This window comes from Aphelocoma coerulescens, chromosome 9 (genome assembly GCF_041296385.1).
Source record: "Aphelocoma coerulescens isolate FSJ_1873_10779 chromosome 9, UR_Acoe_1.0, whole genome shotgun sequence".
Lineage (NCBI taxonomy): Eukaryota > Metazoa > Chordata > Aves > Passeriformes > Corvidae > Aphelocoma > Aphelocoma coerulescens.
Window position 1 is genome coordinate 20,574,571 of NC_091023.1, and position 144,179 is coordinate 20,718,749.

General features: G+C 40.9%; 1 protein-coding gene and 1 long non-coding RNA gene across 8 annotated transcripts; one reads left to right on the forward strand and one right to left on the reverse strand.

Annotated features, from left to right (window-relative positions):
- The first annotated feature begins 557 nt into the window (after positions 1-557).
- Positions 558-111,325, forward strand: TBL1XR1 (TBL1X/Y related 1). Of its 7 annotated transcripts, none has more exons than XM_069023830.1 (18): positions 558-611; positions 1,545-1,664; positions 49,140-49,204; positions 72,433-72,500; positions 89,117-89,219; positions 91,409-91,554; positions 93,026-93,245; positions 95,250-95,382; positions 96,048-96,189; positions 96,488-96,551; positions 96,653-96,750; positions 98,486-98,546; positions 99,720-99,841; positions 100,336-100,410; positions 102,812-102,939; positions 103,118-103,283; positions 104,153-104,254; positions 105,997-111,325. In XM_069023830.1, the coding sequence occupies exons 5-18, from the start codon at positions 89,162-89,164 to the stop codon at positions 106,021-106,023; spliced, it is 1,542 nt and encodes a 513-aa protein (XP_068879931.1). In that variant the 5' UTR covers positions 558-611; positions 1,545-1,664; positions 49,140-49,204; positions 72,433-72,500; positions 89,117-89,161; the 3' UTR covers positions 106,024-111,325. The 7 variants fall into 7 exon arrangements, with proteins under 7 accessions (XP_068879931.1, XP_068879933.1, XP_068879934.1 ...); XM_069023833.1 differs by lacking the exons at positions 558-611; positions 1,545-1,664 and adding exons at positions 2,338-2,693; positions 3,207-3,287; XM_069023835.1 differs by lacking the exons at positions 558-611; positions 1,545-1,664; positions 72,433-72,500 and adding exons at positions 2,338-2,693; positions 3,207-3,287.
- An 18,417-nt stretch (positions 111,326-129,742) lies between these two features.
- Positions 129,743-131,675, reverse strand: LOC138114980 (uncharacterized). The gene is made up of 3 exons (XR_011152901.1): positions 131,584-131,675; positions 130,557-130,736; positions 129,743-129,995 (listed from the first exon to the last, which is right to left on the reverse strand). It is a non-coding gene; the product is annotated as an uncharacterized lncRNA (long non-coding RNA).
- Between the last annotated feature and the right edge of the window lie 12,504 nt (positions 131,676-144,179).

Genomic DNA, 144,179 nt, shown 5'->3' on the forward strand with positions numbered 1-144,179 from the left:
TGGGCCCCATCTGCTTGGGCAATGACGCTCAGGTAGTCAAAATCTGCCTAGGGTACATCCCAGGTGTTAAGACTGAAAGTAAAATCCAGAACTGCTGCCTTACGATTAGCATGATTCTCTGGCAATGCCAAGGTCTATCCACAAAAAAAAAAAAAAAAGAGAAAAAAAAAAAAAAAGAGGAAGAAAGAAAAAAAAGAAAAAAAAAAAAGCAGCACTACATCCATGGCCATCTCTTTATCCACTTCCAGCTGCAGTGAAATCAAGTTCTGAAACTGAGAGTGGTGATGTGCATACTCTGTTTGAGCAGCACCAGAGCTGGGCTGGGGTGCATGGCAAACCTTTGGAATGAGCTGGGATAACATCGGATGTTGCCATAGGATCTGTGCAGGGTTTGTGGTCATTGGGACTCTGCACGGGTGCCAATGTCCGGACATGAGAGTGCTGGACCATCGCCCAAGAGTGTGAAATGCTGTTGCAAAACCATTTTAAGATGGAAAGGGCTGCCTGGTGACGAATGTGGTTTTGATTAACAAAGCTCGCTTTCAAAAACAAACAATGCGGCCATATAGATGACAAACAGCATTTCAATTCTAAAAATGAGCAGCACCCAGGTAGGACACTGCACTGCCGCTGCGGAGGATTTATTTTCATTAAATAAAATGAGGGGGCAGAGGCGGTAGCGGGGCGGCCGCGCGGGGCCGGATCCCCGTGCCAGGTGCCATGGCCAACCGCGACGGGCGGCGAGGAGAGAGGCAAAACCACCATGTTACACCCTGCCTTTACATAAGCCCTGCTGGCAGCGCAGTTTAATGCCTTTCCTAGAAAAGCTCCGCGGCCCGGGGCCTGCCGTGCCCGGGCGGCCTCCCTCTCCCTTTCCCCCCTTTCCCCGCGGCCGCCTCCCCTCCCGCACTGCCGGGCGCGGCGGGGAAGGGCGGGCGGGCGGCAGGGAAGGGGTCAGGGAGCGGGTCCCCGTCCCCGACCCCCGCGCTGGGCTTGTGTGGCCGGGCCGGGCCGGGCCGCTCCTCCTCGCCTGGCCTCGCCTCCCGGCTCCGCTGCTTCCCTTCCTCCTTCCTTCCCTCCCTTCCTTCCCTTCCCTCCGCCGGCGCCCATTTCGGCGCGGCCGGGCACCCGGAGTGTCTGCGGGCCGCCGGCTGCTCCGCGCCGCTTGGCTCCTTCCCCCAGTAACAGCTCCCACATTCCGCCCCGATCCCTCCTCAATCTCAATCACACACACACATATTACTTTTTTTTTTTTTCCCCTCCTTCCTCGGGACTTAATCTCCAGCCCCCCCCCCCCCCCTCGCCCTCCCCACCCTCCCCTCCCCCGGCCCCTGGCTCGGATATAATTGAATATCACAGCGCTACGCGCTGGGTATTTTTTTTCCTTCCTCCTCCTGTGTGTGTGTGGTGGTTTTGTTGTTTTTTTTTTTTTTTTTCCTGTTTTTTTTTCTCCTCCTCCTCTCGGTGTGGACACCTTAAAAATACATATATATATATATATATAATCGATAACTATACGCGTGTACACACACACACTCACACAGGCAGGGATGTGCGCGTATATACACGCGGCGGTATAAAACACACGGGAGGAGGAGAGACAATCCAGGGTGAATTCCTCGTGCCTCCATTCCCTGGGAAAGGGGGGAGCAGCCGCTCGCAAGGTAAGAACCGGGGGGCTCCGAGCCCCGGGGGCGGGCAGGGGCCGGGGATGGGGGTGGGGGGCGGCCGCCCTGTTTGTGTCGGTGGAGGCGGGAGGGGGATGGGACCAGAACGCCTCTGTCACCCCCCCTTTTTTATTAATATGTGTATATATATATATATACACACACATATATATACATATTTACCCCTTCCCCTCCCCCACCCCGCGCCGCTGGCTTCCCCTCCCCCACCCGCATTCTTTTTTTTTTTTTTAATTTAAAAAAAAAAAAAAAAAAAGGTGTAATGGAGCGGGGGATGGGGGGGACACCGGCCTCGGCAGCGAATGGCACACGGGAGCCATGGCGAGAGGCCTATTTTTAGCCCGATTTATGTGGAAGAGCGGCTTCCCCTCCCCCCCTTCCCGCATATTTACTTATGGGGGGGGAGGGGAAGGGGGGGCAGGGCCGGGTCGGGATGGGGGAGAGGGGAGGCCCTGCCCCTCCCCCACCCCGCGGAGTTCTCCCCCATCCCGACCCGGCCATTCCTTGGAAGGGGATACACCCCCCACCCCCCCCGGGCCATTCCCGATGTTGCTCCCCCCAGAGCCAAGTTATTGATCAGTTTTCCGCCGAAGTTCAGGGCGGAACATGCAATACCCCGCGGTGGCAGGGAGCGGGCCCGATTCGGGGCATAAAATAAGCTTTTATTTTCCCATTTCACAGCGTCTCTCTTTCCCAGGGCTTATCCCTGTCCGAAACCCTGGTGTAAATTGTGTGTCGCATCAATTCGACGGGCTCGCACGGTTGATGCAATGTGTACTGTTTTCTTGGTGGAGGATTTAAGTCCTGAAATATGTGGCTTGTTATTGTTGTACCCTCGAAAAGGTTAAAATTTATCGTGTTGTTCCAGGTGAATTTAATCTTTCATCACCGAATTTCCTTTTAAGGCAGCTTGACAGAATAAAAGTCTCTCCCTCGCTTGTCTTTATCCCCAGAACAGCAAAACTTTGTCTGTGCTTTATGGCAGGGGCTGGTTGCTGCAGATGACACGTGAGTCTGGAGGAAAGTTTGGTTTGTAGGTCGCTGTGTAGGAAAGTGAAGTTTGCTGGTGAAGTTTTTACTACTCTCCAGTGTGCTCAACTTCCTCGTTTTCCTGTCTGTGTAAATCAGATTCCTAACTGATTTATGGGGGAGGGGATCACAAAACATATTCCTTCCTTATTGTTAAGGCATGGGAGGCATGATCAGGAGAACCAGGTCTTTGTTGCATAAAAAAGAAAGTGTTGTGGGCTTGTCTGACTTGCTTTGCTGTCCTTGGGTGCTAAAATAAATGTCTGAGCACGTTGTGTGCATTAACAAGCTTCTTTGCTGTTGGTGGTCTCTTCCCTTTGGGTGTTGTGAGTTGTGCTCCTTTGGCAGCGAGGGCACCATTTGCAAAATTGGTGCTTGGGGTTTGGTTGTACCTTAGTTTTTGGGCAGTTCTGTGCCCTTGTCTTGCTCTGAGCAACCTGAAGGCTGGTCCTCGTGAGGCTCACGTTGGTTTTGTGGCCTTCCTTTGGACAGGTGTGTTAACGGGCTTTTCAGAATGCATTCCAAATGAGGACTGAAGCTGCAAGCCCCTGTGTGTGTCCTTAAATTTAGTGGGTATGTATTTGTGGAAGAGCTGTGAAGGGTTTATTCCCCTTACCCATTGAAAAAAAAGGGGCTCGTGATGGCGCTTAGGGCACAGGTGGTGCCCTGTAATTGATTGTAACAAACTTGCTGTGGTTTTCTCTAGTGGGTTTGTTTTTTTTTTTTTTCCCTTTGCTTTTGATTAAGGTCTAATGGAGTGGTAACATTTTGTATTATTTACCTAAGGTCACCTGAGCCAGTACACTGTTGCTGTCTTAAGTTTTCTTGGGGGAAGTTGGGTTTTTCTCCGTGAGAACTGTGTCTTCTGGTACTGTGTCTTGGGAGCGTGGTGGCCTGCCTCCCAAACTGTTATTAGGAACACCTGGAGAACACTTAGCTCTCATTCCTTGAGGAAAGGAGAAGGAAATGTAATTTCAATGTATGAAAGGAGTTGGGGTTTGGCTTTTGGGCTTTATAATTTATTTTTAAGACTGTGCAAGAGTTTATAATTTTTGTTTGTTTGAACGTGCACAGCCATAACACATGTGTGTAGCATAAAGAGCGCAATAATTACAGAAGATTCTGTTGCTTAAGCTTTTTTCCCCCTTCAAACAGATAGTTAAGATTTTCTTTTTCCTGTGAGTTTCTTTTTTAATATGAATACTTCTTTCAGTTTTACTCTATATATGGTAATTATTGATGTTTGTGTAATGCTTTGAAGTTGTAAGGCAGGGTATAAGCGCTAAGTACCCAACAGCAATACTTCATAGTCATTTCCCCATCATGAAAGAGTTTGATGCTAAAAAGTGCTACAGCCCTAAGCATAAAGAGGCTCTGGATGGATTAGGGAAAATGGCCAAAATTGCTGATAATGTTGTTTTCAGATAATAGTTTTAAGTTAGGAAGAACAGATCTGAATAATGTAAAGCAAACTGAGTTATTTTACCTAACTTCACTTTGGTCTGGAATTTAATTGAACGTGGAGTCAGAATGTGTTTGCTGTTACAAGTTTTGTAGTGGCAGTAAAGACCCACATCCTACAAGTATGTAATCGTGCAGAAGTCAGGAAGTCCTGTAAAACACACAACTTTGTGAACATCAGCGGTCTCGTTCGGCTGAATGAGCCCTGCAGCTGTCTGTGAAGTTGCTCCCAGAAGTTGGGTGCGTTTTGTATTAGTGGTGGGCAGTAGGATGTGACTCATTACATTGATGCTGTTTTGATATCACAGCACTGTAAAGTGTTTTGGGAAGGCTGAGGTAGTGGCAGGGGTGACACCCTTCCATCACTAATTCCTTTGCTCATTGGGAGTCCCAAGTGATGGTGGTCACCTCCCCCCCCCAGGTTTTGCTTGCTTTGCCTGTCTCTTCTGTCTCCCCAGTCCCACAGGCGCTGAGGATGGTGGTGCCCGTGTGAATTCTGACACCTTGCTGGCGAGGACACTGCTGGCAAGCGGTGGAGAGACAGACACAAACCTCCCACCAGCTCTTTCCCTTCCCAGCTGGGGTAGGGTGGTGGTAAAGTGGTCTGGTCTCTGCTTTGGAGAGGAGGGCAAGGACAGGGTGTGCTCAGGTCGGTGTAGCATCAATACTGCAATGTTGTGATGCTGAAATGTATCGTATCCAAGTGTGACTCATTCATAATCTAATTCATGTTGTTTATATTGAGTGGTGTGATACAGGTCTGCATGCTGGCCATCCTCATAGGGTGTTTGCACATGTGTGCACCCAGAGTTCAGGGTGTAGTAATGACTGTATTTAATGCCCTAAATATCAGCTCATGCAAGTAGCTGCAGGTTGGGAGAGAAGTGAAAGTGTGTGTGTGCACACTCTGTAATTATGCATGTTTGGCTCCTGCAAAAAGTAACTGCTTTGAGAATATACTCATTGCATGCTCATTTTTAAATACAAATTTAAGTGTTTGTGTTATGTGAAGAAGTGTCAGTAGCTTCCCATTAGGAACTATGATTGACAGCTCTTCTCTGTTTTTGAGTTGCATTGCTGCATTAATGTAGTAGCTTCAAATTAACAGGTGATGAAGAAACTATTTTTATGTTCCTGCTATTGATGTAGCTACCCCTGTCCCACATGTGCTCAATTTTTTAAGTGTTGAAGTATGAAGTGATGGTCTTAATTTCTGTAAAGTCACTTAATGATGAGTGACTTTACTAGAAAAAGGTTCATCCAGTGATCCCGAGCAGAATACATGGAGACTGCTTTATTCATCTCATAATTGGTTTCCTCTGAGATAAAGTGTGACAATGAAATGAGGAATACGGAGTATCTTTTGATATGAAATTGTAGGGGAATATATTGGCTTTCTTTTAATTTTGCAAAATTGAATTAGCTAACTGGAGGTAAGAAGCTGTGAAAATGAGGCAGCATAGCTGTCACTTTGGGAGAGTTGATTGCTTGAGTGAAAAGGTTTGGAAGTCTGGTCTGGAAATTACTCTGCCAGTATGTATGAAAAGTGTAAAACTTCTTAGGGTTCTGTCTTGTGGTATTTAATCCAAGATGAGAAGGCCCTTTCCTTCCTTCCTTCTCATAAAAAAACAAGCTGAACTTGTTTGTACAGAATACCCATGAATCTTAGTGGCCTTGTTTGAGCTCAAGTTAAATGTTCCTTTGGTTCTGAAGGATCTACAGAACCATAACTCAGCTTACACTCTGGAACCTTGGTCTTTAACACTTTACTGCTTAGCTTTCTGTGATATCCTTTAGACTTACATTTTGATATTGATAAGAAGCCTTAAAAAAAAATTCTTCCTTGATAAAAAGTAAGTGGTCATTCCAAGCTGGAGGTTGTGTAATTGCAGGGGAAAATGCACACACTGGTTGGGTGTGTAGGATTTTGCTGGCTTGGCTAGCCAAGGATTGAAATTGCTGGTGTCGCAGCTCACCCCTGCTCACTTGCTTTCTTGGATGGGCTGATTGCAGGGAAGACTTTTGAGCATATTTCTTTGCCTGTAGAAGTAGTAATCAAAAGGTCTGGTGAAGTGGTGTAGCTTTCTGAAGAGCCTACTGAAAGAATCTCCGAAGCGATGAGGGAGAAAGTTACGGAATTTTCTTGGCCAATATATGCAACATCTTTCAGAGTCTCCTTTTACTTTGAATGTAATTGTGCATGGCCTAACTCAGTGCTACGTGGAGATACTGAGGCCCTTCAGAATATGGTAGCTGGAATGCCAGAAGCAACGTCCCTAGGTATGCTATCAGCCTAACACACCATTTTTTGAGGATGAGTAATGCAGGCAGATTGGGTGTTAACCTGGCTGTGTGGCCCTTCCTGGTGCTCTGTGTGTCCTGCTTGTCTCCAGGAGCTGGATGGTGTGGTGGCAGTGGGGATCTGAATTTGTGCTGTAGTTGTGCTTGGTGCAAGCATGACTCCTCTTAAGAAGAGTATAAGCTGGCATCTGCATCACTAAAGTAAGATATTAATAGTCTTATTTTCAAAGATGCTGAGTCCCCGCAGTTGCATGTGAAGTTGGCAGTCTATGTGTGTGCTTAGCATTTCTAAAAATCAACTCTTGTGTGTGGTTTGCCGGCTTTTGCAAACTCCCGGGAGGGTGTAGTTTCTGTTCCTGGGAGCAGTATTAGTAAAAGGCTATGTTGTGTGCTCTGACTTGTGTTTATTGTTGTAATTCTGAAGTCTCCATGTTGCAGAGGAGCAATCTTGCTCACTAGTAATGTCTAGCAGTAAAAAATCAGAATCATCCAGAGAAAACAGTTGCGTGGGTTTTTTTGTTTTATGATCTGAGGCTCTGTTCAATCTCTGTTCAATGTCAGTGTGTTACAGACACTCTCTGTAACCGTGTGCCATATGCAGGCACGCTGGCTGTCATTTCGGATTGCTGGAGGTGCGTTGCTGGAAGTTTTAGCTGGTGGGGTGTGGGTAGTAGACCTTCCCTTCCCCTTCAGCGGGGCAATAGTTTTGCCAGCCTGTTGGGGCAGGCGAGCAGCTGTCCCTGCAGTAATGCTGGTGCTCCTTTTAACCCCTTGTGGGTTTGGGGGATGATTCAGTCGCTTCTCTGGCTGCATGCAGAGGTCCCTCTCACCCCACTGACGTCAGGCCGATGGTAGATTTTTATGAATTGGGACTCTGAAAGTGGAAACTTTGCTCTGTGTACAGCTACGTGCCTGTTGGTGGTGACCAGAGAGCTACAGAAAAGATCTCTGCGCTGCCTATTCCTGGAACACTTTCCCAAGGTTATGAGTTAAGGGTCAAATATTTACTGTTTGTGAAAATGTAGTGCTAAATACTGTGCCCAGTGCCAAAACCACAGAAATTGTCAGGGTCTAGAGCCCTAAGTAGAACCCATCCTAAAAGTTGCATCCATTTGACATTAACGATGTTAAAGAGTTCAGGCTCTTCGCATGGGTGACCTATCGCCAGCAAACTGGGTGGGGAATTATGGATGGTGAGCACATGTGAGATGGATTTCAGTCCCCTGATGGTTCCCTAAAAGTACCAGGCAAAGAGGACACCATTTGATTTCCTGGAATAAGTTGCCCAGGCTGGCTGAGGAGTGGAATAACAAGTTTCATAGCTCTTTAGTGGGTTTTGGACAGACTGATTCATGCTTGAGTTGTCAGTATGACTTCTGAAAATACAATTTTGCTTTGTAAAAATAGTATTAAAAAAATGTAGTTATTTTTCATTTATTATTGATAGTGGTCTAACTTGCAATCCTCTTGGACAAATGAGCGTTTTTGCCATTAAATTCAGCAGTTGAGAGAGGATCTTACCTTAAAATACTGATTGATCTTAAGAGAGATGAGTGAGTCTGACCCTCCCCCCTGCTTCCTGGTTTCTCTAGCTCACAATAAGCATGAGCACTTTTCCTCTTTTAGGTTATGTCTAAATTTATGGGGAAAAAATAGTTTTGATATTGCATAGACCTGTGGGGGAATAACAAGAGATCTGGGTCAAAAAAGTAGGACGTGCAAGATTTAGAAGCTGTTGAAGTGTATTTATTTGTCCTATATTAGGTTAAAGGAAGTATTGGTGCTCTCAGTTTGGCAACGTGTCCTTCAGTCTGCGGTGTGCTGTAAAGGGAAGACAACTGTTAGACAGTGAATCACCACTAATTTTTGTATGGATGTCCACATTCTTCTCTAGTGCAGAAATTTCTGCTTGGATATCAACAAGCGTTCCTAAATACAGACTCTTGGAGATAAATTTTAATTAGGAAGTGCTTTGTAAAAATATGGATTTTCGCCATGATGATGTTTGTGACTCTGTAATGTATTTACTTTGGGGTTACATTTGTTCAGATTAAATACTTTTGAATGTATTTATAAAGCAAAGTTAGCATGAATGTGGATGGAGGAAAATGAGGCACAGTGTTGTCAAACCATCTATTATTGCTGATGTCAAATAAATTGTGCTAGAAACATATCTTGTGTAGCAATGGGTTAGCTGTTTCCCATTGCTAGTGCAACAGCTCTGAGGTTTATGGGAATGGGGTCTGTACTTGCTGAACCACATGAATGTTTTGCTGATGCAGACATGGTACCTGATATTCTACTTTATTTTGAATGCATAACTAAATTTCACAATCTGGTGTCTTGTTTAGACTGTAAGTATCTAGCATTGTGGAAGATGAAAAAAGTATGACAAATATGAAACTTCAATATGTTGAGTTGTGATAAAACTTGAACACAAATACAATGAAACAGTCTACTAAGCAGTTTTGGTGAGCTTGATCTGATAGCAGGAACGGATATCTAAATGTAGCTGATTAATAGAAACTAACTTATTTTCCGTTTTTGTTTTTTTTTTTTTTTTTTTTAACAGCTTTTGCCATTATAGTAAATATATGTCACAGTTGTTTGAGCTGTAAGAAAAATGCTTTGTATTTCTGTGAATGTCTTCCAGGGCAGATTGTGAATGGCCTTTGATTATGTTATTTAATGTGTTTATCTTGCTGTTGGCAAAGTCCACGCTAGTTGGTTCTTCTGCTGTCTACATGTGCAAGGTTATTTTGATATGGATTAGTTATTCCTAGTTCACCAAGGCCCTTTGTAAGATTCTCTCTTACAGTGTAGACATTAAATACATAACCAATTACATTTTAAGAGTCTCTTTTATTAAAACAAGACAAAAAGTTCCCCTTGGTCATCCCGTTGAGGTGCCTGGGCACTACAGCCCTCCCAGTTGTATTATTTTCTGGTAAGATGGGCATTGCTTTTGTCTTAAAAAATGAACCCTCTCACTGTGTGGTTCTGTGGGCTGGTTGTGAAAGCGCCAAACTCAATTTTCCCATCAGTCTCCTCTTGTCCCAGTGCCTGGAACACAGCTGGGGTCCCATGTTAGAGAGATACTCACTGCTTGTACGTACTGGGGCACAGAGCTGGACTTTCAGAGATCCTGTGTGTATCGACAGAAATGGTGGGAAGAATTAAAAAAAAAAAAAATACACGAAAGATAGAGATGGAAACTTTCAGAGGTAGCCAGGGAAAACACTCTCAATGTGTTTTGACTTGCTCTTTGACACTATGGATGACTTCATATGCGAGGCTCAGAGGGTATGTGAAACGCAGTGTCAGACTCCGGCTAGGAGAACGTCCCTTACATAGGCTGAGGTTGTCTGTTGTGCCAGCAGCAAGGCTTGTGTATGTTGGACACTGCTGCAGAGCTCCAGAAAGCTCCACTGATGGTGTTAGAATATGTGAAATTTCATTTGTGTGCTTAATGTGCCTCCCACTTTCCCAGCTGTGGCCTGTAACTACCTGCTTGCGGAATAGAGTTTTTTTCAAGGTGAAACAAATGAAATGCACAGGTTTTAAAAACACATTCAGAGATCAGGTCAGTCAGATTTTAGTTGTGTTAATGTTCTTGTAAATGGTGAAAGTTTGGAACTGTAATGTACTTCTGTGTGCCTGTTGCTGCCTACTTGTATTTGTTAATCTGGTGCTGTTGGACCTACTGCTGTTAAGTGTAATTAAAATAACCCCCCAAGCCTACCCCTGTGTGATAAAAAGACAAGTGGTACAAGATAGTGCTGCTTTTTCCTTTCTGAATTAACCCCTTCCAAGTGTCAGGGTAGCCTGCCTTCTCCTCCTCTTGGTTCTGCTTCCTTGTCTGTGCTGTGGTGGGAAAGTGGCAAATTCGTGTAGTGAACTATAGTGTTTTGTGTCCATCCTGACGGTTTGCATCATTTTATTCTTACTCCTTCCTAAGGCTTTATTTGATTTTTCTAATCATTCCCACCTGTCTTTTTTTCCCTGGGCTTTCTCTCTCCTTTTTGTTATTTTGGACTTTTCTTTTGCGTTCTCCCCATCTGTTCTCTTGTCAGTCCTTTAAATCAAATTGGTGCCTTTTTGTTTCTGTTCTCTGTGTTTTCCCTGCTTTCTTCCCCTTTCTCCTAATGCTAGTTAAGTTTATATGCAGGACTCAGTCCCGGGTAGCCCTCTTGAACTGGAGGGGTGAATGGGTTTGGATGATATAGCCTGAGTCAGTGGCAGAGCAAAACCTGCTGGTCTGCTGGGGAAGTCTCATTTTCCTGTGTGTGCCACTGGCAGCGAGCAGGAGGTGAGCAAGGGGCCTGCCTGCGGGCACATGAGTGGCTGGGATGGGCACACAGGGCAGGAAATGCAGAGGACAGATTTTGGCAGTGCTTTTATTTGATAAAAATAATCTTGGCTCTAGGCATACAGCATTGATCCAACTCTTGATGAAGTCAGAGGGAGGCTTTGGAGGGAGTTGGTGTCATCATTTAGTACAGACACGAGAAGCTAAGGAAGCTGGAGTGAAAACCTTGGTGCAAGGTGGGGTTGGCTTTGGGCCTTTTAAAATAAGGGGTTTTATGCAAGAAGTTTTTATTGACGTCGTGACTTATAATTAGCAAAAACTAAGTCAGTCATCGTGAAATCAGTGGCAGCCTTATCTTATTGTTTTTTATTGTGGGTAGTGTTGACAAGTCACATGCCCCATTGTTCTGGGTGAACAAACACGGCTTTGAGGCTGCGAGCTGGGACGTGCGCACAGGCGCCTTTGTCCTGTGTGGAGCTGCGACTTCGGAGTGGAGAGATCTGTCTTTAAAGAGTTCACATCTAGAAACTGCATGATAAAATACTCTCTTGCTTGATATCGAAGCACCATTTTTATTTCATGTCTTGTTGTCTAGAACCTAAGAAAATAAATGCAAGTGACTTAATGGATCATAAACTCTTTCCTACCTCGTTGCCCAGCGAAACCTATGGATAGCAGGCTTGTGTCCTGGCTCTGGAGTGGATGTGCTTGGGACGGAGAGAACGCAAGATGTGCTTTTGAGAAAGTCAATAAAAGATATTTACTTGAAAGTCTTCCAGGTGTAAGTCCTTTACCACAGAGCTGGTGACACTTGAGACCATAATAGTGAACCTCACCTCTACTGAAATCAGAGTTTTGTGATCACCTCTGAATTACTCATGCTGTTTATAAATCCCTGTAATCAGGGTATGTGTAGTGTAACTAAGATGGATGCAGTAGAGACTGGCTGCAGGAGCAGACTTGGCACGTGTAGGCTGTGGATGTAGTCATCCAGCCGTATCTGGGGGAGAATTCCATTGAAATTGCTGTGAGTTTTGCTTAAGGAAGTGCAGAAAGATTAGTCTTCCCTGCCTACAGTGATTTTTATTATGTTGTTGTTTTTAGTACATCTTAACAATGCCAGTGTAGCTCATTGTCTGGTCCAGTATTTTTAATTTGTAGAATAAGTGTGGTTGTGGTTTGGTTTTTGTTTTTTTTCTTTTTTTTTTTTTTTTATCAGCTTATAGTCTTGCTTTTTCCTCTTTGGAAACTAGTGCTTGCAGTGTGTTTTATACCTATACAGGACTGTTCACCAAAATGATCTTGAATTGTCAGAGCTCCACAGTAGGTATTACCAAGATGCTTTCATATGCAATGGCATGAAAGGTGGTAGAAACGTTCAAGCTGGTAGCAATTCTTGTAGCAATCTTGATTGCGTGTCGACAGTGTCAGCTGTGTGTCCATCTGCTCCCTGGTATTAGAAAACTTCCCCAGTTTGGGTGGCTTGCAGGCAGTCTGTAAAATACTGCTTCAGTTTTGATACAGAATGAATGGCAAACTTTTGGCATCCTAATGTGGGTGTAATACAGCAATGGAATATATTCTGTGGGTTACTGCTCAAAGTTTTCAGACTTTTTTTTGAGCATGACTGCGCTTTGTTTACACAGTCCCTTCATAGGAACTGCTTGATAGAGGGAATTATGGAATTACTTTCTGATTACAAATTCTCTCTATACCTTTCCACAGGCCTGTCTAGGTCTGTGGTGGATCCCCAGAGACACACCTCCACTCCCCACACCCACAATTTTGCTTTTCTGAGTTGACCTAATATATGTGTATGTAACAGATAACTGTGTTTACTTTGTTTTTCGTTTACATCACTGAAGATTTTCTGTCCACATAATGATTAGGACAGAAAGCTGGTGTCTGGATTATCTGTTATTTCTGCCACTGTGTGACCTTAGCAAATGGATTAACAAATTTACCCATGCACCAGTGATTTAATACTTAACAGGAGCTTTTTCAGACCAGTTCAGTGCCCTGAGATCTTCTGGTGAAAGGCTGTGTAGTAGCATAAAATGGCTTTTGTTTAATTTTTTTGTCTCTGCTTACTTGGAGTTTTGGTTTAAGCAAGTGCTCCTTTTTTTGCTTATAGGTTTTGTGTGTGTCTTTTAGTTTTCTTTTCTGTTGGACAGAACATGGTCCTTCACATTGGAAATATTTTCTACTAGAGGCCAGGATGTGTTGAAATGAGGCTACTTGGTTCATAAAGTTAGGCATGTTTGTGTCCTTAGTAAGGTGGAAATGCAACCTTATATGAAGTTTTAAGATGCCTGCACTTTTTCTGGACCCCGGCAGCATTTTGCGAGTGAGGAAAGGCTGAAATTTCTTGGTGGAGCCACTTCAGGAATGGGTTTTGGAGAAGAGCTACACAAGCAGCCACTTGTCCCAGCAGTGGAGGTGGGAAAGGGAGCGGTGGGACCCTCGAGCTGACCCTGTTCTTCATGGAACAGAGGCACAAAAAAGCTTCTGTACTGTAGTGTGGTATGTTGAGTCCTCTGCCCTGCTTGATATAGGTTTATTGGTCCTAAAAACATCATCTCTGGAGGGATGTGTTAAACCCAACAGCTGTTTTGGTGGGGGAGGAGATTAAAGTCCAGGTAACTTTGCTGAACCAGTTTACAGCCTGACTCCACAAACAGCAGCGTTGCTACTGTGAAGGTTGTGACTGAACCATAGGGGTGAACGTGTCTGGGTTAGGTAAGGGTGGGCCGTGAACTTCTTATCTCAGCTTTGCTATCAGACAGAATCTTCACACAGTGCAGTGGGCCAGCTGATAGCTCAGCCAGGCTGTACATACAGGCTTGTACTGACTGGGTTCATCCATACATAAAATAGACATAAATCTTGTTCATGTGCATATAATTTCATTTGGGCGAGTCTTCCTTTATAACTTCCTAAACGATTCTTGTTTATAAGTTTAACTATAAACTAATTTACAAGCTTTTATGAAAATCTTTTTTTATGCCCTTTACTGGGAGCCAGTGGTGTTTTCCTGGTCTGAGGACTAGGTTTCTGGTGAGCATTTTCCCTGTCCATATAGGTGTTTCCTAAAGCACATCTTGGTTCTGGCTGTCACAGCTGTGCTTGTGACGCTGATGAGCAGACATTTGCTGTTAAATTACCTTATTTTCGTATTTTGTTTGGACATTTTTTCATCTGCTGAAAAAATGGAGTTTTAGGAAGTGTTTTAATTCTGGGAAATCTCTTCAGTTTGGGAGTAGTACTTAAAGTTGTATACATTTGGCTGTAATAAATGGTACTTCTGTATGGTGACTTATTTTCACCATACTCTACCCTGAGAAGTATCCTCTGGTTAATTTAAAAAGAAAGTCCTGCTAGCACTTTATTTAATAACCTTAAACTTTGCAAAAATATATTTACACGCTCCGGCAGTGTGGCTTGAAGTTAAAAGTGGGAATTTGCAGTATGCTCACATTTTTTTTGGAATGACTCCAGAAAGAAAGTGTCTCATTCCTTTTTTAGTGTAATACATATCTATATATCAGCTGATATAGCTGTTGCTGTAGTCAAGCCCTAATTGTTTAAAAAAATACCACTTTTAAGTGTGATTCTTGGGTATATTTAGGAGAGCTGAGTGAAGCCCTTTCTTGGTTGAACCATTTTTTTGTGATCTGAGGCAGTTTACATGTTCTTCCTAAGAAATATATTATTGCTCCGTTGAAGTCAATTCAGGTTCTCTGGAAGTAATCCAACCTTCAGGAAAGAAAAATATTAGTGTGCATGTTGAGGGAAAGGGTTTCCCTTTATTTCAGAATTTGCTTGTTATGTGTAGCAAATAAGCCATTTTCAGACGCATTAAGGCTCTGTGAAACTAATTTTCAGTGCTGACAGTTTTCTAGTCCTGGGTTAAGCAGAAAGATTTAAATTTAATGTTTCCATTTTTTTTTCTGGTTTGTTTTAAATAGGAAGGGATATGTATATTTGCTTAGTTATAATTTGACTGCCCTGCATGTTTCAGGAGAACAGAAAAATGAACCATTTGAAATGATGAGGATGACGGGGCTTTTTTAGCCAGTCATTATTTTCAGTGTCTGAAATGTTTTGTTGCCAGTTTAAATGTTGGAGTTTATGGAAGTAGCCTTTGCTTGGAAGCCTTAAATATTTGCAATGTGTTGTTTATTTGGTTTATGAAGTTTTGTGCTGTTTGAACGCTGGTTTTTGTTTTAGCAATGAGTTTTGGCAGAGCACATTCTAGCATATGCAGTCAGTCATAAACAAACTAGAGACCACTAATGCTTTAGTCCTGTGGCTGTATCAAAGCATGTAAGGTTAAATTAAAACTGTCTGTCTGTCTGTACTTCTTGGACCTGTGCTCCACTGAGACCTTCAGGATGCTCACGTTAAAATTCTGTGCTTTCTGTCATTAAAGCAGTGACTCTTGCTTGCTAACCTATGACATTCTCTTTAAGTTTTTGTGGCTTCAATCTTTTAATCAAGGAGGGGTTTTCAGGTTTCCAGGCTTGGTTTGTGGCTGAAGACCAGCGCTGCACACGCAAACCTTTCTCAGCTGGGCACCTGTTCTCCAAAGTGAGTGGAGCTTCAGTGATTTTTGCAGGATTTAATGTGCTTCCCCAGGGAGGGCAGGGATTTGGCAGAAGGCTGCCCTTCGGTAGCTCTGTGCTCTTGGAAGTTACGCAAGCCGGGTCATTTAGCAACCGGATTGTGAAGCCTGCAGACAGGCTGCACAAGGGTGGAGGTGAGGTGCAGTGGAGAGGAGCCCCAAGATCAAGGGCTCTCCTCTCAAGGCTGCGAGAGGCGGGTGTGGAGTCCGGGTGAGGTTGTCACCCCAAGGGAAGGACACAGGGCGGACAGTCGGGATCGCCTCTGGACAGGGTCAGCAGGAGAAGAGGTTGGAGCCTTCCCCTGAGTTAAATAGGCTGTGCTTGAGCACAGCCTTCTCCAGGAAGCTGCCACCCTCCCTGGGACCTGCCCTTCGTTCTCTCCTCAGATTTGGCCACCAAACCCATGGTATTCTTCCTACACCTGTTGAAAACACTTCTTGCGGTGTTTCTTCTGAACCAAATGCTGTCTTTGCCTCCCTGTCATTGCAATCATAGAGCTACAGTTTAGAAATTATTATTATTGTTTTAAATATTTGCACATATTTCAGTGTATTTTCCTAAATACTTTATTTAGGCTTTTAACATCTTAATGACTCCAAACCTCAGCTAGTTTTGTTTGGAGCAAACTTTCTTCTTTGGAGCAAAATTTCTTCCTCAGGCAGAAATCAGACCTGAATTTTTTTTTTTTTTTCCTAAAGTTTTTGAGGAAAAAGCTCTCTGGTAGCATTTCTGAGTTGTTGAGATTAGCTCTGAATTTCCAGATAATGTAATTTTCTTTTAAAAAAGAGCTCCCCTTCCCCCTCCCCGGCAAACCCTAAAGTATTCTTTGTGTGAATGTACTATATGATCTCTAATTATACGATCACATACCATTCCACAAATAGTGCAATACAATAGCATAGAATTATTTCTAGGATCTGGTAGAGGTCTATTCACTAGACTACCTTAAACCCTGAGCTTGCAAGTTGTTTTGTGTAAATCGACTCCTTCGCCTCCCAGAAGCCCTGTTTACTGTAGCTCTGCCTTAAGCCCAGGTTCAAGGCTTGTTATGGAATCAGGGTTTGGGATGTCAGCCTTGAAAGTTGCCATTTAACTGCTCTTATACATCACATGCATATTAAGTAGGATAGCAGAATAACAGTGAAATTGCTCACCTAGGTCTGCAGATGAATTACCATAATTAACTGCTGCTTCCCATGAATTGCACCTAACGAGGGCTGTGCTGTTGGCTGAAAATAAATTGCATAATGCATTGCTGTTGACTAAATTATTTACATACCTCAGAGAGGAGATGGTATAAAAAGGCTGCAGAACAAGTGCTGGACCATTATGAAAAAGAAATGGGGGGAGGGAATCACAGCTAGAACATGGTGTAGCCTGCCTTCTCCTGGGTCACCGAGGAGCTCTGTGTCCTGTTTGCAACACAGTGTGTGCCTCCATGGTTACATATTTATCACATTGCATTGCATAATGTATGTGTGGAGAAAGCAGAGTTAGATCTGTGCACACAGCCTTGGGCCTGCTCTTAAAAAGAGTGTGGCTGTGTAGTTATAAATTGCTAAAAATGACTTTTTTTTTTTTTTTTTTATTCTCCCCCTCTGTATTTGGTCCCAAAATATCTGAAGTCAAAAGCAGAATGTGTCCTAAAAAAAATAATCAGTTATAAACCAAACTGGACAATTTTTGAAATGCTTCCTGTTCTGTGTTTACCTGGGAAGTGTCCTTTGTGTGCCTGTTGTGAGGTGGTTGAGGATTAAGCTGTATCCATGGTGCGTTTTTCTTAACTTCTTATTTAGCCAAGAACTGTTTTAAAAGAGCTGCATTTGGATCTGCTATCCTATTGTTGTCTTGTGGAATGTTGTGCAGCCCTATTTATTGATACTTATTAGGAAAGATGGCTCTACTATGTAGAGATACTTACGCTGAATTACCAGAAGAGTCAGACAGTGAATGTATGTGTGAGCTGCGCCGTGCACACACACTGGTAACACCAAAATAACTGCAACAACTGAACATGGGCTCAATCAGCAAAGGTGCTGGTTTGTGGGAGAATTTTCTAAAATAAGGCTTGTCACAGCTTGTGTTTTGCATAGGTGGAAACCAATCTGGAATGGTAGATCTTGATTCCTAATTTTTTGGGGGGGTTGCTTTGGTCTGGGACTTTGTTTTGGGCCTAATCTTGACAAAATCCTTGACAAAACTTGAAAATACTTTTTTTCCCCTGTGCATAGGGTTGTCTATCCCTCTGCCTCCATCACAGAGGTGGTGGCTCAGGATGGATGAAGGAAGCTGCAAGTGGGGTCGTGGCCCTTGCAGAAATTCAGTTGTTTATGTGATCACTTCTGGTTATGATCCCAGTGGAAATGTGGTTGCAGTGGGGAAAAGCTTTGTAAAAACAACTCAGATTAGGAAATTGGATCGCAAATAATTTTTTATAAGTAGGCCAAAACATTGCATGATGAGGTTTGTGTTGAGTAGGCTCCCTTTTCTTGCCAAATTAGCTGGAATAGGTCAGCTTTTGTGATAACAGTAACAAGAAAAACTAGTCAGTTGTTTTTGGTTTGGGTTTTTTTTTTACCTATTAAAAATTTTTCTTGAAAAGCTTTGTTTCCTGTTTGAGAACATGTGCTTGAAGTTTGGCAAAGATGTGATCTTTGTGTCAGCAGAGGATATTTTTGGGTTGGTTTTGTTTTGGATTTGTTTTGTTGGTTTGGGGTTTTTTTTAATGGTGGTAGGGCTATTCTGTAAAACATAAATCTGACATAGGCAACCTTAGTTTTTGCATTTCTAATAGAGTGTTCAGGCTGGTGAACCACTTGCTTGTGGAGAGGTTGTGTGTAGTATTAAAAAGCGATAAATGACAAAGACCCATTAATTAGTATGCAGGCAAAAGTGTAAAGATAGCAGAACAAGCTTTGAAATAAAATACATCAATGTTACCTAACATTACGACATACCTAACAAATTATGACAAAACATTTGTAACAAACATTTTTCTCCAAAATTTCAGAATGCTTTCAAACACTTTGCACATGCTTTTTGCACTGTACACTTCATAGTGATGAGTGATTAACACTGCTGAAAATACATCCTGTCCGAAAAAGTGCCACAGAGGAAAATTTGTGTGTGTAGGTTTTGGTTTTGTTTTTGTTTTTTTTTTTTTTTTTTTTTTAATATTGTGTTTCCTATTTCTATTTTTAGAGGAACAATCCAAATTTAATTTGTGGAAACAAATGTGAGATTTCCATAGAAAAGTTTTGAGATCTGCAGTGAACAGAGACGGAATCTGCTCATGGTTATCACAGTCCTTCAGAGACATGGTGAATCTTGAAAATCACTGCTGAAAGGCAGAGCCTTTTCTGCTGTTCTTCTGTTGTTGTTTGTCACTGAACTTCTGAGCTGTTATTTAGGAGAGAGGGATGATCAGAAAGGACAGCAAAGACCTTGGAAACACCCTGCAAGTATCTGAAATCTGAACTGGGGTGTTGTAAAGGTGTATTTCCTTTTTGAGGACTGGAAGAGGAGAAGTAGCATTAATTCTGTTTCTTGCTCTTCTCTTTGGATCACTGATTCCATGAATGTCTGAGTTCAGTGCCCTGCTTTAATGTGGTGGGAACTTCACCAGCTTCCTTGTTCTTTCTGTTAACAATCAACTGATTTAGGGTCACGAGTGTGTTACAGGACACGGCCACCTGACGTGGCACTGCCTATTGCCTGTGGGACAGGGACCCATCAGCGTTCTGGGCTCAATTGTGCCTTATTGTGTGCAGGTAGAACTTCAGTGAAAAAAATTGTGTGGTAGGGAAGGGATACAGAGAGAGCAAAGTGTGCATGGAATTACTGCTGTTAATTGTCCGGGAGGAGGAATGGTCATTTCAGAATGTGGCACAACTGTCTTCAAATTTGTTGGGCTTTTTGGTGGGTTGGATGAAGATTTTTGTGTTACAGAAAAATTGTAAGAGAAAGGTCACAAAGGGAATAAATAAACATAAATTTTGTGCAAAGCAGTGAGAACCTGCTATGAAGCATGAGTAGAAGGGGCAAGATTTTACATTTAGTGTATAATAATAGGTATGGAACAATTGTAAATTTGCAGGTGAGAAAATACTGTACTTTGCATCAGGCTTTCCAAGTCCCAGTTGAGCAGGGATGGTATTTGTCTTGGCTAACATCTGTTCCTTTCTGGAGTAAGTGGCTTTAAAGGAAGGCATGAAACTTTAATATGATTTCTGGTTAGCTCAATCTATCTCTTTCTTTGTATTTTCAAAACGCACTTTATTGTATTAGATTCAAGAATATGGGTTACCTATACAAACTGCTGGCTCCTTACATAAGTAATCATATGATAAATACAATTAGATTGAAGTTCAGCAATATTGAAATCACTTCCATAGGAAGCTGGCTGACTGCCCAGACATCTGACGTCATCTAGGAACCACACGCTCGGTCTTGGACAAATGTCTTTGGCACAGCCCTGTGAAAGTCACTGTGGTTGGGATCTGGGTGGAAATAAGCTCTGAAAGTCTGGGTGTTTATGCCTGATGCCTTCCCAGGCATCTCCCTCCCCTCAGATACCTTCCTGCACACCTCTGAGGATCCCTGCTGTCTGCAGGCACAGGGAGGAGGATGCCAATCCTTAGCCATTAAGGATTCTTTCATGTATAGAGACAAGTTTCCACTCAGCTGTCCAGACCCTTGTTATGTGCTGTAACAATGTGGGAGAAGGACTTCGTTGTGGCCAACATAACTCTTGGTAAACAGAGACAAGGAATGATGTCTCATTTAAAAATGTAGTGTGGCAATAGGAAAATCATGTTTATTACCAGTTCTGGAGTTGTATAAATAGAGATGTGAGACATCTGCTGAGCATTGCTGTAGTAGAAACACTGAATTCACGTTTATTCAAGTCAATAAATCTCAGAACTAGGAAAGATAGTAGTGGAGTGAGGGCTAAGAGCAAGGCAAATGAAATGAGCAGTGGCAGTGGAATGATGGAAGACTTTCTGGAATGTATTTTCACAAGGAGGTAGTTGTATCACAATATTCTATGTTTTAGGATTTTTATCACCTTGTGCTTGTTGAAAAGCAGGGTAGACTAGGTATAACTAGGAAAAGCCTTGCATCAGGCCATTAATTACACTTTTATTAAGGTGGTGAATGGATGTTGGGCTGGTGGAAGTGAGAGCTTCATCTGCAGACCAAGTGTTATCCCAACAGTGGGGAGCTTGCTGTGTTGGTGGGTAGCTGTAGGGAGATGCCCAAATTTTAAACGGTTTTTGTCTCCTCCTCACACACCTGCAGGGTTTGGCCTTGAAAGATCACTAATGCTTATGATAAAGTGGGACTTGGGGTTTTTAGGTGGCCTTTTTTTTGTTCAACTGGTTATTTATTTATTTATTTATTTATTTATTTTTAAGCAGCAGATGTGTCTCAATAAAATCCTGAAAATGAAAAAAAAAAAAAGCAAAGCCTCTTTTTGTGCATTGTAGTTCTAAGCTGCTAAGGAGCACAGTCATAGTCTAGATTTAAATCCAAAAGTAAACGAGTAATTTATTGCATGTTAAACATGAGCAAACAAAATCCCAGCATATTGAAGAATGTCTTGAATCTGTTTTCACAGGAAACATAGACAAGAATCTCTCAAAATTGGTCACTCGTGGCCTAAATGAGGTAATTGTGTCTGCTGTGTGAAAAGTGTGTGTTCTTGCAGGATCACTGGTTTTATTTATTGGAGTAAGAATAGAATAGAAGGTGCAAGTGCCACAAAATGTAGTTCCACAAATATATGCCAGTATTTCTCTTTATTATAACAAACTTGGTTGAAATAAGGAGAAACTTAGAAATTGCATCAGGTATATTTCAGACTGGTTTAATAGAATTTTTCTGGTTTATTTTGTTTTTTTTTGTTTTAAAATACTTTAAGGTAGACTGCTGGATGTTTTTCTGCTGTATTTACTTACTGAAATTTGCAAGTTATTTTGTTGACCTCCACCTATCTCTCATCTCATGAATTTCTATTCAGGATTTTTTTGTTTGTTTAGCAAAATATCTGTAAAGTAATGCTGTGCTGTTTTCCACTCAAACCCCTTCTTATTGCCTGGGTGAAATTGGTTTTGATGGTAGTAATGTTACCTCAAGACCTGTCTCTTCCCCCTCCAGTGTTGGCTTTCCTCAATAAAAATCCATTCTTCATCCATTTCCAGTTTACCAACCAGTTCCCCAAACCCATTCAGCTTTATCCAAGTCTGACACCAAACCAGATTCTCTGTGGAACATCCACCAATTTCTATGTTCTGATGCTACTGTTAGTATGATGATTCCCTTTAAGGCTATTGTTAGAAATTTTATAACAAAAAACACTTGTGAAACAGCTCAGGAGGAGCAGGGCAAGACTTTTTTTTTGATCCCTATATCATTTTAGCTTGGACTTTTTTTTTTTTTCCCCTAATACATTTTTACAATGTGTATTTTGAGGTGGAGAAATTGTAACATTTTTAATATTGCCAGAACAGACCTGAAAACTTGGTGACTTTCTGACTGCCCTGCCAGCTGGATGTCTGCTCTCGTGTTCTGTGGGCATTTGTGTGTGTGAATGAAATGGCTGCATTCTGTTTAATCTGAATGGTGGAAATTACTGTAGTATTTGGTGAACCAGTATGATTACTGGAGTGGGTTGGCATGGGAAGACTGAGGGACTTCATTATTTATGGAGCAGTTTTTATTTTGCAGTTCATTATATTGACTCGAAATTAATTCACTGCAAGGTTCCTGTAAAATTGCTTTGTGTGAAATAGTATTTATTTTGCCTTTTAATAAAATGCCCTGACTTCTATGAAAGGCACAAAAATAATTGAAATAAATTATACGCAAATAATTATTTAAATAGTACGGAAATATAATGTGTGGTGCAATTAAAATTCCTGGACTCCCATCAGTTTTGTACGTGAAGTCCTTGTGGTGGTGGTTTTCAGCTGCAGTTTGTCCTGCACTTGGGCTTTTCCATGTGGAATTTAGCAGCAACTTGCGTCAACCAGAGCAATCCTTTGCATTAGAAACATGACCAGGATTGTCTTTCTAGTGATGCCACGGTGAGGATTTTAGGAACACCTAGACAGTGCTGTTCTCCTTGCTGCCTGGATTTGGGGCCTCAGAGGGTTTAAATCTAGAACTCTGCTGGGGTCAGAAGCTGGTGGACTCCTCGTTGGTGCCAGGCAGGGCAGCAGCTCCAGCTGCTGTGCTCAGTAGGGAGGATGCCCAGATCAGGGCGTTGAGGTGGTGGTTGAGCTACACAGCAAACTCTTACTGGGATTTTGATACACACAGGAGTAAGGAAGCCTCTTTAGGACCCTGGCTGTAGGCAAGAAATTAAACTACAACCAGATCTATCCCTTTCTTGGGTGTTTCCAGGTCTAGTTTCCTCACATTGCTGGGTTTTCTGAAGCTCAAAATAATGCCTTGTTCTCAACCGATATTAATCATCTTGCATGCATTGAAGTGTGGATCTGACTGTGACTCAGAACAATTTAAAATCAGGCTTCATGTCTTAGGAAAATAAATGGCTCCCAGAGGAGAAAGGCCTTCTGTTTTCATTTATCGCTCGTGATGGTGAGCTGTGCCTCAGTTTGAGACGTCCCATCTCGCATTGACTTCCTCCACGTCCCAGTTCATGCTGACAATGTGATTGGCTTTGATCCCAGCCTTTACTGGGAGAAAAATCTTGTAATGGTTTGGGTGGCTTGTGGACAGATCTGATAAGAGACGGTTTCTGATGTTTCGTCAGCAGGTCAGGGATTGACAGAAACACGACCGGCGTATGTTTTAAGCATGGGGAGGGAAAGGTATCATTGAAGGGAAGACAGCTCATGGGAAGAATTGAATTGGCTTTGGGAACAGCCCTGGAGCAAGGAACGACTGAAGTAAAGGCTGTGAAGATTGATCTTTTGGGGGTTATTGCTGGAGGGTATGTGAAACATTTTGCTATCATTAAAATAAATTGTATTTGAGTGTTTTCTAACTGGTACCTTTTCTCTGCACGACAATTGAAGGAAGTTACTTTTTAGCCTTTTGGATTGCAGTGGGTGTGCCTGTTTCGGGGGGGTTTTAACCAGTTTCTGGGGGATTTTTTTTTTTACTTGGATGAATGATCTTGGATGGTTACTTCCCACTTTCAAAGTGGGAAGGGAAAGTTAAATTTTCAGCGCTGTGTTTGCTCACAGTGAACTCAGCTGAGAAGAACATTTAATGGTTTCATTGAAAACTGTTGAGAGTTACGGGAATATTTGCCTAAATTAATTCATCACATTAATTTCTAGATGACACTGGGTAACATGGGTATACAGGCTACACTGTAGTTCCAGGTTTGGGCCTGGACTAGTGGATTTTTTTTTAAAAGCATGATCTTCCGCATCAGAGGCAGCGTGTAAGATTGGTTGCCCATTTGTCAGAATTTTTAGACAATCTAAGACAAAGTTGCTTTTGTAGATAAGTCTATTTTTGGAGTATGTTCTGGGAACAGTAAGTTGGGGTGGCAATTTTTATTTATGTTTTGGATGCTTTCTCATTGTCCTCATCCTTGTCGAGCTGAACAAAATGGTTACATTTTAAGGCAAAAAATGTAATCTTGTTTGGGAGCTAATGCATTGCATTATTCAACAGCAGCCTCCACCCAGTTAAATGTAGTATTGACAGTTGCAATACCACACTTCAATGTATTGAAGATTAAAATATGTGTGTATGTGTTTGTGGGAGAGCATTTCTGGTGCTTTTTATTTGACACATGTACTCATTGTAGCCCATTTGTCATTTATTTGTCTAGTTTCAGGCATGTGAAACTAGATCACACCTCTGATCCTTCAGAGAACTTGCAAAGGCAGGTGATTTTTGGTGGTCTTCCCCTAAAAACTGGGAAACAGGCATGGAAGTTGGTGCAGATTTGGAGCCTGCAATGTGATTTTGTGTTATCCTGTATAGCTGCCATGGAAGTTTGGCCTGCTGTTCATTAGGTTATTTCCTTATTGTGTTATTTCATTTAGGAAACTTGGTTTTTTTTATAACACTAGTGAAAGCAAAAAGGAAGCTGTGCTGAGTGGCCGCAGTTATTTGCAAAAAATTCAGAATGAAATTTACCTTCTTTTCTCAGCAAGCAAGAACACAAGAATTAGTAGTGATTAAGACCTTGTATGTCATCATCTTGTTAATTAGAATTTTCAGTTATGGCTTGGGGGGAGGGGGTCTCTCAATTTACCCAATGACTTAGGAAAAGAGTAGCAGGTGGAGAAGTGTGGTAATGTGGAGAGACTCTGAATCTTTGAGCTGTTCAGTCCAGCAAACAAAGTCATGTGTTTGTGTGGAGGGGACTGAATTAGTCCTCCTTGCCTTGTGACATCTGGTTGGTCTTGTGCAGCAGCGTGTGGTTGGATTTGGGGCAGGTGTTGGATTTGTGGTTGGATGTGTTCTTGATCAGTGATGACTTTCTGTTGCATTTCACTGAGCTGTGTGTTCCTGGAAATAAGCTCTGAGTGGCACTGGGAGATTCTGGTATTTTTCATTGTCCTGAGCAACCTCTGTAGTCAACTGTACAGTTTCAGATGGCAGGTGTCTGAGAACCCCAAATCTCTTATGTGACAGTTCATGCTTCCAGCAACAGTTGCCCTTAGTACACAGCCAAATGGAAAATGAGAATCCTATTTGCATTCTCTGTCCTATTTTCAGTCTGATGGGGAGATTTAGATACTTTAGTTACCTAAACAACATAAAAACCCAAGCAAGACTGGCTTTAGGCCAGAGCTCCATCTTTGTGCTAATGGGTGAGTTTGTTTTCTGTAACTGTGCTTCTTGACTGTCTTGTTTCCAGGAAATCAGCAAGGGCATGACCGACACACTGCCTTTGGAGGAGCAGTAGTGTCTGATCAAACCGGGCATGTGCCAGATCACAGCTGCTCCTATTGGGCTTTTTTTGTGCAAGTCCAATCTGGCAACATAATTTTGTACCAGCTCATCATTTTGCCTTGTGTGGTGATTTAATGTGGTGTTTCATGTTCAGCCCTTGACCTGGTTTAGCCAAAGTCCTTGGTGTGATTGCAGAGAGAAGGGGTAAAGGTTCACATCTGTAACAAAAACTCCCAAACCCTTGCAATACAAGCAGCACTATTTGCCATTGTAAGAATTGCAAATTATTGCAATGCAAAGTGTGAGGGGAAACCGTCTCTGGTAGTCACTGGAATAAATTGTATTTCTCCAGTATCCTTCTCTAGCTGTTCAGCCTTCAGACACAAAAGCAAAAAGCATGTGGACGTTTGTCCTGGCAGTTCCACTGTGGTGGACCAGTCTGCTGCTGTGGATTTGATGTGTTGTTCACACATGTTCTGGGAGAGGTGTATTTTACAGTCACAACTAAGGGCCATGTGCACTAGGTACAGTTCTTTTGTGTTCTAAGCATTCTGGCAGTCCATGGTTTCAAGCTTCTGTGGATTTATCCACTCTCCTCTAGAACCACAACAGCTGAAACAACTTCCATTAAACTTGAGGATAAGTAAGAGGGAGTTTGCTTAGTAAAGAAACAAACTCCATGATGTTTTCTGGATGTGAATTTCTAATATAGGAGTGTGCAATGAAGGTAATTTTAAAGAAATGAAAGTTATTTTGTGAGTGGCAGACTCTCACATCTCCATATGATTTCCTCATTGGTTCCCCTGTTGGTAATTCACAATCTGTCCTTCAGGCTTGCACTTAATGGGCGAGTGTTCACTGCATTTTCTGCTCCTAACTACCACAGGTGCTTATTTGCTCCTCTCTGGCCTGTGGCACTCAGAGGTATGCCTCTGGAGTGAGGAAATGAGGAGTCATTAAACTAGAGAAAACCTGAAAATAGCTTGCTTCAGGCAGCTTATTGCAAGGTTGTTTAGTGTTATTTTTTTTTTCTAAAGAGCAGAACAAAGCCACAACAGTACAAACGTTTTAAAGGCCTTTTCCTCACTGCTGTGACTTGCTTGTCTCTCTTTTTTTAAATTCCTCTTCCCCCCTCATGTTATATTATGAAATTTTTGGGCTGTTACCTTACCATAGCTACAGTTCTAGAGAAGATGAAAATAGTAACCTGAGTAATACCATATGCCAGGGATGGCAGCAACACCTCCGCTGGATCGGTAGTTGAAGTTCTCACTCTCAGGTTTAGCCATGGGATAGGTGATATGTTGACCTCTCCTCCATGTTTTGGCACTAAATCCAAGCTGGGCTTTCTCCCATGGCCAGGGCATTCAATTGCTCTCTGCAGATGTGATGGGGAGCGTGGCATTATCCGATGGCAGCTGCCAGGCTGTGCTCAGTGGCCCGTGGCATGGCTGGGAAGCAAACTGTGTCCAGGTAAAGAGCAGGCAGAGCCAGGGCCCCTGGGCTTGGTGAGCAGCTCTTGGCAGCACAGGAGCTGGATTCCCTCTTGTGATGTTTGGTGGCGCTGGAGGTGAGGAGCAGCCCGTTTTAAGGGGGAACCCGACTGCTTGGGGCTGCCAGGGAAAAGAAAGTGTCACCCCTCAGGATAAAAAGCAGGGAGGTATCAGGCATTGGGGGTGGCAGGATTTGATAACAAAGGAGGTGGCAGCAAAGGCTGGGGAGGAAAAATGGCTGGAAAGTGTCAAGGCAGTAGACAGAGGTGGCAGAGGGTGAGTAGCTGGCAGAGGAGAAGCTTGTTTCAAAATGACTGGGACCATTTGGTTTATGTTAACACATTCTACTTCACAGTTTGGGAGGAGTGCAAATAAACTAGGTCATCTCATGCAAGCCTTGTTAAGAGAAACATGAAAAAATGGCTAAGTGTAGTAAGAGAAACTATGGGAAATGTTAAAGATAAAATTGTTTGAATGATTTTATAATTTTTTAAATGATTATTTTTATTGGATGTGCAATGTTAACTTAGTGAGGCAGCATGGATTTTATTTTCCCTGCTGCTATAGTTAATGATTATCTTGCTTCTTTTGGAGAGTGAAAAATAACAGTGGTCTAGTGTGGCTGGGGCTCTGGAAATATCTGTGACTCAGGAGGCAGCAGTTCTGTAAACAGATGTGAGACATCTCAGAAAAGGATATAAAATTATTAAACCATAAAGCAGTGAAACCATAGAACCTTTCAGTGTGTTTACCAAAGTTCTTACAGGTTCATGCTCAAAGGAAATAAAACCACTGCTAGAGAATCTAATTAATTTATGTCTCAGTCAGCTTCAAATCTGTACCAAAAATGCATTTCCTGACTTAAAAATATGAATTTATTAGGATACTACTGCTGTGCTGTGGGTATCATGGGGAAGTTACTCATCTAGCAAATTAATGGAGGCATGTGTGTTGAACTTCCTTACGCAGCCATTCCCTTTTGCTACCCAAAGCAGGAACTGATGACTTTTTTCCTGCTGTTGCAGAATAAGGAATTGGACCAGAGGCAGATTAGGCTCTAACAACAGTTGTGTTAGAGCTGCTACTGAAGTGCACAGGTCTGTGGCTTCCCCGCAGGTTTCTGGTTCGTCACAGCTACCTTGTCATCCTCAGTAAAGTTCAGCCCTTGAGAGAAAATCCAATTCATTTTTCATGGTAGTGAGACGAGATGTGGAAATGGAATAACCACAGCAGTGGGGGAGGATTTGACAGTCCTCAGTATCCCTCGCTGTCCTTTCCCTTCTGCTGCCATGGTCTGGGTGACATGGAGCATCTTTCTTACTGGCAGCAGAAATGAGCAGTGCTGACACTTTTCTTTGTACACTGGACTCAGCATCTAATGTCCTTGAGGTAGAACAATTACAGAATCCTGTCCTGCTAATGAGAAAAAACCCAAAGTGATTTCTTTTTAAGTCTTTGCTAGAAACTTAGTGAAGTGTCTGCTTAGAATTACAAGTTGGGTCATCCCCACAGTCAGAATCAGCAGTGGAAGAGTTTCATTAGGCAGTTGAGCAGTCTCCAGTTTGAGTGGCAGGAGCCCATTAACAGCTGAGGGAGGTGATGGGAGAGATTTGTAAATTGGGGAGCACGGTGATGAAGGTAATTAGGGAGTGATTGCTGTTGCTCTAATGCAAAGACTAAAGGCTTCAAATGAAACAAAAAAGTGATATCCAAAATAAACACAGGTATTTTTTTCCTAGAATATTCCTGCAGAATTTTTTGCCTCGGGACATGGTAATGCTAAAAGTTGATGTGAATTCAGAAAGCCATTATATATTCATGGAAGAAAAATTCACCTGGAGCTATTGAACACACAGTTTTTGAGCTGACATGGAAAGGGAGACTTTTGAAAAGGGATTGAAAGGAGACTTGTGAATTTAGGAGCAGCTCTCATAATGAGCATTGTGTGAGAAAGCATGCTGATGCTCATCAGAAAATACATCAAGTGCATCATTAGCCATTTGGAGGGAGCTGAAGTTGCTCTCTGGTACCAAATCAGTGATAAGCAAAGTGCAGGTGCCCTTCTTGGCTAATAAAAGAGAAGCCTGGTAAGAGTGTTATGTTTGAGACATTAGAAGGTGAAGCTGGTGCAGGACTACAAAGAGACAAAAGCCAGTCACCTTTTCAGAAGGATTTTAAGTGGTTCTGAGTGGGGTGAGACTGCCTTTGCCAGGACCAGCCTAAGCTCAAGTGTGAGATAACAAAAAACTTCAGTTGGATGGATGGATGGATGGATGGAATAGACCATATTTTACTGGTGCTGAGCAGAAAGAATTGCAAAATGTAGGTATAGCCTAGTTAAATCTATAGTCTATATAAAGACAGAGGCATGTACACCTGTAAAAAAGTGTGGGTTTTTAATGAGTGGCATTGTGCATCTTGTATATGTACTTGAGCATTTGGAAGATGTAGAGTAACTGTGTCTAAGGCTATGGAAACGCTTTCAAAATAAGAATACCTTTGGTATTTATTGCCATTTGCTTAAAGTATAAGGAGCCCTGGAATGTACAGTGAGGCTTCAAGAAGTAAAACAATCTTGCTTTTCTTCATGGTTAAAGAGTAAATGCTCTGATTGTGCAGGCTTAGTTAAGAAGATTCTTTGAAGAGCAATGGAAATAGTATGGTGGTGTACGTCACCCTTTCTGCTCATATGCCCAGTAATCTTTTTTTTTTCTTCCAAAGTGATCATTACATGAGATTGTGGTTGCCTGAATGCAAAGACTAAAGGCATCACATGAAAATAGAAAGTGATGTCCAAAATAAACATGGTTAGATATTGTTTTTTCATGGAGCATTACTGGAATCTGCCAAGTACTGCTCAGATATGTGTCATAAAGTCTTTCTTTTTAACTTTGATTTGTGAATGTTTATTATATTTTTTCATATTTCTGTGTTAGGAAATTGAGTTTCATTGTGGGAAGAAGTTCTACACTAAGCAGATATTTAGCTAAAGGGAGGAATTTGCAGGTATTTCAAAATTCTAGGGGCACTATAAGCATCACCCTACCAAATTGAATTTTAACTTCAGGATGTGGTTTAAACCTTAATTTTTAAGAGAATTCCTTTTAACAGCTCTGATTTTTATCTACATAAAGGTTTGATTAGAAGCCTTGTGCTCACACAATTAGAATATGTCACCATAAAATTAAAATACATCCCGGGTATGGTGAATGTTTGAGTATTAGCAAGGTGGGATGGGTTGAAGGTAGGGCTGCTGCTCAAGCTTGGGAAGACAGTCATGGTACAGTTTCTTGCCTCTTTTTTTTTCCCCCTAGATGTTCAGTTTAATCTCCAACTTTCTGTCTGTGTAGCTGCTGTTCATTTTCCTGGCAGAAGATAACTTGGGGGTAGCATTGGTTACAGTGTGGGTGTACATGTTTAGCTCCCCTGGTATTTAGGGGAAATGAAGCTGGGCTCTTTATGTCCCCAGCACACCTTGTTTTTCACTTTTCAAAAATGTGCTTCTATATAAAATATTTAAAAGTGTTTTTTGCCTATATACATATATATAAAATATAGTGTTTATATGAACAAGCTTCTTGGATAGATTTGCCTTGGTTTAGGTTAGAAATAGCAATTATGTGCTAACAAATTGCCTATTACATATGCCCAGTATACAATTTTTCCAGTAAATTTGTAACAGTTTGCTCAGTTCCAAGCCTGTGTGAGTGTGTGCTGCCTCTCCAACCTCTCTGGTTTTTGCATGCGGAAATAAATTAATTTGGTTTTGCATGTTAAGTACTGTATTAATGAAAACTCAAATAGTCACATATATTTATGGGACTTTGCAATTGCTTGACTTTTAAGATGCTTGATAACGAATTAAAATTAAATACAAACTCAAGGAGCTCCTTTGGCAAATAAGCATAGATGCTCATTGCACTCATCATGTGGCAGTTTTTCATGTACACAGTATTTACTTTAGCAGCATGAACTGTAGAATGTGCCCCTTACAGTGCCAATTGTGGCTTAATTATAGACACAGAAATCACAATTTTAAGTTGTTTTGCTGAAGGCTGTGCACTGGCTCTCTTTGAGGACAAAATGCACATTTTGGGAACAAAAGAAATCCACTACCAGCATTTCCTGCTGGACATGGGTGTGCTAGAATTGTGCTTTCTGCCAGGGTTTATTTTATAAAAGAACTACCAAAACCATGTTATTAAGGTTTCAAAGTCAAATATTCCAAAGGCAGTGAATAGACAGAATAAACCATTGTAGGACCAAGATGTCCAAGAGTATACAACACCACTGGCTTGTCCAAGACCCACAGGTTCTTCTCAGCTGTGGGTCCCAGCCAGGGATGATAGAAGGGCTCTTCCCTCCCTGGAGCAACACTCTGCATTTGTCCTTGCAGAACTCCGGTGGGTTCCTGGTCTCTCTGGGTGCCAAGCCCTGCCTTCAAGCATAGCTGCTGGTTGCCCACAGACTGGTGCTGCCTACAAGCTTGATGAGAGCCGCACTCCTGGGCTTTCTCCAAGTCATTGGTAGTGGCACTGGGTAGGTCATGTCCCAGGAGAGATGGCTGCAGTATCCCAGGTGTTACTGGCCTCCCGGTCACCACAAAATGACTTGGGTTGGAAGGGACCTTAAAGACCATCTCATTCCAACTCCAACTTGGCCTTGAACAATTCCAGGGATGGAGCATCCACAGCTTCTCTGGGAAATCTGTTCCAGTGTCCCCTTGCAGTAAACCAGTTCTTCCTCATTTCCAGTCTAAACCTGCCCTCTGTCAGTTTAAAGCCATTCCCCCTTTTGCTGTCACTATGTGCCCTTGTACAAAGTCCCTCTCTGGTTTTCTTGTAGGTCCCCTTTAGGTACTGGAAGGCGCTCTAAGGTCTCTCTGAAGCTTGCTCTTCTTCAGCTCTCTCAACATGGCTTCATAGCAGAGGTGCTCCAGCCCTCTGAGCATCTCTGTGGCTTCCTCTTAGTTGATGAAGTTAACTGAAGTTAACAGTTAACTGCTGTGTTTGGAGCCCAGCTGTGTTTCCACCCATCTGGTGGTCATTCATCCCACTGGCCACATCCCAGATTGGATAGGTGCATTTTTGGGGTATAAATTGGGGTAATACCCTCTGCTGCTCTCCCTTTTTATTTAAGGATGGCAGAAAATCTGCCTTTCTGCAGGCATCGAGGACCCCTCGATCTCCATGAGCTTTCTGACATGACAGTGGTGGTGCTTGGCTCTCTATACCCTTGGACACAGCCCATCTGGTCCCATGGGTCAAGATCAAATAATCCCTGATAGGAGCTTCAGCCTTATCTCCCATCTGCTGTCACTAAATCATCCACCTCCTTCAGCAACAGGCCCACTTTTTCCATGTTTAGCCTTTTACTGTTACTTGCAGCATTAAACGTCAAACTATTTTCTAAGCATTTCCATGAAACGTTGATTTGAAAAGTTATGGTTTATCAGTGAAATGTAATGCAGCGTGTTCCACCCCAATTATACGTGCATTAAACGTTCCCACAAGAAGTCCAAACTGAATTTTGCAAATTTTTATTTAATTATAGACTTACATTTCAGGATGTATTAGGCCACCCACTGAGTGTGAGGGCGTTCTAGATTGCTCCCAAAGAGCTACCGGTTGCTTTGGGAAAACTTAGTTCTTGTCAACCTGATGAAGTTTACAGGAAATCTTCCTGCAAAAATGACAGCAGCTCTCCTCTGACTTCTCTATCGTACCCAATAATTTAATTAAAAAAACATAAGATCTAATATTTGAAATAACTTCTTGTTAGTGACAAGTATAAATATTTTTCACTTTTATTCAATATTTGAAGCAAGTGCTGTGACTGTTTGTGTATGAATGTGTGCATTTGTACACTACATAGAAAAATACTCAGCATTTATGTGTACTTCATTCATTTTACTGTTATGAAAAAAGCCCTTGTATGTCTAGCCAGAACAGAATTTTAGTGTAAACCTAATGCAGTGTGCTCATTTGTATGGGTTGCTGCAACTGGAATTTTTCAAATGCATAATGTGGTGGTCACGATAATGTGTTTACAGAGTGTAAAATTTGAGCTTGAATTATGATTACTAAAATAATTGATCGTCAGCATTTGTGCTTTGCATAAGAAGAGTTCAGGAAAGCTGAATGTTAAATAAACAGCATGTTGGATGAACAGCATTTCTCTTTCCTCACAACTCATCAAAGAAACAAAACCTAAAAGAAGTGCATGTATTCTTATTGCCAATTACTGTCCAAGGAGGATAATGATCCAATCTTTATGACCTGCTAGAACTGTATGCTTAAAATAAATTTCCCATTACATTCCTCTCAGTGCTAAAATACAGTCTTTCTACCAGCAGATAAACTGTGCCAAAAATAAAACCAGAAAGGTCTCTCATACATAGTTTCTGGTTATTAAATAATGTGCACTCTCCCTATGCCTTCCCAGCAGGATCTTCTGGTTTCTCCAAAGGCTTAAGGAGCTCCTGCAGCAACTCAAGGAGCTGGTAGATGCAGGGGGTGAATGAGCAAAATTAAAGTTCTCTCCTTAGAACTTCTCACTCGTTTTGATCACCTTGCAAATGAGTAAAAATGTATCAAATTTCTGTTTGTTGTAAAGTAATATTTGCACTGTGTCTCTGATACCTACAGTAGAGCATTCAAACATCAAAGGGGATCTTCTTTTTGTGGGAATTTTAAGTTCTGTAAGAAAATTATTAAAGAAATCTTTGGGATTTAGAGGTATATAATTAATATGCGGGTGTCAAATGTGTTGTGCATTCGGTGTGTTGGATCAGCCCATATTCTGGGAGCGTAATCTCTTAGAGAGGGCCCCAAAGTGCTCTGTGGTGTGTGTGGGCAAAAGATGGAGTAAACAGCTCTGATCTGAGTGGAAAAGCACAGTGAGCCTCGTGCTTGTCTGGATGCAGAGCGTTTGCTGCTCCGAGGGAAGAAATGGCGCTGTCTCGGGCTGAGGCCATGGCCAGAGCCAGTGCAGCCGGGGGAGATCTTTTAGGAGATGATGTATTAGTCTCACCAAGATGTTTACACCCCCGTGCCGTTGTTTTCCTGGAACTCTGTGGTCTGGCAGTGTGGGAGCGATACAGCTGCTGCAGAGCCAACAGGTTGCAGGGGTTTGGATGTGGTGGAAAAAGGGGGAATGCGTCTGGCATGGCACAGGCTAGAGGAATACAGGAATATATACCCCCCACCCCCACCTTTTTGGGTTTTGTTCCCTTAGGCAGTCTCCACCGTCCATAGTACATCTCTGTTTGTATGCTAAAATGATCCCTTTCTTGGGGTTTTTATGCTTTTTCTTGTTTCCTTTCTGTAAGGAGTCCTTCAGGGCTTCTGAAGATCTCATTTCTATTCTTGTGATAGCAGGTGCCTTTGATAATCTGTTTTTCTCCAGTCTTGATTATTCTTTTTCTGTGTTGTTTGTTTCTTCCTTTTGGCAATTACATCCTCAATTTTGGATTATTTTAGATTTCTATTGCTAAAATCAAAACATAGTCACTAACCGTCTTTCTGCATTTGCTGATTTATTTTTTCGGGCAGCGAGGCCCCTGCCCCTTTGGCATCCTAGTTGTCTGCATATGGTAATTTATATTGTCTCTTAGCTGCAAGATATTTTTTGTTCAGCAAATTATTCGTGTTTGTTTGCAGTCGATCATTTTTGTTTAATAGCATTTTTCTATTCCATGGCACAGCAGTGTCCTGGGAGAAAAGGATTTTCTCCTGGTGCTCTAATGAGTTGTTTTCTTAGCTCTCCCAAATGGTGTCCCATTCTTAGAAACAGTCCAGCAAGTGTCCTTGTGGTGTGGACGTACATCAGGGCTTGGCAGATTCATTCTGCCTTGTTTGGAAATTTCTCAGGCACTGAAGTGAATAAAAGCGACTCCGACAGCAGTGGGATGGAGCCAGGGTGACAATTAGATGCCAGTCCCGGCTTCCTGGATCCTTCTGTGCACGCTCTGCTCAGGGACTCCAGTCTGAGCTCAGCTGCTCCACAGGAGGAATGACTCGGCAGAACTCAAAGCCCCGATGTCTCCAAACCAGGAATGATCTCAAATGAGAGTTTTGGTCCTATGATCAAAAGAGGTTTTTTGCAGTTTCTATGAGTAAAATCCCTCCAAAACTAGCAAAAGGGTTGTATCTGCTGATCAAAGGGTCCTTTGGCATCCCCGGCTTGCGAGACTCAATGCGAAGGGAATTTTCAGAAAGCTCATTAAAAATTAACATTATTGGGAGGGGAAAAAGCCCAGAGATAAAACCTTAGAAATCATGTTCCTTTAATAAAAGTTTTTACTTGAAATGTGAACTAACAGAATGCCCTCTAGAAAACAAGTTCTGTAATACATTCTTTGCACCACGTGCCCTATTTGAAGATATGGGAGGTTTATAAATTCTGGATTTGTAACTTGTTTTCTTTCTTTGGAGATCTGTTTGATTTATCTCTGTGTTTGCTATTGTACAATTTACCATATTAAAAAAAAAAAAAATTATGGATTTCTGAACCTTAGGTTCTTATGGATTGTATTGATCTTTCAGGGCCTTTCATGTTTTCCAAGTGTGTAAGACAGTGAAACTTAAATTCAGAAGGGGGTTTCTGAGGTTTACTTTTTTCTAATGTATATATTTTATATTATTGATTCCTTATTTGCTACTGTACAAATGGGAACAACTTTATTATTCTTTTGACATTACCTGTAGTTAAAATCAGACTTCTTGGTTTAGTCTTTGGTGTTTCTTACTGATGTTCCAGAAGGGATACAGAGGAGGCACTGTACAGAAACCTCTGGATGAGATGTACAAGTTAATAACCAATGAGCTGAGATTTTATGATATCCACAGTGAACTTTTGGGGAATGCTTCCCTGCAGAAGTGAGAGCAAGTGTGGTACTGCTGGAGTGAATTACAGAAGAGAAGTGTAAAAAAGCTTAGTTTTGAATGCATACTGAATATAAAAATAATTGCAGGCATAATTAAGATACATGACTTCCTGTGGCAACTGCCCTCTTATTCTCTTTCTTTCTTGGTGTAATTACCTGAAGATTACTGTAGTCTGGATACAATTTTGTGGTTTATTTCAATATATTTGCTGGTTTTGCATTCAATGGTAAAGCTAAGCTTAAAAAACAAGCAAACAAAAAAACAACCCACCCAGGACAGAATAGTTAAATTTCTTTTGTTTGTTTGTTTGGTGCTCACTGTTCTACCTCTGAGGAGCACCAAGCACCTCAGGATGTGGGAATGTCCTGCTAGGGTTTTCCTTGGATCTGTTTTCAATGACTTGCATCCAGAGACAGAGAGACTGCCTAGTGCTGTGTGCCTTTGCTGCCCTATTCGAAATCTTTTTCTTTTGAAAGTAGTGAACGACTCTTTGAATATCAAGGCTGATTATAGATGTTGTTTTAAGGAGGTCTTTTAGGCTTTAATTTACACCTTTGACTACTTAATACCAGAAGAAATGTCTGCTAGGCCCCAGGTGGATTAAAGGGAAAACAACTTAATCAACAGGCAGAAGCCCTTGTTTGAAGTAATTGATTGTAATTTTGCTTTGGATTTAGAGAAATCAAACTTTGTGGAGAAAATAACTGTGCTGCCATCTATTAAAATGTTTGATTTGCTACTAAGATTGAATTGTTGTAGGAGAAGTGGTATTTATTTTGCTAATCAGACTGATTTACTGCTTTGCTCTGCTTTTGTTAAAGCACATAACCTTTATTTATACAAATTATTTAAGTTTTTATGACTTTTTATGAAGTTGCAAGTTGATGAATACTGTGTTTCTAATTTATTGTGTCAAAGCACATTTAGAGGAAGGCATGTATCTAATGCACAAAATCTTCACTTGGTTTACTGTTGTGATCAGTTTACAGCGGATAAAGAGGGAAAACTGGATAAAGAGGGAAACTTCTACATTTCAAACTAGGAAAAAGTACTCTTTTGACAGTAATGAAATGGACTGATTTTCATGTTCAGTATTTTGGAATAAGTGGGGGCTTGTCATCTCATTACTGGCAGATAAATTTCTTATCCTTGAGTACCCAGAGTACATACAAGGCACTAAAACCACTTGAATGCAAAACAGTTGTGGTATTAAAAATAATTTCTATGCCACTGTAAAAGCTTATCACTGAACACTTTTAGTTCATGAATGGTCTGCCCATGATTTCCAGCAGTTCCATTGATTGCTTAGGTTTTTTTCAAAATTTAATATATTGCTTGATTATTTCATTTATTTGATTTTTTTTTTTTTTCCTAGTGGCTTAAATCAGATTTTGGTACAGGCTGCCAAAAGTTTAAATTGAATTTGAAATTAAAATCTAAACTTAATTTTGACATGATATTTCTATAGTTTCTATATCTGCAGTGGGTTCTGTTGTCAAAACACAGAAGAATTTCAGTTAAAGAATTACAAAAAGATTTTTTTACTGGCTTTTTTTTTAATAGAAATTCATTGCAAATATGAAAAACCTCCCTCTTTTTGAAAGGAATAAACAGAATGCTTCTGTAGTATTCTCTCTTCTGCTCCCCTCATGCTGTGAGGCAGCAGCACTGGGCAGGAGACACAGCCCTGCTGTAGGGAGCCAGTGGAGATACTGCCCTCCAGTTCTCTTTAGGCACCATCATTTAGTTTTGTTTTGTTCTAGTTGGTTAAAAAAATAAGCAGCAGGGTTTAAAATTTACTGTATGGTATCTGTAGGGATTTGTATTTTAATCTTTCTTAATTCTAAACGTATTTAATGCTAGTGTCATGGAAGCATCTATGTTCTTTACCAGAATTTTTAAGTTCACCCTGACTCAGTCCTGGTTTTTTGGGTCTCTGCGGCCATGAGTAACTCAGCTACTCATCTTGGGCAGTGCCCATAGTTTTCTTTGCAAGAGATTTGGTTAATTTAAAAGAGAAAAATAAAAGCCTCAGGAGGGTTTGGGTGGAGTGCCTGAGATAGGACTGCTGAAATGACCTCACCAGGTCAAGTCTGCTGGTGACTGAGGATGAGCAGGAGTATCTTTCTGGTTTGTTAATTAAAAGGAACGCAAATGTTGGCTTTAATGTTTTTGCAAGTACACCTCTCTTCCTAAAATGTGTCACATGAGAGACGTGAGGTGTGTTTGGACATAGAGAGTTACATGTGAAATCAGATTGCCCCCTTGGCAATTTTAAGTACTACCAAAAACGAGGAGCTGCTGCACTGTTCCATTGCACCGCGTTGCTTTAATCCAGGGTTATTTCCTTATCTTGCCCTTTATGGCTCTACAGCTTGTGCTGGGACAGAGGAATTTCATGCAGTGACAGGAGGCTTTGTAGATCGCTTCCATACGTGTGTTACTAACACTTCACACTGTTGTTGCTTCTCTGGCATGAATTATTTGCACTTCGCTGTGGCTGCCCCCCTTCATCCACACTCATCTTTGCCCTGTGAGCCTATGGTTGGTTCTGGCTGGTCCATGGAGCCACTATCTTCAAAATTTGGTAAGAATGTTTGGCAAGTGCCATTTTGAGGACTGGCAATTGTTCAAGTCAGTTAAGAATTTTGTAGTAAAGTCGTTACACAATGAAGTTATAACAATTAACTCTTCATATGCAGGCTAAAATAAATGTCATTTCATTTTTACTGCTTTATGGGGAGATATTAGGAAGAAAAACATAAAACTAGTAAAGTTTTCTGAATCACTGCATCAACAGATCAGGTAAAAATGCCCAAAGGAAATTATCTTAACTTGACAAAAGAACAGATAGTGCTAATTGCTCTTAAACTGAGCTTGTTTAGTCTGCAAATGTTGCTGGCAAAACTGCATCCTTCTTGTTTTTGTGAGAGAGGGAGTGTCAGTGTGTAGGTGGCACGAACACACAGCCTGCTACAAGTCCAGGAGGGTCAAGGAGACTTCTCTGAAAAAGTGTCAAAACCAGTCCAGTAGTAGTATTCCTGGGAGAATATGGCAAGTGGATTTATTTCTGGGTAAAGCTGGTATAAAAAAGAAGGGCAGTATGTTAAATGGGTCAGAAGTGCTAGTGTTTGAGACATCCTATAATTCCAAAATTTTGTTTGTTCCTTAGGTAGCGATAAGAAAGATAAGACACAAGAAGAAGTCTGATAAACACTTGCAGCTGTACAGTGTCATACAACAAAAAATACGTATCTTGAACCTTGCTTTTATCTGATCTGGTAAACTGTCTCTTCTGAAGTGCAGCAGCTTGTAAACCTGTGTTTTTATTACTTGTTGGTGATGGAAGATGTGTCATTATTGGGCTGCCAAGTAGTGTGTTTATTACATTGTGCTCTATAGGGTCTGTGTATCTATTAGTGCTAAATACCTCATATTGTTCCATTTCAACATTCTGCCACTGATGTGGAAAAGCATGGCATAAAAGCATGCTCAAAAAAACAGGGAAGAAAAGCTCTTGACTAGGTGTGACTAAAATAATATCTACCATGTTCTGTTTGGAGATGAACCAGACCCCAATATTTGACATTTGACACTGAGGGGAAATACTTTTGCTAGGTGGAGTATTTTTGACAAGTGTGTTTGTTTGATACTCCTCCCCCAAGCATTTGTCACTTGTTTCATTGGTTAACCAATGTGTGTTAGCATGATCACAAAAGAAAGCAGCAAAATTTACAGGCCTTCTGTTTGTTCTTTATCAATAAAAAGAACCAAATATCTGTAGATTCAAATGGAAAATAGAGATATAGCTGCCTTTTTTTTTTTTTAAGTTCATAAGCATTCATCATTTTTTCCTTTTAAAAATGAAAACTGGGCTGGTCTGTGGATGCTTTAGTGAATCTGTATCAGAGCAGCAAAAACTACATCAGGAGCAAGTCACTTCAGTGATGGTACCTATCTGGCATATTTTAATATTAAGGTGTGGGTAAATTTTCTATCTTTAACAAGTTGAAAGATTAGGGAAGTTTTATTTCCCAAATACCAGGAACAGAGGTCTCGAGTTTGTTACTTTTTCTGACCAGTCTAGTAGATCACATTGATAAATGTGAGTTGACTTAAAGAAGAAAAGCCCAAACCCACCAGTTTCATGAAGCCCTGACAGCAGTTACAGAGAATGAGAATTCTGTAGGCGACTGCAGAGGCAGAATTCTGTAAATGAAATTCCCAAACGGTGAAATCCTATCCCCAGCCTATTCCAGTTTGAACGAGATTTGCAGGATGCACAGCTCAGCCAGTTTCAGATTCCTGGTGTGAAACAATCAAGATAAGAATCAAAAAGTAAAGAAAGGGAAAAGCCCTGTTAGATTGAACACTATGCACTAATCTTTCTCCTTAGGCAGAATTACTCCTTCCAGAGTCCTTACTACTCTTGTTTAAAATAACAGAAGCCCCATGGCACAGAGTTTCTCTTAACTTGTCTTCAGCTGCATGATTTTGTTATGGGGAAGTTTTTTTCCTTGGTTATTTAAAATGTATTTGCAGCTACCCAATCTTCAGTAGACAAATCTAATTCTTCTCATTACCCTTGACATTTGCTCCTGTGAAATTGCTGTTTCTTCTCCTGTCAGGGATGTTACGTAGCTGTACTTGAGACTGATACCTTAACTAACATCAACATTCTTTTTTCAACTTTTTTAATGTTTGTAAACTGGTGTAATAGGTTATGTAATCACACTTCCACTTGTTTGTACCATAAACACCTGCTGTGTGTTGCTCTGTGTGTGTAACACGTATGTTCAAAGGGATATAAATTGAGCTGTACAGCTGCAGTGACCGTAGGAAATTCAGCAGAAAATATTTCCAGTGAAACAAAACTACTGACTTCACTCATTTTGGCAGCAGATTAAGTTTGCTTAGGGTTTTTTTACACTCATTTTCAATAGGGAAGAACCGTTTCCTACACGTAGGAAAATCCAGTGTAATTGAAATGTTAATTAACATATCAAACAGTATTTTTAGAAGGGTTTTTTTTTAATTTCAGGATAGATCACCTAGGTCTATCCTGGAGGTACGCAGTTTAATAGTTCCATTGTACACATATAGGTAAACCCTCTTTACTGCTTAGAACAGGCTTGAATAAGGACATTGTTAGGTTGTTACCAATTAATCATAGCCTAGTTGATGATCTTTGTAAGACCTCTCTGCTGTGGTTTCATTTCCTGATGCTCATCAGTTCTTTTGAATGTGTTGTCTGTGATGAATCAAATACATGTTTTCCTTGGTCATGCTCGAGTCCTGTTGTTAAAAAAAAAGAAAAGAACAAGTGGCATGATTATATTAGTTTAATATGCTGCTGTTGATTAATGACTTTAGTCCATTTATTTATTAAATGCTGTTCTCCTTGACCATAGTGCTAAAGTAAATATTTTGCTATGTTTCTCTGTACTGTAAGCTCCTTATTTACTGGAACATGTTTTGGTGTCTCTTACTCCCTGTACAAGTCTGATATTGATGCAACTATTTTGCTATTCAGTCAGTGTGACAGGCAAACAGCTCTGGTATCTAAATGGTTTGAAAAGACAACAGAATAACAGATACATGTTTATACAGTTAGTATCTGTGCTGTTGCTGGTACAACTCATACCTAGTACATCATTCCATGTTTGCTGAGAGCTTTAAGTGCTGGGCTCCCTTTTGCAGTCCAAAGCACCAGGCATCCCTTGGAAACGTGTATTTTGATGATGGAGCTATAGGGCTGCTCCTGCATTTCTTCCCTTTCAGGGCTGTCTTCCCTCTTCCTTTCTTGAGCCAGTTCTATCCTCCTCTGACCCTGCAGCGGGATGCTTCAAGAGCTGAGTGGTAGAAAACTGTTAATTTTTTTTAGAGGAAAGGAAGTGTTGAGAACACCCAGCTGGGAGAAGGTTGATGAGGATAGACTGAGGTCTCCCCACGCAGTAGCAGTTAGATCTTGGCTTGGATGTGACTTGAGCATAAAATTAAACCAAAGCCTTCAGGTGAGCCACATCTCTGATCTCTCAGGGACAAGAGACAGCTCCTTTGGGAACAAGTGTCCCTCTGTCTTCTGTGATTTTAGCCCTTGCTGCAGGGAAGGCTTCCCTTCTCAGGAGGCAGGAAAGCTTTCCATGGTAATGAGAGGCACAGGCTTTTTTCCTATACCCTGCTCTGCAATTTGTCACAGCTCAGTAGTTGCTGTGTAAGAATAAGTTGTCCTTTTAGCAGGGATGGCTGGATAACCAGTGCATGAACAAGGGCAGCCCTCTCCAGGTAGGTTTTAACTCTTTATGAATCAGAGCCCTCACGTGAGGTTGCAAAATTGCTCTGTTAGAGAAGTGGTGGAGGCATGGAAATAACAGGGGCCAAAGGTTTGTAGGGAAGATGGTATTGTCTACTGGTGGCACGGTGTGAAGAGCTGGAAAAAGGAAAAAACATCCTTGTGTTTCTTGGTCTTGGGCAACTTGTCTGCTACTTAGCCACAAGGTTTACCTGTACAGGAGGAACTTAATCTGTAGGTTATTTATGTGAAAATATGACCAAGACACAGTAGTTGTGTGGAAAGGTGATGCTGCTGCCTGAGTGCATTGTGCCTCACGTATCACTCAGTTTTGAAAAATTCCAGGGGAAATGAGAGGGGGCTGCAAGCAGAAGTGCAGCAGCTTTTGTTGACCAGTATTTTTGAAAACAAAAAAGAAATTATTCCTTGATGCATTTAATTGATGATCTCAGGGCATTCAGTGTTAACCTTTTTTGGCAGTGTGAGAGGCTTATGTTTTTCTCTGGCTTTGCACAAAATAATTATAGTAATGATAATTTTAGGAAGAATCTGGAACACATTATAAACACTAAGGTGTTTTAGTGGAGCTGTATCCCAGGAACATCTGGAGTGTATGAGCCCAAGCTCCACCACAAACTTTCTTTTGGCCACTGGTATGACTTAAAGTTTTCAGAAAAATATTTTCATACCTGTGGATTTGTAGGTGCTTTTGAGTTTTAAAAGTAACTCATAATTTTGAGGGCTATTTTAAAGGAATTCTTGGATCCTAACTCTTCAGCCTGTGCTATTACTACCACATACCCAATATCACAAGTAAGGTGGATTTGTAAGAACGTTTTGGAATACCTTTGTTTTTAAACCTGACATTTGCTGCAAGGGCAAGTATCCTGGGAAGTACTCCTGCAGTGGGCAGACAGAAGGCAACCAGCATTCCTACTGTGTCCTCAGACAGGGAGAGTCACTTCAGCAGCACTGGGTGTACACAGCATTCAGGGTCAGTGGCCACAGTGGGACAACTTGAGCCTGTTGACGTCAAGCTGTCTGCAAACACCTCTTGCAGCAGAGCCCAAGCCCCACTGCATTGTCTGAATGTCCTCAGCAGCTCCTTAGCTTAGCTTGGCAAAAATGTAGACCTGAGCTGCTACTCTGAAAGGATGCTCTGTTTGACTTCTGGGTGTCCAAAGAACTAAAGGTGGTAGTGGCAGCAACACTGAGGGAAAACCAGCCAGGGCTCCCATGGTGGTTACACTCATTGAGGTTGAAAATAAAACAATATTGTCACATCCTTTTGTTATTTTGGGAGATTTCCTTATTTAAATATTTTGAGCCTAATTCCAAATGTGATGTCTGCGTAAAACATGTGTCCCCTCTCCCCGAGTCATGGCATATTTGAGATAGAATTTTAATGAAATCAATAAATTAAGCTTGCCATAATCTAGATAAGTTCTTGTGCAAGGCCACCATGAATCCCAAAGCAGAGGAATATGTTGTTCTGAAAACACAGTATCTGTCTAAAAACACAGTCGAGGCAGGCACCGTGAGCAGAAGAAGGTGATTTTCCAGGAAAGTGGTTTGAGCTTTGTTCCATATCGCCCCAGTGGAGACCAATTTAAAAGTCCTTCTAACCTTGCAGCTATCAGTTCCCTACAAACACATTTCCATGTTGACAAAAGCAGCTGCTGCCTTCCTTCAGCTGTGAAGGCTCATCTCAGTTAACTGGCTCTGAGTAGGGAAGGGAAGGGTTCTCACCCACCAGTGCAGCTGAGTTGATTTAGCGAGCTGGAGAAGGTTGAATTAGTATCATGGGAAATATGTCTGTTCTTACTTTGAGGAAAGGGAATGGGAAAAAATATTCTGAATTTTTTTTTTTAATATTCTGAATTTTTTTTGTCTCTTCGTTCAGTTTTTTAGGTATGTATTTGAAATCTGTATTAAACATACTGAGAATAACAGAGTGGCTAAAAGTTACACATCAGATTTTTATTTTTTTTTAGAGAAGGAAAAATGTTTTTCTCTTTCCCATTTGAAGTGAGTCTGCTGACAGCACCCAGTTTGACAGGCTGTTTTTGCTGATTATTATGCCAGTGATGAATTTAAATTTAAAAGCTAGTTCTAGTCCAAAAACACAGAAAAAATATTTGTCAATATGCTACTGTTACGATCAATATGACACTAATCATCGGGTCCACTATTTTCAGAAGAAAAACCCCACAAATTGGAAACTACCTTGAATTTTCACAGGTGGGCCCCCATCCTGGAGGTAGCAGTCTGTGAAGGTGGGGTTTTGTGAGTGCTTTAGGTCCTCTGGCAGAGTGCTTTGAGTAATAACTGTTTATAGTCTTTCCCAGTCTAGGCTGGGTTTAACTTCATTCTCTAGGACCTTCTAATGTCCAGTTTATGTGAATTGGATTACTTGCTAATGAATTTTATTTAAATGTCTTGCAAGTGAAATGGTGCTGCAGCACTGCTCACCCTCCTTCTGTGGGTACTGGCTGATTGGTATTGACAAGATTTACTGGGGTGCTTTATGGGTTTTTAATGGAGCTGGCTAAGTTGGTTTCCTCTCCAGCAATTCAGCTTCCTTCCCTTTCAGTGTGCTAGGAGCTATTTTCTGTGATTGTCTCAGTTTTTACTGTTACAGAAATTGGTGTTTAAACTTCTGCAGTATTCTTTTGCTCTGGTCTGACTTGTCCTGTGTTTGTCATTGCATAGTGGATCCTGTTTCTGTGGGCTTACAGTGAGTGGTTTCTGTATCTGGATGATCTTTTCTCCAGAACAGTGCTGTCTGCTTGCCCAGTTCTTATTCTTTATCCCCTCAGAAACCCTTTGTTTTGGCAGTTGGTTCACATATGTTCATAGACATACAGGTGCTTGTTCTATGTAAGAGTATTCCTGAAGTGTTGAAAGTTGTACCACTTTAATGTGATATGAATGTACAAGTTAAGCATTTCTTCTTTGAAACATCTGGAAAGTCAACTTACATCAGGTTTTTCTATTTTTCTGATGGAATAAAGGTAAAAGAACAAAGATCAGGAAATAAAAATTTCTCAATTGACAGAGAAGAGCTGTTTCAGATAGAGTTTAGGAATTTGTGTGGAAATGTCTCTGGGCAGGTCTTAGATACTTTCAGTGCTTCCTGATGAGGCTTCTTGTAAAACATCTTCGCCCACGCCGTGTTCCCAGAGTGAAGTACTGGAGCAGTCTGTGCATGTTATTTTGTCACTAGGAACCCTATTGCTACCTACCAGTTTCAAGTAATGACAGTTTTTAACAACGTCTTGTGTGTGGTGCTGATTTACCCCCCCACACACTCGTACGTATTTGTTTCTCCTGAATTTTCGGAGTTGGTACTTGTCTCAGTTTAGCCTCTCTGTCAGATCTGAAAAGCAGATGTTGTTGTAGACGTGCTGAATTGCTTTAAAAAAATTGCCATACATCACTGTGGAACTGTGATTAAAAGGAATAACTTTGGTTTTCTCTGTTTATGTTCCAGGCGCAGCAGTGGTAGAATCACCATTAGCTTTGTATGTGCCTATTAACCAAATGAAAGGAAGGATTCAATGGAGTGATTAGTTTTCAATTTAGGCTTTTAAAATTATTGTCTCATGCTTTTTGCAGCCTAGTTACTGAGGGGGATATCCAGGATTTAGTTATTTTTAATTCTATTTTGATTGGGACACTTTTTCCAGATACTGAATCTAGATAAAAGCAGGATACTGAAGAATAATTTAGAAGAAAAGATACTGTGTCCTTAGAAGGCTTTTGTAATTTGGAAGGCGCAACATCTAATGGCTAAATTTGTTGTTAGAGCTCAAATAGCACCAAAATCTCAGAAAGTAGTATAAACAGTGTGATCCTAAGAGGATTAGGAAAAAAACACAAGTGCACAAGTTCACATGGGGAACAGGAGCAATTCAAAGCTCACACAAAAACCACTGGTTTAGCTGTAGCACAAACCCAGTGTAATGTCTGGGAAGGAGAAAAATAGCACCAATAGCAGCATTTCTGGAAGGAAATGGTTAAACATTTCTGCAAGTAGCTTTTAGAGGAATCCTTGCTTTGAACTGATTATGTTTGGAAACAGATAAGAACTAACATCAGTGTACAGCTGGTCTGTGTGTTTATAACCAGATTTGTCAGTGTGTTGGTGCCAGGGTTGTTTTTATCTGTGGTTTCCTTTGTACCACACAATTATTACTTGGTTGATAGCAGCAGCCCAATCTGTGCAAGCAGCATGGATGGGTATTTGCTGCTTTGGTGAAGGTGGTTTGGTGTGTTAGTTTTGGCCCTGCAGGTGGGAACTTGCCTGTTTAAGGCCTGGGACATGGGTGGTCTGTGTGCACCGCAGCAGGATGCTCTTCACGGGGAGAGGATGTTGGGTGTTGTACTGAGTGTTTGGCCCAGAATCTCAGAGGGACACGGGCATCAGGTGTGTCATTCTGTGCAGAAAAAACTGGTGTGGGCAAGGCTGGTGAGCACTGGCTATGAGCACGCGTGCCAGCGCACACATGGCAAAATCTTCTTTCAAGTTGAGGGAAGCAGTGTTCAATTGATGTTGAATACATTAGTCATCAGGCAGTGGTGAGGTGTTCCCAGCCCCTCCAATATGAAGGATCCCAACTCACAAGCTACTGTGCATTCCCCAGGTGTGCCTTATCAACTTCAAGGGCATCTGGCATTATTTTTAAGCGTCACGTAGTGTAGCTGTTACTACATCTGGGCACCTGTTTAAATCACCGTAATGTGTCAGAATATAAAGGTGAGAGATAGTCTAAAATCAATGAATTATAACTGTCACCTGCATTGTTTCAAGGTACATGCCAAAATCCAATAGGATAAATTTGGAAAGAAAAAAAGCTGCTGATGAGGGATTTGTACTCAGCCATTGATTCTGAAGAAGGACATTGCAGAGTTTTCTAAATGTTTACACCTCGTTTCAAGCACCCTTATTTAAAACTGGAGCCTACAACCAATTAACATTGAGTGAGGAATGAAGCAAAGTCAGTGAACCCTTTCTTTTCTCATTCTCTGCTCTCTTGAGTCTTTGCTTCCAGCTTTTTCCGTGTCACTGCCCTGTTTAGATGTAAAGCAAAGGACAAGAAGCCTCTTCCACGGATCAGGCGGAAAGGTTTCCCTCTCTGGCTTTGATGATAAGTACTGCACTCAAGATTGCACAAGGGCAAAGAGGTGTTGGAAGGAGACAGTCTGGGCAGTGTGTACTGAAGAAAGCCTTTTTTCATTGAAGAAAATGGTTTATGTTTGTGCAATCATTCTTTTATTTATGTTTGCCATGTTCCTTCCTAAATGAAATAACCCAAACCAAGCGTTGCACTCGGAACGGGGTAGCAGGGCCCTTCTCTGCCTTTTTCTGCATACAGCTTTTATAATGATTTAGACTGTTCTCAAAAGAGTATTGGTTGGTTGCTGTTTTGCTCTGTTTTTAAGGAAAACTCTTGTTATAAGCAAATATATGGGGTCTGCAGAGCGGGTGTTAATGCTTCCTCTTTGCTGGTCTGCCGCTCAGGCTGTGGAAAAAAAGCTTTCTGAGTAGCCTTGCATAGGATACTGTACCACTTGAGGAGTGGCGTTTCACTCAGCCTATTTACATAATTTCTGCAGCACTAGTACAACTAAGCAAGGAAATAAGAGCATGTTTGCAAATTCTTTCAATTCCCTGCATTCCTGCATTCCTCAGCATCCTCTGCAGTGCCTCTTGCACTGTGAAGGTGATGTTTCTGCCTGCCTTGTAGGATCTTCTAAGAATAAAATAAGCCCAAATGCTGCAGCTTTTCTTGCTTCTTTGTTTGTTTGTTTAGGTTTTGTTTGGTTGGTTAGTTTTTTTTGTTTGTTTGGGGTGTTTTTTGGCTGGGTCCAAAAATGGCTCTATCCTAAATGATTTCCTGCTGGTTGAGCTTGAGAATTGCACGTGAGAACCTTGTGTTGATCATGAGTCCCACAAACGATAGTTATTCTTTGCTCATAGTAAAAGTTTTTTGAACACAGGTTGCAGATGCTTGGTAAAGAATTTAATCTAAAAATAGTCTGGTAATACTTTATTAGTCACCCGTGTCCACCTGTCACCTTTCCTGCTCTTTGAGTGGGCGATTAGATTATGTCCTAAAGAAAAGTCATCTGGCAAGTATTTGTATGGAGGGCAACCATTCAGGAATATTAGTGTGGATAAAAATTGTTTGTCACTGCTGAATAAAAATGGATGTTGTGGTGGATGTTGCATATCTGGACATCAAAAGCGGTGTGCTTATACTTAGTTATTTTATTGTTGGGTGCATAAAATTATTATTGACATGTAAAGGAAATTACAAAAATGTAGGAGAGTGTGGATTTGTTTGGACTATGTTTTTGTTTGGGTTTTAATGGTGGGCAAGATTTCTCTTGGATTTTGCACTAGGAAGATTTCTGTTATGTACATGTTGTCAAGTGTTGCTAGCAATTAGTATGAGCTGGTGGTTTTTTTTTTAATTACTGAGGTCATTGCTGGAGTTGGAAACTCTTTAAGCTCATGGGCACACCTGTGTATATAAATTGAGTTATTTAGTGTGAGATGGGTTAGGAAAACAGATTTATTTTTCTTCCACTGCTTCACAATGGATGTAACCATTTTGGAAGTCATACCACTGGAATGCTGATTTTTGTTTGGGGCTTTTCAGAGTGTTTAGATGTCAGTAGCTGCGGTTTATTTCCAGAAGAAATTTGGCATGGACAGATGATACTGTAAGTTGCCTAGTTGCCTTCCTGAAGCTTTTTGCAGAGAGCTGAGGCAAAATGCAGGCATCAGGGTTGTTCTACCCAGGTTGCTCTGTGTGTGTGTGTGTGCTCCTGCTGAATGGGTGCGACCGTCTAGAGGCCTGATGGTGCAGGTGTTCATTCAGCAGGATTATTTGTTCAAAGGCCTGTGTGCCAGGCTCCCTGCAGGAGCCGGCTCTGTGATGTCGGGAGGACAGGATATGTGCAAAACTCCAGCTCTGTGTGCTGTGCCCGAGCTCTGCTCCGGGCTCTGAGCCCATGCAGTGGGAACGCTCAGCTCTGGGAACTGAGCGGGCTGGGAGAGCCAGGAGGGCTCCAAGTTGGTAACATTTTACTGCATGTTAACAGCACTGTTTTCAAAATAATAAATATGAACATTTCCTATTTTTTATTTCCCTGTCAGCATCACCCTTCTGTGGCAAGAGGCACCCGAAAGGAAAACTTCTGCATATCAATGCACTGCCAATGGTAAGTACCTTTTTAACTGACTAAAGGTGGTGTGGTTCCTCTCTGCACACATACCATTAGCAGGCTTACACTGCAAATAGTATTTTTAAAATAACTACTTTTTAGTATTCAAGTGGATTATTTTCATTTTTTAAGCAACGTCTAGACCATTATGCTGTTTGACAAAAATATTACAGTTGCACCTGGTTTTATCCTGTGGAAAGTAGGGCAGCATGTTAATTTTGAAGTGAGAAGTGTGACTTGACAGTAACATAGCTTATCCTGTTGGTAACTGGTGTTGTTCCTCTTCTGGCCAAGAGCCTGTTTGGGGTGAGCTGTAGCCAAGCCGAGTGTTCTGTTGCCCCCACTTGGATGCTCTCTGCAGTTTGTTTCAATTTTAGCAGCTTTTCCCAGAAAAAAACCAAAACCAACTCTGCATTGTCAGGTATATTTTGCTTCAGCTCATTTGTCAGTGTAAGACTAGTGAAGTTAAAATCTTAGCTTCTGCAGGAAAGGGCAATCTTCTTATTCCATCTCTGGAATGTTACTTGGTGTTACAGACTCTTATAAATTCATATTTTCAGGCTGTCCTTATGGTTTGCTGGTGCTTCCTGATAGTTGTGCAGATGGAAAGCAGAGCTGAGGCCTGAAGGGAAGGACTGGAACTTACTGCTTCAGCTTTGATCAAATAACCTCTCTTTAGCAGTTTTGGTATCTTATGTTGTCACAGCTGAGGTGTACAGGAGTGGTACCTTCAGCCTTAGCCTTGAGCAATAAATGCATAAAGTGCCAGTGTGAGTTCTGTGTTTGAAGGATCTCTAGATCACTGTGCACAGTACACAAGTTAAAGGGATAATATTTTCATCCGCTTGCTTTGAAAACTCAGTTTTGGATCTGAGAGCTGTGCTGGTTTGCTTTGCTTTGCATGTGGACAAGGATCTAAAGAATATATAAATCAATTATAGCTTTACTTATACCTTTGCAACTCCACTGTCTTTGCCCTGTGAGGAAGATGATGCTCCAAGAGAGTTTGCTTGGATGTAACTTCTTTACTTTGAGGTAGTAAGCAATTCTGTTCCCTCCGAAAGACGTCATGGAGTGAAATGTAATATATTTGTCAAAAAGTAAAGCAAATATACCTCTGAAATCAGAAGATCTGCACCAAGTGTGTATGTTGTTTAATAGCCTGGTTTTTAGGCTCAGAGTTGATATGTGTAGAGTTTATATTGATTTGGGATGAATTTCAGCTGGTGGGAACAGATTTGTTGAGTGAGAAAGCATCGTGTTTACCTGGTCACTCAGACTGGTGTTTTAACTTCTCAGTCCTGAAATGAGCAGTGCTCTCAGCCTTTTCTAGTATTGCTAAATCTTCATTGTTGTTGTTGACCTTTTTCCAGCAAAAAGCTACTCTGTTTTCTTTTTATTTTGTAGTGCTTGAGTGTTATTTTAGTTATGATTTAAGATACTGATCTGTATTACTGCTTCTCTTAAAAACATGACTCATTTCGTATTAACCTAGTCCATATACTTCATAAAATTTTAAAATACTGAGAGACTGTACTTGAAATGTTACTGCACTTTGTCCTAATTTTCCCCCTACAAATTATATTAGAAATTCAGAATTGCACAGTCTCAAGGGCATGGTAGTTGTTACAGTGATCATAAAAAATACTCAACTGTTACTTGCAGTGAAGTGAAGGACTCCCCACTCTTTTCTTTGAGGACTGTTTTTGTGCTATAAGTTGTTATATTTTATTATTCAAGAGATTTCTAAACCATTACTCACCTCTAATTAACTTTGAAATAGTTTGAATGTAGATTTAAGAGACAAGCTAGACACATTTTTCATCATCCCCAAAGTAATCGTAACTTAAACCTGTACAGTAAAAAAGACTTTCATAGGTTTTTATTATGTTTTTCCCTTTGATGTGTGTAAGCAAAGTGTGGGCCAGAGGTTGCTGAAAAAAAGCAGGTTGTGTACATCTCCCAAAAAGTTAACTTGCTTTCACCATGGTTGCCCATGTTCAACACATATATTTGAATAAGAAATTAATTTCTGATTCCCTTGAGAAATGGTTGTAGCATTTTTGATCATTTTAAAATCCTGATTGCCAGTTCCATTTCTTAGTAGTAAAAAAAACACCCCCAAAAAAACCCAAAAAAAACAATTTACACATCCTCTTCTGTTGTTTTCTTAGATTTTCAATTTTCAAGGTAATTAAAAGAAGCTTTTTTTTTGCATCATATTATGTTATGATATGCATACATATGTTATGTGTATGTTAACTGATAAACCAAATTGGGTAAAATACCATTTACTCCTTAAAAATTATTGCAGTTGTTGGCAATTTTTTTGAAAATTAAATACTTCTATTGTGATATAGCATGGCTGTTATCAGTGGATGTAAATTCTCCTTCCCATTTTTCCAGCCAAATTTAATGTTCCTCACAATGTCAAAGGAAAGATGCAAAGGCTTAATGAAAAAGGCATGTTAAGTGCAGGAGAGTAAGTGTATAATGCTACTTGTTCTAGTATTTTGAAGGTTTCTTTAGAGGCTGATAACTGGGTACTTAATCTGTGGTCACAAGAATTAATGAATGTGTTGGAAATAAAAATTTAAAGTCTTGGATCTTTGCTCTAAGCAAAAGATGACATCAGGATTTCAACAAGGGCTTTAGGAGATAAATTTTCTTGTTATATGATGGAACAGGTAGCTTACCCAAGAGAGATTTTTCCATCATACCTTGCAAGGGTTTTTTTGTGAGTTTTGGAAGCAAACCAGTTTGCCTTTCTGTCTTCTGCAAGCCATTGAAGCAGGTTTGTGTGTGCACATAAAAACGTGGGAATAAAGGAGTGTGCTTATCTGTGTGTGTATTTATACACACACAGGTGAATTTAGCAATATAGAATGGACTGTGCAAAACCCAGGAACTTACGGAAAGGTGGGAGCTACCAGTTTTTGACTCTGCTATGACAGCTTGCTGGGATGGTTTTAATTTTGCAGAGGTAACCAGAAAGGGCTGTGAGGGACTCAAACTAGCAGGGCAATGTGGTGGCCTTCTTAGAGGCATCCTGGAAAACACTGTGTCCAGGTTCTGAGCTCCATCCTTTACTGCATGGATGTTTGGCAGACATCGACACCCTGATCAGTATAAAAGGTCTCATGCAGAAGAGAATAGAGGATGTTATCGTTTATTACAAGCTGGCACAGGCAAAGTCTGAGGATAGGCAGTGAGCACAAAATTACCTAGTCTCCAGGAAAGCGGTGTCATCAACAGCTAAGGCATGTCCTCACAGTCTTGAGGGGAATACCAAGTAGGTGATTTAAATCCATTCTTTCCAATGCTGCTTACTTTTAGGTGAACACATTATATTGTGTTTCGAGGGTGTAACACACCTATTGTGTGTTATGTCAACTGTTCCTGCATGTAAGACTTGTTACAGAGCAGCTCTGCAGGCACCGAGTCTCTTGGGCCAGGAAATTCCATGGGTGCAGCATTTCAGTGTAATTACCTACTCAGGGGATTTAGCTCAGAAACAGCAGGAGGGCTTGGAGGAGCTGGGGAGAATAAGTCACTCCAAAGTGAAGGGACTGGAAGATGTCTGCAAAAATTTCCACAAGACTGCAGCAAGTTGTTTTTAATTTGAATGCCTTCGTGGTGCCTTCAAGTAGTCGTGTGACCTTACCGCTCCTTAGAAGACAGGTGAATGAATAAATGCATATAACTATTAGCCCGTGCTTCCCCAGCAGCTAAACCCATCCAAACACTGATCTGCCAGGCTATTATGTTAAACTGCTTCCTTGCAAAGGAAGACAAACAAGGGAAGGGGGCATGAGCTGCAGAGTTGGATTTGGTATGGAAGCCTTGTCTGTGCTGGCACCTGCCAAGGACAGCTGGAGGTCTGTGCCGCTAGCTCCAAGATTTTTGCGCTGGAATTGCAAAATTGGCTTTGTTTCAAGAGGAGCTGAATGGCATCTCTCAACTATAGGTATATAAAATGAGTATCTGCAGATGAGCAGCTCTTTGTAAGGTGGTAGAGCTGAAGGTTGGTTGTCATTATGCTGAGAACAGGGACCCCTGCATTCCAGAGTTTATGAAACTTGACAGTGCTAAAGATGTTGCCCTCAAGAGCCTAGAATAATTGATTCAAAATAAATAACCCTGCAAGACTAAGGCCCTTATTCTATGAAATACAAATGCATGTGCACACATGTAGCTTTGAGTGTAGGAGTAGTTCTTTTGCGATATAAATTAGGAGCACTCACATGTATAAAGCTAACCAAGCTTGAAAGCACTTTGAACAGTAGAGCCTAAAAGTGCCCATGAAATTTATTGTTGAGTCTGTTGGTTGTACAGTTTATGGAGTGCAGCCTTAAAAGGGAAAAAAAAAAAAATATTTCTAGCAAGTTCTGAAATAGTCTAAAATAACCGACAACATGAAATTTTGGACTGTTTTGCTCCTTTTGAAATCAGTGGATGCTGTTATCAATGAAGGAAGGTGAAGTGGAATGTATTTTGTGTGATAATTTGTTGTGGCTAAACAATTCTATTTCAAAATGTTCATGCATCAGTTCTATTTACTGGACCAGCATGAATTAGCTAATCTAGTGGTTTATGTGTGGAAGGCGAAATACCAATAATAACGTGATACAAAAGAAAAGTTCCATCGTGCGGTAGGGTGCAAACTGTGATAAGCATTAAAAATTCTATGTGCACCATTCAGAGTCGTTTTTGGAAGGGTTTTTGAATTTTCTGTTTCTTGACAGAAAGCAAGTTAAACACACTAGCAAGATCCCTTTCTGATTCAGAGGGGAAACACCTCTTTTCTCCTTTTTCTGCCATTAAAGCTCACCACTGAATGAATCAACTGAAACGGAAATGAACGTCCTTTAAAAAAATTTAAGCGTTGGCTCTGTTTTGAAGTACCATTTGTCAGAGAACTTTCTCTGCTGTTTCTCCAAGCGTTTTACAGTTCAGAAATAAGCTTTGACTAAGAATTCTCGGCAGAATCATAAATATGTAATTATCTAAGCAGCCGGGATATTTAGCCCCTGGCAGGTGCCCAGTGCAGTGCAAGAGCAAAGGGAACTGGGCCAGTATCTCAAGCTAGAGGAGCATCTTCTAAAACAGGGTGAGGACCATTGCTGTTCCTTATCTACTTCCATTCCTAGGTTTTAAATCTTAAATGTACCTGAAAAGAGGCTGTTTCTGCTGCCATGGGCTGTCTTCTCTTACAGCTGGTTTACTCTGGATTTTTCGTTGTTGTCTTCCTCTGCTTCATCTCCCCTGCCTTAGGTTTTTTTCTGTCTTTACTGCTTTATACTGGTGTTGGTTCAATAGATAATAGTAGTGCAGTTAGCAGTAGGTTATATCTTACTTGATCAGCATGCCATCTGCTTTAGAGGAGAGGGAGATTTTGTGTTTCTGCTCTGGGTTCACTGCCATATGCCCGTGGTGAAGTCGTATAACCGGAAATGAGCCTTTTCCTGCTCTATTATATGAAAGAATTAGAAATGCAGTGTAAAATCTTATTGACATTGACAAAGTTTGTTGCATAGTTAAAAAACTAAACTGGCTTTTGGGTGTACGTGAAGTAGGATGTTGTAGAGAAAACCCAAGGACAAGCTCTTTTGTGTCCCAGCACATGAGTGTTGCCATCTGCAGAAGAGCAAGGCTGATTTCACAGGAGACTGTGTTAATGTGTCACTTGTATCACCAGGCCTTGATCCTGGTTTCCTTCTTAACAACAGAAAGTTGATGTTAGTTCAAGTTAACAAAAGTAAAAGCTGCCCTTAGTTTCAGCAGTGGTGATGCTGGGAGGTAATGAATATTGCTGCAGAACAACAGGAAGTCTGTAGGCTGTGTGGAACGACACTGCTGATGATTTTATTTACTCAAGAGAAGCAGAGACCTGCTGGCCTTCAAAAACCAGGACCCTGTGTGGCCATCACCATGGATGGCAGGGCTAGAGGCCTGTATTTGCATTCCAAGCCTTTAGTTCACCCAGTGAATAGAAACAAAAACTGTGGTCAGTGGGTTAGTGCACCCATATTTTTAATAAAGGTCATGTGTGGTGTTCTTATTGTAATTTAGTGAACAAATATAAGAAACTATTCAAGACAAGGGATTTGAATCCCATACTGAGCATACGTATGTAGGATCGGCATCCATGAATTTAATATTCCCACAAATGGAGGGTATTGATGTCAAATGTGAGCCATAATTGGAATCTTTGACCTCATTAATGATATTCATTAAATCTTCCCCTTTCACTTAATTTCTTTGGGCTGTGGATGGACCATATTTTATTACTGTCTACACGTGTTTTAAAAATGTTTTATCGTATGTTCAGGTGTTGAACAGCTGTGCAAAAAAAAAAGTCCAGTAGCATAAGTTAAATTTAAGTCCATCATAACAATGTGAAAAGGAGAGGACTTGAATAAAGTAATGAACTGGGCATGTGGTATGACTCTTGGCAATGGTTCTGTGCAGGGCAAGGAGCTGGACTCGATGACCCTTGTGGGTCTGTTCCAACTCAGCTGATTCTGTGGTTCTGTGAAATTGGCAAATGAGCTTTTATAAAATCAGCCATTTCACTGTCTCGTAACGTGTTTTCTCTTTTAGCTCAGTTGACATTTTTTATGAGAGCAGCCATGCACTTCTGGTAAAGAGCATACAGTAAGCCAAATAACATATATGTGATGGGCTATGAAGAAGTGATTTTAAGTGTGTGCTCACTGATGAGAATCCAGAATAGAGTCACTGGCGGTTAAAATGAACAGAGGGCAGATCAACCATCAGAGCAGTCTTTTTTCATGAATAAAAGAAACAAATTTAAAACTATCAGGTACATAACACACAAATTAAGGGGGAAAATAGATGGTCAAAGGTTAAAGAGGGAATGAAAACACAAGTTTTATGGTCACAAGATCAAATGAGGCATTAGTTAATTTTCCTTTTTTTGGTGCAGTTCAGCAGGAGTTCAAGTAATTCAACCGAGTGATTGAACTGGAACAGGAAAGAGTGCCAGAAAAACTGGTTGCTAATAACATAAACAGAAAAAATAATCAAATGAAGTTAAGACTAGATATCAGCATTTCACATTAAAATGCTTTTGAAAAGACTGGATTCCATCCTAGTTCATGGAACCTGATTTACATAGAAAACAAATTTGTAACAACTATTTTTTCAACAGCTGATAAATTATTCTACTAATAAGCTGTCAGAATGGATTTAACCAAGAAGTGGCTGAGGCTCAGATGGTGTTTTCTGGAGACTGACCATCTGGGAAATGAGCAGTAACATGAGTAGTAGGTAAGGGTAAGGGTATTGGAACTGTAAGGAGGTGACTTAATTATGTAAATAGCAAATGGAAACCACATTGGGGATGCTGGGCTTTTGCTCTAAATAGAAGATAAAATACAACTTAATATTGCCTACCATTGATACCCCAAGGTGATGTGCTGCTCTTCAGGCAAGATCATTGCTGCCTTTTCTTACACATATTTCATACTTCTTATGAAAAGCAAGTAACTGGTATGTGTTTGAGTTTGTGACTGTGAACGCAGCTTAGAATAGATTGTTGGCATACCTTTCCACTGGCCTAATTCCTGGCTTCTTTTATATTTAACTTTTTCTAAAAACAAAATCCTTTTCTGCTGAACCGTTCAATTTTGGTTATTATTAAGATTTTTCCTATGCTGCTGCAGTTTACGAGGTTCCTGTTTTAAAGTCCTCCCCAGTTGGTGAGCAGACTCTTCCTTGTCCCAGTTCTTGGCTCAGACTGTGGTAAATAGGCTGTTGTGGAGCAAAGTTGCTTTCAATGACCCATCCAGTTTTGTTTTAACATCCTTTTTGCTGAAGCTGACAGAAGTTTCTCAGCAGATTGGCCTCCTCATTGCCTACAGGAACAGCTGTTGCCTTTTTGTTTTGTTTTGGTGGCTTTTGTTTTGTTTTGTTTTGTTTTTTTTTTAATTCACACATCTCCATGGTGGTCCAAGTATTTCAGGTGAATTTCCTTTTCATCATAACGCAAACTGAATAAACAGATTTTTGTCTTTCAAAATGCCCATGTCAAGGCAGTTGCAGGGATTTTATCCTGTTGAGTTTGACTTGCACTTGGACTGTTCCTGTTAAAGCTTGTAATTTTCATCAGACTGCTTCTCAGTTTGTCCACAGTTGGATGTGCACTGTAGCATATTTGGAGGAGTGTTGTATGTAATCCTCTGAAATGTCTTAGTCCTAACATCCAAGTGTCTGGGGTTCACGGGAGTTGGGTCATGAGGGAACTGAGAACATGGGGCAAAAGCTGTAGCCTGGGATAAAACAATGTAATGATCAGGAACATTATAGTTCAGCAAATTCAGCAGCACATAAGCAAGTCGTGGACTCATTTTTTGTCTGATTTGGAAGACAATTTAATCCGTTATGTAAATCTTTAAATTTATGCTTTGAAAAAGGAGTGTTATGTGCGCAAATTCTAAATCATTCCGAAAAGAACTCGTGGCATCTATACATAGCAAACCTATCGGAAAAAATAGTCATTTTTAGGGTTCCTGAGGTTCTGTTGTTACCCCAAGATAGATGTGGGACGCTTTGCAAGTGCATGAGTGGAGAAACATCAGGAAAGGCAAAGCTTGAGCAGAGTGTAACTAGAAGTGCCAAGTTACAGCTGTGGTGAGTGACATCAACTTAAAAAGATGTCAACTATGCAGGACTCATAAGTTAGGAACCTCTGTGCTTGCTTTTGAAGAAAAAGCGTTGCAGCTTAAGTGAAGTCAATTGTTCCACATATTTTTGTGACTTGTAACTCATCTGGTGAAAAATCTGCAGTGGTTTGTAGGCACGGTGTTCTGTGTTGGGAAAGGAGCTTGGGGATCCCAGGAGGAGGTCTGGGTCACAGAGTAACACCCTTCCTTCCTTATTCTCTTGCCCTGGTAGCAGGGCATTTGTGTTCTTGCTATGTCCACAGGAATCTTCGATGGAAAAATTAACATATGTCAGAGAAGTTATGTATTTAAAGTAAATCCAGCCTTGCCACGTGCATCTCTCTGGCTACACCCATGAGAATTGCCAAGAGGTCAACTGAAAAATTGCCTAGAGGTCAGCTGAAAGGGCCTTTTTGGGAAGTGGGTGAATTCATAGCCCTCCCTTGGACAGTTTATGGGAGCTGAGTAGCACTTAGGACAATTTGGAAGATGATGCTGTGTCTCATTTCCACAAGCAGCTCTCTGCACACTGTCAGGGTTGAGAAACAACAGTGCAATCTTACCACGTGCACGGGCTTAGGGGGTTTGAAGAGCAGTTTTGTGGCTACCTCAACTTTAAATTCAGTGTGATACACAGCGCCTCTGCCAGCATATGTTGAAATCCTGTGATAAGAGTGCTATAATTAGGAAGCTTAGTTGAAGAATTGGGTGAAGGAAACACTTGCATTCCTTAAGTATAGAGGATTTGTCAAAAAGCAAAGCATTCCCTGACTTGCTATGAATTCCTAGGAGGATTTCATGATACATATCTTGGGTTAAATGAAAAGGAATATACTGAAAGGGGGAGGGGGATGATTGTTTCTGTTATAATGTGTGAATGCCATAAAATCCTCCTAAATGCAGCATTTTGAAGAAGGGGTTTTGCTGCTTTTTCCTTTTCTCATTCCATCTTACAGGAGGATTGTAGGATCTGTAAAGTGTGGACTTCACTGTAGGAAATGCATCTATTTATCACTTCAAATCTAAGCGAGCTGTATGGATTGTTTTAGTAACACCTAGCAAAAAAATAATTTGTTTTGGGAACCTTAAATCTACTAAATATTTGCTGAGTGAAGAAAGAATCATAGCCAGGCAGAAGTGCATGTGTAACGTTTTGCCTCACACTAGGATAATGGCTGCAAATTTCTAGAGCTTCAGCTGTTTAATAAGGCATTCCCTAACTCAGCCCAACAGCCAGAGCCAAGAAAAGAAAAAGTGCCTGTTCCTATGATGCTTTTACCTTCCCTCTCTCAGCCTGTTCCTGCAAAACACTTCCCTGCTTGCTCAGCTCTGGTCTAGCTCAGTGCCTGTGTTTCTGCTGGGCTCACTGGGGCTGAGCAAGGACCTGGTTGTAGGAGGCTGGTTGCTATACGGTTAGAAAATAAGAGAAATCCCATGCTCTCACTACTAGCTCTATACAGATTGATTGTTTCTTCCAGACACAATTAGACTTGTTATATTGCTCTTTAACTTGTTACATAGCTTTTTATCTAAAATAAACCAAGGACTAGCATTTAGTCCTCGTTCAGTGCTACAAATATTTCATTCCACTGGCCAGAGAAGAAGTTACTGAATTTAGATAAAGATGACAATATTCAACATTGTATTTATCCTAACTCAGTAACAACTGGCACTTGCAGGCATGTTTAGAAAAGCTGTGTTACATCTCAGCACTTGCATTATCATTGAAGACTCTTCAGTTTATTTTGACTCACACAGAAGAGGAATTTTTTTTTTTTTTAAAGGGTGTGCTAGGAGGGCAGACTTGGCGGCAGCAGCAATGCTGACTCTCTGGAGGACCTTGGTCCATAAGAGAGAGCAGCAAATGGTCTAAGGGAATATATATTAAAACAAAACAACAAAAGTCCTGGACAGGAGACTTTGTTGTTGATGTTTGATGTTGTTTATTGACCTTGTCTGGTGAGATTATGATCTCTTCAGCACAGGAACGAAGTCCTACGTGTTTATGCAACCTTAGCACAATGGGGGCCCCATCTTAAAAAGGGATGTTTTGGATGATGCAGTTATTCAAATAAATGGTGGTAATAATAATGTTCATTATGTCTGGTTTTAATTGTTGTGAAGGTTCCTTGAGCAAAGAGAGACGTGCCTGAAGCAGAACAGCAACATTTTAAGTGAAATGAGTAAAGTCCCCATGATGCCTTGCATCTGTTGCTTTTTAATTGTCTGTGTATTTTGTAGATGTTTTTGTACCACTCTGTTTTATCCAAGTGTGTATAAAACCACATCAGAGATTTTACAAGGGTTAGTATCAGTGCATTTTGTGATTTATACTCAGTAGTAAAGATGATGACTACCAGAGGCTTTTTTGGTTTTATATAATCCTGGCTTTTCAGCCTTGTAATTCACTTGCTGCCTGTTTTGCAGTGCAGAGCAGTGATAAAAACTTTGCACATAGACTTGTTTGACTTTTCCTTCTCTACAAGTCATGGAATCACAGCTGAGGGGGTGGCCACCCCTCCTCTGCATGGTACCTGCTCGTTTTCCTCCCAGGCACTGATTTCTGGTAGCCTTGTTTTGTTGTTTTGGTTTTTTTTTTTCCCCTCAGGTTTCAGTATTACAAATGGAATGGAAGGACAGTGTAAATAAATAGAGATGAATTTGGTTACGTATGGCTGTGCTGTGAAAAATGCAGGTTCTTTGTGTCTAGAAAATGGGTCATGTTTTAATTGCATTGTCAAGGGTAGTTAATGCTTAAACAGTTTGCTTCTCAATATAAAAGGGAATAAAAATGGATCTGCTATTAACTTTTCCTGGCATGCCTAAGATTATAATATATATGTATAAACCTAAAGTACAACAGGTCTAGAAAGCCCTACAGACTTTTAGCTACTTGCAAGTGCTCTCAGTTTTCTTCGTGACAAAATGAGCTATTTTTGTTTTTCAATACTATATCTTGTGGCATATCTACAGTGAGCCTCTTCTCATCTGAGTGCTGCTATGCTGAACAGACAGACCAGTTCTCCTCACCTGAGGCAGAAAATAACATTTTTGGTATACTTTGAGTCGCTTTTCCAGCAGATTAAGGAGCTGAAGTTCAAGTCCATGCTCAGTTGACAGTGCTGCCTCATCCCTGTGCCTCGGACTGCCTTCCATACCCTGTGCCTCACGTTTGCCCTTGGTGTTATCCAGAGGTTGTGTTCATGAATAACCCTGTCTGCTTTTCTTGCTGTGGTGCACAGGGTCATTGGAGTTCACTCTTTTCTTAACTGCAATTCAGGTGAAGAGCACGATGGCAAAGGATTTATTGTTCCTGTGGTTACATAATGGGATAGTCAGTGACAATAATTTCAGCTAATTAGGTTAAATTCAGCAGAAAGGCAGCTTCTGTGGCATCTTGGAGGGAGAATCCTCTTACCAGGAGATCCACCTTAGGCTGACCATGGAGTCTGTGTTTTGCCTGGTGGAAGCTCATTCCCTCAGCACTGTCAGGGAACCCGTGGGATATCTAATAGCAGTCTGAGAACACACTGCTTACAAATGGGTGTTCATCTCTCAGCAGTAGGGGTAAAGTGTCCATTGTTTGCTTGATTATTTTTTTTTTTTTCTGTGATTTGAAGAAGCTTTTGGTGTGGATTTTTTGAGTGATCTGTATGAGACAGGAAGAACCACTCATCTTCATCTCCTTAACAAACCCAAACCTCTAAATTCTATCCCTATTTCTATTAAAGAGTAATTAAACCATTAAAAAATCATGTCAAATGTCCTTCCCTCTGTAAAGCCAATTTTGCCTAGGGTAAGCATAACCAAAAAAAAAAAAGAGGAAAATAATGTTTTCCTACTGCTAATAGTGTTTGCAACTTTTAACATGAGCATTGGAGGTAAAATGATTTGGAATAGGAGAAACAGAAGATATGAACTAGGTCTTGACTGGTGCTGGTTTTATATAAAGCAGATGGTGCGAGAGTGGTTGTGGTGTTACTGCTACAGAAGCAAAACTGCTTATTGATTGCTGGGCTCCAGTTTTTATTCATAACTGTAAGACATGTGAATTCCTACAGCTGTTGCTTGAGTGAAATTTGCTGATAATGGAGACTTTCACTTATCTGGTCAAGCCCACTCTAATCCTGAACATTTTTAAATGTCTCCTTAAGGTTTAAATATTTTTAGTATATTTAAAGAAAAAGCCCATCAGGGGATGGATGAAACTGCATTCACCTTTTCTTTCTTACCTTCTTTTTGAGTACCTTGCAGCTTTTTTGCTTACAAGTGTGGCAGTTATTAGAAAAAATAGAGTGTACAATGGATAAAAAATAGCCCACATGATGAAAGTGGCTTTGGATCCCAGCTAGCTCTGTATTTGTTTCTTGCAGATTTTGTTTCCTTTTCCTGATTTTCTTCCTCTAGTTTTTAAATAGTTATGTGTTAAAGTGAATTTTAAGATAAAAAGAAAATTTAGGAATCGGAAAACCATAGACAATCCTGTTCCCAGACAGCAAGTGATGATCTTAATAACTCAGGATTCTCTTCCCTCCCCTTGGATTTAAAGATGAATTGGCAACGTGCAGTATTAGTTACAGCTACAATTGATTTCTTTGTACAAGCACTTTGGTATGCATAAATACATGAGAAATTAAACAGCTGGCACAGGTCTCCTGGTTTTGTGTAAATCTTAAGGCTAGGAGGATGCATTTTTTTATTTTATTCAAGATTCAAAGACCTAGCTGTAGAAGGAAGTTCTGTAAATGGCATTATTAGGAGTGTGCTTCTGCAAGCTGATGGGAAGTGATGTGATTTTATACAAAGAGGAAAGCTGAACAGCAATGATTTTTGTGTTTCTCTTCAAGTCTCTTTCAAACATTTCTGAGTATTCCAAATTATTCTGCTGTACAACTGTAAAAATATATTATTATCCACTGAAACATGAGCACAGGTCACCTCTTATTGAGGGGGTGGTGTTCCCTAGTCTTAAGTGTGTTTCAAGAGCTGTTTCTATGTAATTCTGCCTCCATTTCTGTTTTCTCTCCATGGCAGGCGTACCTGAAACAATGAGTCCTGCTTCTCTCTCAGCAGAAGGCTTGAGGCAGTTTAGTGTGTGTTGGCAGGGTTTCTCCTGCCAGCTTTCCATCTTCACTGAGCATCCTCTGCAGGATGCTCTTTTTTCTGCTCTTCTGCAGATAGTGTCAGGCATCTGGAGAGAGAAAGGGAGCAGAACTGTTTTCAGGGCAGATCACAAAACCTAAACGGGAAGAAAGCTTAGTGAAACAGGCGATATTCTTTAAAAATGTATCTCTCCTCTTCCAAAGTCCCCAACGCAGTCTGGTTTGCCAGAGGAGTCCTCCGTTGCATCATTTACAAAAGCTGCAGAGAGGATGTGTTCCATGGTGATTGTGCTTTCCTTGGTTTTGCCATGATAGAAGAGCAGGAGAGGCTGTGTCAGTAGTAGCCACGTGTGAAGTCTGTCCTTCCTCTCGGTGGTCACTGGGGCTGGGGCTGCACAGGTGTGGTTTTATGCAGGGTATCTTATGAAGGTGCAGCCACCCCTCCCCACTGATGGATAGGTTGTATTGTTGAGGGGTCTCTCCATTTTGTGGGTGACTCTTGCAAGTCTAGAGATGGAGTAGTACCTTGTACTGCATCTCATGGTGCTCTGCTTTTGGTGCCAGCAATCAAAGCTAGTCTTTCTCTGGGACATAATAAAATCAGGTCTAGGAATTTCTTATTGCCATCTCCTGGACGCTCACTCCTCCCAGAATCACTATGTCCAGCATCCCACCGAACTTCATTCCAGTGTATTACTTAACTCTACTTATTTTTATTGTTTGTTTGGGTTTTTCTAAAATTTTCTTTTGCATAGACTTCTAGATGGAAAAATGTTTGCACCAGCTTATGTGGTATAATAAAGACTATTAAAATCCAACATGGCTTTTGTACGTACAGTTGCCTACAATGAAAGTTAGGTATCAGTTTGGGAAGGCACACAATAGGGGTATTGTAACTGAGCAGTGGCTGACATGTCACTCAAAACTCAAAGTAGGTTGTACTATAAATATAGTCTCTTGTTTTGCAATTGACATTTTGCTAGTGGGTGGCTAATTTGAAAGGAAATAGACCAGTGATCTAATATTAATAACTAATTAATAGTTATGTGGATATTTAAAGTCTATTTTTCTGCTTATTTATAGGCATATATTATTCATCTGCGCTGTGTATCCTTCTTTTCGTGTACATTTAATTCTGAAACTTTTGCTTTGGTAGCATTCAGGCTTTGCAATCAAAAGCTTGATAGCAAAGTCGGTGTGTTCTTCAAACCTACTTTTTAAGGATGACAATTTCAAAGTAATAACACTTCAGCTACTGAGGGAAGTCTCCCTCTTGAAGCAAGGCCTAAGAGGAACGCCAGTGATACATTGTCTACATCTCACCTGCATTTGTGAGTCCTAAATCAGCATCACTCCTGGATGTTTTCCTGCATGTAAAGTAGAATGTAGGGCAGTTTTTAGGCCTCCACTGAAAGTGTGTAGCTCATAGACAAACTGAAGAGGAGTAAAATAAGAAGGAGCATCTAACAAGGAGCTTGGTCCTTTGGGATCAGAATAAAGCATGCATTCAAGTGCTTGTTGCTTCTCACAGCATATGTGATACTTTACCAAAGAGATGTGATGTTCTTGTTTGCTCTGATGGGACAAACTTCAACATAGGTTTTTGTCTCTTCTACCTATTCCCCCTGCCTCCTGCCTTCTCTCTCGCACTCACATTCATCTGTAAATTAATAAGCATGTGTGATACTTGTCCTTTTAATGAATTCTTAATTGAATTGATAATAAGGCAAGAAGACTGTGTGAGAGATTCATTGTACTTTGTGTATGCTCGATATGTTTAGATCTGTTTTGTCACATATCCAAACATTTTTAAATGTATTCTACCAAACTCCACAGAGCAGTGCTGCAATATCTGGGCCCTGACTGCTAGCTGTGGAATTCGTGTGTTGTCTTTGCAGCTCATCCCTGTTGTGTGAATAACTTTGCTGTGAGTGCTCAACTCACAGGGAACAAAAATTGTTTCCCACTGTCTCCAGAGTTTGCATTACTCATTTAGCCATGGTCCTAGGAGGTTTAAGCCGTGCCCTAGAAAGTGTTTCCTGTTGTTGGATTAAAACCTGCTGCAGTTGCCTGTGGAATTCTCCTGTTAGTGGAAGCACCCACAGTCCCTTCGACCAGTTGCTGCATCATCTGCATTAAGGTCTTCTCAGCATTTGCTGCAGGTGTGAGGACCAAATGTCTAGCACCAAATGTCTAACAACAAGCAGATACAGCATTCTGCCTTTTAATACCTGGCTCTGCAGAGGGTGGGGACTGCAGCTGTTGGCTTGTTGCAGGGCATGGCATTGATGATAGAGGAAACAGAGTGTGAGGCTTTAAGCTTTCACAGCCAAATTGGCTGTGCTTTTCCAAAAGTGCTGAGCTCTTTTGTGTTTGGTCTCCCCAAAGCTGTGTCTCTGTATTTCAGCACAGTTCATAGTGTCATCGTTGTGAAACAAACAGTTGTGGATAGACAGACTCCCTGAAGCAAGCTTCCTCCTTCCATTTTCTTACAGATATCCAGAGACTGCAATTTCAAAGTGCTTTTGTTTGTTTGTTGGTTTTTTGTTTTGTTTTGTTTTGTTTTGTTTTGAGGGGGATTCTTTTTCCTGTCTCTTATGTACTTTGCTGTGCAGAGGGCAGCTCTGGGCTGCCAATCTGAGATCCAATCCCGAAAATCTTGTGTCACTGATGCGGGGATCTTGCTGGGGAGGTTGGTGTTTCAGGCATCGCTTGGGATCCAGGCCATTTCAAGAAGGGCTTGAGGTTGTTGTCCATTGATAAAATGCAGCTGGCAGTGTTTGTCCAGGTTAGAGGACAGAGCTGACACCACCAATGCACTCACCTGTGCTAGTGCTGAGGGTTCTGTGTGGGGGCAAATAGTAAGGCACGTGATGTTTGAGTTCTCCAATTTCTCTAATTTCAGAGTCAGTTTGAGGCATGTTGGAAGTGACTGTCAGGGGGTTGTTTTGAAGTTTTTGTACCTCTGTATTTTTCTGACTTTTTGTGTGACAGTACGTGTTTATATTTTCAGTTCCCTGTGACTCAGGGAATCTTTCCTCTATGTATATGCTTATTGCAGGCAGTATTTAACATAGTCCTGTTGATTCTCATGTAATAATGAGAGCCCATCACAAGGTGCACTCTTAATCTGCCAAGATTTATAGACATTTTTTGATTCTCAAGCAATAAAAAAAACCCAAAAAACTCTAAATACTTTAGAAATTTGCAGAAATTCTCTTGTATTTCAAGTGTTAACAGGTGGTGTTGGGTTGTAGGTTGGACTTTGATGATCTCAGATGACTTTTCCAACCTAAATGATTCTGTGGCAACTTCAGTGTTTTCTCTCTGTAAAAAGCACATCTGCATCTGGGCAATCCTGCTTGCCCTTGTAATATTTACTTGCTTATCTTTTGTATTAAAAATAGTAAACCATGTTTGTCAAATAATATAGCAGGTCACAACACTTTAAGCATCTTGAAAATTACCTTTATGTAAGTCCTGATAGAGCACTGGAAGTGTGTCTGACACTGGGAATATGAAGCAATGGTTCCTGTGCAAGGTTCTTGTGTCTTGAGCTGCTGCTGATCCACCAATAAATTCAAGGAACTTCACATTTGCCTTGTGGAGGGTTGTGAACAGGAGCAATAGACAGTTAAGGTGTTGGAAGTAAACAAGTAAAGTTCATGAGTGACTCTCACACATACATGAGTTGGAAGCATGGACTTTTTTAATGGCTGGGATCCTTCACTGGTTCGGATGTGTAGCCTAGAAATACAGTCTTCCATCAGAATGGATTGTTCACTGTTTCTGTTTGAGTTTGTCTTACATTCCATAAGTATCTCACTAGTGCTGCTTTGGTGTTTGTAGGTTTTGAGGTGGTGTTTTCCTATACGAAAACACAACTTTCTGAGTAGCACTACAAACAAGTGCCTTTTGCAAACATTCCCCCCCATTATTAAAGGCCCACTGAGTCTGAAAATTAAGTAATGTAGCTTCCCACAAACATGCATATTTTTCAGTGTAATTGGAAGATGTTTTGGATTACTGTCTTTAGGCCTGTGGAGCCAAGAACCCAATTATAGGCATGGTTAGAACACGATCGTGTGCGTTAGTCAGATTATAACAAGATTCCAATAATGCAAAATTGCTGCACGACAAATTAGTTTGTATAGATTTTGACAGTTGTTGCCTTTAATAAACTAAATTATTAAGCAATACACAGCTGCAATGCTTGCGAAATTGAAGAAAAATAGACTCATTTCCCTGTCAAAATCTTTTCCACAGGGCAGGACCACGGGCGTGTGTAAGTCTGGTTTGAGTTGTTCAGTTGACTTTGTGAATCCATCTGTCCCAAGATGATTTTCTCTGTGAATAGATGTGAGACAGGTTACAAGAGCTACATTTAAGACTTTGTCAGGCACCTTCTTTTTACTATTAGTGCTGACAGATGCAGTTGCAATCATTTGGGCTGACATTTACTAAGCTAAGATTTGGGGGGTTAATTGTAATTTATGGATAAATGGTGACTAGATTAATGCTGCATGTTTATTTTCACTACAAACCTAAGCCAAGAATTTACAGTCCCCTGGCAGAGTGCAAGAGGCATCGATGTGGTAACTCCATCTACCCATTGAATTGGATCTCTGAAATCCAAGAACCTGTTGTTCCCTGGAGTAAAGTGTTACAACACTATAAAATAAAGCAAAATCTACTACATTCTAGCAATCAGGCTATTCAATAAATAGCTTTTTTACACTTTCCTGTCCTGAGCTATGTTCCAGCTGCAGATTTGAGAACCACTGTGGCTGCCAAGTGGCATTTGTATCTATAATGGCACAGACTCTATTTTAGTGATACGGACTTTAATTAGGTATGACATAATTATGATACAACCTGCTTTTGGTCCAATTTAGGACCAAGTCCCACTATTTTTACATGCATTTCCAAGCAAATTAAAGCCCAGTTTGAGGTATGTGCTCCATCCCAGCTACTTGATATCTATTCAAAAGGAGCTGAGATTCCAGCAGTCCATGGTCACTGCCCTGCAGTTTGGAGCTTTCCTTTTCACAGTCCAAGAGCAGCAAGGGCAGACCTTATTTCTGAGTGTCCTTGGCTGCTGTCGCTTGAGGTCTTTCAGCTCTTGCACTTTTCTCCTGGGAGAACATGATGGCACTGACTTAATGGGGGTAAATTGAAAGATGAAGGCTGCTCATTTTCTGTGCGTGGTGAGGGTGAATCTCTGGTCATGAATTCAGAGGCAGGCACAAAGTACAGAGCAGCCTTCTGCTGTTGGAGTGCTGACAGTGATGATGGTTGATGGCATAAAATAAAGCTGCTAGAGATTGTGTAGAATGGCAAGGGAGAAAAGCAAAAAAGAAAAATATATTTATTTACCAAATTCTAATACGGTAAAATGGAGGATTTTCAGGAAGGAGAATGATGACCAACTTTACAGTGCTTTTGAGTGGCTTACATTTTGAAGGGTGGTTTTTTTGGAAAAAGAGCTGCAAGTTCCAGACATCACTTTTAATGAGTCTGCAAAATAGTGGCTGTAGTATTTGCAACGCCAGTCATGAAACAGTACTATTGGAGACAGCCTTTAAAAATTAAATACTTCTGCCTTCCAGTTTGGTAAAAATGATTCCTGTGTTTGATTTTTTTCAATAAGCCTACCCTTATAAAACTTAAATGTTTTAAGCCAAATAGTGTGAATTACGATCAGGCCAAAGAATTTGGAATATCTGTCAAATTGAAAGAATGAGAATTTCAGCATCTTGTTTCCAAAATAGTTGTACATACTTCTTGCTTTCTTCATGTGCCCTTGGCAGTCAGTCAAGACTTTTTGAGCACCATCAGTGTACTCTGAAAATATCCTCTGCACTTCATAAATCATTAAGAGGATGAATTATGGAAATGACAGTGGATAAGGAAGAGAAGCAAAGATGCACATTCACTTGGGACATTGCCTTGAGGCTGGTGTCATTTGTTGGTTGGATGGTCTTTGAAATAGAGGCATTAGAGAGAATAAGTTGTAGCGAGCAGATCAAATATCTCATTTATAGTCATACTCTTCACACAGAAAGAAAACAACATCAAATATTATTAACAGGTGGTCTAGTGGGAAGACAGCAGTAAACAGTACTTCCTAAAAGTGGATAATTTCTCTCTCCCTGATGGGCCACATTCAATTTATAAAATGCACATCAGTATTTTTTATGACCACATAATTTACTTTTTTGTCTTGTTTTCCCTAACTACAGACAATTTAAAATCAAAACAAACAAAAACCCTAGTCAGCCATTAAAAAAGGTTACTTGTTTGTTAGTTGAAAAGCAACTTTTTTTTTTTTTTTTTTAATTTAAAAATTGAGACTTAAGTCCCAATCTACTAGCAGTAGGGATTTCATTTAAAAGAAATGGAAGAGAAGAAAAATCAAAAAAGGTTGTGGAAAAAACCCCACCCATGGAATAGGTAGATGGGCTCTGTGCTGATCAAGGAGCACGCTCTAGTGGTGGGTTAATCCAGCGTGGCCTTCTCGGGTGCCCATCCTCCACCTCCACTGATATTAATCAGCTTCTTCAAGAAAGTGACATTTTCACAGAATCTTTTTAAATTTACCATTTCTGTTGCTGTCCTGTGCCAAAACAAGTGCAATGTGTTTACATGTGGCATCATCACTTGTATTGGTGGTAGTGAGATGAAATTCCTGCTCTCTAATTAATTTTGCAGTGGGGAAGTATATGTCTATTTTTACAGATGGTTTTTAAATGCATAGATATTTTAAGCTGCAGAGGGAAAGATTTCATGCTCACGATGCACAAATTCTTATGGAGTGTGAGCATTTTAGTAACAGACACAGTTGTTAAGCTTGCCTGTTAACATCACGTAAAATGTTGGGTTCCTGAAATCCTGCACATTTTTGCACTGTTTTCTGTTCTTGTCCTCTCCCTGAGGCTGGTAAATCTCTTCAGTCCTTCCTCTCTCTTCAACTTTTCTTTTTCTGTAATGAGACTTTAGCTTTACAGTTTGATTCTCTTCAGATTCCTGAAATACACGTAGATAGGCATCTTGTAAGAAAGAAAAATAAAATACTAGGCATGTAACTATGAAGCAATCCACAGCTGAAGAGTGGATATGGTAGGGAAAATTATGCCCTGTGATTATAGGTGAGCACCCTGTGATGTGCTTCATTTCATCATATCACTTGGTAGGAATATAATTAAATGTGAAGTTTTTATCCTACATCCTTCACTGTATGTGAAGGGTTTCTTACTGCAAATTCTATTCACATCACTAACACACATAAAAAACCCCAGACATATACTCTTTATGCAGTGTGTCTCTGCAGCACATGCAATAAATTTTACTCCTATTTATTAATTTGAAACAGATTAAAAATACACGGATTTTTAGAGGACTATCTGATAGTCGTGTTATGAGCTGCAAGTGCCTGCAGAAGTAGCTGACTATCAGGATCCATCTGAAAAAATTGCTTTTGTTGCTTAGTCATTCTTAAAAGCCCTGTTAAGTTAGGCCATGCATTTAATTGTTGCTGTTCCCTCAGCCCTCTCCACGCCATGGCTAAGGTAACTGTGAACAGGTTTCTTGCTGCTGTAGGGAGGTTAATGCAATGGTGAATTTCTGGTGTTCAGTGTGTTTTGTGTTTTCTGTGTGTGCTCTGAAGGGTGCTGTGGAGAGGAAAGGAATTCCTCTTAAAGCAGGTTCTGTTGAGGGTGTGGTGGTTCTCTGCTCTCCTGTAGGGCCTCTGGGTTCTTTCTCTTGTTTGGCATCATTTTGGGGGTAATTTCAGTTATTTACTTGAGTAGAGTTTGTTGCAAATGAATGAAAAATCCTTAATGTAAACATAAAGTGTACAAGGTTCAAAGCATAAAAGTTGAAACTTACTGCTGTCTTGTTTGTTCACCCAGCAGGATCAACATCCCCTTTTAATGACCTTTTGCACTTAGAGTTAAAATTTTATAAGCTTGTTAAACTGTGTTTCTGATGATTTTTTCCCAAATTAAATTTTAGCAATGTAGTTGGCATATACAGTTAGGTTTGTAGAAATGATCAAAGCAGTACATAATACCCTAGCAGAGAATTAAAATTACATTAATGGAGGGTCAGGACCTTTTCAGTTAGTTCTTGTGAATTACTGTCCGTGTTACAGGGAGGACCAGGACACTTTTCCAGTCCAGAGTGGTGGTACCATGGTTTTCGACACTACTGTCCATTTGGCTGTCAGAGGCTTTTCAGAAGGAAAAGAGGAGAAGTTTACTTGATTCTCTTGGGAATTTAAACATGGAAAATGATTGCTGACCAAAATACTCTGTGGTTCCTCAATCAAAAGAGGAAAAAACATTTTCAAGTCTTATTGAGCTTAGCAACAGGCTAAATAGCAGAGGGTTTCTTAGAGGTCAGTGGTTGCTTTTAGGATGATGGAAAGTCTGAGATGCTAAGTCCTGTTTAAGGCATGTGTTGCCTTCCTTGGTTTTAATCCTAGTATTAAGGAGGTGCTTGGGAAGTTTTAGTGTTATTTGTAATGTATTTTGTCAGCCTTTGTAGCTGGAGTTTAGTACTTAGAAAATTGTTTGCTGTTTTCCAGATCCTCTTCCAGAGGGCAGAGTTATCTGTTTTACTATTGAGTGTATCCTGCTTCAAACAGCTTTTTTTTGATATGTGGATTCTTTTCCCGTGGTGCCCAGACAGTGTTCCTGTGCTTCTGCCTACAAATCTTCTCCTTAATCCCTTAGTTTACATAAGATCACTTTCTAATGATTTAATCTGTAATGAATATTGGTGGTAGGGATCACCATGTTACACACATAAAGGATCAGTAATTATTCTGATCACAGGTGTGCCATGTCTTTCTAGGGACTGTTTAAATTTTGAAGTTTCCTGTAGAAATTAACTTAATGAGGGTATTTTAAGGATTGTTCATATAAGACACTCTTTATATAATTTGTTGATGTGAATTTCTGCTCCAAAATGGTCACTTTTGAAAACACTGGATTGTTTGATCATGGCCTTGTGTTTCCTGGTTTTCATCTTGCTATTGAATCATTTTAGTATGCATTGGTTAACCCTGCAATATCTATTGCATCAGTATTTACCCCTTTGTAAACTTTAATCTGGAGTCTCATAAAGAACAGAAATTCCTTTGAAGCTAATATGCTATTCTGTGGTGGAGATTTGCTTTCAACTTAGAGTGAGAAGAGGATAGAGTTGAAACTGTGACTGTAATTCGCTTTTAAAATAAATTCCATGTAAATAATCAAGGTCTCTAATTTTTTATGTTTATTTTCTTAACTAAGCATATATTGTTATCAGTAGGAAACTGAATGTTGTTTTAATTCTTTCAGTAAAAAGACTGGTAGAAAAATAGCTTTTATCCTTTTTTCATCCTTTAAAATAAATATTGATAGAAACTATCATAATATGGTTTGTGTTACAGGTGGTGTAATACCAAGGGCTGTACTGCTGCCACATCACAATTTTGTGGGGTTTCAGAGAGTAGTTCTGGTAAGGACACTCAATGATTTATCTATTTATTTGTCATAAAAGTGGACTGTAGTTTGGTACAATTTAGTATTACGTGCATTTACAGTATTTGTTAGGTATCAGTTTCTGCAGTTCACTGAATCCATACATTAAGTGTTCTTTTATTCAGTGGTCTTTAACAGCTCCTTTTGGAGCTGTTAGTGTCTCATGTGTAAATCCATATTCATTTTGTTGAGAGTTATGGTATAACACATCAATTGACAGTATGGAAGTATTAATAAATAGACCTTTTGTCAAAACACATTGTAAAAACTATGTTGTCTCCTTGAAGTGTGGAGTCACTATTGCCTTGGTGTGTATCAGTTCTTAAAAAAGGGTGGAAAATTACTGAATTTTGATTATGGTGTGTTTTTTTCAAGTGCTAAAGTCTTGTCTTCCTAAAGGAAAATATGAGTGTGTGGTTCAGAGGGCAAATATCCAGACCATGTGCTGTTATTATTGTCTTCTTAAATGTGATGTGCACTCATGATTTTGCAGTTGTTTCCTGTGAATGTATGTAACTGCAATCCTTCTATCATTTCTTTTGACTTTGGAAACTTTCCGTAAATATATTTTCTTATCTCTTCTCCATGGCTAGAGTTACAAGAGAGATGAGATTACCTATGCTTATTCTTAGAAAGGGAAAAGGGAAAATTCCTTGTGCACCAGGCCACCAGCAGCCATGCTCAAGTATTGTGCAAGAGCACAATTGAGCATTTGTTCTTTCAGCAGGAGATAACTGAGACCACACTGGTATCTGTAGCATTTTTAATATATACCATAATTTAACAAATGTCTTGTGGGTGTAGCAGATGTCTTTTCTTTCCCCAGCACCCCCCCCCCCCCCCCCCCTTTTTTTTTTTTTTAAATTCACAGTCCCTTAAAGTTTTTGGCAAGCTCTCCTTGTGTGCCTCGCTTAGGTCTATGGAGGGCACTCAAAGACAGAGGGAATTTGTTTTAACAACCCTTATCTTGCAAGTAGACCCCCACAAGGTAGAGAAGGATATTGCTGATGTTCTTTGTGGCCTTGCAGGGTAGTGTTGGGCTGGCTCTACTCCAACACATCACTTAAGCAGTTGAAGGCAGTGGGACTAGAATATGTTTAAATGTTCTTCTGGATTGATCTCTGTGTGTACTTTCTGAAAACAAGGTGGAGTCCACAAGAAATTTTCAATGGGATTCTCTGGTCAAGCTAAGAAACAAATAAGTTCTTTATGTGCTGGAGATACTGAGGAGAGAGAGGGATGTCCTTGCTTGAGAAGCCTCTGGACTGATAAATAAAGGGAGCAAAAGGTGCTGGAAGTTGTGAGTGAATAAAGGCTGAAGCCATTTTCCCTTTTGTCATTGCATTTGGTTGGTTTATCTAAAATAATTGGTCATGGTACTACTCACACTGCGTGGTTTCCAGCCCTGTAAGTCCATAGTGCCTCGAGCATGCACCAGCCATGCATGTAGGCTTACTTTAGAGTTTCAAAGTCTTGGAGTGGCAGAAAATGGGCTTTCAGATTTACAGGAGAGAAATGGCTTTGGGAAGGTTTGAGTAGCATCACTCAAGAATGTTAAATGGCAATTCTGCAAAGTAAAAACATCATAGCTTTATAAATATTGTAAGAAAAGAAAGATGATGGGAGCTCTTTGGAGTCTGAGAAATACTGAAAATTTTTCAAAATGTTGTGAGCAATTTGTGCAGTACTTATTAAAGTATAATGTCATCTGGAGAAGTCATGGACTTCTCCCTCTCTGTCATCTCTTTATTTTCAAAAAATTCTGCCATTACTGGAAATGGGCGAGCAGAATTTTACATGCATTGAATCTGTTTGAGGTAAGGTCAAGGTAACCAAAGACAGTGGGTTTCTTTTTGTGAAAAACCATCCTATCTAATTTGTTTGACTCTGAACCAGGAGAAGCCGTTACTGTGATTGGTTAATTCTGAAATAAAACCAGAGTAGAGGTCACTTGTGGGACAAGCTGAGACCATTTCAGTGCAGCTGCCTGTGTAATAGTGGCCTGCAGTTACAAGACAGGGTGTATTTCCATCTCTGCTAATGTTTTAGCTTGACTCAGCAAAACTGTTTTCTCTATACAAAGCTATGATTGTGTTTCCAACTGCATCAGTGGAGGAGCAGTTTAATTCAAAATAGCACCTTCTGATGGAGGGGGGTCCTTATCGGACAGATGAGGTATTGTCAGGTTTTGAATAGTTTGCTTCAAAGGGGATTAATTAAAAAATTAGTGAGAACAGATGTCTGATGTTGGCCTGAGCAGTCAGAAAGAAGAGGAAATGTCCTGGGTTTGAACTTTTTATCTTAATTGGACCCCTTGTGACTTTCAGCCCATTTGATAAGAGTTTCTTCAGTAGATTCTCCTGCTTCTACTGTACAAAGCCAACAGCTTTAAATTTTAAGGTTTTTATGTGTGGCTATAGGCACTGAGGAAAGTTTTTGCATACAGCTTGGAAGGATGATTCCTTCACAAAACAAAAACTTTATATACCACAGGCTGCTTTAGTATAGCTTTTTTATATCCCATGTGCTACACAGAAAAGCAAAATAGTGTTCTTTTAAACTACATTTTAATATATTTTTGAATGTTATTACATATTCTTCTACAGGTGCGTTCAGGCTCCTTTTGCCAGTTAGACCTTCTGTAGAGTGCCAAATTAGCAAGAGGACCATTTGGTATGCTGCTTTAATCTTCTAAGATCAACAATGTAATTACTTCTAGAGATGCAGGTGACTTTGCAATGTGTAGGAGCCGTCTGGGGCTGTGTTATGGCAGGCATGATGATCCAATCTCTGGGAATTTTTTCCTTTACAGTAGTATAAATATGCCTCTAGACTTAAGCACTGATGAAGTATCAGAACTTGGCATTTATTCAAAGTTGTCCTTAGTGTGGGATAATTTGAGTTAGGCAAAATATTCCAATTTCTACAGGCAAGGAAAGAAGCTTGTTTTTATTTTTTAGGGCGTTCTGTAAAAGAAAAGACTGCTCTTGATGATTCAGATATTGGAACAGTTCCCAGTGGGGAAAAAAAAAGGGTATATTGCAGGGTATGGAAAATCTGGTCAAGGAGGCTGATGACACTGACCGTGTTGTGTGCCTTTTCCACATATTATAGGCATATCATATCAGCATACATGCTATTCTTAATATTCTGCCAAACGGCCCTTGGTACAGCTTCATTTTGAGAAAAAAAAAAAGCAGATGCTGAAGGCAGAAGGGGAATCAGCTAATGTCTCGACAACTTTTGGAGGCATGAGTGAGTTTTTCATCAGATATATATATGCTTGAAGGGAAAAATCAATACGACTTCTTATTGAACTTTGGGTATAGCTAATATAGATGGAGATGTCTCTGCCAAAATACACAGCACTAATGCCTAGACAGTATAGGTTTTGCTCATGAAAACCTCCACAGTCAGATTTGAGGTATGGTGCAGAGTAGGATGGAGAGATGCAGAGATGGAATGTCTGCGTTGAGGGTGGTGACTGTAGCAGAAACTGAAAACTGTCTAAATCAAGGGAAGAGGTACTTGCAGGCTTGGAAAACAATCTGGCCATTTTTGCAGAGTTCCTGGGGATGAGGTGGTTTTGTCAGAGCTGCCTGTGTGCCCAGCAGGGTCTCGTGTTGTGCACTTGAATGTCCAGTCTCACAGTGGGGCTGGACCGAGGGAGTCACTGCACTGCCCCTCTCATTCTGTGGTTGTCACCCCAGTGCCTCCTGGGCCCTGTGCAGGAGGCAGTGACAGCCCTGAGGGACCATGAGGACAGAACAGTGGCCCAGGAATGCCCAATCTTTCATTTTGTAAAAGTAAAGCAACACTCTGCCCTAATGACCAACCCCAACAGCCCCTTCCCCACCACCTTTTCCAGAGCTGTCTCAGGAACACGCTTCTTCCTCCTGGCTGCCTTGGCAGCTCTGAGATGTTGCTGGGGTTGCTGTTGCTTTATTCCTCTATGGCTTCGTGATAGATCACACCAGTATTGCAGATTGGCATACAGAGCAGTGAAAGGAGAAATGGGAATTTTTACACTGGTCTCACATTCCTGTTATTTTCAGTTGCAAATGGAAAATAGGATGAGTACGGCGATGATGCTGTGTCACTGCCTAGGACAATGAATCAGTGCTGTCTGCAGCTGCAGAAGCTCGTGTTCATGAGTGGCCATGCCTGGTGTCTGTAGCAGGGCTGGGATCATGGGTATTAAACCCCTTCTGTAATATTTGATTTGACAAATCAGAAGAGCTTTGCCTCTTTGAATACCAGAAATAATGTTTGTCAGACTGTGCTTGTTTCTTAATTTCTTTCATGGCTTTTGAGAGATGGGTCTTGGTAGGAAGTAGCCACAAAAGTCAAGAACTTCACATCCTATTCTTTGTTAGAAATAATTTCAATATGGCATCCAAGTGTTCTAGGTGCTTCTGGAAAATTTAGCTGCCTAATTTCAAAGTTCACCTGAAATTAAATCTTGAGGTGCCAAAGTAAATACAGTTGGTTTCTGATCCACTTCATCGGCCCTTTATCTGAAATAAACTTCTGGGTGTTACATTTGTTTTAATTAGTACATCTTCTTTTGTTTTTTAAATGAGGAATGTCTGATTTAGTGACTTTTTTCCCTGCTAACTGGTCTTTAAGTAATAAAAAAAAAAAACCAACTAGGTGAAGATGGTTTCATAATGCCCTTTTACACCTGATGTTGTTTACACTGGTAACTGATTTCTGTAATTTATCCTCAGACACTGCAGTTTGATTATTCCTGAACAAAAACGGGCTGTAGTTCTAAGGTGGCTTCTTAAAGACTCAGAGCTGTGGTTTTCACTTTTTTATACTGGTGTTGCTTTTGGTTTTATTTAAGAATAAGATGGTGTTGTAGGTGGCATTGGTAGAGTGGTATGAGGAAAGGAGGCTTTTTTTGCAGATTAGCAACCAGTAGGGCAGGGATAGTGCAGGAGTGTAGGAGTAGAAATAACTCATGGAGATTCACACGTATTCTGGTTTTGCATTCATGTGACCAATTGCAGAAACACGCTATCTATGACTTTTGGTTTTGCAAAAAGTGGGGGCTTTTTCCGCTTTTTTAAAGATCCTCCACTCATAATGGTTATTTACCTGCAGATTCCCACAGGCTCGTTTCAGGCTGCTTTAGTGAACAGAGGTGGATGTGAAACTGCTTGGGCAAAGCAAAGAGTTGAGTTTTTAATCTGAGGGTAAACTTTCTTAAGCTTTCTTTAGAACTCCATTCATACATAATGCTGCAGTCAGTCGTGAGTTACATGTCTTTAAATCTCTTGAGGTGAACATATTGGGGCTAGAAGAACTTGTCAGTTTACATTTAATTTATTCCAGGCTTTAGGATATGTTTCATGACTGTGGAGAAGTTTGAATACTAAATATGATGAATGTTAGCCTATATTTTCAATACCAAATTCTGCTGGCCAACTGCATTAGATTCTCAGCATGTTTAATATCTGGGTAAATGGAGAAAAGCTTGTTTAAAGTGCAGTATATTTCTGCTATTAATGTTCACAAGTACCAATCTACTTGTTTGCCATCAATCCACAACTCATGAGTAGTACTGACCTTGTTCTAAGAAGTCAGAAGTATTCAAGGTTTTTTGTTTAAAAAATCCACAACAAACCCTTGCATTGTTAGTATAATTAGTTCATTGTTTTCCCTGTCCAAAGGGCAGTCTCTTCTTTTTCTTCATCCCAAAGTTAAAAGTAGATAAAGAAATCTGGCTTCCTCTTCAGAAAGCAGCAAGTCCCGATGTAGTTGCTCATGAGCTGATTCTGTGATTAATGGCCACTAAAGCTGGAAATTATCTTTCCTTGTTAACAGTTTGTATTTTCTTGACTTGAAATTTCAATGAATTGTAACTAAAGGATCTTCTCTGTGTCCTGTGAGGTTGTTAGGTTGGATTTTTTTCCATTTTTCTCACCCCATTATGGTATTCCCTCACAGGGGTTTTGTGTGTCATCCTTAATTTTTCAGAAACACAGGACTCAGAGCTGTTACTGTTCAACAAGACATCTGCTTCAGGAAAAGAATTGGCAGCTTTTATGCACTCACAAAGGAATTTCAGAAAAATTATTTGTTATTCCCAAACTAGATGCTGCCAGAGTAACATAATTCCAAAACTTCTTTTCTCATGGGAAAGGCATAAAAGACTAGTCTTAACAATGGGGAAATAAGCTGGGTTTATTTGCGTTTAGAATGGATCAAAGCCTCTTCAGGACCTGTTCTGAGCACTGAGCACCTCATTACCGTCTCTCTCTTTTTCATATGTTTATATCCCTAGCACTGCCAAAGCTGTGCTGTGCCTGATAATCCCTGATCTTTTCTGAAATAATGTAGGAGTCAGAAAAGATGCTTGAACACACAGAGAGCATCCTTCCACTCCAGGAAATGCTTCTCCTGCTCTATTTATGTGGTCAGTATTATTTATGGAGTAGTTCTGTTAACTTCCTATGCTCAAAATAATACCTGCACTTGAAAATAACTTTGTAGGTGCTGAAAAAGCTGAGGTGAGAGTGTTCAGGCTCAGACATGAGGGGCAGGGTAAATGAGGGAGCGGATCCTTTGTTGGAAAAGGTCATGTTCATGGAGCTGTCTGTGCCCAGACCGATGCATGTTTGGTTTTAATTTGCTTGTTCACTAGGAAAGAGGAACCAGACCCCAAAGATGTGCAGAAATTTAGTGTAGTTACCCAAGTAATGATATCAACCTTAATAAAACCCAAAAATATAGTGTTTTGCAAAAAAGCCTATTCCAACACCGTGAGGCAGGGGTGGCCACCAATGAGTGTTTGCAGACTTGGACTCTAGTAGAATTCACTGCTCTCAGAACTGCCAGGCAAGGGCTGCTTGGATCCCTGCAGGCTCAGCCTTGCAAGTCCCCAGTCACACCACAGAGAACAATTTGGAGCCTTTTTATTTTGCTGTTGGTTGTGCAAAAATTCTAGGTGTGCAGTATGAAATTGCCCTGAGCAGGGAGGTGCCCAGCTAGCGCTGTGCTGAGTTGTAGGCACCAGCCTGGGGCAGAGAGGAGGTGCTGGTTGGCTCTGGCAGACCTGCTCTGGTCCCAGTTTCAGGTGCTGGGAACTCAGAGCAGTGCTGTGCTTGGTTACTCTGTGCAGGTGCCACTCCGAATCACCCCGAGTCCTTGTTGTTATGGCAACATTAAAAAAACTTCCTTATTGAGAGTGAGGGAACCCATTCTGGTAAATACCCTGAAGTGAGTCAGATGAAGGCCTTTCTCCTGTAGGCAGTTCAGGACATGACTCAGGGCACAAGGCTAAACAAACAAGGACAAATAAAAGGAACATGGTTTACTTGGACTAGAAAACACTGTTGTTGATGATGAATTGAATTTTTTTTTTTTTCAACCAGCAGAATTTATTTCTGCAAAATGTTAGCAACTTGTGTTGTAATGGAAAAGTAGGGAAAGAAGGACACAGAAAAAGGAGTGATTGAAGGAGATACAGATAAAGTCAATACTCTGGAGAGCAGATGGAGAGATGGACTCAGGAGTGCAGAGTGTGTGTAGGCAGTGCACGGCGAGGAGGTGAAAACCAGGGCAAATGCGTGACCACAGGCTCGAGATCAGATGTCAGATCAAGAGATGAAAGCTGGAAGATGGATCACCAGCTTGGGAAAGATAGCAAGGGCAGTGGACAGAAGCTGCAAAAGGGTGACAGTGCATGAAAAGGGAAGGGAGCCCATACAGCTGTATGAAAACATCCCCAGTCAAGATAGGGCTGCTTCTGCTGTTGTAGGAGTGCAGAAATACCTTTCCACAGCTGCTTCTGAGAACTACATCTGCTGTTTTATTACCAGCAGGTAGCAATGTAAATATTTTAATCATAACAAATAGAATCCATGCCAGGCTACACAGTCACTAATCACCGTTCCACAATAAGATTTACTGAACACACAAAACCCCCCCCAAAAAAACCACAGACAGCTGAGAACTGGCTAATTACAAAAGTCTGCTCAAACTTCAGTGGTTTTCCATGGAGAAATAAGTAGTGTTAGTTTGAGAATGAATCTTGTTTTGTAAGCCATCAGCATCCAGCAGCAGCGTAGTGAAGAACTGTGTCACTGTTAGTGCATCAGTATCCATCAGCTCAAGCAATTGATGTAGATGTAATCACTGTCTCTAATAGAAATAAAGTCAGGGTAATGGAACATTGTCACAGGATCAATGTCTCCTGTTTTGAAAATAAACCCCCTCAGCTTTGCTTTTGCATTTATGTACCAGCAGGCGACCACATCATTCAATTCAATTGACACAGTCCCTCAGAGCCCTGAATGATGTATTGTGGGAACATCAAGAACAACATATTGGGGAGAAATTGAATGTTCCTGATCAGACTTACAGGCCATGTAATTCAGTAGGTTTTTTAGCGGTGAAAATGAGAATAAATCAGGTGAGAGCAGAAACTTAGCATGCTATGGAGATTTTTAACCCCATTTAACTGTTAATTTCTCTAAGTTCTGGATCAAAAAGATTGAACCACAGGAGTTGTGTTTATTTTCAATGGTGGTGTTTTTGGACCTTGCCCCTCCCCACCTTGGTCTCAGCAGAAGCCCTTGATAGGGCTCATTTTGACTGACTCAAGGGCTCTTCTCAATCTGTTATTTTCTCAGAATTTTTTACACAGTTTGATCCAAGCGAGGTTTAATGGGTGTGCTCCCACATGCATCCATAATTAATTTCTTGCAAAGGCTTTTTAATGCAGCACAGGAGATCAGCAGCCATACAGTTGCATATTTAAAACCAGATGTGTGCCAAAAAGGCGTATACAGGATTTTAAACAATGTTGCAGAAAAGGCTTTTTCCAGTTTTCACCTTTCTTGGACTTGATTCCAGCAGCTGTTCTGTGTCTAGATCCAGGCAGCATTAGCAGGCTCCTATTTTAGCTCTTGGTAAAGCCACTGAACAATTTCAAAAAGCCTTGAGACAGGGTCTAAAAGTTTGATTGCAGAAATGTTTATTTCTTGGAATTGGGTGTTCCTGAAGGACTGTAACTCTCGCTAAAGGGACATCCTTCAAATGGCCTAAGAATGGAAGCTGCAGAGCTTGTTTGATGTTCTCACTGTTCCTGAGATGGCCCCTCCAATAAGACAATTTTCCCTTTTGAGGGACAGATGGACAGATGTCTCTCCCAGGAGGAACGCCAAGCATTTGTCTGGTGCTTCCCTCTCCATTACAGAGATATATTTAGCACACAGGGCCTGGAATTTGGACTGTTCTGGTCATCAGTCAGGACCCATAACTTTCTAATCAGTTTTACAAATGCCACATTTCTAGTTTTGCTGCCATAAGCATCTGCCCAGCTTCTGTGTGGGTAGGACAGTCTAACCCTGAAGGTCATCCTGTCAAGCCACAGATTATTCCTTTCTAAAATGCCTTTGGTCTGGATTAGACAATCGATCAAGGAGAATTTCATAATGTTTAGCTGTATTTCCTGGTGTGTTCTGATAATTATATAAGTATTGAAAGATGATGGTGGTTTCTTTTGAACTACTGTGTGTACTACTAAGTTTTCATTTAATCTCAGTTTGTCTCAATCAGGGAGCTTGAGCTCTGTGATTAAAAATCCTTCACTAAACAAGATGTTTGGGCTTGGGATCGTGTGGGGAGTCAGAGGGGGATGGCTTTCATGGAGTAATCAAAAATGAGGCAGGATTTACTGCTGGAGATTTTACTGCATGTTCTGAGCAGCTGAGTTTGGCTTTTAAGTTTTAAAGGAACATATTTGCATCTGCAGAAGGATGTATCAGGACTAGCTCCATTTCAACAAGGTTGTAATTGTCATGCAGGAGAGTTGTGCCTTTAAAGAGATGTCAGAATCACAGAATGATTGGCGTTGGAAGGGACCTCTGGAGATCATTTAGTCCATCTGTCTATTTTCATTGTTACCCAGAGAGTTGCAAAGTCTTTAAAATACTAATAAACAATACCTCTTTGCTATTCTGATACAGGAAATAAGGAGAAAAATCTCCCCCAAGCATCATTTCTTCTGGTATTGCATTATAATAATGAAAAGAGAAAATGGTTTAAGAACCTAAAGTGTTGAATAAAGTGTCAATACCAGAAATATCCCTGTATCTTTAGTCAGCCTAGGGATTTACAAAATGTGGCTCCCAAGAATCACTGCAAGATGCCCTATAGCTGTCCAGGAAGATGTATTTTCAACTCTAGAAAGCACAGAAGTGTGCAGCTTTGTAGCCATAGCCCTGGAAATACAATAGTGGCTACACTGTCGCTTGTGTCTGTGCTGTAACATCCGGAATTCCAGCCTCCTGGGTCACACAGCACAGGACTTTGGGGAGGAGAGTGGTAGTTCAGTAATTAAATACTACTTTGCTCTAGGCAAAATCAACAAATGGGCTTCATCTGCAGCATATTTTGTAACAGTACTCAGGACTGTGCTGCATTTTTCAGATAAGTAGACAGTAACTTACTTTTAGCCAAGGTTTTGGGTGGTTTTGTGTTTTACAGTGGGTTTTGTTTGGTTTTTATTTTTTTTCCTTCCCTTTCAGGGTTGTAATTCTTTTTCTTCAGAAGATTTCAGGCTGGCTTTGTCATCTTGTATTCTTCATACTCTCAAATTGGCATGGAAAGGCAGAGACTGTTGCCATAAATTAGGTCACTAAAGCTGAAGTACAGAATACAAATATTTATCGCCTGAGCTAAGGAAGGCAATTCAGATGAGGAGAGGAAAAGTTATTTTTTTTCAGTGTTCAGAAGTTAAGCTGTATTCCTGAAGTTAAAAGCAAAGCAGTAGAGTTAAACAAAGAACATGAGAAGCATCTCTTGGTTTAAATTACTAGAAGGAAAACTAGCAAAGCCTGATCATATGAGAAATCAGTAAGAAGGTTCGTAAGATAGAATTACAGATTTTTTTTATGCAAGTGCACATCTGACATATTATTAAATCTTAAACAAGAGGACATTTAAATAATAGCAGTTTAGAGGCACAGGTAAAAATGCAGAAAATGAGAACACTTTATTTTGAGATATTACAGAAAAAACATAGGCATTTAACTTGAAAAAATATTTTTGTTTTAATTCAGAATGTTAGAAAAATTCCTAACTGCAGATTGTCAGGTGGTAGGAAAACTTTACTAAGTGTTCAATTGTATTGTTCCCAATACAATATTGGCCCCCATCTCTCAAGTGAAGATGTGAAAGGGCAAATAGGAGTGTTTCCATCAAGTAGTTGGTACACTTAAAGAAAAGTCAACTATTTTTTTTCTTTTTAGAGTATGATAAAATGTTCATTTTTATTGAAATTGGTGCCTAATAAATTCTTGTGCAGAAGGAGGTACAACACAAGTCATACACTGCATGTTTGATATAAAGGAACCACTGGTTTATGAGTTTTCCTTTATAGAAAGCATTTCTAAAGGGCTGTGCAGAACTCTTCTTTGGATGTAAACTTAGGAATTTCATCAGCCATTGGGGGTAGACTCACCATGTCTTGGGGAAGAGGCTTTGGAGAAAGCTTTAGTAGAACAGCAGCCACCAGGAACAGTGTTTTGTGGTTTAAATCTCCAGTTCTGCAGGCTCCTCCCATGGTGTCTTTAGTATCTGAATGAAGTCCTGCTGAAACCTCCCACATCCAGGAGTTTGCCTGGTCTGAGTGGTTGGATTGAAACAGAACCCATTGCTCTTTTTATTTTAATCATCATGGCCATTAAAAACAAGAAAGATTCTTAAGCAACAATTAATAAAATGGTATCAGTGTCTATGTGCACATATGCTAGCAAAATATTTGTCTGGATTTCTTGCAAAAGAGGAAAAAATAAAAGCTCTAATGGCAATATTTTTGTTGTAGGGGATTTATTGTTTCTGTAGCCAGACTTCTGTTTTCCATGGATAACTGTAGCAGTCTGTTTATGTCTGAACATTAAGCATTCTTCAGAGCTACCCAGAGCATTAGCTGCTCCCTTTAACATATCATATTTGGTATCAAACTAATGATTGGTATGTTTTTGGGGAATTGCTATTCAAAGCAGCCTGCCAGGTTTTCCTGTTTTCCTACCTAATGAGAATGTGTTAGAGCCCACCTACAACTGCAGAAATATCACTTTCTTAGGCTGTTATTTGATGATACAATAGCTCTAATTGTAGTGTAACTCCAGTATCCATTATCAAATGGTGATTAAGAGATACCCAGTAATAATCTGATGTATAAACTTTCTCTGCCAGTTCAGGTTTGTCTGAAAAAAACCCACTAAACAACCAAAAAACCTATTAGGCCAGGAGCCATTATCGGGTGGCATCTGTTCTCCAGCATTTGGCATGAACCTGGATGAGTACAAAGCTAGCACAAACACGTAGAGTGGAATAATGATCTGTCAGAAATACAGCCAGGTTTGCACTGTTGGCACTGATTAGCCTGCAGGTCTGGTGTTGGTGAGAGTGCAATTCAATCTCCTTTTTAACAGATTTTACTTGTAAATTTTACCCCAGGTATGAAGTGTGTGAATGGTCCTCATGGGACAGAGGTGCTGGGGTGAGACCTGCCTTGGGACAGGCACAGAAACACAGGCACAGTTCTGCCAGGGTGGGAGCAAAGCCAGAGTTGGTGTTGTCTCTGGGATAAGAAACCTCATTTCCTTTCCAAAAAGTAGTTTCCAAATTAATTTTTGTGTGATTCCTGGCATGGAATGAGTGGGTCAGTTTGTCAAAAGCTCAGGTGTGTGTCTTGTGTGCTCCTGACCTGTTCTTGCATAAATCTCGAGGCCAGCATCTCTACAGACAGTTGATTTTTATGGCTGATGTGTGTGTTATGCCTGATAAATTTTGGGACTTCAGGGACTTTCTGTAGCAGCATTAAAAATTACCTGGGCTATCTGGATGTTGTGCTGATTCTAACTGAACAGTGGTGTTACAAACCACAGGCCTGTTCTCTGGGAAGGCAAATTAAACCTGGGAAGAGGCCTGCTGAAATGGACTTTCTTTTAAGCAGGGAATATCAATCCTGGTGTGGTCTCAGGGACTCTCATGAGCAATTTGGGCATCATTTGTAAGCTTTCATGCACATCCTTTTTTTTTTACCTGTCATGGGGTATTTTATTTATTTATTTAATCTTGGTTTTACCAGTAAGGAATCCACTTCACATGTGCTGTGCCTGCTCCAGGGTGCAAAACAAAAGTAGAGGCAAGTGGGAGAGATTTCCTTCAAAAGCATAATTGGATCTGAAACAGCAGTGTGGGTGCATTGTACTTTGCCATGTAATTCCACAGAATGTTTTGAGGAAGACCTGGAATGTTTCTAAGGGGAAAAAAAAAAAGGGGGGGGGGGGGGGAACGACGACCTTAAGGATCTCATCACATTTTCAGAATCTGTTTGGGACATAAAACTGCAAGTATTTTAAGGTATTTTTAATGGGCTCTATGCAAATTTGGCTACAAATCTAAGACTGCTAGGAATTACATGTTAACTTCTACTTATTTTTGTCTCATTTTTATGTGTCTCTTTGGTGATTTAATTTCTGCATCTGAAATAAAGAGCAATATTAATATCTATTAAAGTGCCCAAAATAAGTAGTTGATTGCTTGTGAATAGTGAATTTGGGGGAAATTAGCCAGCATCGATGAAGTGATTTTTTTTTTTAGGGTTTGGGGCATATATGTACATGCATGGGTCCACTGTCACAAACAATTTGAGGGTTGGCAGCATAAGCCTGGCATTAATTCGGAATGTGCCAAAGGGAAATAATTATCCTATCATTTTCTGCTGTATTTTCTCTTCAATGTGGCATTTTCTTTGGGTTGGAAGGAAGATGCTTTGGTGTTGCTCGTTCTTCTCCCATTTCTCGTGTCACTTGGCTGCGGGACGCTTGTCCCCAGACACTGCCTGAGCCACGGGGCCTGGGAGGGGGGAGACACAAAAAAGAGCTTCCAGAAAATGTAAATGAGCGCTGAAAACATGCATAAAGCAGTATTTTGGTAAAACCACTGGAACCTTTTGCACCTTTTCCAGTTTCGAGCCCCTCATCAGGCAAACTCGGTGTTTATTGAAAGCATTTCTGTGTTTTTCTCGTGGCCAGGGTACCACAGCCAGTGCTGCAGTGCCACCTCCCGATAGCCGGGCAGGACAGCGGGTGGCAGCTCCCCCTTGCCAAAGCTTCTTGAGGAAAAACACTGGGAACCAGCCTTGAAAAAATGAGGCTCCTTTGATTCGGGCAGGGTGAAGAACACTTTTGACAGACAAGCAAAACATTAGGGTTTTTTTTTTCCTTCAGCTATCCAGCTACATAACAGGTGAATTGATGTAGCATCTCCACAGTTCTGCTTTGAGTGGGGAGCCCTCTTTATATTAATAATTCAGGACTTCTCAGTGTGACAAATAGCACTTTCATCAAATTTCTGCAGTTTGATCTATCGTTTTTGGTGATGCAGCAGGATTTTAAAAATCAGTGACAGACCCATGAAATAAATACTGCCATTTGTGTGTGTGTACCTCATGTAAAAAAAAAAACCCTTCTTTATGAATCTCTTTAAAGTTAATTACCTATTCCTCTGAAGGAAAATATTGTTCCTCTTCCTACAGCATTTCTCTGTAAAAAACAGTCTTAAAGAAAGGTATTTTGCTGCATGTATGGCAACAAAACCTAACTGAATAAAATTAGCATTTGGTCCTGCACATGGTGGAATTGGTTGCTAATGCATGACATGGCTAAAAATGCCATTCATTTTACATTCTGCTCAGTAAACAAGTTCTCAAAGTATATATTGGAGTTTGGCAGGCATGTCTTGAACCCCAGGCATGGCTGGGGGCTCTGGAGGGGTGGGGTAGGCTTGGATCAATGTGCCTTCCTTTACCAGCTGTATTCCACTTACTAGAAGTCATTATCCTGGGGCAGCTTTTTCCTTTAGACATGAGAAGGATTTAAATAGAACTGCATTTTAATATTTTTTTTCCTTAAGAAACTAAAGTCATCTCCCCCTTTGACAACACAGCATGGCTGTGAGCTGGGTGACCACGTGCCTGGGGCAGGTTTGGGGATGTCCGTGTGAGGTTTCAGGCAAATAAACTCCTTTTGATATCAGAGTTCATTCTTTAGCCTCTCCTCTTCTTGAGGGGTTTAATTGGGTCTCATCTTTAGAGCACGATGGGACTTGTGGGAAGGTCACATCCTGGAGGGCTATTCCCAAGTTTAGCTGCAGTGGACTGGTAAAACTCAAAGTTAGGTGATAAGAAAAACAGTGTGGTCATTTTCTCCTGTTTCCCTGGGAGTTCTTGCTAGGAAAAGATGCCCAGGGAGAATACACATGGCAGCCTTATAATGTAGTTGTTACTTTCTATTGTGTTTACTCACTGCTTTCCCACTTGGAGCAGCAGTGGCGAATGGCCTGACCACACAGAGGTGTAGCAAGAACTTTTTCTTTTGAACAGTGCAGGAAAACCCATTCTCTAGTACCTTTTAACATCAGATCCCAGGTCAAGCTTTGTCAAATAAACAGTAGGAAAGTCACTTGCCTTCTCAGACTCCAGTTCCACAGAAGAAATAATGGAGGTTGTCAGCCAGGTAAAAACCTGGGAAGATTTGCTGATGAAAAGTGCTGGACAGATAATAGGAAAAGGAGGTGGACATTATTTCATAACATGTTCTGGAAGCTGATGTTTTCACTTGCTTACTTAAAAAGGTCAGAGTTTTCAAACATTCAGACATCATGAGAATGTTCTCAAAAATGAGACTTTGAGTTGGAAAAAGTACTGTATTGTCTTTTCATGTTTTAAACACTGTTGTCGCCTCATGTTTTCAAAGTTTATAATCAAAAGTATATATAGTCTGATACATTATTTGTCTTGCTAAATATTTGCCTTTACTAAAATCAAGGAAAAATTGTGTGTGTAAATATGGATATAGACATATATATCTATATCTATATATCTGTATGTATATCCCATCAATACTTTTGAAGCACTGATTGAAAGCCTAGAGAAATGTTACTAAAAATTGACTGTCTCAAGTTGATCTCTAATGCCAAGAATTCTTTTTGCAAAGCCAAAATGTATGGCTGAGATGTTTTCTAATATTTAGTGGGATTAGCTGGGCTTGTTTGAACAGACAGCATGTTGTAGCTCATACTGTACCTTTTCATTAGAGCAGGAGTAACTGAAAATTGGAGTAGATTAGAACATAAAAGTGAGAACTTGCCTGGATGCCAATGTGAAACCAAGTTCTTGGTCTTTATTAACCAGGCAGAGAGAGACCTGTGTTATAAAAAATGTGTTCCAGAGCAGTAATGTAGAATGGGTGAAACTTACTAGATTATTTTTTAAAACCTGTGAAACGAGGCCTTTTTAGTACTGGTATTAAACAGCAGAGTTCCCCAGTCCTTACCACCTTGAATCATATGAGAATCCGGCCCTGCAATATTTAATTTACTGACCTTTATTTTGTGGTGAGACAAATGACTTTTTAATGACTCCAGTAGACTTATTTGCATTATAAAATAAAGCTATTGTCTATGCTGCCAGGGAGCTACTTACTTTATAAATGTAGCATTTGTTGGGAAATACCTATTAGGTACTAAAAATATTTAATTGACCTATTATTTTTTGTTTATTTGCAGGGTTGTGTCCTTTGTTGTGACCTCATGGTTTAACTGGGAATAAAGATGAGTATAAGCAGTGATGAGGTTAACTTCCTGGTATATAGATACTTGCAAGAGTCAGGTGAGTTTTTACAATTCTGGCTATTAAACAACGCATAATTTATTTGATCTTCATCTGAAACTGGCTTTAGCAAACACAGGCTCATTCAATTATTTTGCCAGTAGGCATGTGCTTCTGTCTGAACTGTTTCTTGGTGTTTCTTCTCAACAAGAGAATGAATTCCTGCCAAGTTACCTTCTGTAACTTAATCAGATTTAGTCATTTGGAGTCTTCAGATGGCAGTCAACCAGCCAAGGACTCACTCGATTGCTAAAATGCATTTTCCTGGAGATCACTTCTCTGCAGGGTGATGATGGCACTTTGCACCATTTTCTTCAGGGCTGCTTGAAGAAGAAAATAGAATGATCAGCAAAATGCTGTTTTTCCCTGTTGCCTTGGAGTGATGGTGCTCCTGCGAACCAGTCTTGTGTAGCCGAATTCCCTGCCTGAACGTGACTGTGGGAGGGCAGATGTGGCTGTGTTTCAAAGGAAGAAGTGACAACTGTGACTGTGATTTGTATCGCTTGACTCTACTTAGAGATGAACAGATTTTTTACAGGAATAACTCTTGGGGTTCCCAAAAGCCTTTGTCCCTGCAGGACATTTTCTTGAGGACCTTGTCCTTTGGTATCAGGGTAGCCAGAATCTCCTGCTTCTTAGGAGAAAGAGCAAAAGACATTTGAATATTGTCAGACTTGGAAAGAAACCTTTTTCCTGTCATATCCCTCCACACAGTGTCTGCACAACACAAGCAAGAATGCAGCAGTGCTCCCTTATTTGTAAAGCTTCCCCAACCCAGTCGGATCAGCAGTTTGAGTTTGTGTTGCATGTTTGGGTTCCTAGATGCAGCCATATGGCTGCAGGGAGTTTTGTGGTGGTGGTTATTCCTGAAGCTCTGTAAGAGACAACATCATCTTTTACTCACAACTGTGATATTGATTGCTTAACACAGCCTACATTTAGAATGGGAAGATTTGAGTGGAAGTCAGGGCATGCCCCAGTAAATGAACAAGTGATGATTGTCAGCTGGCAGGAGGGAATACGATCTCAGCAATACAAAGAAGTCTGCATATTAAAGCAAAAATAAACTCCAGTCTTAAGATGACAGTGTAAGAGATCAGCTTTAATGTATATACGTATAGGTAGATAACAAAATATACGCATATATTGTGTATTTTACCTCCTCTTTCAGCATTTACTGGTTCTTAGTTTTGTTCAGTGATTGCTGATGGGTGGCTTCAGGCTTGTTGAAAATGCATTTGACTGATGCAACATATGCCCACTGCTCATGGACTTCCCAAGCTGAGGCAGAGAAGCACTAGAAGCAATGGTGGGGATGGCAGACTTTTTCAGTTTCAGCTTGTCAAAAGAAAGCTAACCCTCATTTTTCTGCCTGAATTTACTGAAAACTACTACACGTTCTTATTCCAGTTGCTGATTGCTTTTGTCATAGAAGCCAAACTTACAAAATTGCCTCATCTTCATTTGAAAGTTTGCAGGCAGCTTCTTGCTTACCTGACAGGGAAAAAGGGAAAAAAAATGAAGTGGTTTAAGAAAAATGCCATGACAGTAGAGTTAATTTGCTGAAACAACTATTTTTCTCTAGCTTAAATTCACTTTTTCAGGGTGATCAAATAAATAGCAAGCAGCTGCCATTGCTGCACTGTAACGTTTGCCACTTCTTAATCAGTGCACAGTGCTGATGTAGCTCTAAATGCCAGAGCATACACAATTATGGAAGCACTGTACCATGAGCTGAATTCTGTTCACATACAGATTCATTTCACTTTCATGGGTATCAAATCAGTGAGTAAAAGTAGGAAGTGAGACTTGTGTCTTGGATATTTATTTCTTTTTTTATTAAATGCTACATATGATACAACACATACATGTAGTTTGTGAATATATAAACATGTTTAAATGCTATAGTGAATTGTATATTTTATATTGACTCACACACAAATGTTTTGCTGTTGATGCTGTAATTAATAATTGTTGTGTTTATATATGAGCTTTGCTTTTCTCTTTTTGTACACTTGAACTATGAGAGAATTGAGGTGTTTTGACAAGTTTTTTGGTAGTTCAGAAGCTTGCTGTAGCATTATACTTTGTATAATTTACTCAGGTTTTAAACAGAAGGTCCTACCATGGTACAGCAAGTAGTGTTGCCTATCTATAAATCAATTCTGATGTCTTTGCCTTGTCTTTAGGGTTTTCCCATTCAGCATTTACCTTTGGTATAGAGAGCCATATCAGCCAGTCTAATATAAATGGTGCTCTGGTGCCACCAGCTGCTTTGATTTCCATCATCCAGAAAGGTCTGCAGTATGTAGAGGCAGAAGTCAGTATTAATGAGGTAAGGAGGCTTTGTTTGCAGGAGCATTGTGTCCTTGCTTGCAGTAAGTTTGAATGTTAGTATTTTTTCTTAACTTTCTTGTATCCTATTTATTTACTTTTACTTCAGATTCCTTACTGCTGGTGTTCACCATGACTCCAGTGGTGGAACCAGAATGGAGTGACATAACTGGGTGGGGGTTCTGCCCAGTGCAGCCACACAACACCAGGCATGGTGTTCTGGCTCATTGCTTAAAGGTCCGTTGTCTGTAGAGTTTTTACCCTACTATAATGTTGTAGTACATCCAGACAAGTGCAATAAGATAATAATACTTGAGACCAGTAATCTCCTCATTTTTTGGTTTCGTAGACTGGCACTAGGGAGGTGGGAGAGCACTGTGCAGCTCTTGTTTGGGCTCTTGTGTCATTTCAGTGAAGTAATGTGAGCCCAAAGGCAAGGTTTCCAAGGAGAGAGAGGGTTTGAATTTGTGGCAGGAAGGCTGAAGGTATACACCAGTTTGCCTTTTGCCTCTGCTGGCTAATTCATCTTGAGCAGGATCTATTAAATTTGATGTTTAAATGGTTATTCCAGCAGTACAGAAAGCTATGTATCTTCCTGCCTGATGCTTCAGACACTCGCCCTCAATTTCCATTCTCATTTGTGCCTGGAAGGTGAGAAGCCTTTCTATGTGTCAGATTACAGAAGGAAACTTTTTTTTCCCATTAATTCTGCTCACTTTCCAGTCTCCCTTATGTCTGCTGTTTGTGTGGTTTTCACAGTCCCAGTGAAGCAAATCCTTTCCCTTAGGAAGCCTCAGAAAAATAAAGCAAGTGATAGGAATAGAAGAAGACGACCCTATATTTATTGCAAGGAATCCTTCTAGCTCCTAAAAATAGATCCTTACAAAGCCCTAGCATATGTATAAGGGTATTTTTAACTGGGTCTTGTCCATTTCAGGATAAAATTCTTCCTTGTTGTTTGAAAACATGCCAGCACTGTTTAAAAAAAGGAAGAAAACTAGTCAACTCTCCAGATAATATGTTTATGGAAAGTATTAGTCTAATAAGACTATAACTTCACAAGTCAGTGACCCGAGTTGCAATGTTTGCAGCTCTGTCTTCAAACAAACCATTAGATTTTGCTGCAGCCACTCATGTTTGAAATCATATTCATAGATAGCTTACAGAATTTTTTAGCAAACAATTCAGCAAACTCGAAGCAAATAACTTTTGATTCCACAGGCTCCCCCAGAGGCCTGCAGTGGCTTTTTTGCATATTTATGATGACCACTTAACTTTAGACTAAAATTCCAATCCTGACCACAACAATGATGAGATATCACTTCCAGCACCATATGTAAACCACTTTATTATATTAAATCAAAACTTTTCCTTTAGTTTTGCTTGCAATCTTTGCCCGTAATGTTAATTTGTACTTGGTATTGTCTTTTTTTTTTTCTTTCCTTTTCTTTTCTCCCTGTGCTGTAATTTAGGACGGTACCTTGTTTGATGGTAGGCCGATAGAGTCTCTCTCACTGATAGATGCAGTGATGCCTGATGTGGTACAGACAAGGCAGCAGGCCTACAGAGACAAACTTGCACAACAGCAGGCAGCAGCTGCTGCAGCTGCAGCCGCCACCAACCAACAGGGATCAGCGAAAAATGGAGAAAATACTGCAAATGGAGAGGAGAACGGAGCACACACTATAGCAAGTAAGTTGAGACAGAAATGGCCTTAACCTGGGTTAGCATTTCCTAGTTGTTTATCATAGTATGAGCTTGTAGACAGCGAGGTAAAAATGTAGAGGTTGGAGTAACTTGTAGTAACTGCAGCTTGCAGAGAATTCCTTCATCGTGGGTGATGCTTGAACACATCATGCCTCAGCTTTGGCTGTCCCCAGTTTTGATATCTGGGGTTGCAAGAGATGCAAAGTCCTGAATTCATTAATTCACAATATTCCCTTGACTAGTCTCACTTCCAGTACTGCTTCTTTTCCATCACCTGAAGGTTTTTCACAGGACTCTTCTATAAAAAGGAAAAAATAATCAAGAGACATTCCTGTACAAGGAATGAGGAGAGGAGTCCACTAGTCCATGGCTGGTTAAAACTGAGTGTTGCTTGTGAAGCTTTACAAACTCCTTCCAACAGGTTCTGTAAATCCCATGGATCCCAGAGTTGTACCCAGCTCTCAGCAGGACAAGTCATGCTGAGGTCAGGGTTACTGGGACAAACCCTGTGTCCCTTGTCTCCTTTATCAGTATCAGTTTTCATGATTTGCTATTCAGAATTGCTCGATGCAACTGCTCTCAGGTTTGCTTTATTCATGAATTCCATTTTAGTTGTGATTGGTGAAATCAATGAGTTCTGTTTGTCATCACTGGTCAAAGGAACATACCTTACAATGAGGCTTAGTATGGAAAAGTTTAGGTCAGGAATTAAACTGTGATTTTTGAAAATAGTCTTCTGGAAGTCTGAATTGCATGTTTACGTGTGGGAGTTACAGTTCTTTCTGTAAAAAAACCTGAAGAAATGACATTTTTGAGAGAATATTAATATCGAGCCATGTACAAGTTTTACAGCCTGATTTTAGTAAGTTTTTTCATTAGTACATATGATAAAAAGCTGGAAATACAATCTTTGGCTGAAAAAAGTGTGTTGCCTACTTTGATGCTTTCATTTAGAAATCTCAAAAGGATATTTACTTGGTAACTGTGGATAGAGGAAGGGTAGACCTCGGATCTCAGCCCTGTTAAATGTGATCTGCCAGCAACCCCTGCTGGCTGTACAGCACTTCAGACTGGCATCGATCCTCTGACTGAAGCAATGCTTTATATGGTGCTCTTTCTGAAAAAATATGCATGTTTTAATAGCCTTTTCTATTTTCTTGCATGTACAAACAGAGAGAGAAACCCTTAATGCTAAATTAAGCAATAGCTGTGAAGTGATTTCTTTAACTGCAGTGAATAAATATGGAACAGGTGAACTGTGCAGCCTTTCTTACATTCTGCATTTGCACTCATCGTGAATTCATTTTTAATAATAGAAAATGATTGATGGTAGATGCCAAGAAAACTGTTTTGTCAGTTGAATTACCCCCAGAAAAATATGGATTCAACCTCACTTCCATGCAGAAAGTTACGCTGCCATAATTCCACAGTAATTGCTGGTGAAGTTTGAGAAGCTTGGTTATCAGTTTGCTCTATCACCAAAAGTGATTATATTAATTAAAGCCATTTTGTAAATGGAGTGTCAGAGATGTGGATTTAAAACCTGTTTGACTGAAATTGGTGAAAAGAGAGATTTTTGAAAATGAATGTGTTATAAATGTATTTTTAAAGCACAAGCTAGACTAGTAACATATTGTACGATGCAGCATTGGACCTGAAAAAGTGAGTACTTGTAACAGGATTTGTTTTTTAGCATAGCAAAAAATTAACTTTTGGCCCCAATTCTGGAGCTCCAAAATGAAATCGTTTGGATGTGAAGGTTTACAGGGGAGAAGAGCTTTCTCACATTTCTGAAACTCCCCATCTGTTTATAGTGCTTCATTAATTGAAACTGAAAAAATAAGAGAGTGTGACAGCTCTGTCAAATTTTTGAATCACATAAGTTGTGAATTCTTGCACTCATCCCAGAAGAATCTGAACCATACAGGAGTCACAACGTCCCAAAATACTCAAATCCACCTCTCTCTACTGTTGTTTCCCATAATGCAGATAATCACACGGATATGATGGAAGTAGATGGAGATGTCGAGATCCCTCCCAACAAGGCAGTGGTGCTGCGTGGCCACGAATCTGAAGTGTTCATCTGTGCCTGGAATCCCGTTAGTGACCTTTTGGCCTCAGGGTATGTGCACTGACCCCGTGTGTACGGAATTATCTGTGCTGGGGGCACGCTGCTGTGTGGGGAGGGCAGCAGGCTCAGGGAACACCTACCCCAAACATCAAATGCCATGGTGTTTGTTCTTTAGAGAACAGTGCTTTAAAATGGAATTGGTTTTTTTATTATTATTATTATTATTGTTGTTGTTGTTGTTGTTGTTGTTGTTGTTATTGTTGTTATTGTTGTTATTGTTGTTATTGTTATTATCATCATTGCTATTATTAGTAAAAATAATAGCAATTAATATATAATGAATATGGAATTAATCTATAGAAAAATATTAAATATAATTATACTGTATTGAATAGAAAAATATATAATTTTTATATATTATAATTAGTATCGTATATTCTATAGCACATATAGTATATTGCTATATTATATATTGCTATATCGCATACTGTATGTAATACAAATAACTATATATAACTCTAAATATATAACTAAATATGGTCTATAATGTACTATTATGCATACTATATATTATTAATATATTGTATCTCGCACACTGCATATTCTATAATAATCCAGGCTATCATGCCAACGATCTCTATGAACACATACACGAAATAAATGGCATTGCCCGTGTTTAAATGGCAGGACTGCTGTCCCCACTGGCTGTTTTGCAGATCTGGCGATTCGACAGCGCGGATATGGAACCTCAGTGAGAACAGCACGAGCGGCTCCACGCAGCTGGTGCTGCGGCACTGCATCCGGGAAGGGGGGCAGGATGTACCCAGCAACAAGGACGTGACGTCGCTGGACTGGAACGTGAGTACCAACGGCAGCGCTCCAAATGCTCCCGGGACAGTCCTGCTCACAGCACCTCCTGCTCCAGTTCTAAGTGACAGCAGTGGTGTCCTCTGTGGCAGCGCCAGAAATATTTCTTTACTTTGAGCAATGTGGTAACTTCTTCTGTTGTGCTTCAGGAACTTCTTTTTAATAAGCTGCAGTCAATGAAATAAATGGCGTAAATCCTACGCAGATCTATTCTTCCTCAAATTTGCTTTGTGCTCTTTAGCTTTGAATTATGCAGTAAAAATAAATAAATAACCTTTTTTGCTGACAGAGTGAAGGTACACTTCTAGCAACTGGGTCTTATGATGGCTTTGCGAGGATATGGACTAAAGATGGTAAGCAAAATACTTTTTAATTTACAATATATTTTCCTATATTGTGGCTCACAGCATAGTTTTTTATTTTTTAATGTATTCATATCAATATAAATTTTCAGGTAATCTTGCCAGCACCTTAGGGCAACATAAAGGTCCTATATTTGCGTTAAAATGGAACAAGAAAGGAAACTTCATTTTAAGTGCAGGAGTGGACAAGGTGAGATAATCTTTGGTAAAATTAAAATTCTTTCCTTCACGGTTATAATCTAACTGTAAGCAAAATAGCAAAACTTTGCAAAGTAAGTAAATGAAACTAAAGGCATGGGATGTAAATATGTGCTCACAAAGATGTTGTTATGCTTAGCTATGTTTCCTTGGGTTTTATAGTAGTTTATTGAGATACTTTAATTTCTTAGATTTCAGTGTCTGTGGATCTCTTTCCATTAGATTAGCCTGAGTTGGAAAGTAAGTGCATTGAAACCAGAAACATTCAACTTATTGTAAAACCAAACCATGTAAAATCCAGTGGACACTTCGTGCAAAGCCTCAGGAAGAAGAAAATTGTACTAGAGGAATAGGTTCAGGCTGAGTTGGATATCAGTCAAACCTGAGAATGATTAAAAAGATTAGAGCTGGAACATACAGAGAGTTGATATATGTGACTGGGGAGGTGCCAGTGGTGTAATGCCATGGAGCTCATTGTTTGACTGTTTTATTTCACATCTCTAAACAAATTAGGCTCACAAGGTCTTTCAGTTCAGAACTGCTGTTAGTGTGAGAGGTTTTATGAATGGTAGGAAGGGCACAGAGTGATGAGAAATGGACTTAAAGTGAATTCAGAGAATCAAATAGACTATTGCAAGAGTAAAGAGAGTTGATTTTTTCCTCTAACTGATTCAAGGTGCAGAAGTTGGCACAGGTTTTCTCTTAGTGAGAGTGGCAAACTGTAACCTCATTACAACCACTTAAAACTGGCAGTGTCACTGCAAAGTAGTAAATTTTCTCCATTATTTGTTTTTTTGGGTTTTTTTCCTGCATGCATTTACCTGGTTTGCTTTAGTAGCCAGCTTTATAAATGCTTGTGCTGGCACAAGGGAAGGAAAATTTAATGTCTCAGAGCATGGAAGGGATGTGTTTACTCTTTTGGCAGCTGTGATGGTTATGCCAGTTTTTAAATATTTGTGGAGGTACAGCTTTCATCTGCAGGAAAATAATTAAGGAAGAAATAGAAGCCTCATTTCAGTCAATAAAACTTCTTAGACAAACTGAGATTATGTTTTGAAAAATATTCTGCATTAGCAGAGAGAATGACTCAAACCTTAGGCTCCTTTTCCATAATTAATTTATGTAATCAGTTCATGCTTCCATTGAATTTGGCATCAAAATTTTCATTGATCATTGAGGTAGGCCAGGGATGTTGGCATATAATATAATGATCATAAGATACTAATTTTGTCATGTAAGATTTCTTTAACCAGAAGGTTTTCAAAGTATTGGCAGAGAACAACTTAGAATGAAATTACACCCTTAAATCTTTCAGTATGTGACTAATTGTTAATGACATCTCCTTAGGGATACGTGAGTAGCTGATATTACAATCTGAATATACAAGTATTTGAAATTAAAATAGGCATGTGGAATGGATTACAAGAATATAAATAGGACTAAGGGGATAAAACTGGTTAAAAGCCCACAAATTCCTTCTTCCCTCCAGACCCCAAAATTTTGTGACTAAACACCTTTCTAATGCAATCTTAAGTGTTCTACTGTTGTCCATACATCTGTTACTATTTCTTTTAGTACTGGGTAAAACTCTAGAAATGTATAATCAAGAACAGGTTTGGGTGATGGGGAGCAGGCTAGGTATTCTCATACTTGAGAGTGGTGGTAGTTGTGGGGAAATTAGCAATTTGTACAAGTTTGTTCAATGTTTATTTATCTGTTTAACACAGACCACAATTATTTGGGATGCCCACACTGGCGAAGCCAAGCAGCAGTTTCCTTTTCATTCTGGTAAGTCTTGATTTTATCATTCATGTTTGTCATCTGAAAAGACAAAAAGGAGTTATTTTTTAAAATAAATTTAAAAATCTGATGTTTATTCTGCTTATTTGCATAATTTAAAAATCTTACAGGTACTCCTGGGTTACTGACTGCTGTATTTGAATTTTGAGAATGTAAACAAAGCTAGATTTGTTCTGATTTTATAACTTGCAGTTTTACTGCAGTTCCATGAAAGTCATGAGATAAATAATTCAAGTATTTCTGACTTTCTGTAGTATGATGGCAGACAAATCAAGTGGGTGGGCCACAAGGGATTTGTGTTTATCACCTAAGGACCACATTTGCTATCCTCCTGGTGTGGTAATCCCACCCCATGTCCCATTGTTCTGCTGTGCCCAGCTTGTTTGACCACAAACCAGCTGAAAGCTGTTCACTGGCCAGCTGGGGTGGGAGTGCAGTGGTCAGACAAATTGCTTTGTGGGCTGCATGCTGAGCAATCCTGCCAGAATCAGCTGGAAAACAGAATGGAGAGGATGACAGACGTGTCATTGAAGGGCCTTTAAGAAACGTGTCTTGTTCCCATTTTTATTCCACTCATGCCACATTTCCAGTGCCATGACAGCAGTCAAAAACATCAACTCAGCATTTACTCCAAGCAGTTGTCTGTGCTATCTGCCATAAACAGCTGTCTTGATCAGATGGAATATGTTGCCCATGATTAAGTTTCAAGTTACCACACCTTACAATGCTGGAATTAAGAAAGGAAATAAATCCTTACCTTTCCATGGCTGCCATCCCTGAGCACGAGCAGGAGTTGTTGGTGGAGATGAGCTCACACATGATGATGTGTGAAGTTGTGGGAACCTGTTCCTTGTGCTGACTCCTGAGATTTGTTTGTAGATGGCTTAAGTACAGCTTGATGTCCTGCTGCACTGTCTTCTGTATAACTTTGATTTCAAATATGTTCCATATTATGATGACTTATATTAAATTTGTTCCATTTTGCATAAGACTTGTTTGGGCTGCATTTCTTCCTGTTCACAGTGTTTATCTTGAGAACTGCTGTAAAATTAATGATTGTTTCCTGCTGGCTTTTGTTCCAGGGTGATACATGGTAAATTTGCACATCAAATTCCTGCAGAATGCATACTGTAGCTTTAAATATCTTCCTTTTTCTTTTAGCACCAGCATTAGATGTTGATTGGCAGAGTAACAACACATTTGCCTCTTGCAGTACAGACATGTGTATTCACGTTTGTAAACTAGGACAAGATAGGCCCATCAAAACCTTCCAGGGTCACACGGTAAGTACTGCAAAAAGGGGGTTGCTCTATGATGTTTTTATTGGTGAGGGTTTGGGGGCCCAGTAAATTTACCAGTACCCAGCACTTGTATAATTGATTATTGATTGGTAATGGTTGATGGTTGGCTACAGGCAGTAGATGCACACATAGGTAGTTGTGGTTAAGGTTTTCTGGTAATCACAGTCTCTGTGATTATCAGAATGATTCTCAGCCCCATGTGCAGCTTGTTTTTACCCGTGTCAGGATGCAAAAGTGAGCTTTAGAAGAAGAAACATGGTAACTTCAAGACTTTGCCACATGGTGTACAAGTATGTCTGGGAAATGTAATAAATGGATAGCAAAAAGCTGTTGTTATTGAAGGCCAAGCTATGAATAAAAATTAAGTGTTAAAATCCTGACAATTATGCAAATGTTCATAACTGCTGTCCAGTTTTGTAAGCTGTCATTTGTAATGGAAGGGAGGACTGAAACTTACTCTCATTGTTCACTTTTAGAATGAAGTAAATGCAATCAAATGGGATCCAACTGGTAATCTGCTGGCATCCTGCTCTGATGACATGACTCTAAAGGTAATGGGAGTTCTGAGGCTGGTGCTTGTCTTTGTAGGACTCTGGAATGCACACCATTAGCCTGGACAATCCAGCAGTGTCACTGTACTTGCCGTGTTGTCCAATATTTGTTCTTTTTTAATATAACAAGGTTAGGCAATCCTAGAAATCCTTGTAATCAGAGCCAAGCTTTGGTCCAGAGAACTTGTTATAGGCTGCCAGCCTGAAACTTGGAGCATGATTTATTAGGTGCTTTTAGCTGTTTACAGAATCAGGTCATTAATCATTAAGCTCTCACGCCTGATGGTTGCTTTTGGTTAAAACAAAAAGTTGGAATGCATGTCAGGTAACACATACAAGAATGGGTGACTTGCTCCTTTCCTGGTTTTATTCTGCTTTCCCCTTCTTTCTAGTTCAAATCTTTGGCATGATTTTTCTTCAGAGGCTGTGTACACTCTTGGATTTTTCCAGTTCATCAGGAGTCATTCTGCAATTTTCAATCACCTACACTTGTCCTCCAAATGATTCACAGCTACATTTCTTGTAGAACAGGGGCAAACTTGTGAGTGCAGAGGACACTGCAACTTACACATGTGACTTCAGGGCACACGAAGATCCTTACAAACCTGCCACCAGCAGAAATGAGGCTGTTCATGCCTGATAGACCTGTGCTGCTTCCATGGTTCAGATGCTTTCTGTGACTCCTGCACTGCTTTACATTCACTGGGAGCTTTAGCACTGTGCTTGGTAGAGTCTCAGGATACATTTTTTACATTGACAGCACTGTCCTGCTAGTAGCCCTTGGGACAGTTAGTTCTATCCAGCTCACTGTTATTAATCAGGGAATGGCTGAATGAGCAGCCACATATCCCTCGTGCTGGCACATGGTCAGGCTCTGGCAAGGGAAGTCACCTTATCTAAATACAAACACTTAAGCATTAAGCCCCCTGTCTAGAGGTGGATGTCTAGACATCTCCAGTTCAGCACTGCTGAAGAGCAAGTTGTCCTTTCCTAAGTTAAGTGTCTTAAGTCAAGTGTGATAAGTAAACCCCTGAGAGCATCAGTTGTTCTCCCTTGGCAGTGGATGGAGTCAAAATAGCCAGCTTAAGCCAGATATTTAATACTTAAACAGCTGAAACTCCAGGGTGATGAATTCCAGTCTAGAGCTCGAGCTGTTGCTGCTGCCTCTCCATGAGTAGAGGTGATAACTGGGAATGTGTCAGCATTTGTGGGATTCAGGCATTAACTTCTTGGTGGCTGTTTCGAATTGAGCCCAGGCTGCAAAGAATGTTATAGTTTTGCTCAGGATTAGCTCAAACACCAAGTGCTGGGGGATGAGTCTACACATCACTAATCACTTGTGGATCCCTTACTTTTCAATGGCAGAGGGAATAAATACCAGGTTTGGAAGCACATGGAAGGGCTTAGTGATTTATTTACTTGGTTAGTTTCTATCTACAACTTGATGTTCTCTAGGACAGCTGATACAGACTTTCATCCATGCTGGTTTTGGGACGAGAAGCTAGATTTTGATCCCATCAGTTTAAACTGAAAATACAATTTCAGTTCTGTCTGCACATTGAAAATCAATTTCCTCTTCAGCAAAGCAGCAGTTCTGAAAAGCACCATTTATTTAAACATGTACCTCAATTGCATCTTAAATACAGTTGGGCTTCAGCATGTTCCTGGTAGCTTTTCTAACAAAAAGTGATCTAAAAGAATTACTGAAACAGATACTATTTAAAAAACCATTCAGATGGTTATTTTCCATATCCAATTTCACATGCAGAAAAAGGTATAAAAGCCTTCCAAAATCCCTTCTGTAGGAACAATGTAAACTCTTAATAGAAGAAAGTTATTTTGTTTGTTGAGCAAGGTCGTACAGGAGTTGGAGTCCTCTAATGACCTCTGTGAAGTACTGAACACTGAAATCTGGCAATGCAAATGCTAATAAGTCAGGAAAATGCCATAGTGGTATTTGCATCTCTGGATTTGTATGAAAACAGAAAATTTCTCTACTATCCCTTTATTTCACTCAGTCTGTGTAGCAAGAAGTTCATTTAAAAATAGGACCGTGATATTTTATCAACTCAGACATGAACATTTACATATTGCTCTTCTCATTTCAGCATCTGCTCTCATCCCTGCCCTTCTCAAGGGGTTTGCAGTTAACTCAGGCAGATTAGTTTCTATAGGCAGCACCTTTATTACTCATTAACCTCTCTGGGCACTTATAACCTAAAGAGTGAAAGGTCCTGGAATAATACTTGGCATCATTACTCTAGAAACCTAGCAATCATAGCAAATGTTTTGAGTGGCCTAAAAGGTAACAGCCTGCAAATGATACAGAAGAACCATGTAAAATGTATTTTAGTACAATATTGTGCTAAATTATTTGTGTTTTCTTCCCTTTTTATCGTAGATCTGGAGTATGAAACAAGACAGTTGTGTCCATGATTTACAAGCACACAACAAAGAAATTTATACTATCAAATGGAGTCCTACAGGACCAGGAACAAATAATCCAAATGCCAATCTTATGTTAGCAAGGTACTATTTAATCCTGGTTGTAAATGCTTGTTAAACATTATTTTTACTTCACTCTCTATAAATGTAAGTTCACAGAATGTTTTGAAGCACGTAGGATACTTCATCATATTCTGTTTGTATTAGCATCAAAGATATGTTGAATTGAGATGTAATTAATCTCTGTTTTTTTCCTTGACAGTGCATCCTTTGATTCTACTGTTAGGTTATGGGATGTAGACAGAGGAATTTGTATTCATACTCTGACAAAACATCAAGAACCTGTGTACAGTGTAGCTTTCAGTCCTGATGGCAGGTACCTGGCCAGTGGCTCCTTTGATAAATGTGTACACATCTGGAATACACAGGTATAGCTCTTCTCTCTGTTGAGAAGTTTGTGTTTTGGTCTTTTCCATCCTTCCAACCTTTGTTTTTCCATCATACTTCAGCCACAAAGAGCTTTGTCATTCCTAACACACTTGTTTTCTTTTTGTTCTAAGATTATTTCTTTTAATGGATGTACATTTAATTTCTCACTTTGAATGCTTGCCTATGGTGAAGTAATACCTGTTTTTACATTGTCTTAGCAAAAAAAACACAAACAAACCAAAAAGACCCAACCAAAAACTCACCGACAAAACCCCCCATTCAGCAAAGTTTCTCCAAGAACATATTTCATCCAAAAATAGCATTTGTTAACTCTGAACTTTAAATTCCTGATAAAACAGGGGTTTTTGTGAAAAATGATGACTCTGTAGACATACTAATCTGATTGGCTGTTCCACTGAATTTCACTGACAAACAAGAGAATATAGTTGAGGAAAGAGAATGATGACAAAGTGTTTCTATCTAACTTTCTCAAAAAGGACGCTATTACTTGTTTTATATTTCTGGCAAAAAACCAAGGGCTTGTTATGTTTGAAAGTCTAAAGATGTTGTCAGGCATGATGCAGTCTCTGGCTACTGGGAATTAGGTATTAATTTCTGAAAGGCTCATTTTAGTAATTGGAAGTAGTCGTGACCATCCCCAGTTTTGCCTATCAAACACAGGAGCTCGAGGTGCAGTGGTTGTGTCACATTCTTTAACAAGGTGCTGAAACTGTCCACAAGTCTATCCTGGACCACTTTCCTCTGAGAATTTCAGCTTTTGAAAGCAGTGGGGAATTTTTACATGTACAAATTGTGCTTGTTCATTTTGCTTTTGTTGTACTAATTACTTGGCTTGTCCGTTTTTTAGACAGGTGCCCTAGTTCACAGTTATCGGGGAACAGGAGGGATTTTTGAGGTTTGCTGGAATGCAGCAGGAGACAAAGTTGGAGCAAGTGCTTCAGATGGTTCAGTAAGTGTTGCTTGATTTGGTTGATGTTCTAATAACAAACATCTTCTGGTAATCTTTTAACCAACAATGGAGACAAAATTTCCTTCTCTAGCTGAAGGTTGAATACAGGCAGCTCACCTGTAGGTTTCCACCTGTAACCATGCTGTGATATTGAAAGGAGAATATCTTTATTCCAGTTTAAGGCATCACTGTTCTAAACCCCCCCGAAAACCTCAGAAGGTGGAAATAACTCCAGTTTATGTTTTCTGTTCCTGCTGGGGTTTACTGTGTCAGTGTGTTCAGTGTGGTTGGTCTGGAAACAAATTTGTTTTTCTTTCTCTGCCCTTTTCAAGTGAAAGTGCTCAGTGTAGGTGATATTATTATAATGCATGACAGGAATGAAATACCTTCTGCATTGCATTCAACAGCAAAACAAAGTGCAGATTTCTAAATGCTTGTAATTAAAAAGTTCCTAGAAATGTCAGCAGCTATATATAGGTACCAGTCTGCTTACTTTGCTTAGAAAAAGCAGGGAATAAAATCATGTTTAACTAATCATGAATGCCCCCACTGTCATTTCACTGCAGGGTGTTGGAGCATCACCTTCTGGCTGCTCTGACACTGTCCTGCAGAGAGCTGCAGTGGGATGGGAATGTGCAGGGTCTTCATAAAGAAGTATAGTCCTGGGGTTTCTGCTTGCCTCTCTCTTGCCATTGTTTGCAAAGAAAGGAGAGGAGAGCCTAAGGAAAAGCAAACTTAAAATAAGGCTGATAAGGGAATTGTGTTTTGAAGTTCTCCAGCTTCCTTTAACAAACATCAGCAAAAAGCAATCCTGGCAGCTTAGTAGTGCAGAGTCTCAGGTGGTATCTTAACACAGGTGCCAAAACATTTCCTTCCTGAATGCTCCATGCTGGTAAGTAAGGTTGTTTTGTTAGAGTTCAAAGCACAAAATAGGAAGTTCTGGATTTTAAGAAGCCTAAATCCTAGAAAATTCATTTTGATTGGTCTTTTATATCATTTTAGTCCTGTAACTATAGGCAATATCATAAAAGGAAAAAAACTCAAGGCATATCCTAAGTAGAAAATTATCAGTCCCCCCAGATGACCCTTTTTTATACATGCTGTGTGACCTTTCCAGTCCTCCAATTAATTTAGCCCAACAGGCTGATTGTACTTGGAATAGATTTGTTTTCATTTAGTTTCTGATATTTAAAAAAATGCTGGGCTTAATTTGTTCTATATTGTTTGCTACCAAAAACCCTTCTCATCCACTCTGTTTTAAATGTGCTTGCAGCTGGTATTATCTTGTGTGTGGTCATATTTTACTAATAGACTTCTACATCTGACAGACCCAGAAGCACTACTCAGTGGAGATTTTGGGAAGACTAAAATTCGAATTTGTACACCATTAACTGTTTTTCTCATCCATTTTAGTACTTGTCCACGTATTTTAATTTCATTTTATATTTTTACAAACTAGACTCGAGTAAGTTCTCAGCCTCACAGTATTAAATAACAGCTTACATAAAATGTTGTTGCTGTTCTGATAGCAGTTCTGGAGGCAGCAGTGCCCTTAGCACTGGGGCTGGCTGGGGGTTCATTTAGAGCTCACTTGGTCATTTTGATATTATTTAACCACTGTTAATAGATATAAGGTTAAGCTTACACAATCCATGTTGTAGGTTTTGCTCTGATACTTCACACAGAGTTGTAAAACCATGTGCTCTTGTGCAGCTGCTGTATCTGTGTCTCTCTCTTTGCAGGTTTGTGTATTAGACCTCCGGAAATAGCGCTCTTAGTTGGAAGCCATGGACCGACTATGAATGTGTACATAGCCAAAATCACTGTCCCTGACCCATGTACTGCTATAGTCCCAATCGAACCATGGCCAGTCCACTACAGCCAAATGTAAAAGAAATATATACATATACTGTATATAAAAAAAAAAAAAGGAGAAAAAAAAAAAAGGAAAAAAAAAAAAAATTACACCCTGAAGAGGATGACAGAGTTTTGTCACAGCTTGTGAATCCTGTTCACCAAGTGCTGGAATCTGCTGTGCCCCAAAATAACATTTAAAGGTTTTGGATATGAAAATCAGAAGAGAGCGAGAGAGAGAGAGAAATATACCATATACAAGAGCAGACCCATATACATACCAAATTCAGAAGATACTAATGGCAGCCTTCATTACCCCTTCCCCCATGAAATCCATTCTCACGTGGATTGTGGGGTATTTTTGTTTTCCTTCTCAGTAGTTGAGCAGTTTGTGTGTACAGAGAAAATGGACTTACAGAAATCTGCAGCAGTAGTTTTTTTCTTTGCTTTTAAACATTGGGTTTTCTGTTTTGTTTTGGTTAAGTTTACGAATGCATGAAGTAAGGGAGTGAATTAGTTTCTTGTTTATATTTTTTTCACCTTGGGAAAAAAAAAAAAGGCGTTTCTTTGAAACATGTTTTGATGCATTCTTTGAAGAGGTAGTTTGAACCTGATAACATTTGGTACATTTTGTGGCTCCCAGAGCACAATTTCTTTGAACAGAGGGAGGGTGGAAAAGGGATTAGGGAGAGAGAAGAAAAAAAAAAAATCCTTCTTTGCGGCGTGATATTTCACATCCTTCTCATCTACGAAGTATGATGGAAATGGGTATAATGCTATGTTTGATTTTCTGGTGACATGGCTGAAATGCAGTAATTTCTTATTTGGGACATAATTCTGCCAAACTTAAGAACAGAAGGGCACAAAAACACAGGAGAAAAAAAAAAAACAGGGATGCAAAAAAAAAAAAAAAGGAAAAAAAAAAAGAGGAAAAATGCATCTTCTGTTGTTTTAAAACCATAGCTAAAATATGGTTAAATTGTGCACTATTGTGAAAAGGAGCAAAGTATAGCTGGGGGATTTTGTTTAAGAGGTTAAGATCTTTCTGGACAAGGGTTCATGCCACAGCTTCTTTGAGAGTTGCCCATCATTATTTGTAGGAGCTTAGATGTATAATTGTAACCAAACTCCAGTATTAAAAGTATTTCATGTAATTTTTCTTTATTAAAATAAAATCTTTGGCATATATTTGATAACACTGCCATTAAGAGGCAAAATGTTTACTACCTTAGATTTAAAAAAAAAAAAAACTTAAACAGAGGACTTGCTTCAAGTTTATTTTAATAGCAGTGATTCAGCTTATTTAAGAGATGAATACTTGCACTAATTCCCCTGCTGCTCCAGTCCTGCAGTTTATTGTATCTTGTGACTACATTTTTTTCCAAGTATAGGGTAGACGTAAGCTGCTATTTTTTTAATAATCACTACTATATAGTGTCTTTTACTCTGTTTACAATATCAAGTATTTTTCTTACAATGACAGATGTATATGGCAAACCTTTTTCTGCTCATGTGATTAAAAGTATACTAATAGTGATTTTATTTGTAAATGATAGCATGAGGTTGTGTTTATGTGTATGTGTAGTCGAAAAGGTTGCATCATGTCTTGCATAAGATTCCAAGAGTGTAAATTTATAGAAAGAGAGGTTGTCAAATTTATGTCACAGACATTTTACTTAAGGAATGGTTTATATTACAGAGCTTTGCAAAGTTATCAGTTTTATAACACTATTTCAATCACAATTAATTTTGTGGCTTATGATTGTTAGTCTCTAACCTATTTTTTTATTCGTTTGGGGCTTTTTTTCCCCCCTCCAAGTTAAGTATAAATTCATCTAATTGAGATAATGCAGCTTTGACATTTTAACCATTGTTCTTTAGGCATCAATTTCTGCTATTTCCATGAAATAAACACGACTTGAAGCAAGTCTGAGTTTGGCTAAGGTAGGGTAGCAATTTGCCAGTGGTAAAGACAAGTCAACAATACATTGTTTATATATACCCCAGGATTATACTGCTATCATACACAGTGTTTAAAACCCAACACCAAGTCATATCCATAAAGACAGTTATCCATGGTGGTTCTGTGCCAGCTATTTTTAGGGTTTTGGAACATATTGCAAATGTTTAGAGCAATTACCCTGTGAGTTACAATATGTAGGAAACCTAATATATTGAGTGTCTGGCACTTGAAATATTGCTTTTATTGCTGGAGGTCCATGACTGTGGCTGACCTCTGTCATTTAATGAAAAAAAATAAAAATAAAAAAAAAATTCTGTGCAATAATTTTAAACTGTGCTCCCAGGAATAGACACAAATGTTTTGAGTATGTTTAAGCTGCATTTTTTGTTTAGCAATGCATTTGTCAATTGCACTGAATTTAAATCTGAAAGTCAGAAGTGATTCTTGATAGTACTTTTGTATTTTAATATGGACAGTTTATTCATTTTCATAAAAGTTATTGGATGATTCTTTCAGCCAATCTAAACAATTGTGGTGGAATTCTGTGACATAGCTGCAAAATCACACAGCCATGTTTTAGGGTATTGCCATTTTCCTCTTTCTCAATCACCAGCTGTTTTGGTTGTAATTCTAGTTGCTTCAGCATAGCATCCCACACTCAGAAATAGAGAACACCAGAGCTTCAGTGTGTCCAGGCCAGGGCTGCCAGGTGCCGGCTCCGGCAGGAACGTCGGCTCCGTTGGCTCGAGCGCTCCGGATGCGCGGGCGGAGCCCCTGCCCCAGCGCGGGCCAGCAGTGCCCGCTGCCAAGGGGCCAGACCAGCGGCCCCGAGCCGAGGTGTGGCCGTAGCTGTCCTGCTGTCCTGCCCCGCATGCCACAGTGCTGCTCCTGCTCCCGCCGCCCCGCACGCCCGGACCCGCCGCAGGCCGGGTGCGCCGGGTTCTGCCATCCTGCCAGCCAAAACCAAGACAAAACCACCGCAGAACCGTGACGTTAATTACTGTCTTTTATAGCACAAAGGCCTCGTGTTCCAGGGTGAGGTGGACTGTCCAAATTGCTCCTTTCGAAGGGGAAGCCATATGGCAGCAAGGCCCTGACTTTGTGTAGCATGTACATACATGCTCAGTCTTACAGATGGAGTCATTCCTATTTTTATCAGCTCAACGCAGTAACAGGCAAATATCCAAACAGAGGATAAAAGGAAGGGCAAAAGCTGGGCTCAGAATTAATGATGGGGTAAGAAATGAACTGCTCTTGAGTTCGCTGTCTTTCTGTGCGTCCATCTCAGAATCCCGTTTCTCATTTTTGCATGACCAGATCCAGGTTTCTGTAGAGTTCGTCTTTTTCTATTTTTACTTTACCTTTTTCTGCATTTTTAAATTGATGTAAAGATTCCCAACCAGTGGGCTTTTTAGTGTAGTTAAGAGAATATCTAGGTCTTCATAAAAGCTTTTTTAGACTCTTTGTAATGTTGATAAACTGAGTTTATTCTGGGACTACCATTGTGCAGGGTTATTTAGCATGTCTACTAGATGATTGGAAATCTTATATGAAACACTAAAAGTGCCTCTTTTTCTGGGTTGGGTGGAGGGGAGGTAGTAGTTACCAGAGTCAGAACGACATGGCATTTTGAAGCATGTTTCTTGATTTTTGTGACACTTTAATGCATCTTGAGAGAAAGGCCAAAGATTTCTACCAATTTTAATTGATTTTCATTTTAAAAAGCACTCCTTTTTCCTTACACTGCTTACCTCATGCTAGGGCGTCTGGTGGGGCGTTGTACCTTGGGAATGTCCTTTGTGTTTAGGGAGAACAGTGGGTGGCACGGGGTGGCCACGCCGGTTTGCCAGCAGAGCGGCCTCAGCCCGTGACACGTTTACCTCTGCTGAGGGAAGGAGTTTCATTACCGCTGCAAACTGGGGGGTTCAGCCTGTAAATACAAGGTTGTCCGGTTTTGTCTGTTTAGTGAAGAGAGGAGCCTTGGGACCTGATTCTTCCAGTCTTTACTTCACCAGAAATCCCTTTGTCTGTCACTTCATGAGGAACCCCGAGCGCTGGAGGTGCTGGGGCCGTGCCGTAGCCCCAGTGTGGGTAAAACGAGCCACATCCCCCTCAAGCTGAGGGTGCCTCGGTGTCCACGGGGTTTTCCCAGAGCAGGGCCTGCCGGATTTAGCCCAGTGTTCCTTTTTGGCTGACGAGCGGGATAGCTCCTCCCTTCCTAAGGCCCCGTAGAGCCAGCCCCCCCCCCCGGTGGGATCACTTCCACACTCTCCAGACGCCTGAAGAAAGCAGAAGCAACATTGTGGCATGTTAGAAGCAAATATGGCTTCGGGAGACAGCAGTAAATCTCCATCAAGATCCCTGACATTTTCCGTAGGGAGAGAGACATGGAGCAGTCCTCACTTCTCCCTCTAGAGAAAGCTCTGAAATACCACGAGCTGTGAAAGTGTGACTGTCTTCACTGTCAGTCTGGTGGGAGGCAGACAAACCAGGAAAATCTGCCTTTTCGAGTGGATTGCAGATTTAGTGTTAATAGTGCTTCAGATCAGTAGTTTTGAGTACATAATTCGCTTTCTCTGCCTTTAAGTTTGAAGCTTGACAATAACTTGAGGCATGTTTTGGTTTTGTTTTGTTTGTTTTTTTTATTTTTAAATAATCATTCATTTTTACTTCATAATGTTTTTTGACATTTGTGGGTAAATACAAGAAAACAGTCTGCATGTTGTTGCTAGTCCAGTGTACTTTGCAATCTTGTCCTCAACAGACTGCAGTGTGCAGAACAGTAATTCTAGAATACAGAAGTAATTTTCTCTCTCTCCTGACATTGACATTGTAGTTGTAATGGTTTCATTTGGAGTTACAAATCCTTTGGGTCTAATTCTGTGAGCCTACCTATAGCACTGGATTAAAATGTCTGCATCATTTCTTCAGTTATCCAGTTAAACTACAACTGTTGTAAAAGTGTAAACCAGCCCATGACAGTTTTTTGTACTTGTTTAAAGGACTTTTATTGTTCAGTTTTCATGATTATTGTCTAAAGAAGACTGATATAGATGTTCTATACTGTCCTGGACCATGTTAATTACACTTTATGATGTATTTTGGTTCTACATCACAATGATTTGTCCCCAAGGCCCTTATATCCCTTCTAGGCACATTTTCTGTTGCAGTTTCCCTTTGCATTGTATTGCTTTGACAACTGTAATTTGAATCAGATCTGAAAGAGGTCCAGAATAAAATATATTTTGATATTACCTTGGCTGAATGTTATATAACCAGTACTTTTAAATGTTTGGGATGGAAGATTTGCAGATCATTAGGCCGGGGAAGTGACAGACTGAACCACTATTTTTAATATTTAGTTTGGCACATTTTCAGGTAAGACAAGGTGCAAACAGCAGCAGGAGGTAATGCACTGTGTGGCTGTAGGATCTTTGTGAGCACGCAGTAGATCCTGTGATGGTGACACCATCCCCTGCCACCATGTCCTGCTGTTCCATTCAGGGAAACTGATTGATTTTGTGTTTCACATGCTCCATCTTCCCCTCCTCCCTACACCTGTGGAACAGAAGCAGAGTCCAGTGGTGCTCACAGCTGCACCCCAGCTGTGTGGAAGGTTCTGGAGGTGTGGGAGCAGCTCCTTCGTGGTGATGGAATCTCACGTCGGGGAGATCTGGTGTTACAGAGCAACTCAGTCTGGTTGTGCAGAGCAACGTTGTTTGTGTTACTGTGTTTCAGATGTGTGAAACCATTTAGATTCCCATGTGAGATAGCATACATCCATCATACATATAATGATGTTTTAATTCATTCAGAACTGTGGGTCATGCCATAATCCAGGTGAGGGAACCCGGACAGTTTATTTTCAATGTGTCCAGAACTTTATGGTGAAATTGCTGCTTTTTCTTGTAGATTAATGATTTACTCTATATTCAAAAGTAGTAGCTTTCTTAGTAATGCTATCAAAATCAGTTGATTTTACGTTTTTGAAACTTGCTGTTGAAAAGTGCCTGAAATGAATTAAAAAGAGAGGAGGTACTCTGTTTTACAAGTGTAAAACCAGTCTTGACTTCCCTTCACCTGGAGTCCAAGTGCACTGCAAGATTTCTGCATCACCTGGATTTTGAGGCAGCAATATTGGAGCAGTTTCATGGTTCTGAGAGACTGTGAGTTGATGTTTCATTAGTGAAAATGCAGGAACCACAAAGCAGTGTTGTTCTGTACGTGTTGCTCTCACGTGGTAGTGATGCCCAGATCCATCCTGTGAAGAGGAGACAACATTCCAGGTGGGTGCCTTATGCCACTGCTTCCCAAATCTTCCCTTTGGACTTTAGTTACAGTCTGGTTCTTGTAACTCTGTAGGAACTAGTGATCTCAGGTATTCATAAAGTCCATGTTCCCTACCTCCTAGGGAAATTATTTAATGGAAGTTGAAGCAATATCTTCTGTTTGCTGATGTCAGCACAGGGCAGCTGTAATGGAATAATAATTTAGGAGGAATTTATTGATGATTCTGTAGAGAATGATGATGCCCCAGTTAGTGTTTTGTCCTTAAGGAAAGCTGACCCAGGAGTTCTGCAGTGCAGGGGCTTTCCTGTTTATCTGACTAACTGAAAATTGGTGCCATAAAAGCTTGGTGAAGAATTAATAGAGACAGAGGTTTTCTTAATAGATGTAACATGAAAATGTTCTGCTTCTAGATTAATTCTTCAGTTACCAGGTCAAGGTTTTGGACTCAAAAAAAGTCAAGATGTCTCAATAGAGGTTGAGTACTTTCAGTAGACTGTTTTCTTTTTTTCCACAGAGTTTTTCTGACTTGTTCTAGATGCTGAGTGCCCTGATTTTAACCTTGAGAATGCTGTATTTTGAGCTTTGAGTTACACGTTCTTGAACGTTTCAAGACTTCACTGGACTGGTGACAGCTCGGACTGAGTGTTTTGCCTTCCCAATTAGAGAATCAAAGGGCTCAGCTCACAGTGATGCTGAGGGGAAATTCCCAATTACTTCAGTGCAAGCAGACCTAGGGCAGCACTTCTGAAAAGAAATGGTGGATGAAGGATTTTTTATTCTGACATATCACAAATCCATCCATTAAAGATCAAGTTTCCTGTGCCACTATGCTGAAGTGCTCACACCACAAACCTAAGGCACCCTTTGCTATTTGCATGTTGTCTTAGCCTTGATGGAAACCATGAAATCTGCAGGCTCCATTTAGTTTAATTTGTACCTTTGTCCTTGCTTCAAATGTTTTCTGCTGACAAGAATATCTGAGGTGTGGGGTCTGCCTTTAATAAATGCCAGGCAGAGGGGCACAGGTGGGGTTAAGTCTTGTGGACATGGCTGGGGGCTCTCCAAAGCTGCATTGGGTCTCCACAGCCTCTTTCTTGCTCAGGGAGTGGTGCTGCTGCATCATCTGCAGATGCAGAAGCCACTTGGAGCACAGTGTCTGCTGCCTGTTACACTTGGGCTGCACTGGGGCTCTCTGCTTTATAAATATGGAAAAAGACCTTTTTTTTATGATACAATAACCATGTAATTATAATACTTGGGAGCCACAGTAATTTTGACATATATCCCTTAATTTCTCACAAGTGATTAGTTTTAAAGGTAGCAAATGTCCACCACAGGGGAATTGTGAAGAATTGCACTTACTTAGTTTACTTCTTAAATAGTTATTTGAAAGTTTTGCAGTTCTTTCACTTTCTATTGCCACAGCCCATCTGTCTTCAGTTTGCTTGAACACTGCAGCAAAGTCAGGTGCTGATTAGGTGGATGGGAACAAACTGCTTTCTAGCAGTGAGTAATTTGAAGCCAGGAGGCAATTCCCAAGACACAGAAGTAGGAGTTTGTGTAGTTTGTTGCAATTGTGTTGTTTACCATCTCATGCTCAAATTGGTAAAACTTGCTGTGTGTGCTGAATTAAATATTCTATTATTTTATTCTATTTATTTCTATTCAGTTCCTGCAGCTAATTCTATGGGAAAATCATTCAATATAGTTTTCATAGGGAATAAATTATAACTTTGCCCTGCATGTTGTTCAGGCAGGGAATTCTCCAATACTTCTTGGAAATGTCAGCTGTATAGAGGTTTAGTCTGGTGCTGTTGCCTGGACAGTGAGTGATCCTCCAATTTTGGGCTTTAGGTAGATGATTTTTTATCTTCAGCATTCAAGAGTGAAATACTTGTTGACACATTTATTTATATATCTCCTGGTTTATTACTGTTTGCTTGGCTGGGTGGATAAATCAACTCAGTGTTTCCATCAAATGCTTTTCTAGTTGCAGGTAAATTGTGCCTCTGAATTGCACAAGAAATAAGAAACAATAAGGATAAGAAATCCGTGTCCATAGTGCTCTGTTAGTATGAAATCAGCACATTGTGACTGTCATTTGTTTTTACATGGATATAGGAATTCCAAGAGTTCTGTCTCTCTATTTTATTCCACTTTCTCTAGTAGGAGTTGTAAATAAGCAGAGTAAAGGGGAATACTTTTGCTTTTGGAGGTCCTGTTTGAAAACAATGGGAGTCACCAAGTGATGAGGAAGGTGAGGGGAAATGTCTGAAGTTGTAGGTGTGGAAGAGGCCCTGGCAGTCAGGGAGCTGCACGTGCCTGGTCCTGCCTGGCTGCTCTCCAAAGTTCTCCTGTTGAAATACTGCAATAACCTTAATGGTGAAGCACTTTCCTCTCTAATCTGAATCTTCTTTGCAGTTAAAAACTTAGCATTTTGTCCACCCTGAATGTGGGAGGAAAGAAAAAGCTGTTTATTGTTCACAGCAGCCTTTTACATCTTTGAAATCTGTTGTGTTGTTTCTTCCTTAAGCTGAACTGTCCTCAGAGTGTCTTAATCAATTCATCAGCACCAGCTGCTCTCCTTGACAAACAGTCTAATGAATACTGAAATAAAAATCTTGTTTATAAGAAAAATGGTCTCTGAAACAACGTGGGGAGAAACTGAAAACAAAATAAGTTTTCTGGTTTTGCAGTTCTGCTATAATAACTATGAGCAGTGGCTCAATAATTTATAAGTTTTTGCATTGCTGATGTCCCAGCAAGGACCCACTGGTTCTTGAGGTTTTACATAAACACCTTTTCTCCCTTCTGCTACCTCTGTGTTGTTCCCCCTTCCTCGTTTTCAGCCCGTGACAGGTTTCCGTCCAAGGCTGCCTAGCAGATCTGTGGCAAAGCTAGGAATTAAACTCAAAATTTCCCCCAAAATAGGATGGAGGACCACGCTGAGGGTTGTATCTGCCCATAGCTTCCACCTGGGACCCTGCTCCCAAACCAGCACTGTGACAGAAATGTTCCAGAAACCGTGAGAGTGGAGAAGGGCCCCTGGGAAGCAGGGCCTGCAAAACAAAACAGAAAAGTGAATTCAGGAAATGCTCCAGTGATGTGTTAATTCACTTGGTAAGAGTTACAAGGAAGAGAGAAAAAAATTTGACTGCTCTATACTAAACATGCTTTCAGGCAGTAAATGCTTTTTAAAAAATATTATAAAAATATATTTCAGACAAGGCTGCTTCTGTATCATGGAGACCTACATATTCCTGCTTTCTGACCACACAGCTATTCTGTCTTGTGAAGGACTTCTTTTACAGAGACCAAAGTCACAAGGATTCAACATTATCCAAATCTGTTGTGAATAAAAAGCTTTAAATGGATACCACATTTTAGAACTGGAAAACCCCACACACCTGCAAACTAAGTAGAGGCCATTGCTCAACTGAGACTGCTGCTGCCATGGGGAGCGTGGAGAAAATGCATCTCCTTTTACAGCCCTGTTTGAGAGAGGAGTTTTAAGGATCCAGCAGTCCCAGTGGTGATAGGGAGGGTAGGTGTGTGCTGTATTTTCCGCTGCTTCCGTATCCCCAAGGAGAAGTGGATTCCAGAAGAGGAGATTTTATTAGCACAGGATCATATATCATGGTACATGTTCGTTAATATTAAGAAATTACCACTGCTGCTGAGCAGGAAGGATATGTGCTATTTTCCCATTAGATTTCTGCATCTCCTCTGCTTTCCAAAACTTGCAATTCCAGCTGGGATGGCTGCAGCAGTGCTTAGTTCACAATAAGCTGTGAGATTTTGGGTTTGCTTCCTTCCCCCAGTGTTAGGGCAGGAGTTGTGCTTTGTATGGGTTCCTAAGCAGTCACAGTCTGTTGAGAGCAGGAGCATCCAGCAGACCAGTGCAAGCTCAGGAGCTGCTGCTGTCCCAGCAGGACTCACCTGGTATTCAAGGCTGTTTCCAGAAACACAAAAACCAGCTTGATCTGGACTATTAGGGCTGGATTTTAAGTTTCAGGGTCTGGGTGAGTGACTCGTTAAAGTATCCTGACAGCTCTTCTGACCTCGAGTGATGCTGCTTGTACAGAACTATCCCGTGTGTGTAAGTGAGGACAAAGGCTAAAAGGGCAATGTGGCATTGCAATGGCTCGTGTAATCTGAGCTGAACTACGACTGGGTAGCAGAAAAGTGTCTTGGAATGGGAGCAAGTGTAGTCAGTCAGATTCAGAGCATAAGTGGTGTTATTATTTCCCATTTCCTGCAAGCCAATTTACTGCACTTCCAGCCTGCCTGCTCCTTCATACAAAGCAGCAGCCAGAGGAATCATTAAAGCAAAGCTTGGATCCCAAGATTGCCTGTAATTCAGATACTTCAGTGATAGAAAAATGTATAGTTTCAAGAGAAAGCATGTGCAAGTACCAAATTTCCCCCAACTGCAGAGATGTGTGTCTGTTCAAACAAACCCCTCTGTGCTTTAGAGGAAACAATTTAGTACTTAAGTAAATAAACACAGCTGTTAAGAAGTTAAGATTAGACTGTCAGATTCATCGTCCGCTGAGTAAATGATGGTGTACAGGCCTTCCCTGTCTGCAGAAGGGAAGATGGAGCATGCCTCAAGGGTGGAAAAAAGGAGATTAAAAGGCAGATAAAAGAGCTGATGCATTGGGACCATGATCCTTCCAGCTGAGGGGTGAATGGAGTGCCCTTCCCAAGGGAATTATAGCAGGTGCAGGTGTCTTTGGGGGTGTACGGGGGAAGCAGGGAAAGATTAGGATTTCAGGAAGAGTACCAGGCTGTCAGCTTTGCAGAACAACAGGGAAACTTCCACAGGCACTGTTGGGTGTTGGAGCTGGCCACTGTGCACTTACAGACCTTCCTTTTGCTTCCTTGCATTAGTTTCTCTTGCAGGAGTGCTGGCTCTTCCCACTGCCCTGGCTCCCTGTGGCATCAGTGCAGGATTTAATATCAGAGCAGTCTCCTAACCAGCAACAGGGAGGGGGATATGAGCAATGCTGTTTTGCCTTTCTCACCCATAAATGTCGTACCCCTGGAGGGTGGAAGGTGTTTTCCCTCTTGGAATTACAATATTTCTAGGGGGGCTGACAAATTCAGCAGCCACATTTCTGGGAACTTCAGTACAAAAAAAATCCCAACCCCTGTCTCTGTGACTTGGGCTTTAAACACTGATTATAGACATTCAGTGCAACCTTAGATGGTGGTTGCAACTTTGCATAAAAATCCACTGCTTTCCTGTCATTTCTGGTGCTGTTCTGCTAAACTGTGCTGCACCTTTTCCTAGTGCCAATGCCACGTTTGAAGTGTGTGGTTTAGGTTTTGTTTCATCTATTTTGATCAGCCCAAGAGACTTTGCAGTGGCAGGAGCTGCCTGGGAGCCCAGTTCCTTCCTGCAGGGGCTGTGGCAAAAGTTCTGTTGATTTTCCTGCTATTTGCCTGTCCCTGCACCCTTCATCAGTGCTGTTCTTCCTTGGCCTGTTTCTATTTCTGCATCTTCTGTTGGTTTCAGTCAGTGACTCACTCTCCCAGCTGCCTTAGGAGGAGACATTTCAGTGCAGGTCATCACTAACACCATCTCATGGCTCTCTGGCAGCTGAATGGATGAGGGGCTCTGGTTTTGGAAGCAGCGGTGGCTCAGCCCGGCCAACAGGTCTTGCTTCATAATCATTCCTTGCCTTTTTCTCTTGAAGGAAGACGTGGTGAGGGTGCTGAGGTTTTGGTGCTATCTATTAAATCATGCCTATTGCTCATTTTTAAATAATATATATCCATATAGAAGTGTACAGAACGAACATCCATGGTTAATAGCAATTTAAAAACCACAGTCATCAGGTGATTTATCTAAGTGATGCACGTTGGACGTTTTTGAGATTACAAGCTGAATGAGAAAATGAAGTTGTTCTGTTTCACTAGAAAATGCAGTAGTTACTTACTGGGCTTAGTTATTCCATATGTTAATGCCCTGCTGCTCTTGCAGCTGGTGGCAGAGAAAGGCTCCCTTCAGGCAGTGCCATGCATGCTAATGAACCCCAAGGTTTGTTTTCCTGGCTTTTACACTTGTGATACCACTCCACCCAGCTGTGTATGGCCCTGGATAACTACAGCAGAGAACCCCATACTTAGTGGAAACAAAATCTATTGATGACAAACAAGTTTCCTGTTATGACAAGGACTGATATGGATTCAGTGTGTGCTGGGAAGACAATGATGGGACTTGTTAGAGAAAGCAGATATGCCTTTGAAAAGCATGGAAGAAAGCTCCAGGGAGTTGATTTAATTATTTAGTCAATGTCATTCAAAATGTCTCCAGGAGATCCAGCTCTTTTTTACTTCTTCCACCCAGGAGCCTTACAGCTCCAGCAGTCTTGGATATGAGTTATCCCTGTAGTACATCTCATGAGCCCACAGCTCTTTTAAGCCATGTTTCTGTTACAGACACGAGTCTTGGCTGCAACACTTTGTCCAGTTCTGTTTCTGCTATATTTATGGCCCCACCCTTGTGCCTAATATCTGCTTAAGAGGCTATGTCTGCCTTATTTCCATTTGTGGTGTTATTTAAAGTAGAGCTGCCAGTGCATTCATTGCCCGAAATACCAGCACAGTTTAACAGGTGTCTCTTTCACAGCTGGTGCAGAATCCTTGGATATGTGGCTCTGCACATCCACAGGAGCCCGGGGCTGTGCCTGTCGCAGCATGCACACCCCAGCTCCTCTCTTCTGGCTGGGCTGTTTGGACCCTGCTGCCTCATTTTGTGGTTGTTGGTCTTTAAAAGCAAAGTACAAAATAAATAAATGAAAAAAAAAAAAATAGGGGGAGGGAAGAGAGAGAGGAAACAAGCCAGGCTCTGCTCCTGCTTCCTCTCAAGCCATAGTCAGCCTTCACACATCCTGCACAGCTCTTCAGGGGTGTGTAATTATCTGGCAGTGCCATGTACTTTGCTCTCCCTTCTCTGTGCTGAGAGAAAGCTGCTGAGCCCATGTTCTTTTCGAAAATAACAGTAATAAAAAGAGGCTTTAAAGAAAAAGATGCTGTTCCCCTGCAGAGTGTGCTTGTTTGGGCAGTTTGATGTCCTATTTTTATTATAAATATAATTGAATTTCCAATAGTTACACACAAACAACTGTCGTTTGGGAATAAAAAGAAGAGAAGTATGCTAATCGAAAGCTCCCATAATTACACAATCTTCAAATTAATTAATGAGCCAAAGGCAGCCAAACATTAGCATTTAGAAAGTGCTTTGCTGCATTAACCACTAATGAGTTCATTTAAATCCATCATGCAACCCATTTTGGAGAGCATGAGCCGTATTTAATCATATTCAATCAGATTTAATAATGGAATTCCTAACACGAGGCATTGTTGATTGTGAAATTACCATAGAATTTTATTTGTTAAATACAGGGGATAAAAAAAGGTATTTATTTTTGGCTGAATTGTACCTTGAGAGAAATGTGAGGAAAAAAAAATACACATGTCTGGGTGAGTATATTCTTAATATAAGTGAGAAGTGGCAAAGGATTTTGTTTGGTTGCTTGTTTTGGGGGTTTTTGGTTTGTTTTTAAATTTGTTTTTGTTATCATTAAATGAAAAGAATTGATGTCACTTTTGAGAAATGAACAAGTAGTTTCCAAAATATACTTGGGAATTCCATGATAAAATATTTTTGCTTGAGCTATTTGCTGGTTTCAGCCTGGGCAATTATGGCCCAGCTCTGCTCTCCATTCTGTTCCTTTAGAGCTGAAATAACACAAAAGGAGCCACAAGAGCTTCTCTGCATTTAAATCAGAGCAGCTGAGGTAAAACCTCTATTCCTGCCTTTTCACAGGCAATCTAATTTCTGGTCCCATTGAAAGCACCGGGGCTTTGTCACTGGACTTAACAGAGCAGATAAATCACCATCAGCTCAGAGAGGAGACTTCTTCCACCAAAGTCAGGGCAGTTACGAAACTCAAGACATTCTTTTGAATAAAATATCTTTCTCTGCCAAGTCTTCTGTTGAGTGTCTCAGCCAGACAGAGCTGTTTCAATGGGAAATTTCAATCCAAAAGATCCTTGAACTCTAAGCTACACTGGCACATGCAAAAGCCAAAGGGTGGGCTGCCCACCTGGCATGTGGCAGACCAGGGAGTACACCAGTAGAGAGCTATCCTAGGATAGAGGCTGTCCTGGCATGGGATTCTTCCCTTTTTTCATGAGAGGCTTTGACAGGGCTCGGTTTTGTTCCCGTATCTTGAATTTTCCTGAGAATTTGGTCCCCAGGGCAAGTGAGGACATTGGAGATCAGCAGTAGCCCCCCAAGTCTGTACTGGTCTGGCACCATCCTGGTGTGGCCCCATTGGTGATGAAGTTCTCATAAGAGTAACAAGAAAGGCCTCCAATGCTAAAAACCATGGGACTCTCCAGGGAACTGTTCATAGTCTCGTCCTTGAGGACAGGTTTATCAGGAATAGAAGAAGAACCAGAGGCTGAGATTAGAACAATCTCTGGCTGGAGTTACCTGCCTGGCTCTCTACAGATATGGGAGAGGAAACTGAATGCTCCCTCTAAGCTTCCCTTGGGATTTCTGCAAAACAGCTGGAGCTGTGTCCTTCTGACATCTCTGCTGCCGGATTTTCTCCAGGGGATCCTACTGCCTGTCTGCCCTGCCTGTTCCTCAAACACTGGATGTGAAGGATCTAGGAGCATGAAGGTTAGATGTTCTTCTTTTTTATTGAACAAACAAATCTCTACAATTTTATTAGAAATGGAGAAGTTTTCAGTTTTTGGGTCTTGGAGCAGTAGTGGTTTCATTTTCTTTCTGATAAGTTGGATAGTTCCAGAAAAAAATTAATCCTCTCCCCAAATAAAAAGGGCTTATTTGAAAACGCCTTTAGTAACAACTCAATTTCTCTTTAATTTGCTCGTAAACTTCTCTGTTCTACCTCTTATCCAGTATTGTTGCTTCAAACTCAGCTTCTCAGCTTTATGACCCAGGTCAGAGACAAAGGGAATAACTCATTAACCACCCATAAACACCAATAAAACTATTCTGAGGATCTCTAAGAACCTTAGCAGCAGTAAAATGCCCTGAAGTGAGCATGCAGGTGAAGGGATCAAATGACAAAGAAAGTCACCCTTTCATCAAATATGTTGACAATAATTCCTTAGAAATATTACTGTGCATTCAGTGGATAAAGGAATCAAAGTGATTCACTTTGGGGACAGCACATTATGTCTGTCCCACAGCTCAGCAGAAACACAAGTATTCCAATTCCCAATCTCTTGGTGTAATTACAAAAGTTTCCTATGTGAAATGTTAGTTGTAGGAGTTGCTCCTTTGCATCCTGATGCATAAATATCCACCGTTAATAGCAGCGTAATGGAATAAATTTGCCAGGTCTCATGAAAATACACTGACTGAAACATTTGATGAGGACAAGTTTAAGACTTCAGAGGATGTCTTCAGCTGCTTGTAAAGATAAAAGCAATCATAAACATTAAGTGACTCTCAGTTAGAAGCTGTATTCTTAAGCTTTTAAATGCACATTCCCTCTAATTATCAAGTACTTCTCAATGCAGTGCACTTCACGAGTAACAGGACAAAGTTTTAGAGCATTGTGTTTCTGCAAGTTGAAAGCCATTAACATTTTAGAGCTTTGTAACAAACACAAAATTGCACTGGTAGAAGGAGTGATTTTCTGTACTTAAACCTGTGCCAGCCAATCCGTGGGTGTTCATTTTTCATTTAAGAACTGTTTATTTTCCCTTAAATCAATCAAGAATGCATTCAGGTTGAGCTAAATGCAGTTCCTTAAATCCAAAATGCCTAAATCCTATGGCTGCTGTGCTGCCTAAACTTTAGGGTTTCTGAAGCTGAGGTAAACCAGGTTGATGCAGCCAAATGCAGATAAAGCCTTTTTTTCAAAAATACCACATTGCCTCTGTCTACCCCAATATAAGTGCCTTTTTTGAGTGATCTTGTAACAGGTTGTTTAAAACATCCCCGACAGGAAGGGTGCAGGATCCCACTCGAGGCTTGCCCCCATGTCCCACTCAGGATGTTGATCTAGGCTGGGGTATGTGTGCAATCAGCCTGAGACCTGTTCAATCTACCCAAGGGAAAAGACACCTCATATTGAATTATATGGCACTCCAAGGAATGCTCTCATGTTTTCAAGGAGGATTATTTTAAGTGATGTGTGAGACAACCTCACAAGATGCTTTTATAGCAGGCAGTGCGTGTCACACTGTGCTCAGGAAATATCCTCCTCACTTGAAATCACATTTAAGAGTAAAAATACCAAATTAGATAGGCCACTATATACCTTCATTCCTTTTACAAGGTTTCTCTCTCAGTTTTTCCTCTGAAGGGATAATGGTAAAATCCCAGGCCTGCTAAGTTGAAACAGGAAGAGCTAACCTTCCTTTGTGGATGCTAAAAAGCAGAAGCAGAGGAATTTTCCAGCTGAAGTTTTCTTTCTCATGCTTTAGCTGAGAAACAGTGAAAGACAGTTTTGTAAACTAATTCTCTATCTCTGCACCTGGGTTTGTTTTCCAGCCTTGTTTTGGTACTCTTGGGAAAAAATATTTTGAATGGATGTTAGAGAGCCTCAGCCAATCCTTGTAGGGGGTGGCTGGTCAAGTGACCAATCATGTCATGCTCTCTTATGTACAAAGGTATATAACCTAGCTTGTATTTAATAAAAGAATTCCATTTTCTCCGTGGACTTGTGTCGTGATTCTGGCTGTTTCTTGGTACAACAGCGACGTTCCTTCACTTCTAAATCAAGGCACAGGAAATCTTATTTTAATTCTGACATTCCCAGATCTCCACATTTCTGCTCTCCCTTGTTTGAGTGATGGCCTTCAGTTAAGTGTCCAATTTGGTGCTGAGGGTGGCTTGCTTTTAGGGCAGGATTCAGAGTGCAACCCAGTATTCCCATCTGAGATGCCCTCAACATTCAGGCTGCTTCCATGGACTGAGCAAGGCTTACGAATTGAGGCTGATCTGTGCTCTTACATCCACAATGTGTAAAGTCAACCTGGGCAAACATGGTCATATCTGGTAGTAAAGAGACAAAATCCAGCACAGTCCTGCTGGGAGAGCTGAGGCATTGGGGAAGGGGCAGCACTGTGGGGCTGTCAGCTTGCAGGAAGTCAGGGCTGACTCCTGAACCCTCATACACGGTCACATATGTAATAGGGGAGCTGGAGCCTCTTGCTCTGAAGTGAAAACCTGTGTGTCTTCAAATGCCAGGACTTCAGAGGTGTTTGAAATCCAAATAAGGAGTTCAGTAGCTTAAGCCCCATCCCTAATTGACATAAGTGAGAGTGCCTATATTCTTTACTAGTGTTGGTGTCATAAATATCTCCATTAAGTAGCAATTAAGCTGCTGGGATTTGGGCTGTATGCCATTATAAGAGGTAATTATAAAAGAATTGGATTAATTGGTTCCTGAATTATTTATGTCGACATAAATATTGCACATGAGATCAGTGTTAAAGAGGATACTGGCATGAAGAGAGGAGGGGGATGATGCATTCATTTATGCTATTTCTTTAGTTCTTTCTCCCAAAAATATTAGAAAGGTAGAAGTTTGTTAAAAACTATTTCCACATTAATGTGCATACATCACCTTACCAGCTTTTACAGAAATACACTCCCCAGATGAAACCATTCTGTGTGCTTTTGTAATCTCTCCAAGTTCCCACAAATAATAAGTCTTGAGAGCTCTCTCTTGTCAATACAATGAAGTCAATCTTCTGTCTGTTGCGGTATAATTTAGAGCTGGGGGAAATTACTGATTTCACAGATATTAACTTTATCGAATATACAAACAACAGATGTATTATAGGGGAAAGAAGGAATTTTGTGTGAGCATCACAAAGAACTCCAGCAATCAGCAAATTCAATCTGCTTTTGACACTGCAGCGTTCTCACAGTCTAACGGTGCTTGTCAGCTGTAAAAATAATATAATACAAAGAGGTGGCAAAGTGAAAACAAGGCAGGCTATTTAGTATGCAAACAACAAAGAAACTTAGAGAGGTTACATTTATAAAAACAGAAGTTATGGTTTGAATTAAAACAGTCATCTCTAAATTGATCTATTTTTGTGTTTCAGGGCACTACTTGATGGGGTCAGGAAGAAATATCCTGGAAAGTAAAACACTAGTAAAGTGGGAAAAAAATACACTGCTTCTGACAGGGCAGAGGAAAATGTACCTGGACCTTTGTGGCCCTTCCTGTAACCACCCTAGGGAGACCAGACTGGCTGATGGGAGGGGTTACCTGGCATAACTGTATTAACTGAATATTTGATGGATCTCTCTTTTACCATCCCCTTTGAAGATAGATGGAGAAACCATTTAATGCCCTGGCAGTGGGCTCAGATAGGGGAGGTGATGCATGCAATGGCAGGCACCCCAGGGAACCCACAGCCAGGGGAGATGGAAAATAAAGCGTTAGGGAGAGGATCCCTCCCTTGTCAAAATGGTCTGTAGTGGCATTCATGTGAGGTGTGCTGGGAGCCAGGCTGCCTGAAGACTGGTTTTGTGGAAATTAAAATTTTCTCTCATTTTTTTGACCCTCAATTGCATTGTAGCTGGCTGGCCTTGCTGTTTTGGGATCTGTAACCAGTATTTAAAGCTTTGTGCATTTCTTAAAAGCGGGGCACAAACTAGGGTAGGTGGGAGGTTTTTTGTGTTCTCAGGAGGAAAAGACATAGGGGGAATATTTTGGGCCTTGGCTTGCAGCATCAAAAACCACAGCCTCAGCCCTTTCATGGGAGCTGAAATACTTAAAAATGACGTGAAAGAAAGGTGAGGCCTGGAACAGCACAGCCTGAAGTTTCTTAGGTAGCAGTAACCGTAGAGAGAAATGGAAATGCTAACAGACAGACTCGAACAGGATGAGTTTTCCAGCTTGATTTAAAAGAGAAGTCAATACAGGAAATCACCCACTCCTAATTACAAATTAGCACAGATTGAGTGGTTTGGTCCAGCTTCAGAAGTCAAGATTGAAGTGTTCAGTCTCAAGCCATAGGTGCTCTTGGTGATTCCACAGAGGTGACAACAATTCTTTTGCAGGTTCTTGTTTGTGATGGCCACAATTTTCCTTTGAGCTGTCACCTGGGTGCCAGTTTCTTCAATTTTACCTGCTCAGTCCCAGGTGAAGTCCCAGGACCAGCAGAAAATAAAGCAAAGGTGGCCCCAAGGTTTAGCATGGGTGTCATACACACACCATAACTGTGGTCAGCTCTTTACCCCAGGCCTTGTCTCCCATCCAGGAGCTCCAGAAGAGTGGGATGTGGGCCAGGTAACAACAAAACAATGGATATTGCTGGGGCTGAAGTCAGCCTGGCTGTTATGGGAAGAGCTGGTCTAAAACAGTCTGGAAGAGTTGCCCTGTATTGTTTGTGTTGAAATCTCAGGTTTCTGGTAATTTGACAATTTTTAAAGGAGGGAGTCAAAACAAGTAATTCTGACTTGCTTGTGTAAATTAATTTCATTTTGCCTTATTTAAATGTTTAATCTGTTTACTATTTTGCATAAGACAATGTTTTAGGTTGTTTTGACATTATCAAAATGAAATGGCTCAACATCATGGAAACAGAAGAATTCTGTGACTTTTTCTCACGGAAAAGCTTGTTTTTCTCCTAATGGTGAATAAGAGTAAGTTTTGAGATGTCAGTATTTCCCCTGAAATTCAGAAATTCAGCTTTCTGCAAAGCTTTCATTTTACATCATTCACCTTTGGTGAGACTTAACTTTAAGTTCCCTCTCCTGGTGGAAAGCAGACAGAAAAAAAGACAGATCTAGGACCTGGGAATTTCTGGGTGTGATTGCTGGTGAGGAGTTTGCTAATGGGACATGTGGAGTCCTTTTGTCCCCATCTCACCCACATGCAAAAGGGAACATCACTGGTTATTCAGTGCATCTTCAGGAGGCACTAAGAGACGGATAATGCTCCCCAAAAAGCAATTCTGAGGTAAAACACAGTTCAAGTGTACAACTCGACCTTTGCCTAGTATTGAGTGCTGTGTCCCTGGTGATGCTGAATAACCCTGCTTGGGATTCTCCTTGGGGCTGTGAGCTTGGAGCACTAATGGCACTTCACTGTGTGGTCTGGGATCACCCTCTTCCCTCCCAGCTGGCTACAGCAGAAAAGCTTAAGCACACAGATAAAACCAAATGGTTTCTGCAGAGAAATGTAAATGTTTGTACAAGGCATCTGCAAAACCAGGCTGATGGCTTCCCAACTGCTCCAGCCTGTGCCAATACAGGGAGCAGGCTGCCTCTGGACATATCCTGCATCTTCCCTCTGCTCTCCCAGGCTGACAGCAGGGCATCGTGGTGACATATCTGTTCCCTCGGATGGGAGAGACCTGGAAGGGAAAGGTTTGTGGCCAGATTAATTCACATACCAGTGTTTCACACAAGCCCCATCAGCAGTCACCTGTCTTTCCACTGATGATGACTGGGAAATTGAACTGCAGGTCCACTCATCCAAAGTCATAAATACTCCACGGCTGTGGAACAACTTGTATATGTCCAGGTTGTGGTGCTGGGAAGGGCCTCTCAGATCAGCCACGTGAGCCTCGGGGAACAGCTCAGAATTAAATATGAACTTCCAGTTTGCATTTCAGCTCTTCTCACCTCGAAAGCCAACGATGCTGCTCAGTCAAGAGACTTCAGTTGAGGACCTGATATATATTGGTAGGACCCCTTAGCCTGTGGAACTGGACAACACCATTGTATGTGAGTAGCTTGAACCAGTATCTTTCACACTATTTTACTGAAATTATTTAAGACTGATACAGCCAAGTGTGTCTCAGACGGTGGGTTGTGATTGTTCAAGCAATGCAAAATGGTTTGTTATTTGGTTTGGTTTTGGTTTTGGTCAGGTTTTTTAAGTGGAGGAGGTGGAGGGGTAGATGGCAGCAGTCACTCAGCAGCTCAGATGGGGAAGTGATTTTGGTAATTACTGGTTGCAAATGTTTGCAGTGTTGAGCCTTTAATTGCTGGAAGAGCTAAGTTCCTGCAGAACAGGAATTGAGCACAAATGCCAACAACACTCATTTCTGCCAGCTCTTATTCTGGCACTTTGTGGGTGAGACAAAGTCCGCTGGGAAATAGGAATGGGCATCACACAACTCAGTTCCCTGTCGCCTCGGCTGGCAGCTGGTTGTCCAGAGGTTCACCCAGTGATTTTTCAGAGGAGGTGCTGATGCCCAGCACCGAATTCACCCCCGGGGCCAGAGCCCACCCACCAGAGGCCCAGGGGCTGGTCCCAGCCCAGCAGTGCAGCTTGGATACACAGCCCAGCATCAGCTGAGCAGCACAGCCACCGGGCAGAGTGTCTCACAAACACAGAGCAGGCGCTACTGGCTCTCCCAGGTGTCCAGGTGTCCGGCTGGCCAAATCCTGCTTGCTGACACTGATAGTGACCGTCCTTGTGGGTGACAGTACACTGGGTGCCGTCGGGGTGTCCCCAGCCTGCACGGGTGTGAAAGGCAAGAAGCTGCATCAAAGAGTTTGATAACTTAACCTGTAGTGTTGTAAATAATTTAATTATAGACGGCGGTGAATAGGTGGCTGCCGGTCCTCCAGGCGCTCGGGAAAGCTGCCGACGGCACAACGGCCATACACACGCCAGTACAGGGTCTTCGGCCCTTTTATTCAGGCGAGGGAAGGCCCGGGCGGGTCCCGCCTCTTCCCAGCGGCGGGAATGCCGCGGGCCGGGAATGCCGCGTGCCGGGAATGCCGCGTGCCGGGAATGCCGACTGCCGGGAATGCCGACTGCCGGGATGGGCGGGCAGCGGGGCCGGGTCCCTGCGCTGCAGCCGCCGCCCGGCGCCGCCAGGTGGCGCTTGCGCGCCGCTCCCGGCCCTCAGACCGCGCCGGGTGCCGGCCGGACTGATGGACGGACTGAAGGACGGAGTGATGGACGGAGTGATGGACGGAGTGATGGATTGATGCCCCGTGTCACCGCTGAGGCTCTCTGAAGGTGCAGGCAGCCGCGGCCGAGCTGGCTCACACTCATTTCTCACTCGTGAGCCCATTACCGCCTCACGCCGCCGAGAGTCGCGTCGGTCTTCCCGCAGCGCTGCTGCAGCTTCGCGGGGAACAGCGCAAAAAAAGAGCCTGGGAAACCTTTCTATTGAGGAGCTCTTTGGAAATGAGTATTCACAAGAGAGGCTGGGTTTGCGGTTTTCTTTACGAATTCACTGAGTATCTGCTTGAGAGCCCCAAAGGGAAGACATGGAAGCAGTTTCTCATATAAACTGGATCTAATTCAGGGAGAGTGGGTACAAGATCCCCAACAGCAGCTGAGCCCTTGCTTGACAGTGGCTTTACCTCTAAAGAGTTACCCCAACCTAATCAATGCTTCCTGCTAGGTCATGTTAGCATAAAATTCCCTGTACTCGTGATGGAGCTGGGCTGGTGGTACATGTTTCCTCTTCAGGACTCTCTTTTGCCCCCGGATTTTCATGTCTCCTCCCCTGCACTGCGGGGATCCTAGGGGAGCCAGCAGGCACGGTAATGACTTGAGTAAAACTCACGTTTTTTGGTGAGTGGCACAGCTAGGAGGTGCTGATGGCCAAAAACCAGCATTGTCTTAGTGAGAAAAGATGACACGAATCACCTGGTGCCCCTAGGGAGTTGCTCCTGGGAAGAAAAGGTGGAAAGGGGAAGCTTTTTCCTTTTGGAGAAGGGATGGCTCTGCCAAGGCACGGGATGTCTTTTTGTTTCTTAGCCCCAAATCCAGCACTTTCTGGTGTCAACCATTCTGTGCAGATCATCTGCTGGGTGATCTCCAGGGAGCAGAGCCAGAACGAGGTAACACAGGAGAGACAGGCTAGAGATGGGGAGGTGTCACCCCTGAAAGCTCTTCCCAGGAAAGAAGCTCCTGATCCAAAGTACAGGGGGCAAGGTCATGTCTCCCTGACAAGCCTGTGGTGCCAGGGATATGTGGGGCACCTCGTGCTCCAGCTGCAGTTGGGCAGAGCCTGGAAAATCTGGATGTGCTGCCAGCTCCAACCCCATGGTTGTCACTTGTCCAAGTGCATCAGGGGCAAAGGAGAACAAAACCATGTAAGACACAACAGTTCAGTGCAAGAGCCAAGTGTAAATCTCAGGAGCTCAAACTCCCAGTCCCAGCCTGTGACTTTTAGGAAACCTTTCCATTGAAAGACCCTTCCTTGCAGTATTTTTAGGTTGACTGAAAGAAGCAGATTTTACCCAGAAATTTTCTGGAAGAGAGGGGGAAAAAAGATCCCTAGTCTGTCTGTGAGATATTTCTAAGCCCATCTCTAACACTCCACAGGAGGCAGGGTTAAACAGGGAAAATGGGATACTGTGTATTAAAATTGCAGATGAAATCCCCTGTCAATCACTGTAACCACATTTTTTGTATTAGGGTTAAAATGCACAGAAAATTGTAGAACAGCCATCTAAACATTTAATGGTCCACCTGTGGCAAAAAATTAATTGTAAACCCCTACTCTCCCCCCTTCTAGAGGTTGATTCATCACTGCCAGCACCAAACTCAGTATTCCAGTTCCTGACCTGCCATCCAGTGGGAGCATGAGGCTGCATTCCCAGCCAACAGCGTGCCTTCTTTTCTGTCTCAGCATGCTGCTCTGTGGAGAAGAGATGAACACTGTTTAGCACTTCAAAAAGAAAAAAAAAAACTTAAAAAATTGCTAGATCATGTAAAAGTGGAAACCCAGCTCTGTTTTCCAAAGGGCCTGGAGAAAAGGCATGCCTCGCTGCCTCTAAATTAGATCACAAATTTTCTGGCTGTTGGCAGTATCTTGGTGTTCACCCTGAAGGCAAAGATCTGAACAAATTATGTTTTGCCATCACAAGCCTGTGTACCTGTGCTGCATTCCCACTAAAGCACAAGGAATGTACCTATCTGAAATGTGGGGGCTTTGGGAACCTGCAGGATTTGCTGTTCTTGGGAAGGCACAGTGGCAAATGATGAGGAAACCACTGCTTTGTGTGGGTGGTTGACAGCCTGTGGCACTTAACACTTGTCACCAATTTGGTGAAATATAACACTCTGGGGGCAGAAAAGGCATGTGATGGGGGTGTGTGCTGCAGACTGGAATCACTCAAGGAGTTTATTGCTAGATCTTTTATTCAATTAAATTCTTCACAAATATGGTGAGCACTAATGTTGACAATGTGCTACATACCTACAGGTGTGCCCTTGCATCTCTTCCCATGTCAAAAGCATTTTCACTTGCCTCAGATGTGCTCTGACAATGTTGAGTGATTTTCCTCACAGGGTCTCTCCTTGCCATGTTCATGCAGCTCTCACCTCTCAGCTTTTGCATCAAAAGCAGGATCAGGCCCTCAGGAAGCACAAGGTGACACTGGTGACAAAAGAGAAATAAATGCTGATGCATTTGTAGTCCTGGCTCTGCTCTTCCTTTGTTCCTCTAATTGATTGTTTGCTGCTGATGTTTTCTGTAGAGAGGATGTTTCCTGAGCAGGAGGCAATGACACTCGTGCCCTTGGCCAGTCTCAGCTCAATAAACTTCTTGAGTTCTGCAACAAGTGTCAGAGTGACCAGGACTCCCACAGACCCAGGTGGGGACATTGTCTCCAGCTCCCAATGCTGCTGACCTCTGTAGAATTCAGGTAGGTTTGATTTTATTGGCTTTTGATGATGCTGATGGAGAATGCTAAAAATTAAGGAGATGGATGAACCCAAACTAGGCAAAAATGCATTTGTTGTTCTGAATTGAAGCCCTCAGTGGACAATAGCAAATGTAATTAACTGTATCACACTCCTCTAAAATAATTCGTGCCTGCTCCAACACCCCCTCCTGCAAGGCAGAATTCTCAAAAAGCCTTTTCTATAGAGTTCTGTCCCAATTTCATGTGGCACATGAAACCTTGTCCTTACCAGCACAAACAAGTTGGAGAACTGACCTGAGAGGAGTCCCTTCGGGAGGGATGAGCCATGCAGGGTTTTCAGGAGAACCTGTAGATAGCTGTGAAGCTCTATTCCCTCTCAGATGGGAGTTTGGCCACACAAATACAGTAAAAACCTTAGTCTAGACTTAAACTCTTGCCTGTTTAGCTGACCTGATTAAACAGCAATTTTTTCCCTTATTGGACCCCAAATCTTCCCTCCCTCTGCCTCTTTCCATCCCTCCTCCAGGCAGCTATGACAAGGATGGCTTCTCTGCAGGTCTGTGTCCCCAAGGTTCTCACCAGCTCCCTAGAGCAGCTCTGCTGTCACAGATCCCTGTAGGACAGGTCCTGCTGTGCTTGTGTGTCCACGTCCTGTCCTGGATCTGCTGGGAGCCATCTCTGTTCCAGAGTAATTTCCAAATGAAGGAGAATGGTTGCAGCTGTGACACGTTACACAGGCTGGCAGACAAATGGGTCAATGTTATCTTTAAAACAGGGAGGGTGTGGAGTACCTTTGCTGCTCTGCCCCCCTGCCCCTGGGCAGGTGTGTGCAGAGGAAAGGGATGCTTTGTTTTTTTAGCGGAAGATAAACAATTTTTGCAGTGCTTTGAGAGAGGCAAAGATAATACCTACTCAAACATCCCTGAGTAATTCCAAATAGTGCTGCTCTCTGAGTTTTTCTGTTTGTTTTGCATGGATGGGCTAGGGATTTTCACAACCAAACTTCAAAGTTTAAATGCAGAGAAGTCATCAGGAAAATATGTGAATTTAACCTTTGGCTGTAGCTAGGTAAACCACCTAATTTCACAAAGTTTACACTGGAAAAGCCTGTATTTTATGATTGTCAGAAGGACATAAATTGAGTGCAGGCAGGAAGAGGAAAACAGGTCAGGAAAATGCTCTTCAGAGTTTGCTTGTGAGTGCACTTCCCTGGTGTGAATATTTTCATGGTGATGTACATACAGACAACTTGACCTTCTCCAGAACTCTCCTGTGGGGCAGGATCCTTGAAAAGCTGAACAGAACATTCTTGCACTAACACTTAAATGCATTTTGCACTGCTGCTGCTGTGTACCCAAGGGACACAAACTCACCCTCCAGAGCATGTGGATGCAGCAGAAGAGGGACCTGACACCAGCTGTAGTAACTCTGGTCTCTCCAGAACAACAAGGCAGTAACAGGGTTGTTGTTGGCTGTATCACAACAATAATAAAAATAATAGACTGGGCAGGTGCCATCCAAGTGTCTCTGCTGCAGTGGTGTCACCTGGTCAAGCAGCTAAAAATACCCCCAAAATAAAAACTAGTCCGGTTGCTATAGTCACAATATTTTAGGCAAATCTCAGCTTTCATTAAAAAAGAAAGGAAAGGGAAGGAAAGGTTAGGCTCTCATCTTCCTGAGCTAGAGAAAAGTTTAAAACATAAAGCAAACATGACCCTGCATTTCAAAGATCAGGAGTTAGGTCCTACCCAGAGAAGCACACATCATCCACAAATTGTTATTAAATGCCATTATTACTTATTGAGTGGGGGTTTCTTTCGTTATTTTAAAGGCTGCACCATGATGGTGGGCAACTGCTGCCAAGATTTTAATCATTGAAAATTGGCAGAGCTTTGTAAACTGTTACACAATCAATGAAGGTTCTTCATAGCATTTGGGAAGATCAAGATAGATATTGGATTAAACTTGTTAATTAGTGCTAAATACAAAATGCCTGTGCACTGACTGCCTTGCTAGGTATTCATATCAGGATCAAGACAAACTGAACTGTTATTCCTGCTTTTTTTTTCTTTTCTACTTGCTGCCTGTCTGCTACTGAAGTTTCCAAAATATCCACTGAGTTTGCATTGAATATACAGTTTCTTATGGTGCATATTTGTTAGGAAACTTATTATATTTTCTTATGCTTGCTGACTGAAGTCATAGGAAAAAAAAGTCCTTTTGTGCCTCTACCAAGTTTAATTTTGGTAAAAGGCTCTTCTGGGGACGTGAGCAAAAACATGATGATGTTGCTATGTCTGGGACCATACTTTAGTGTCATAATTTATAATGTTTAATGCCTACCTGGAGATTACTCATCATGTAACACATTTTGTTATATTTATTGAGTAGCAAATGGGTGAAACATGATGTGTGTGCTGCACAGTCTGCTGCCCTATGGCAGTGAGCAGGAGGGACAGACAAAGTGTATTGCTCTGGCTAGTGGGGTGTTTGGGTAGGATTCCTTGCAGGAGCAGGGCCCTGCTGCAGGCAGGTGGCTGCAGCAGGACCAGACCTGGCTCCCATTCAATCCTGGTGTGGCTGCTTTCCTGACATTGGGGTTATTGGGATGTGACTGCATTTAGGGAAATTGGAGATAAAATTCTGATAAGTAGCAGAGGTAACTGCGATCGGGAGTGATGTTGTCCACAGAGGGAGATGGATGTCTACAAAGGGGAGTTGTTTTGCCAAATAGCCACTATTTAATAGCCTAAATCAGGCACTTGAGACTAGACAGGGCAGACAAACACTGAAGTGTCAAAATTACCTTTGAAGCATTGTACTGTTTTGTCTACAGCATAATTTCCCCGTGTAGTGGAGGAATGCAGATGTACCTGCCCGACTGGAGAGCAGGGAAGCTAAACCTATTCATATTTAAGAGTCTCCTCACTGTACATTTGGGTACTTAATGTCTTTTTCAGTGTCTCTACGCCTGAATTCCCTCATCCATAATTCAGCCATGTTTTGAGACTGAGGCATTCTGTGATCCTGTACAACTTCAGCACATCACAGCCAGGGAAGGTACTGTGAGCAGGGGTTGTTTCTTCCACAGTGCTTAGAAAAATGAACCTGCACCCCAACCATGAGGCAAAGCCATTGGAACAATAATTCCACTGGTGTTAATGACTGACTCAGCTTCTGACAGAGTTTTACACCGCTGTAACCAATAGCAAGGCTTGCTCTTTACTCCTCTCTTGGCTGTGACCATTCCCTTGTGTTGCTGCAGGAAAGGGAAACTTCAGGAAGGTTGGCTCATCCAAGGACAATAATGATAGCCATAATATTTTCCATGTCTTTTGTTGGAAGGAGGGAAGGGGGAAGATGTGATTTTTTAAAGCAATACTTTCTTAAGTGGGGAAGTATGCCTGAAAAAGTGAATTAAGTTTACCGTGAGCAAGTTAGAGTTTATTATTAATGTTGATTGGTTTTGTTCTTTCAGCTTTTTGGAGCGTGTCTCAGTGATAAAGGGTGTGCAGGAATGCTTACTTGATTAAAACCAGCAACTGAGGCCAGAGGTGGTTTCTTTTGCTTGGTGCTTTTTAATAACCAAGTAATTTCTTTGGTATCCTCTCACAGACAGCCAATATTAGTTGCATCATTTAAGACAGTCTTCTGTCTCCTGGGGTTGTTTCCAATGACATGATGATTTTTTCCTGGCTTATTTGTCCTTTTGCTTCATGAAGAAGTGTATTCTTGCCCTCTGAATGGAAAGAAGCTCTGAAATAGCTGGCTCTGGCTTTGCTGGGAGTTGTGTAATAATTAGAAGATGACCAGTCTAGTTAGGTGATAGTATGTAAGTGTTCAACTCTGATTTCAACTTGAAATGTATCAGATAGATTTGCAGGAGAATTGACTGCTGAGTGACTCAAAATTATTCTACTCCTGAGGTAATCCCAGTCTGTAAAGGCTGAGTTTTTGGTTATTGAAAGACAGCTACCCCCAAAAACATGCCTGTGAGGCAAAATTCTGAAAAGACCTGACTTACAGTCATTGTATGCAGTATTACCGTCATCTTCCAGTTTGTCTGTAAAAAATAGCATCAGGACTGGCTCAAGAATGGCTGAATGGTGCCTCAGCGAGGCTGGTGGTGCTGAGTATCTGCTGGAGGCAAATGCAAACTCCACCCAGGATGTCAGCAGAGAAGAGATGTATTTTGTGTAGTTGAAGGATCTGAGAGGGAGGCATGACTCAGACAATTCCATTGCTTTTGACATACCTGCATCTGGTGACTGCAGTAGTGCCATGCCAAGGTGTGTTGGTTTGGAAGCTGATCCTGTCAGTAGGATGCACCATCCTTCCACAGGCAAGTGAAGATAGATTGTGCATGGGATTCCTGCATCTGATTTTTATTTAAAGGACAAATTTCCACCATATTTAGGTGGAAGCAGCAGGCACCACAGAGATCTCTCCTGGACTTGAGCTAACCCCTCCGGACTAGCTGTAACACTTAGATAATTTAATGTACAAAGCTTCAGGTTGACGTCATTATGCCCCTTCATGTAAAGTACTTTAGGAACAATTTGGCCAAGGCAGCAGGAATACTTCTGTGTAAATATGTCATGAGATCAAGCCTTTTAATGTTCATAAAAAGGCAGGATGTCAATTTAAGCTCTTGTCTATCCAATGCATCTGAGGTCTGCTGATTTATGGAGTACTGTAAATTGCAATCGTATAAGCCTGTAACACTCTGGCAGCTATTTAAATAGCAAAACTTTCTTCCAAAAACATGATATATGGAAGGTATAAAAGTTTTAAAGCAGGAGCCTGCCTTAATAGGGAAAGAGTATTAGCATTCATTTACTGACAAGAAAGAGCTGATTTTCTTTACAAGAAATGCTCCTTCCATAGCCACCCCATGCTTGGTATTAATCAAGTCATTCCTTTTCTGCTGCCAAGATCCTGGGCAAGATTTGCTTGCGGGGGAGTTGGAAAAGGTTAATATTCTCTGAATACTTGGTGACAGAGCTGAGCAGTCAGGGCACGGATTGAATTCCTGGTCCCCAGTAAAATCAAAGGCCAAACACTCATTTGCTGGTGAAACCAAACGAGGTTTTGTGACCAGGAGGGAAATGGAAGAATGACAAAATAAATCAAGCTGAAGTGTCAGTCTGCGCTGGGAAGGTCCAAGGGCCAAATGTCACTCTCAGCACTCTGCCATTCACCATGGATGTTCTCATGAATCCTGCCTTCCACCAGACATTTCCTGTGGCTCCCGTGGGAGGGGGATGCCAGCAGGCAGAAGTGCAAATGCCTGCCAGTTTTAAGTGCATTAGATTGGCACTTTTGAGGTGATAAAAGACATAGGAGTCTCATGAGAAGGGAATAGGGGATTCAAGCAGTCTGGCTAACTCGCTCATGTCGGCGCAGAAACCTTTGTTTGTAAGTAAGCTGAAGTCTTCAGCATTTAAAATAGCTCTTACCTTGCAGGCCACAAGGAAGAGACTGTTTATAGATATGCACACTCCAGAAGCAAGGAGGAATAGCAGAACACAGGGCAGAAAGATGCACTGATGTGATTTTACTATCAGAAACGAGTAGCATATCAGAAAAAGAAAGGTATTGACTTGCTATGTAACAAATATATATAATAAAAATATTTACTCACAAGCTAGTTCTTGCTCTTTAACATGTCACAGTAATTGACCCCCAATCAAGAGACTGTTAGAAAAAAACCTATTTTGTCAAGCTCGGATCTCTACTAGTTCTCTACATCAGCTTATAATTTTGAATACATTGGGAGGATAAAAATCCCATATAAAAGGGTATTACTCATGATATTTTACAGATGTGCTAAATGTGCTCTTCCTCACAAGTGATTGGCCCAACACTGCACAGACTTCTGTGACAGAGAGAATTGGAAACGTGAAATAGAAAGGAGAATGGGGAGGACTCTGTTCTAAATGAGGCTGGTTTGGTAATGAGGGTAACTAATTCTTGGTACAACATGAGGGAGAGCTGGGGTTTGGCTTTTGTAAACTCCCTGGTGGGAAGACACATGGAGTGGCACCTCTCCTCCTAAGGAAGGTCATGGGTCTTCTTGCTTTCAGTATTGACAACAGGCTGAAAGGGAGAGATGAAATCCTGCTTTTAGATGTAAGTCTAGCACTGGACACTTAAATGAGCTGTGTCATTTGGGAATAAATGAGGCTACTGGAGCCTCTAAAATAGTTGCTCACTAATAATGCTAAGAGCAGTGCTCATCTTACCAAAAAACTCCTGTCCCTTTTGCACATATAAGACTAAAGTTTAATTTCCTTTAAACTGAGGTACCTATTGTACAGCATTATCCTTCAGGTGTAACAGGATAACTGTTACACTGATATTAAGACTTGGAAAGGCCACTGAGAGGCCTCTGGGAATGGTGCAGTGGAGGACAAGGAGGTGTCTAAAGCAGGAAGGGTCCACATACACAAGCCCAGCATTTTGCATTGAAAGGTGTCATTAAATTCATTGAGCCTCCCTCATCCTGCTTTCTTGTGTTGCAGAAGGGAAGGGCTGTTCCAGCTGACAAATGTGCTTTATTTAGCTCTGGCTTAGTCTGTTTTTTGTAAGAAGCCAAACTGGAGGGAAGACCTGTCTGTTTAATCATTTCGGGGGCCAATAACAATGCCTGTTTAACCTGCTGGCTTTTAAGTGTAGGTGTTGCTGTCCCACGCGCTCCACTTGTGCCTCCCTTAATTCTGATTTCGGTGTGGAGTTTAAGGTTCTGAAAAGGAGATGTAAAAATATTTGACTCAACATATGGTGGTCTCTTTAGAGTCTGATCATATCCCCATCTCCAGGCCAGCTTCTCAGAGAATATTAATTCCTATACCACACCTAAATTTAGGGGTATATGAATTTGACTCATACGCTTGAATTTCTGTTCCAAAACCGGTATTTTGTGCTAGTGCTAATAGTCAGTTTTATTGGATTGAAAGAGTTTAAAACTGAATTTTAAATGGATTTTACCCCAGTGGTATGGTGCAAATTCTAGCAAGCATTGCCATGGGAGGTGTAAACAATTTTTATCTCAGTCATGTCAGGGCAGGCACTCTTCTGTGCTTTAGAGGGGGTCTGGTGAAGAGCCCATCTCCTGTGTAAGCATCACTCTCAGGGCCAGATCTCACAAGTAGCCCAGATACAGCTGATGTTATGCCATTTCAAAGAGCTCTCTTATCTTTAGCCCAGAGAAGATATTGGTGGGTTTATCCTACTCCAAAATTCTGGTTTTACCAACTTCTAAAGACTCGTGTGCTATAACAGGTGAGAAACTGCCAGAAGCATGTCAGGCATTTTACTTGAGGCTTTTCTGTAACTTCTCTGAGGTATTTTTTAATTTCTTCTTGGCTGTGTCTTGTTATATCCTGTTTGCACAGACATGAAGCCTTCCAACAGAATTGGGACAGTGCTATTAAAGCTGACAGTATCCTCTGTATGATAATGTCTGACCACGTCTCTCAGAGACTGCTGAAGAAATATTTTCAGTGGCTATTTTCTTTCAGGTTTATATTGGAGTCTGCACCTCATAACATCCTCTTGAATCCAGAGCACTGCCACAGAGCAGTCCTGAAGGAATAGATAGATCACTTTAATAAAGTAATGACATTTCCCTTAAACCTGTTAGGAAGAAGAATATTGTTTTGGGGCAATGATTTTCTTTTAAAGCTTTAGGACAACTTTCAGTGCTGCTTACAGTCCTGTGTTTCCTCCCACTGGATTTCTCTTTTGAACACTTTCAAATAAGTGCGAAGGCCTTCCCGCAAATGTGAATAAGCTAAATGTGCATTCATTTCCAGTTCACCACCTTCTGAAGCGTGGCATTTTCTGCCTTTTGAGCTGGTCTTCCAGTTGGCCACAGAAAGCATCACAATAGAATATTAACTTTATTGTCTTGAGAAATCTTTTCTCTTGAACACTTCCATTGTCCAGTATATTAAAAGCTTTTTCTCACAGCTGAATTCCCAAGGGGGTGAGTCAGATGGAAAAAAAAGAAAAAAAAAATTCTTCATTTGAAGCTAAATACAGTCATTGTTTTCAAATGTCTTTTATTTTCTGATGTGGTGTTTATGCCAAGAATGTATAGATTAGACCATAAAGGAAAATAGGAGTGCTCATGCTTGGTTCGAATACACTGCTTTGCCTGGCAAATCCTAAATATCCTGTTATTTTGCTGCGATTGGTCACATTGTCTGCTCCCTGACTTCTGGAGTTTTGCTGTGGCAGCAGCTGAAGCTTTGTGCTTCATATCTTTGAGCTTCTGACAATCAATCAAGAAGAACCTCTGAAGCAGCAATGGTTTGTGATGCACAGATGAGCCTGGTGGCACAGTTTCACAGAGACAGGAGTCTGGGAAAAATAAGGTCCTTAATGCCAGGCAGTGTCAAGCTAGGACATACACACAGAGCTGGTTCATTCAGCTAGATGGTTGTATATTACTGTCTCAATAGATATACATTGAAGTTTTAAGTTTCCTGTGTCTGTGAGTGATAGGTGGGAATGGCAGCATGGGGAAGGGGCCTCAGCTGGCAGAGCAGAACTGAAGTGTGTGCTGGAGCAGTCACTCACATGAAAACCAGTATTTGAGACAGATGTGGTAGAACTGCAGCTACAAAAAGGTGTCTAGAGATTTTTCACTCCTTGGAAGAGACAGAAAAAAAGCTTAAACGGGGACTTGGATGTTGCAAGTTTGCACTCAAGCTCCTGAAAGTCTCTGAACTTGGAAGGACTCAGCATCTCAGAATAATAGTTCAAAAGCAAATTTTGGATTCACGAAAAGCTGCTCTATTTTGCTCTGCTTCAAAGCTTAGGGTGGTTTGAACCCATTCTAAAAATGCCTTTTTCAGACACACCAGATCTCCCTTGGCACAAACCACAACCAGGACAGTGGTGCCGTGGCATTGCGTGTAGAGAGCAAAGCCTAATACTCTGAAGAAAAAGACTAAAAATTTCTCTGGAGGAGAAAAGTGTATCATCAACCCCTCAACATAAGAGAACATGTTCATAAGGAGAGGGAAGCTGGTGTCTCTATCAAAGATGAGGCTGTAAGTGATGCTTATCCTTTTTAACTCATGTTTACACTACAGGGTAGTACATATCCCATGATAAATCTATGCCATTGACTTTGCTTTCAGGGGTTGTTCCTGCTCATGTGAAAGGGAAGATTAGTGTGTTGTTCTACTACCTTAGTGATTGACACTAGACTTGAAATAAGATTTTGGGCAGTCCTTAGTTGCTTTCAACACTAGCCAGAATGGAATAATTCCTTTGCCCCATCTGTATCTCAAATCCCATGCAGACTTCCTTCATATTAGTTTGTTTGTTATATGCACTGTCAGTATTATGAAATTCTCTGAATTCTTGAAAGTTGCCATTTTTCAACAATGCTTTGCTTGTTTTAGTTTTCAGCCAACACCTTCAGTTTCCATTAATTTGGAGTAAACAGCGAGCATATCTCCCAGAAGAAAAAGTAGTCCTTGCCCTATAGCAACTGCTTGAGTGAGGCTGAGGGTCACTGCAAATGAGGGATTTGGGGACAGCAGCAACAAGATATGTGGAGGTGCAATTGGTACTTGAACAGAGTGAGACAATGGTTTATCTCAAATCAGTGCTGGCTTAATGGTCTACTTGTATTACAAAAACAACCCCTACAAAACAACAAACCAAAATTCCAGCTCAAGTATTTGGTGTTTCTTTGGGATTTTTGCTGTCTTTTGGATAAGGCTAACAGCAGGGGAAGGTGATGCTTGCAAACCATCCTCCCCTTAAACCCTCCCAACAGGATACTTTTGCACAGCCCACCTTCACCTGGTAGTCCACAACAGTCAGATTAATTTAATTTTATTTTTTTAAAGGATTTCTGAATTTCAGCAGTTGATTATTCTAAGGTAAGCAACAATGTGCATCTCATGGCTGAATACCAGAGATATTTCCCCCTATTTCCTAAAAGCATTTTGAATTCTGGATGTGTCATTCAGTATGACCACAGTGCTTTCAGACTTCCCCTCACCTGAAAATTTAATAGTATACTCCCCATTCTATCACCTTTATAATTAACAAAAATTTTTATAGCACTGTGAGATTTGGGACAGTCCTGCAGCATCCGTGAGTAGATCCTTATGTATTGTGATTGTTCCATGGGGGAGCAGTCTTTGGATACAGCCACCCTGTCACCCTCTGCTTTACCTATCACAGAGAAAAAGTTTAGCAAGAGATTTCCCCCGTTTTGTTTCTGAGACTAGTGAGTGAAACAGCATTGAAGGTCTTGCTTTCAGATTGATGATAGCTACTGTTATTACCTCCAGAAGGTGTGTTACCTGCTGTAGAAATAAAATACATTTCCTTGCCATGCTTTTCTCTTAACAAATCTACTGCTGGCTGCATCTCATCTCCTTGTTATCTTCCTGATTCTGACAAATGGTTTGATTTGTTTCTGCAGGAACTGGAGTTAATCCAATTGATTTATAAATCTCCCAGCTATTCCTTTTTTCCTCTCTTTAAAGAACTGCACTATGCTGATCTTTTTTGAGTCTTTCAGTAGCTTATCCCTCCTCTGTAGGATCATAAAGATGAATGCTAATAGTTCTTTGATAGCTTCCACCAGCTCTTTTGGCAGCCTGGATCGTGTTTGTCAGGCTCTGTTTGTCTGAAGGTTTGCTCATTTCATTACCAACCATTTACTTGCAAAGTAATGTTTTAAGTAAAGGTTCATTCAGAAAGACCACTGAAAATGCAGGTCTCCCGTCTGTAGATCGTTTTCCTTTGTTCATTGTAGACATTCTCTTTTTCGTTGGACTTCTTTCTCTTCCTGATGTTACTTGAGAGTGATTCCTTATTCTTCACATCTTTTACAGCTGTGTGCCTTGATCTCTCTGATTTTGTCCATACACTCTTTTTTAGTGAATAAACATATCTTTCTTGTGGGTTATAAATTCTCTATAACATTAACTACTTAAAATAATTTATCTAAGGGAAAAAAAGGAAACACCCTCTCTCTACACACTTCTCTTTTCCAGCCTTTCTTAAACTTTCCTGGGTTGTCCTCATCCCACACTTACTTATGTGAAGCTGCTATTTTTTCAGCCACACCATAGATGTTATCTGACCATTATCTATGGTGTATCTTCATTCTCCTCCTTCCCTCCAGACAAGAGCTGCCAGTCATGGGCGACTGTTTCATGCTGGCTGCCAGGCTGGGTAACTTTGGTGCCTAGTTTGGTTTTACTGCTTTTTGAAAAAAATTCGCCCAGATCTAATTGCATTATTGGAAATGACCAGAGCTCTATAATATATTGGGGAGACTGTCTGTGGTCCCTAAGAAATCCTTTATTCATAAATGGCCAAAAAGGCCATCTAATGCTTTCAGGAAAGATACTCTGAGGAGCTTTTTTTAATTAACGGGAGTGGGAAAGAGTCATGAGAAGACTTAACTCGGGTGCATTCAAGAGAGAGATTTGGGCTACGGGGATGGAAACTGTTTGTTGCAAGGCAAAAAAAGTATATTTAAAGGTCAGGAAACAATTCATAGTTCAAGAGCAAAAGCTCCTGAAAGCTCTTAATTCTTGATGTTATTACCCTCTGTGAAGCAGGGCATTAGCACTCCATGTTGCCCTAATTAGTTTACCAGACCACATATTCCAGGTAAATTGTGCTTGCAATTGGCCTGGTGCTTGTTTGTGATTAACAAGCATTCAGATGAAAAATTGAATGTCATGTGAGCACTGCTCCAAGCTCAGTAAATGTCAGGGAGTCGAGGTAGTCAAGAAACAACAGCAAAACACAAGGTAAAAAAGCACAAGCTCTGAGTAAGAGAAGTCTTCTAGAATTTCTGGCCCAAAATAAGAGGGTATGGAAGCAGAGAGAGTCTAGTGAGGAGCTGTAACTTAAAATATTAATACTGACAAAGGACAGAAGAACAGCTCCACTTACTTACTTTATCTTAAGCCATTAGCTTTGATTTAGTGCAGCCAGGGAAGCCTTTCGGTACTTTCCATGCTCTCTTCACGCTCCAGCTTAATAGCATTTGTTTAAATGAGGAGTGGTCCCTCAAGCAATATTTCTCTTTAAGAGGCAAGTCGCAGTACAGAGTAATAAGTAAACTGGGAACAATATATTTTAAAAGAAGAAATGTATACTGACAGCTCAATTTAAGGAAATATTTATTACACATAATTTCTCAACTGTTTTCTGAGTAAGCAATATAAAATGATCCTTATGAACAGCAAAATGTAAGGAAGAAAAGAGTGTGCATCATTATGAGGGGTTTAATCTTCTATGTGTCTGTCTGTTGTTCTGAATGAAGTCTTTACTTACATGAACTAATGGCATCTACCCTGGATGTCTCAGAAATTTTAATCCCCGAATGGCCTTGTTTTTAACACTATCATGCACCTACATCCTCCCTTTCATGTTTTGCTTTCTAATAAATGACAACAAGCTTCATGGCTTTAAGAGAAGGAAAGGGGTGCTAGTTCAGTCGTGTCTTGTCTTGTCCATGACCAAATATTTTCCATCCCATTGAGTTGCAGGTGTGATGACGCTTGGCAGTGTGGAAATGGAGTTGCTCTGTTTTGTGCTTGCATCGCTGCTTTGGTCCCAAGTGTGAGTGTCTGTTTGCTGTAACTTATTAAAACTCACATCACCAGCTCCTTGCAGTTCATAGTTTCTTGTGACTTTTCTGATGTTTGCCTCCTCTGAGAAGCAAATAGGCCAAGTGTGAAGCATGGGCTGAAAACATGTGCATCATGTAAAAGTAGCACAGTTCAACAGCCTCAAAATAACTGCCTTCTTTTTTTTTTTTTCTTTTTAGATAAACATATTACATTGGTATTGTGTTTCCAGGGCATCATTTTAGTTGTAGCTAAAAATACAATCAGCACACCACATTTCAGCAGATTTAACTCAGCAAAATTGTTTATATGTGAAATGTTTCCTGCTGAGTGTCACAAATAATAATTTAGTTTAGAATGTGGCACTCTACAGATCCAAAAAGCACTGCTGTGGAAGGAAGATGTTGCTCCCACCCCTCTTTCAAATGTTCTGGTAACTTCTTGCTTTCTTGTCACTGAGAGCCTGGTAATCCCTTTGCAGACCCAGACACAGATATTTTACAACTGCATTATTAAATTAGTTAAGTAGTTCCTTTCTTTTACCTCCAT

What these genes read in the sequence shown, in the direction of transcription:
- TBL1XR1 (XM_069023830.1), top strand. Translation starts at nt 89,162, where the DNA reads ATGAGTATAAGCAGTGATGAGGTTAACTTCCTGGTATATAGATACTTG. An exon ending in CAGAAGTCAGTATTAATGAG is followed by an intron (nt 91,555 to 93,025) that starts GTAAGGAGGCTT and finishes GCTGTAATTTAG; the next exon opens with GACGGTACCTTGTTTGATGG. An exon ending in TAAGTGCAGGAGTGGACAAG is followed by an intron (nt 96,751 to 98,485) that starts GTGAGATAATCT and finishes TGTTTAACACAG; the next exon opens with ACCACAATTATTTGGGATGC.